The 141,314-nt window shown below is 41.8% G+C and overlaps 1 protein-coding gene across 1 annotated transcript; it reads right to left on the bottom strand.

The window, feature by feature from the left end:
- Positions 1–53,166: 53,166 nt before the first annotated feature.
- On the bottom strand, positions 53,167–140,594 carry LOC122555861 (uncharacterized). Its single transcript, XM_043702084.2, has 18 exons — positions 140,401–140,594; positions 104,793–104,824; positions 103,817–103,852; positions 102,629–102,673; positions 101,975–102,010; positions 101,719–101,766; positions 96,015–96,056; positions 91,862–91,906; positions 88,848–88,891; positions 88,641–88,693; positions 88,327–88,544; positions 80,178–80,431; positions 79,850–79,984; positions 73,781–73,919; positions 67,898–67,951; positions 63,469–63,546; positions 58,135–58,419; positions 53,167–53,657 (listed from the first exon to the last, which is right to left on the bottom strand). The coding sequence occupies exons 1-18, from the start codon at positions 140,436–140,438 to the stop codon at positions 53,641–53,643; spliced, it is 1,599 nt and encodes a 532-aa protein (XP_043558019.2). The 5' UTR covers positions 140,439–140,594; the 3' UTR covers positions 53,167–53,640.
- Between the last annotated feature and the right edge of the window lie 720 nt (positions 140,595–141,314).

The following is a 141,314-nucleotide window of genomic DNA, read 5'->3' as shown; positions in this document are numbered from 1 at the left end:
ATTTCTAATTTCCACCCAAATGGATTCAATCTTATTCTCCATAGAACTTATACCATCACTCACACCGCCCTGATGTCCTTGAATATCAGAGCTACACCACTTTCCTTACCTTCCTGTCTGTCCTGAATAGTCTGATACACTTGAATATTTAACTCTCAGTTGTGACCATCCTGTAGTCATGTCTCTGTAATGGTTACCACATCATATTCATTTGTGATGATTTGTGCTGTTAACTCATCGACTTTGTTACAAATGCTACAAGCATTCAGGTAAAGTGTCCTTACGTTAGTTTTCTTATCCTCATGATTTCCAACATCTCTAATAATATCTCATGAGTTATCCTTCCTGGTAATTTCTTTCATAGTCTGCCTTGAACTCAAACCCTCTTGCACACACGCTAACCTGCGACTCTCCTTTTTATTTATCATCATACTTCCTGTCGTTTTCCCTTTCCCTTCCATATTTATCCTTTTCACTAGAACACTGGTTTCAGATCAGTTCAGGTGGAGACCAACCCATCGGTACAGATCACCCTTGTTCCAAAACTGATGCCAATGCGCCATGAAATGGAACCCTTCTTTCCCACACCACACCCTTTGCCATGTGTTTACTTCCCTAATTTTCTTATCCCTAAGCCAATTTACACATCGCTAGGGCAGTAATATGGAGTTTATAACCCTTGAGGACCTGTTCCTTAATTTCGTTGCGTGTGCTTGATATTCCCCAAACGGGTCCTCCTTCCTAGCCTATGTTGTTTGTCCCAATGTGGACCACAAAAACTGGATCCTCCCCCTTCCGCTCCAAAATCTTTTTAAGCCAATCAGAAATGTCCTGCACCCTGGCACCGTTCAGGCTTGCAAAGGATACTATCTATCCCCCGAATTATAAAATTATTAAGTAACGACCACTTGTCTTCTTGCTCCCTCCTCTTGAATGGTCTTCTGCAACATGGTGCCGTGGTCAGCTTGGTTCATCCTCCGCGCAGCCCTTTTCCTCATCCACACAGGAAGCAAGCATCTCATACCTGTTGGATAATGTCAAGAGCTGAGTCTCCTCCATTCCTGAACTCACGAGCCCCCTATCTGCCTGACCTGTAATCACACCCTTCTGTCCCTGATCACTGACTGAATTTGAATTAGTTAATCAAGGTGTGACTGCCTTCTGAAACAAAGTGTCTAGGTTACAGTCCCCCTCCCGGATGTGTCGCAGTGTTTGAAGCTCAGATTCCTGATCATCAATTCTGATCTGGAGTTCTTCCAGGAACCAATGCTTGCTGCACCATACAGTCATCACAGTTCACAATGGGAACAGCCAGCTCCCACATCACACAACTACAGCACACCATAGATCATAGAATCTCTACAATGTGGACACAGAGTCTTCGGCCCAACAAGTCCACAACAACCCTCCAAAGAGTAAACCACACAGCCCCATTCCCCTACTCTATACTTACCCTGACTAATGCACCTAACCTATACATCCCTGAACACGATGGGCAATTTAACAAGGCTAATTCACCTAATCTGCACATCTTTGGACTGTTGGAGGAAATCGGAGCACCTGGAGGAAACCCATTCAGACACGGGGGAAGGTACAAACCCCACGCAGACAGTCACCCAAGACTGGAATCGAACCCACGTCCCTGAGAAGCAGCAGTGTGAAGCAGCAGTGCCAACCATTAAGCCACCATGTCACCTGCCATCTCTGCTTGCTAATTACTTTATTAATTCATATAAATATATGAGTTAATTAATCTCTAATATTTCTCTGCTATGCTCTTTCTCAAATAATCAAATAATAGATAAATGAAAAAAGATACAAGAAATTTTTTTACTGATCACACTATAAAAAAGAAACAGAAAAACGTTACCTTATCAACACACCACAGTCTTTTTCTTGGTTAGACGATAAAGGTGGGTGGGAGACACTACATGTGTAGTGTCTCGGATTCAGCCGCTTTCCAAACGTATCAGTTCACTCACCTTCCCAGAGTGCAGTTCAATCACTCCTACCCCTCCCGTCGCTACTGCAAAATGGAGGCCCCTGACTCTCGTGTTAAGTCATTTTAGAGGGAAACTTACCTTCCCAGCAACCCCTGGTCCTCTCTCTCGCTGCTCCCACTGCTGCTGCAAAATGGAGGCCACTGATTCTCGAGGTAAGTCCTTCTTAGAGGAGATGCTGATTAAATAAACGTATTTTCCATCATTCTTCACAGTAGAGGATTCAAGACAGGATCCCAGAAATTGGTGTAAATCGGGATATAGAAGGGAAGAAGGAAACTAGGCAAATTATGATCATCATGAAAATGATACTGAGCAAATTGTTGGAGCTGCAGACTAACAAATCTTAGGTCTTGTTGGACTTTATCCTATGCTTTTAAAAACAGTGGCTAGCAGGGCAGTTGATGCATTAGTTTTAATTTTCCAGAATTCGTAAGATTTTATTCTAAAAAATTCATGATGTTGCCATCTCTGGTTGGGCCAATGTTTATGACCATGCCGAGTTGTTCTTGAGAGGGTGTGGTGAGTTCCTTCTTCTACCATTGCAGTCTATGGGCTGTATGTGGATCCACAATGCCTGTTGGGGAATGAGTTCCAAGATTTAGACTCAAATCCACTGAAAGAATGGTGGTTTATTTCCAAATCAAATCAATGGTTTGACTAGGAACTTTCTGATGGTTGTGTTGCCCGTGTCCATTGAGATGGAATTAATCATGGATATAGAAGGTAATGTTTAGGGAGTCTTGGTGAATTTCTGCTGCCCATCTCGTAGATGGGACACACTGCTGTTGTTGGCGTAGGTAATGGAGGGAATGGATGTTTGTGAATGTGGTGCCAATCAAGCAGGCTGTTTCGTCCTGGATGGTGTCAAGCTTCTTGAGTGTTGTTGGAGCTGCAATTATCCAGGCACAGGTGTATATTCTATCATATTCCTGAATAATTCTTTGTAGATGGGGTATAAGCTATCAGGAACCAGGAAATGATTTACTTGCTACAGGATTCCTAGCTTCTGATCTGCTCTTGTAGCCATTGTATTTTTATGGCTTGTCCTATGCAGTTTTTTGACAAATGATAAACCCCAGGATGTTGACAGTGAGGTTTCAGTGTTGCTAACCCCATTGAATATCAAGGGGCACTGGTTAGATTGTTTCTTATTGGAAACACCTTTTGTGTGGTATGAATGTTAATGGCCACTGTCAGCCCAAGCCAGGATATTATCCAAGTCTTGCTGCATTTGGACATGGATTGTTTCAGTGTCTGCGGAACTGTGAATGGTGCTAAACATTGCACAATCATTGGCGAATATTCCCACTTCTGATCTATGATGGAGGAAAGTTATTGATGAAGCAGCTGAAGATGGTTGGGCCTAGGTCACTACACTGAGGAACCCCTGCAGCGATGTTAAGCATCTGAAATGTCTGACTTACAACCACAACTATTTTCCGACGTGCCAGGTATTACTCCAATCAGTGGACAGTATCTCTCTGATTCCGAGCTAAGGCTTTTTGCTGTCACATTCAGTCCAACGCAGCCTTGATGTGAAGAGCAGTCACTCTCGTCTCACCACTGGAATTCAGCTCTTATGTCCATGTTTGAACCAAGGCTGTAATGAGGTCAGGAGCTGAGTGGCCCTGAAGGAACCCAAACTAGGTGTCATTGAGTGGATTATTACGAAACAAGTGCTGCTTGCTAGCACTGTTGACAGCACCTTCATCACTTGACAGATAATTGAGAGTAGATTGATGGGGTGGTAACTGACTGGATTGGATTTGACCTGCTTTTTGTGACATATCTGGACATGTTTCTGTATTGTCACGTAAATCCCAATTTGTACATGTAATGGAATGTCTTGGCTAAGGGTGCAGCAAGTTCAAGAGCACAAAACTTCAGTACAATTGCTGGAAAGTCCTCAGGGCCAAAAGTTTTTGCAGTATCCAATATCTCCAACTGTTTCTTGACCATGTGAAATGAAAGGAATTAGGTGAAGACTGGCATCTATGCTGCTGAGGACTTCTGGAGGAGACCACCAGGCACATCTCATCCAGAAGTGCCAAATTGCCAAAAGTGCATCAGTCTCATTCTTACTCACTGCTGTGCTCAGCTTCACCATCACTGAGTTGTTTAATTGTTCACCACCAGACACAACTGGAGAGCTGCAGAGCTGAAATTTGATCTATTGGCTGTGGAATTGTTTAGCTCTGTCTATCATTCGCTGCTTATGCTGTTTGGCATGTAATGTTCAACATTGCAATCATATCTATTTCTAATACCTCTCCTGTCAATGTTCCAGGCAACTACCACCTTCTGTGTAAAAAAAAATCACTTACCATTTGTCCATTTCACCTTAAAACTATGCTTGACTATTTGATATTTCTACTGTGGCAAAAATACCCTATCAAAATCATGCCTGTCATCATTTTATATACGTCTGTCAGGATGCCCCATATGCCTCCAAATCTCTCACAAAACAATCCGATTTTGTTCAACCTTATATCTAATACACTCCAACCCATGCAACATCCTGGTAGATCTCCTTTCAACATCTCCAAAGCTTCCACATCCTTCCCATAGTGTGGCAACCAGAACTGCACATAATTCTCTAAATGTGGCCTTATAGCTCCAACATGTTTTGCCTTCTTTTATATTCAATAACCCAACTGATGTAGACATGTTTTCTTTGCTACCTTATCCACTTGTGTCGCCACTTTCAGGGAACTATAGACTTGCACTCAAGATTCCTTTGTATGTCGATGCTCCTAAGATCCTCTTCATCATAGGAATCAGTGAGTTCTGTCCTGTTCACAACTTATAAAAATCACTTGGATTAAGGGACCAAATGTATGGTTGCTATATTTGTTGATGATGCAATTTCAGGTTGGAAGATAAGATATGAAGAGGCTATAAGGAGGTTTAAGGGATGTAGATAGGTTAAGTGTTATAGTAATTGGAGTGTAATGTGGGCAGGAAGAATAAGGAAGAAGCACATTATCTACATGGTGAGATTGCAGAGCTCTGAGATGTGGGTATCTGGGATAGTGGGATCTGGGTATCCTACTGCATGAAATGTTGATGGTTATAATGCAAGTATAGCAAGTAATTAGGAAAGCTAATAGAACATTACTATTTATTGTAAGGAGAATTGAATACAAAAGTGGGAAAGTTATGTTTCAACTGGGCAGTGCATTGGCGAGACTACATTTGGAGTTTTTGTACAATATTGGTCTCCTTATTTAAGAAAGGATGTAAATATTTTGGGAGCAGTTCAGAGAATGTGTTCAAGACTAATATCTGGGATGGAAATCTTGTCTAATAAGGAAAGGTTGGACAATATAAGTTTCTATCCAGTTAAGTTTAGAAGAGTAAGACATGGCTTAATCAAAACATAAGACATCCTGACAGATCTTGAAAGATGGATATACAAAGGATGTTTCCTCTTATGAGAAATTATAGAGCTAAGGGTCATGGTTTAAAAGTAAGGGATCACCCATGTATGCGAGTAAAGAGGAGATTCGTTTTCTCTCTGATGGTGATGAGTCTTTAGACCTCTCTCAAAAGGTAGGGGTTGCTCAGTCTTTGAGCCTTTTAAAGGCAAAGGTGGATGGATTTTGATAAGGAAGGCCATAAAAGGTTATTGTGGGTGAGTAGGTATATCGAGGAATGAGATTAACTGCTATGTTTATTGAATACCAGACCAGGCTTACTCCTGTTCTTAATTTGTATGTTTGTATATTCATACTTTGACAATATAGGGGGTAGAAAGCCAAACTAAATCAGCCTGACTATCACTTGATTCATAACACGGTGAAATTAAAACATTCAAAGGCCCTCAAACTTACACCATTCTTCCTAACTAGACTTTACAAATAACAGATCTTAAACACCAAGTTTATAACTTAAACAAAAAAAACACTTTATTATTAGTAATATAACCTTAGCAGAATAAAGATAAACAACAAGATGATAGAAGACAGCGGGTAGTGGTAGAGGGTTGTTTTTCAGACTGGAGGCCAGTGGTGTGCCACAAGGATCGCTACTGGGTCCACTGCTATTCATCATTTATATGAATGACTTGAATGTGAACATAAGAGATATAGTTAGTAAGTTTGTAGACGACAGCAAAATTGAAGGTGTAGTAGACAGCAAAGGTTACCCTTACAATGGGATCTTGATCAGATGGGACAATGGGCTGAGGAGTGTCAGATGGAGTTTAATTTAGAAAAACCCCATTTTGGAAAGACAAATCAGAGTAGGACTCATATACTTCCCCAGGTAAGGTCCTGGGGAGTGTTGCTGAACAAAGAGACCTTGGAGTGCAGGTTCAGAGCTCCTTGAAAGTAGAGTTGCAGATAGATAGGATAGTGAAGAAGTTATTTGGTATGTTTTCCTTTATTGGACAGAGAATTGAGTATAGGAGTTGGGAGGTCATGTTGCAGCTGTACAGGACATTGGTTAGGTCACTTTTGGAATATTGTGTGCAATTCTGGTCTCCCTCCTATTGGAAGGATGTTGTGATACTTGAAAGGGTTCAGAAAAGGTTTACAAAGATGTTGCCAGAGTTGGAGAATTTGCGCTATAGGGACGGGCTGAATAGGCTGGGGCTGTTTTTTCCTGGAGCATCGGAGGCTGAAGGGTGCCCTCATAGAGGTTTATAAAATCATGAGGGGCATGGATAGGATAAATAGACAAGGTCTTTTCCCTGGGGTGTGGAAATCCAAAGCTAGAGGCATAGGTTTAGGGTGAAAGGGGAAAAATTTTAAAGGGACCTAAGAGGCAACGTTTTCACACAGAGGGTGGTGTGTGTATGGGGAATGAACTGCCAGGTGAAGTGGTGGAGGACATTTAAAAGGCATCTGGATGGATATATGAATAGGAAGAGTTTAGAAGCCAAGTGCTGGCAAATAGGACTAGATTAGGTAATTAAGTTAGGGTATCTGATCGGCATAGACGAGTTGTTTCCATGCGGTACATCTCTGTGACTCTATGACTCTATAACAAGTTTATCTAAGTAATATTTACAATCCATCTCAATCTTCTTTGATCATAATCCCCACTCACACACAGACAGACCCACTGACAGGCACAATTAAAGGATAAATTTAAAAGAAAACTGAAGAATTCCATTTTGCCAGTTCAATTAAACGATGATGAATCCCAAGCCTTCAGGAAATCCTGGGACAATGGATTATTCACGGGCACATCGAACTTTATATCTTGCAAGAATTCAGAACTCACTGGTTCATGCAAACAAATACAGCAGATCCCTAGGAATATTTACTTATGTCTTACAGACTAGCATTCTTTTTTTCAGAACATTCAATAGTTTGATAGCTGGAGAGGAAACAACAGAGACCAAAACAGAGTTATCAGTCTAGAAACTTCCAAAATCACTCTGCCCCTGCAAAAAACCCAGTCAGAACTGGTTTTCTCCCTTTTTCATAATAAACATCATGTGTGGTTGGTTGGTTTGCACTGGTTCTCCCTTCACTGACCAATTCAACATCCAACCAGCTGCCACTCCTAAACACAGCAACCAACTGTTCAACATATGATTGAACAGTGGTGGGTTGCTGTTCAATTTGTTGACAATACTTTTTGATCAGTAATTAAGTTGCGTTACTTTGCAGACCAGATCCCAACAGATAACATCTACCTTTGTTCTGTTTTCTTTTTTAAAAAGCACAGCTTTGAACAGCTGTTCAAAGTTCAAATCTTAATTTCAACTCAGTTTGAAACCAAAACAAACCACAAAATTCAATAAAAAATTGTGATGGTCTCAACAATATGTTTTGCTTATCATCTTAATTTTGTGCCTATTTCTGCTGATTCTTTTGCCATTGAATATTTTCTTCCTATTTACTGTGTTAAAGCCACCCATGATTTTGTTAAATAGTTAGAAGGAAATTAGTTCATATGTTGAATAGTTTAATCACAGTTATCTCCAGGTGGAACATTGTCTTCTTTTAACGGTTCAAACAAATGTCTGTTTCATATAGAACACGAGTTGCTCCACACCAGTGTGTAGTTGTAAGAATGAACATAAATCAAAAATATAGTTCTAATCTAATCTAGTTAACTTTTTTCTCATACTTGCTGCATCAACAAAAAACAAGCTCAAGAAACAAAATAACATTTTGGTAGAAAGGAAATGGTTCCTTCCTTGCTTGGGTTTTCAGATGCTTCTACAAACAATGTCCTTAGAATGGATCTTTGCCTTGCACATAACAGCATCATAAAATGGATTATAGTCAGTAGACAGCTTCTTTTATATCCTTCCGATTTCATTGACTTCAAAATGGTTCATCCATCTGATATTCTAAGCTTCTTGATGGTTAATTTAGGCTAAATTACCCATTGCATCAGAGTGGGAGTCTGTGAGAAGTCCCAACTTCAATGAAATGAGGATTCAGGGAGCATGGTGAGCATGCAGGATGTTATACTTGTTATTGAAAAAACAGAAAAAAAGAACCACCAGGCATAAATAAAATGAAGACAGCCAGATAAGGAAACTATAGTATAGAGTTTGGAGATAATTGGAGAGAAATAGATGGCTTATTATGTAACAGGTCTTTGATTTGTATCATATTAATTATAAGACAAAGAATAAGTGTAAAGGATGGTGAATTAACTATGGATATCCAAAGTGATGAGCACTATTCAAAAAGTATACAACATGGGAAAGAAGATCACCAGGGTACTGATCATGCAAGAACCTACTAGTGATCTTGGAAAAGGACAACATTTTAAAATTGGCATATTCTCAGAACAAACAGCAGTTCCATAACTTTACATTATAGATTGAAGGGGCATTTGCAGTAATGGGGATGATATGAGGCATAGTCTTTCTTAGGGATAACATTAATATGATCAAATACTCAAGGAGGTGAAATGTAGCCTGCAAGCAAGAGAGATTAAAAAGACAATATGGACAGGGACATAATCTGGATGGTAAAGGATTCCAAAAGAGGATGAGCTCAGAGCCTCTCCCTCCCAGGCTGCTGAATAGCTTACAGACATTGGGATGATGATAAAACAAAATTAAGCAATGGATGATACTTCTCTGTCTGTCAAGACATTTCAAATTAGAATTTGAGGAGAGGTAAAGGTGTAGTGGTGGTACTATCGCTGGACTGTTAATCCAGAGACTCAGGTAACATTCTGGGAACGTTAAATTCAAACTCAATAAATATCTGGAATTCAGGGTTTAATAATGACCATGAATCCATTGTTGATTGTCGGGAAAACCCATCTGGTTCAATAATGTCTTTTAGGGAGGGAAACATCCATCTTTACATGTGAATCCAGACTCACAGCAATGCAGTTGACTCCCAAATGCTCTCTGGGCAATTACAGGGAGGCAATAAATGTTGGTTTAGGCAGTGACGTGTTCATGTCATAAATGAGTTTTTTAAAAAGTGCTTCAAATGTTTGGCTGCTGTCATTCGAACAATTAGTAATTGAATCACCAAGTTAGAACAGGAATAGGAAAGACGGTTCCCGTTCTTATTAAGAAATAATCAGGCAACAAGCCAGACGGCACGTTTACTGGAGGAGCCACTGATAGTGGTTGAAGCTTCTTTTCAATGAAGTTATGTTTAGTAGTATTGCATTGGCTGGCATGTACAAGAAGGGATGTTAACTCAAACTGTTTCAAACTGACCAAGACAGTCAGGAACTTTTCCATGTGATGGTAGAATAATAGGAGTGACAGGATGTCGTCTAAAGTCTGACAAATGGATAATGCTGATGCAAATCTGTGCATCTATTTGTATTATGTCAATTATTTTACTGGCACAAAAGATTCTGAATAATAAAGGCAGCTGACGGAGTTGGGAAAAGTAACGAATAATTCTTGAAAAGTCTCCATTCTTGGTCATTTCTAATAACAAAGACAAATTTAATTCACAGAATGCTTTTTCCTGCAGACATAAGATAATGACATTGTTTTAGCAGCTTCCTTTCTACTCGTTAGTCCCTTATCTTTAAATGTGAAACTGCAGATCAGATGATTCCTTTAAAATAACCCATTACCAACTTGCTAAAAAGAATCATTTCAAAATTGAGGGAAATCCCACTGAAAATTAACTAGACTACATAATTGTTATGTATAATTTTCTAAAAAATTCCAGGACAGCATCTTTCCTTAACTCTGACTTTGTTTTACTTACCCAAAACAATTTCCTTCTTGCCTTACAGGTAATTAACTATGATCATTTAAGCAGGTATGCCAACTATTAGACTGGTGCTTTACAATGTTTGGTTAAATCCTTGCTGGAGCTAATGACAGATTATAATTCAACATTGTTTATAGCTGTAATACATTAAAATGTAATACATTGGTAGAGTCAAAGAAAAACTTGCTCTGCCACTCAATGAAATCATGATTGATCTTGTTCAGATCTCAACTCAACTTTCAACTTTGGCTACACACTCTCACCTTCCCTCCACCCCAGAAACATATCCCTTCCAGAACTAATGTATGTTGGCTGTGAATGAAGTGTTGGGGATACAAGTCAGACAAGATCTAGAAACACTGGGCTACAGCAAAAGTTTCTGAAGGGGATTTGGGCAGGCAGAGGTCTGTCTGCCAGACAAAGAAGGTTCATTGTTGTGTAGCTTTTGGTTTAATACCTTTAGGAGACTTAAATCTAAAGAATACCTCCATTGATTTAGTTTAGAGAAAGGACAGTGGATTATCTTTAATGGAGCATTTTTTGAATGTTACATGACTTGTGATGACTGTTTACTGCAGACCCTCATGCCTGGGTTTACACTGTCTGCTTTCAGCTTCTGTTGTGGCGATTGTTTGGATTTTTCAGTTTTTGGCCAATGGTGGCCAATAGGAGTGGCTTAGTGGCACAGTGATGAGTACTGCTGTCTCATATTGCCCGGGACCCGGGTTCGATTCCTGCCTTGGGTGACTGTCTCTGTGGAGTTTGAACATTCCCCCTGTGTTTGTTTGGGTTTCCATTGGGTTTGCGCTGGTTTCCTTTCCACAGTCCAAAGATGTGCAGGTTAGGTGGATTGGCCGTGCTAAATTGCCCATAGTGTGCAGGGATATGCAGGCTCGTTGGATTTGCAAAGCTAAATTGCCCAATGTGCAGGGAAGTGCAGGCTAGTTGGAATGGCAATGCTAAATTGCCCATAGTGTGCAGGGACGTGCAGGCTAGTTGGATTGGCAATGGTAAATGTGGGATTACAAAGATAGGGTGGGATGCTCTTCTGTGGGTCAGAGTAGACTTGATAGGTCGAACAGCCTCTCTTGGACTGTAGGGATTGTATGAATCAGAGAAGGAAAAGAGCAACCCAGCTCAGCTCTCCTATGTCAGAATATCCTCTTCTTGTAATGCAGGGTAGTGCCTGGGGCCCTCATCCAATCTAAACCCTGATTGCCCTCCTGAAGAGCATCCAGGAGAACCTTCAATATTGTGCTTTATGAACAAGCTGCAGTGACAAAGATCCCAGAGACAACTGCATGTATTTGACCATATTTGTATTTGTGAACCAGAACATCAGACCAACAATGTTCTGAACATTCTACATTGTTTTCTACTTTTCCTTCATGAATTAAGATGCATTGGCTACAAACGATTATTATTTTCCCCAAAGTGAATCTCTGCAGAGAGTAATCCATATTTTTTTCTTTATCTGGTGTCTGTGTTTTGGGTTATTTAGAGAGGTAAGTGTTTACGTTTTCATATTCCAAACTAAGTGAGTTAACCAGTTTTTCAGAGTCATTGAATAGGCTTTGTTTTTAACAACCTAATAATTTTGTGTTTATCAAAGAAGTCTAGTTAGTGCATTCTTTTTGTCTTAGGTCTACTTTAGAAAAAGCGTGCAATTGACCGTACCAGGAACTGGGTAAAATAATGAAATTTATATTGTGGCCTGGTGTGTAGTGGGACTAGAGAAAGACACTGCACTCCTCCAAACTCAATCACAATAGGTGGTATCAAAAGAGGTGGGGCCATCTGGAATGCTGTGCATTCAGAAAATGTCAGCTGATATCTTCATTCCATGTGACCGAACATTCTGGACACTGCACAGAGCCAGTTTATAGATTACTTTTGCAATGAAGCTCAGCAGGGCCATGGATTAGCAGTTAAACCTGGAATAGCTTCAGAAGCACACTTGGACAGTTATACTCAACTCCTTATAGAGTGGTGATTGATGAGCAAATAAGTCTTGGCTCAGATTTGTCTCATTTTATTTTGTATTTTAACTTTATGATATGGATGCTGCATGCGGTGTGGATGTAGACTGAAGACTTAGATTGCCCTGGAGTTTTCAAGAATTAAAACTGAATCTTCAAGAAACTGACATACACACAAAAGATTTTTTTAATATGGTTCATTCAACATTTTTGCTTATTAGTGATTTTCATATTAAACATTGGAATAAAGGCTATCGACTTGTTGATTCTTTGATGCAAATCAAGTAACAGTCAATTCTGCTCACTGTTTGTCATGTCCAGGTGTGTATTGTGCAGGTGGAAATGGCAGGCAACCTGTGGCAATGTTGGGAGGAAGAGGCCACATGATTAAACCTCCAAGAATATGTTCAGTGTTGGCAACCCAACTGAAGACATTTTAATGAGCTGGCTCCGTCATAAATCAGGTTCCTCCTCCTGCAGGAACTTGACCTTAGGAGTTCCCATTTTGGGAGAGCAAACTTCTGGATTTGGGGATCCTTTATATATTGCTTTGTCACCTTGGGGAAGCCATCACATTTTTTAAAAAAATAAACAATAAAGAACTGCAGATGCTGGAAATCTGAAACAAAAATAAAAATTATTGGAGAAATTCAGCAGCATTTGTAGAGAGAGCAGAGTTAATGTTTTGGGTCCAGTGACCTTTCTTCAGTCTGAAGAAGGGTCACTAGACCTGAAATGTTTCTTATTTTTATTCACTCATGGGATAAGGAATAGTCAACATGGCTTTGTGGGTGGGAAATCATGTCTCACAAACTTGATTGAGGTTTTTAAAGAAGTAACAAAGAGGACAAGGTGTTCGACAAGGTTCCCTAAGGGAGACTGATTAGCAAGGTTATATCTCACAGAATACAGGGAGAACTAGTCATTTGGATACAGAACTGGCTCAAAGGTAGAAGACCTTTGGTGGTGGAGACTGAAGGCCTGTGATAAGTGGAGTGCCACAAGGTGCTGGGTCCTCTACTTTTTGTCATTTATATAAATGATTTGGATGCGAGCATAAGAGGTACAGTTAGTAAGTTTGTAGATGACACCAAAATTGGAGGTGTAGTGGACAGTGAAGAGGGTTACCTCAGATTACAACAGGATCTTGATCAGATGGGCCAATGGGCTGAGAAGTGGCAGAAGGAGTTCAATTCAGATAAATGCGAAGTGCTGCATTTTGGGAAAGCAAATCTTAGCAGGACTTATGCACTTAATGGTAAGGTCCTAGGATGTGTTGCTGAACAAAGAGATCTTAGAGTGCAGGTTCATAGCTCCATGAAAGTGGAGTCACAGGTAGATAAGATAGTGAAGAAGGAGTTTGGTATGCTTTCTTTTGTTGGTCAGAGTATTGAGTAAAGGAGGACATGTTTCGGCTGTACAGGACATTGGTTTGGCCACTGTTGGAATATTGCATGCAATTCTGGTCTCCTTCCTATCGGAAAGATGTTGTGAAACTTGAAAAGGTTCAGAAAAGATTAACAAGGATGTTGCCAGGGTTGGAGGATTTGAGCTACAGGGAGAGGCTGAACAGGCTGGGGCTGTTTTCCCTGGAGCATCGGAGGGTAACCTTATAGAGATTTACAAAATTATGAGGGGCATGGATAGGGTAAATAGGCAAAGTCTTTTCCCTGGGGTCAGGGAGTCCAGAACTAGAGGGCATAGGTTTAGGGTGACAGGGGAAAGATATAAAAGACTTACGGGGCAACTTTTTCACACAGTGGTTGGTACGTGTATGGAATGAACTGCCAGAGGAAGTGGTGGTGGCTGGTACAATTGCAACATTTAAGAGGCATTTGGATGGGTATATGAATAGGAAGGGTTTGGTGGGATATGGGCCGGGTGCCGGCAGGTGGGACTAGATTGGATTGGGGTATCTGGTCGGCATGGACGGGTTGGACCGAAGGGTCTTTTTACCATTCTGTACATCTCTATGACTCTATGTGAGAATCACTGCCTGGCCAGCATTTATTGCCCATCGCTAACTGCCCTTAGGGAAGTATTTTCAGGATGCTGACCCAGCAGCGCTGAAGGAACAGCAATGTATTTTCAAGTCAGGATGTTGAATGGCATAGAGAGGAATTTGCAGGTGGTGGTGTTCCCATATATCTACTACTTTTGTTCTTCCAGATGGAAGTAGCCGTGGGTTTTAAAGGTGCTGTGAAATGATCTTTGGTGAAATTCTGCAGTGCATCTTGTAGACAATACATAATGTTGCTATTGAGGGTCAATGACAGGGGGAATAGATGCTTATGGATGTGGTGCCAATCAAGCCGACTGCGTTGTCCTGAACACTGTCAAGCTTCTTGAGTGTTGCTGGAGTTGCACCCATCCAGGGAAGTGGGAAGTATTCCATCATATTCCTGACTTGTGCCATGGATAAGCTTTGGGAAGTCAGGTGGTGAGTTACTTGCTACAATACTCCTACGCTCTGACCTGCTCTTGTAGCCACTGTGTCTATGTGGCCAGTCCAGTTGAGTTTTTGGTCAATGGTAACCCTAGGGATTCTAAGAATTTGGCAATTAAATTATTGTATGAAAATGAAGCATAGATATACTTTGACATCATAACAGGAACACGTCCTTAATTGTAAGGACAATCAGCCTCCTTCAGCGCTGTGACAATTCTGGAATTCCACACCTGTATGTGCTGCAGCTCCAAGACATGCCTTTACGTGAAAATCAAATTTAAAATTGCGAGAAATCCTGTTGTCTGTAACCGCCTGCGATGCGGCCTCTGCCTTCTCGACTCAAGTTAGCAAATACAACCTTTAAAACACGGCCAGACTACAAAGCCCGGCAGCCATTTGGAAAGAGGGGAATTTCCTGGGCGTTGTAAGGGAACTAAATGGCAAGCTGGACTATGGAACTGGGTGTGTAGAGCCTGTCCCTACAGCGCCTCAACCTTCCGGCATGCGTGGTGGGAGGAATTCGACGGAAATGATCCTTATCCTCGTGTGGGTGAAGTTTCTGTGTCAGAAATCAGTATCCCCCCGCCCCCGGAAAACGGGGGATTCGCGGCTTTCAGTAAATCCGGGCAGCGAAAAAAATACCTCTTTAAATGTCAGCTTTCAAATTCGAAACGACACTTTCAATCTGAGCGGTTGGAAAATCACAATTTGAATCGAACTTCTGAGGAAACGAGGGCTATTCATGGAAAGCAGAATAGAGAGCAGAAAGGGAACAGCGCTGAGGGGGAAGTGTGAGGTCAGTGACCCTGGACCAGCGCCCTTTCTCATCTTCAGTTTGTGTCTTCCTTGTGGCGTACAGCAGATTTTAGCAATGAAACCTACTTCATATGTTGTACATCACAATTATATATGTAGATGTGTATGTTTAGATTTAGCAATAAGTCGCAGCATTCTCTTAGTTTCAGGTCTTCAAATTTTGCTGCCCTGGATTCTTCAAACGTAACAATGTTTTCAGATGGTATGTGGTTTTGTTGTTAACAATGACAGCAGGGTTTTTTAAGTTTCACTCTTGTGCCTGGTTGAGATTTGCTCCTCCAACAGAACCAACTCCGAAGCAACACCCAAAACCCCAGCACAAAACTAAAGTGGCCGAAAGTGGAGTTCCCATCTAGCTGCGGATCTGCAACTTTACAATGAAAAAGCGGCCGTGCGCACTTTGTGCTGGGGTTCGCTAAGCCCTCCCTCATTCTAAGGGTCATTCAAGGAGACCGTCTTTCACAATCATGCTCTTTCGTTCGCCAGCTGATCGTCGCTCTGTTATTTTCGTGCGAGCTGTGCTGCTGTCACAGTGGGTCGAGGAAGCCAGTAGATGGAGAATTCCAGTGGTTTTCTGAAAGTTTTGACCACTAGATGACAGCATCGCGCAAATGGGAAATCCGTGGAAGAGTCACATTGGACTCGAAATTCTTGTCTGCCATTCTCTGCACAGATGCTGCTGAGTTTCTCCAGCACTTTCTGTTTTCTGAGGAAATCCTCCCCGCCCTAATATCCTGCTGCCTCTCTACTTGTTTGGGAAGAAGGTGCACCTTAATCTTCACAAACTGCTCTATCTCTCCGAAATTGCTGCATTTCCGTCCAGCGTTCTTGCCTAGAATTTACTTCTATTTACTTGCTTCCGGCCTGTTCATCACGAACAATGTGCACTTCGAATGAGAAGTCCCGAACTCTTTTTTTTCCCCCTGCAAAGACATCTCCTGATCTGTTCATTGTTTCCAATATTTCCTGTTTTAATTTATTAACTACAATGCCCTATCACCAGGAACGTAATAGGGACTGGATTGTCGGCGAGGAGCCGGGAATTTTCCAGATCCCACACTCCCATCTCCATCCTGGAAAGCTAACATGCTCTGTTTTCATGCTGGGGCTCCGTTGGCCGTTTGCTTGAGAACAGCAGGTCGACAGGCAACAGTGCGATCACAAACAGTTCCTTGTGGCATTGAGGCTGGGAATTGCACCTCCGTCAAATTAATAAGAGCATGCGTTGACCAAATGTTTACAAAGCAAAACTTGGGTGAAACAGAGATGAAATAATATTCAAATAAAACAAAGAACTGCGGATGCTAAAGATTTGAATCAAAAATAGAAATTGCTGGAGAAATCTCAGCAGGTCCTATATCCTATTGGCACAGTGGTTAGCACTGCTGCCTCACAGCGCCAGAGACCCCGGTTCAATTCCCGCCTCGGGCGACTGACTGTGTGGAGTTTGCACGTTCTCCCCGTGTCTGCGTGGGTCCCCTCCGGGTGCTCCGGTTTCCTCCACAGTCCAAAGATGTGCAGGCCAGGTGAATTGACCATGCTAAATTGCCCGTAGTGTTAGGTAAGGGGTAAATGTAGGGGTATGGGTGGGTTACGCTTCGGCGGGTCGGTGTGGACTTGTTGGGCTGAAGGGCCTGTTTCCACACTGTAATGTAATGTAATCTAATCTAATCTTTATGGTCTTATATCAGAATGAAGTTGAGAAACGTGACAGTCATGAACAAATTGTGGAGCAATCTTGATGGGCAGAATGGGCCAATTCTTCTCCTCCATCTTATGGTCTGGCAGCAACTGTGGAGAGAAAGCAGAATTAATATTTTGAGTTCAGTGACCTTTCTGTAGAACTGCAGCCGCCACCAGGCATATTTTCCCCTTTCCTCTCTTGTCAACCTTCCACAGGGACTGTTCCTTCTGAGACATCCTGGCTCACCCCTCCTCCACTCGCAATACTAGCTCACATCCCTTTGACACCTTTCCCTACAGTCGCAGAGGTGCATCTGCTTGTCTGTTTACCTACTCACCCCTCACTAAATAAGGCTCCAGACACACCTGTGTGAAGCAATGATTTACCTGCACTTCACTCAATGTAGGCAAAAGTGAGGACTGCAGATGCTGGAAATCAGAGTCGCGATTAGAGTGGTGCTGGAAAAGCACAGCAGGTCAGGCAGAAAATCAACATTTTGAGCAAAAGCCCCTTCATCAAGAATGATTCCTGACCTGCTGTGCTTTTCCAGCACCACTCTAATCTTCACTCAATGTAGTCTACTATATTCGCTGCTCACAATGTGGTCTCCTCTACACTGGGAAGATGAAACGCAGATTGTGTGACCACTTTGCACAGCACTTACATTCTATCTGCAGTTTCTAGTTGCCTGCCACTTCCACACACCATCATGTTTCCGGGCCAACATTTTCGGGCCTGCGGAAGTGCTAAGAACAGAATCTCAATTTCCACTTGAGGACCCTGCAACCTTCTGCATTCAATATTGAGTTCAATAATTTTAGAGCCTGAGCACTTTCCTTTACCCACCCCCACACCCAGCAGGGCCCAGACATATGACACAGGCTGCTTTCAGCATAACCAACCCATTTTTAACTAATCATGGTCCACGCTATCAGCTTTTCTACTTCCCTGTCTTACTAGCAACCATCTCTTTATACACCTAAATATCTTTCTTTCTTTCTCTCTGGGCTCTGTCTCCACCAATCCATTTACTCAGTTCCATTTCCTCCCACCTCTCTTCCCTCCCCCGTCATCAGCATATATTTCACCCTTTCCAGCTACTATCAGTTCTGAAGTAGGGTCACTGGATTTGAAGCATTAACTCTGCTTTCTCTTCACAGATGCTACCAGAGCTCTAGCAATTTCTTGGAACAATGTATACTTGCAGAAATGTTCAAAGTGAAACAGATTGGATACATAGAATAATAATGAGCATTATTTGATACAAATAGATACATTCAGACTGCTCAAAAGAAAAGAATGGCTAATGGAAATTATAAAAGTTATGTTGGTGCAGTTTACGGTTAAGGCAAGTCCTTGGATCAGAATGCAAATAATTTCTTCTTATATCAGCCCAGTTTCTAGTTGCAGGTAATACTGGAGCCCAAAGTTAAAAATAAATTCAGTTCCTAGTACTGGTGTGCATCATTTTCATTAACAGAAAAATTCAAAGACAAACATTAAAGCTTTTAAAATAAATCAAAGAAGAAATATCTCACTTCTTTAACAGTTCTACTGATGAATATGATGGTTGAATTGCAATTAGAGAGTAAGGAGATCATTTTGAAAGTTTCTCAACTCAACTTATGTTTGAAATGCTATGTAGTGAGGAGAAAACATAATACTGTAACATTACCACATAATTACAAAACCATGCTAGAGAATGCCATGATGTGCCCCAAACCCTGTTTCAGTGTCTGAAAAATCTTATTGATAAAACATGTCATGATTAACAAAGGAGAATCACTATTAAAGACCCAGATGATGGCACTGAGGTACACAGGGAAAGATGCATTATCAACTTAGAATGGCCCCAGACATTTGCAATAACATTTTCATGATGTCTACAGAAGCACCAGACCCAATACTCAGTAATATCAAAGATGGAAGTGGAAAATAGGAACACATTAGGGTATTTCTGCCAAGCTTAAAGTCTTTGCCCAAATTTTGTATTGGAACAAAGCCAGCAATTAGTAATAAGTAACATAACTTGTGCCTTAATGATGTTGAAACTTTGTGAAATGTGGTTATCTTCATTTGCAAATACCTTGGAAATCCTGAAACTCAAAATTAGTCATGTAAAATTCTGCTCCAACTGTTCATCAGCACTGCAACATTATGCAAAATTAATAAAATGTCAATTCTTTTTGTGTTCAAAGATGTGAAATCTCGAAATTAAGGAATTCACAACACAGAAGAGTGGCACTAATTTGCTGCTAGAAGCCATCCTCTGTAATGGAGGGGTGGGAACAGAATTAAGTGCTGCTGCAGGCCTAGGTCCCCAGCTCTGCTCTTCGCCTCCGAGCTGAGCACAGCAAGCCTGTTCTCAACCCAAGCTCTCTAGGCCATCTACAGCCATAGAGTCATTGAGAGGTACAGCTCAGAAACAGACCCTTCGGTCAACTTGTCCATGCCAACCAGATATACTAACCTAATCAAGTCCCATTTGTCAGCACTTCGTCCTTATCCCTCTAAACCCTTCCTATTCATAGAACATAGAACTGTACAGCACAGAACAGGCCCTTCAGCCCACGATGTTGTGCCGACCATTGATCCTCATGTATGCATCCTCAAATTTCTGTGACCATATACATGTCCAGCAGTCTCTTAAATGTCCCCAATGACCTTGCTTCCACAACTGCTGCTGGCAACGCATTCTATGCTCTCACAACTCTCTGTGTAAAGAACCTGCCTCTGACATCCCCTCTATACTTTCCTCCAACCAGCTTAAAACCAGCTTAACCCTTCGTGTTAGCCCCTCGGAAATAGTCTCTGGCTATCGACTGTGTCTATGCCTCTCATTACCTTGTATACCTCAATTAGGTTCCCTCTCCTCCTTTTCTCCAATGAAAAAAGTCCGAGCTCAGTCAACCTCTAGTCATAAGATAAGCCCTCCAGTCCAGGCAGCATCCTGGTAAACCTCCTCTGAATATCTTTCCTATAATAGGGCGACCAGAACTGGACGCAGTATTCCAAGTGCGGTCTAACCAAAGTTTTATAGAGCTGCAACAAGATCTCATGACTCTTAAACTCAATTCCCCTGTCAATGAAAGCCAAAACACCATATGCTTTCTTAACAACCCTGTCCACTTGGGTGGCCATTTTAAGGGATCTATGTACCTGCACACCAAGATCCCTCTGTTCCTCCATACTGCCAAGAATCCTATCCTTAAACCTGTACTCAGCTTTCAAATCTGACCTTCCAAAGTGCATCACCTCGCATTTATCCAGGTTGAACTCCATCTGCCACCTCTCAGCCCATCTCTGCATCCTGTCAATGTCCCGCTGCAGCCTACAACAGCCCTCTATACTGTCAACAACACCTCCAACCTTTGTGTCATCTGCAAACTTGCTGACCCATCCTTCAATACCCTCATCCAAGTCATTACTAAAAATTACAAACAGTAGAGGTCCAAGGACAGAGCCCTGTGGAACACCACTCACCACTGACTTCCGGGCAGAATATTTTCCTTCTACTACCACTCGCTGTCTTCTGTTGGCCAGCCAATTCTGTATCCAGACAGCTAAGTTCCCCTGTATCCCATTCCTCCTGACCTTCTGAATGAGCCTACCATGGGGAACCTTATCAAATGCCTTGCTGAAGTCCATATACACCACATCTACAGCTCGACCCTCATCAACCTTTCTAGTCACATCCTCAAAGAACTCGATAAGGTTTGTGAGGCATGACCTGTCCTCACAAAGCCGTGAAGACTGCATTTAATCAAGCCATGCTCTTCCAGATTGTCATAAATCCTATCCATCAGAATCCTTTCTAACACCTTGCAAACGACAGACGTGAGACTTACTGGTCTGTAATTGCCGGGGATTTCCCTATTTCCTTTCTTGAAGAGAGGAATTACATTTGCCTCTCTCCAGTCCTCAGGTACGACTCCAGTGGAGAGTGAGGATGCAAAGATCTTCGCAAGTGGCGAAGCAATTGCATTTCTCGTTTCCCAAAGCAGCTGAGGACAAATCTGGTCCGGGCGTGGTGACTTGTCAATCTTAATGTTTGACAAAATTTTCAGCACATCAGCTTCCTCTATCTCTATCCATTCCAGCATGCACACCTGCTCTTCAAAGGTTTCATTCACTACAAAGTTCGTTTCTTTCGTACAGACAGAAGTAAGTAACTCATTTCGGGCTTCCACTACCTCCTCAGACTCCACACACAAGTTCCCTATGCTATCCCTGATCAGCCCTACTCTTTCTTTGACTATTCTCTTATTCCTCACATCAGTGTAAAATGCCTTTGTGTTCTCCCTAATCCATTCTGCCAAGCCTTTCTCGTGCCCCCTCCTGGCTCTCCTCAGACCATTTTTGAGCTCCTTCTTTGCCTGCCTTTAATCCTCTAGAGCTGAGCTTAACCCTAGCTTCCTCCACCTTACGTAAGCTACCTTCTTCCTTTTGGAAGCTACCATCCAAGGTTCCTTTATCTTACCCTGTCTCAGAGGGACATATTTATTCATCACTCGCAACGACTTTTCCTTAAAAAGTCTTACATGTCTATAGTGCCTTTACCATGGAACAATTGCTCCCAGTCCATGCTTCCTAATTCATGTCTGATCGCATCATAGTTTCCTCTTCCCCAATTAAATATCCTCCCATTTTGCCTAATCCTCTCCTTCTCCATAGTTATGTAGAATGTGAGGCAATTGTGGTCACTATCACCAAAATGGTCTCCCACCACAAGATCTGATACCTGCCCCGTCTCGTTTCCGAGCACCAAGTCTAGAATGGCCTCTCCCCTCATCGGCCGGTCAACGTACTGAGTTAGGAAACCCTCCTGAACACACCTTACAAAAACAGCTCCATTCAAATCTTCTGCTCGAAGGAGGTTCCAATCAATATTGGGAAACTTAAAGTCACCCATTACAACAACCCTACTACGTCCACACTTTTCCAAAATCTGCTGACCTATGCTTTCTTCAATCTCCCTTCTGCTATTGGGGGGCCTGTAGTAAACCCCTAACGAGGTGACTGCTCCCTTGCTATTCCTAATTTCCACCCATACTGACTCGGTAGTCAGATCTTCCTCGACAGTGGAAGCTTCTGTAGCTGTGATACCCTCTCTGATTAGTAGAGCTACACCCCCTCCTCTTTCCCCCCCCCCGCCTCCCTATTCTTTTTAAATGCTCTAAACCCTGGAATATCCAGCAATCATTCCTGCCCTTGAGAAACCCATGTCTCTGTTATGGCCACAACGTCATAGAGCATGGATCAGTACCTGGTACTAAGTTCATCACTTTTATTCCTGATACTCCTTCAGTTAAAGCAAACACACTTTAACTGATCCCTTGGTTCCTTCCCAGGAAAATCCTTCCCACTATCTTGTCTACCTCTTGCTATTGCCTCATCTGCATCAACTCTCATCTCCAGTATACAGCTCAGGTTCCCATCCCCCTGCCATACTAGTTTAAACCCTCTCGAACTACTCGAGCAAACCTTTCACCCAGGACATTGGTCCCCTTCCAGTTCAGATGCAACCCGTCCTTCTTGTACAGGTCCCAACTTCCCCAGAAGGCATCCCAATTATCTACATATCTCATGCCCTCCCTCCTACACCAGCTGTGCAGCCACGTGTAAAGCTGCGCCCGCCCCCTGTTCCTCGCCTCACTATCTCGTGGCACCGGTAGTAAACTAGAGAACACTACTCTGTTCGTCCTGCTTTGCAGCTTCTATCCTAACTCCCTGAAATCACTTTTTATATCCTCAATCCTTTTTCTGGCTATATCATTAGTGCCAATATGTAACATGATTTCTGGCTGTTCGCCCTCCCCTTTTAGAACCTCATACACCCGATCGGAGACATCCCGGACACTGGCACTAGGGAGGCCACATACCTTCCAGGAATCGTGATCCTGACCACAAAATCTCCTGTCGATTCCCCAACTATCGAGTCCCCTACCATGAGTACTTTTCTATTCTGCCCCCTTCCCTTCTTTGCCACAGTGTCAGGCTCAGTGCCAGAGAACTGACTACTATGGCTTTCCTCTGGTAGATCAATCCCCCCCCACAGCAGTATCCAAAACGGTATACTTTTTGCTGAGGGGAATGTCCACAGGGGATCTCTGCACTGTCTGTCTATCCCCTTTCCTCCCCCTAACTGTAACCCATCTATCCTTGTCCTGAGCCTTAGGAGTGACCAACTCCTGGTAACTCCTCTCAATTACCCCCTCAGCCTCCCGAATGATCCGTAGTTCATCCAGCTCAACCTCCAAATCCTTAACAAAGTTTTCAAGGAGCTGAAGTTGGGTGCACTTCCTGCAAATGTAGCCATATACCCATCCAGATGCCTTTTAAATGTTATAATTATACCAGCCTGTACGACTTCCTCTAGAGCTCATTCCATACACGTACCACCCTCTGCATGAAATTCGACCATTAGGTCCCTTTTATATCTTTCCCATCTCACCCAAAACCTTCGCCCTCTTGTTCTGGACTCCCCCACACAGGGAAAATATTTTGTCTATTTATCCTATCCATGTGCCTTATGATTATATCAACCTCTATGAGGTCACCCCTCAGCCTCTGACACTCCAGGGAAAACAGCCCCAGCCTATTTGGTCTCTCCCTATAGGTCAAATCGTCCAACCCTGGCAACATCCTTGTAACTCTTTTCTGAACCCTTTCAAGTTTCACAACATCCTTCCAATAGGAAGGAGACCAGAATTGCAGGCAATATTTCAAGTGAGTCCTGCGCTCCAGTGACTGGGCTGTGATGTATTCCTACCCCCACTGTCCTGAGCCCCACTGGCACAAACAAGGCATCACAGGCACAAATGTTTTCACGTAATCAGTTGGAGGATGTTCTCATGGACATCTTCAACATCTCCCTGAGCTGCACATCTAAATCATTATACAACTAGATACAATACTTTCCCTCCTGCAGTAAATTATTCACACTCAAAACCCAGCTCCTCTGGCCAGGATGTTGTTTGGATTTATGACACCATAAATTGGATCTACCTGGAGCCCAGTTGCAACAGCAGTGTTCCTAGAGGATGAATGGAACACTTTTTAGATTTCCTTTAAAGCATTCCTAAAGAGATGAAACATCGCTGCCAATTTCTGGGTGTACTGAGCTTGTGACCAATCAAAATGGAGAAGATATATTTGGGAAGGCAACAAATACATCAAAAGACTTTGTTGGCAGCATGTAGAGAGAAAGTTGAGGCATTAGAAAAATGACACAAACTTCCAAACACCTTAACACTGTCCAACTCTTCATGGTACACTTACTCTGCATATGACGGAGTCTCCTAATCACAATTTATCAGTATCTGAGAACCCATTACAGTGTAATGAAGTGAAAGCAAGTTATTCTTGAGCCCAAGGGACTGACAAGAAAGATGAGGCATTCACACACCATTCTGTTATAAGTTATTACTTTTATAAGTTATAAGTTATGTTATAAGTTATTACAGAGCTCAGACGATGCTCTGATGTACTGGCGAATGTTCTCATGGACATCTTCAACTGAGCTGCACATTAGTTCCAATGTGCTTCAAGGCTGCAACAATTGTCCCCATGCCAAAAAAGTCTTCAGTGTCCTGTCTCAATTACTATTGCCCCGTTGCGCTAACACCCATCATCATGAAGTGTTTTGAGAGGTTCGTGGTGAGGCAAATTAAGATCCTGCTGTCCCCCTCACTGGACACCTTGCAGTTTGCGTATCGACCCAATAGCTCAGCAGACAATGCCATTTCCACCACACTCCATCTGGCCCTCACCCACCTGGAGAAGAAGGACACATACGTCAGACTACTGTTCATAGACTTCAGTTCTGCATTTAACACTATCATTCCTCAGCACCTTATTGGAAAGTTGAGTCTGCTGGGCCTAAAACCTCCCTTTGTAACTGGATCCTGGACTTCTTGACTGAGAGATGTCAATCAGTTTGGATTGGGAACAGCATCTCCAACACCATCACACCGAGCATGGGGGCCCCGTAGGGCTGTGTGCTCAGTCCAGTGCTGTTCACCCTGTTGACAAAAGACTGAGCAGCGATGCACAGGTCGAATCTCATCATCAAGTTCGCTGATGACATGACTGTAGTAGGTCTCATCAGCAGGAACGATGAGTCAGTATACAGAGAGGAGGTGCAGCAGCTAACAGACTGGTGCAGAGCCAACAACCTGCCTCTGAACGTGGACAAAGCAAAAGAGGTGGTTGTTGACTTCAGGTGGGCACAGAGTGACCACTCTCCGCTGGACATCGACGGCCCACCCCCCTGTGGAGATTGTGAAGAGTACCATATTTCTTGGCATCCACCTAGCGCAGAATCTCACCTGGTCCCTGAACACCAGCTGCATAGCCAAGAAAGCCCAGCAGCATCTCTACTTTCTATATAGACTGAGGAAAGTCCACCTCCCACCCCCCATTCCTCACCACATTCTACAGAGGGTTCATTGAGAGTATCCTGAGCTGCTGCATCCCTGCCTGGTTCGGGAATTGCACCATCTCGGATCATAAGATCCTACAATGGGTGGTGAGGACAGCTGAGAAGATCATCGGGGTCTCTCTCCCCCCTCCATTACAGACATTTACACCACACACTGCATCCGAAAGGCTAAGAGTGTTGTGGAAGACCCCACACACCCCCCACTCAACTGCTTCTCCCTCCTGTCATCTGGAAGAAGATACTGGAGCATTTGGTCTCTCATGGCCAGACTGTGCAACAGTTTCTTCCCCCAAGCCATCAGGCTCCTTAACACTATATGATAGGATTCTTTTTCATCTGAAATTGAAGCTGGAACAACGTATTAATTATCATTCTTTTATTACACTGCAATTTGCATGTTTTATACATCTTATGCATTTTATGCCACCCTTTGTATGATTGTGTAGTTTGTGCTGTCCATGTAGCATCTTGGTCCTGAAGGAACACTGTCTTGTTTTTTACAGTTGTATATAGTAGAAATGACAAACAAAAATCTACTCTACTCTACTGTTGGGTGAGATCAATTTGTAACACTTATTTGTACTGAGGGGCGTGGGTTGGGTAATGGAGGTTTTGCTACTTTTACGATGAAAGTCACAATATTGAGTTGACCTGAATCACATCTTTGCTATATCCCTGTCTAAACAGTGCTATTTCAAAGTGGCCTCCTGCCTTTAGAACACATATCCTTAAAACTATTTATCACTGATTTCACAAGTGACATTGAAGATATCCTTTCTTTAGCCATTTGGATTTGCTTTCACTGCCTTTTCCTAGCCCATTGTTTTGTGTATGGACATGTTGCAGTTGCCTGCTCTTCCTCCCTTTCTTTCTGCCTCCACCTTTGGATGTTAATTAGAAAGCAACCTTGCTGCAAAGTGTGGACATTCCTTTGAGAATTCTTCCTAATCACAAAATGTTAGGATATGAACATTATTTCCACAGTCATAAATAGAAGCAGGTTGCCACACTAGAACTTAATCCTGCTGGGTAGTCCCTCAATGTGTTCTGAAACCTATTTGGGGCATACCAGAGTGTTGTAATGAAGTAACTGATGCGCCATATCAGTATACTGCCCAGAAATCCATCATGTGCCAAATCCATACTAAAGAAAATTATTGCCAGTGAAGCCCAAGATTTCAACAGTATCAACTGTTTAGTAATAGCTGGTACAGGCCAAATGGCTTCTTTCATTGCCATATATTTCAATCTTTCTTTCCATCTGATTCAGGGTTTATGAGGATCCCACCACTGCTGTTTCATAGGGCTTGATTTTATGTTCTTGACACACTAACAAGAGCTTCTGTGACTCCCAAAACCCTGCCCACCATCTTCAAAAAGTATGGTGGAATTTTTCCCATTGATCTGATAAATGTAGTTCCATTGGATTCAAGAAGTTCAGCTCTATCCTGGACAAAATAGTTCACTTCATCTCCACCCCAACCATCACTTTAAATATTTACTCACTCACACTGTGGCAGTAATATATACTTTATACAATGTACACTGCAGTCACTCACCAATTCTGCTTTAGTGAAACTGTCCAAACCCACAATCTCTACCACTTGGACAAGATGTGGAGGTGCTAGTGGTAGACTAGGTTGGACAAAGTTAAAAACTACACAACACCTGCTTATAGTCCAACAGATTTATTTGGAAGTACTAGCTTTCGGAGCGCTGCTCCTTCATCGGGTAGCTATGGAGCAGGATCATAAGGCTGTCCCGTTGTGTCAGGTAATGGAATCTTGTGTGAGGACCTCTCTGGCTATGTCGAGGGCATCTTGAAATCCATTGTTCAGGGACTCCCAGCTTGTTGGGCCGAAGGGCCTGTTTCCACACTGTAAGTAATCTAATCTAATCTAATCTAATCTAATCTAATCTACAGATTTCTTACAGAAACTCAGCACCCATGGATTAGTCGAACTGGGAACAGTCCTCGTCACAATGGACATTTCAGGACTCTACACCAGCATCCCCCATGATGATGGCATCACTGCAACATCCTCAGTACTCAATACCAACAACTGCCAATCTCCGAGCGCCATCCTACAACTCATCCGCTTCATTCTCGACTACAACATCTTCACCATTGACAATCAGTTCTTCAATCAGACATACGGAATAGCCATGGGGACCGAATTTGCACCCCAATATGCTAACATTTTCATGCACAATTTCGAACAAGATGTCTTTGCTGCACAGGACTTCCAATCACTACTGTACACCAGATATATTGACAACATTTTCTTCCTTTGGACCCATGGCGAGGAGTCACTGAAACAACTACACAGTAATATCAACAAGTTTCATCCCACCATCATACTTGTCATGGACTACTCTTTTGTATCTGTCTCATTCTTGGACACACGCATCTCCATCAAGGGCAGGCACCTCAGTACCTCACTCTACCACAAGCTCACAAATAACCTCACGATGCTTCACCACTCTAGCTTCCACCTTACACATATTAAAACAAGCCATTCCCCTACTGATGTACACAGGATCTGCTCAAATGAGGAAGAACGTGATGGACACCTAACGGTGCTGAAGGACACCCTCATTAGAACAGGATATAATGCTCAACTCATCGATCACCAGTTCCGATGTGCCGCAGCAAGAAGTAATGACCTCCTCAGGAGACAGACACTGGATGCGACTGATAGGGTACCTTCCAGTACTTCCCAGGAGTGAAGAAACACGCCATGTTCTTCCAGCACGTGGCACGTTATCGATGAGGATGAACGCCTCACCAAAGGCCTTCCCTTTGCCTCCACTTCTCGCCTTTAAACAACCGCCATCCTTAAAGCAGACCACTGTTTGCAGCAAATTGCCCAGCCTTCAGGACAACACCATACAATCCTGTCACAGCAACTACTGCAAGACGTGTCAGAGTATCGCCATGTATACCACCATTACACATGGGGACATGACCTACCATGTGCATAACAGGTACTCATGTGACCAGGCCAACGTTGTTTATCACGTACGCTGCAGGCAAGGATGCCCCAAGGCATAGTGCATTGGCGAGACCAAGCAGCCATGATGATAATGAATAAATGGACATCGCGCAACAATTGCCAGACAAAGATGTTCCCACCCAGTCGGAAACACTTCAGTGGTCAGGGTCCTTCGGCCTTGGATCTTCGGGTAACCATCCTCCAAGGCAGACTTTGGGATACTCAACAATGCAGAGTGGCTAAGCAGAGGCTGATAGCCAAGTTCGGTACCCATGGGGATGGCCTCAACCGGGACCTTGGGTTCAAGTCACCCCACCACACCATACACTCTCTCACACACACAAACACACACACGCACACTCTTACATACTCACACACTCAGCAGACCTTCTGTCATAAACACGCTGTCTCTCAAACCCCCAAGAGGCGCACACATGTAAACACACAGTCTTACACTCATACACTCTCTATTTCTCTCTCTGTCTCTCTCTCTCTCCCCCCCCCCTCACATGCACGCACACACACATATAAGTTTATAGGATGAATTTGCAATTGCAGAATTGTGTTTGCAGATACATTCTAAAAGCACACAATCTGCAGGCAGTCAATGCAGGCAGTCAGTCCATGTAACATTTTACAATTTCCTACTTTGGAAATAGAACAGTCTGATTCAAGATTGTGTTACAGATGAACTCTAACCTCACACCTTTAATGCATTGTCCGAGCTAAGATGTCCCTTTTTTATAAATCCTTAAATTATTTCGAGAATGTGATTTGAAAGAAGTACTGGAATTTATATATTAATGAAATGAAACTTGCAACCCATTCTAAAAGAGGAAAGACTTAATAACAATAAAGGTTTGTTCAATATATTGTATCGGTTGCAAGTATGACACCGTGATCTTTTGCTATAGATTCTGTGCCTTATCATCCTGCTCTGCAGCTACCTGATGAAGGAGAAGTGCTCTGAAAGTTGGTACTTCCAAATAAACCTGTTGGACCATAACCTCGTGTTGTGTGATTTTCACTTGGACAGGAGCAGCAGATGCAGGAACACTAGCCTCTGCACATTCTCCTCCAAGCTATACACAATGCTGTCTTGGAAATATATCACTTTTGCCACACTCTCATTGACTGCAGCAATTGAAGAAGGCTGCAAAGATAAAAATAAACAAATTCAGGTTAAAAGATGAGCAAAACTGCCTATCATGCTTTGCAATGGAATGATCTAAATGGAAAAAAGCAAGGTTTTGTACAATTTTTTTGTTAATATAACTTCATCCAACCAAGAGCTGGAAACAAATGGTTTCAATGAAAATAACAGATAATTATAACAAGCCTGCCAGAGGCACATTGCTCTAGTTATGAAGCCTAAACCTTGAACGAGATAAGGTGAAACATAGTGTTCTGGCAAAATATACACATCTTTTCCTGGAAAATTGACTGTAAGGGGCTTCTCAAAATGGAACATCACTGGAAAAAAAGCAAAAGAAAGATGAATAACCTTTTAGTGAGACTACAAAGTACAATTTGATATGGAGATTTTAAGAGAAATGCGTGGGAAATCATGTCTCACTAACTTGATTGAATTTTATGAAGAAGTGATGAAGAAGATCATTGAAGGCCAAGCGGCGAACGTGATCTATATCAAACTCAATAAGAACTCAAGGTTCCTCATGGTAGACACTTTGGTAAGGTTAGATCACATGGAATACAGGGAGAGCTAGCCATTTGGGTACAGAATTGGCTTGAAGTAGGAGACAGAGGGTGGTGGTAGAAGGTTTATTTTCAGACTGGATGCTTGTGACCAGCGTGTGCCACAAGAATTGGTGCTGGGTCCACTACTTTTCATCATTTATATAAATGATTTGGATTGAATTGAATTGAATTTATTGTCACGTGTACCAGCGCACAGTGAAAAGCTTTGTCTTGTGAGTAATCCAGGCAGATCAAATAGTTAAATAGCATAGCTAAGTAAGTAATAGGTAAATAGTGGCAAAACAAAAACACAGGTACAGATGAATGTTGAGTTTGTGAGTCCATTCAGTATTCTAACAACAGTAGGGTAGAAACTATTTTAAAACCAGCTGGTGCGTGTGTTCAGGCTTCTGTACCTTCTCCCTGATGGTAGAGGTTGTAGAAAAGCATTGAAAGGGTGGGATGGATCTTTGAGAATGCTGGCGGCCTTTCCTTGACAGCGGGCATGGTGGATGGATTCCATAGATGGGAGGTTGGCCTTCGTGATTTTCTGGGCTGAGTTCACCACTTTCTGTAACCGTCTCTGATCTTGAATGCCATACCAGGTAGTGCATCCAGACAGAATGCTCTCGATGGCGCACCTATAAAAGTTGGCAAAGGTATTCACCGCCATGCCAAATTTCCTCGGCTGCCTGAGGAAGAAAAGACGTTTTTGGGCCTTTGTAACCAGTGCGTCCACATGAAGAGTCCAAGAAGGTTTGTTGTTGATGACCACTCCCAGGAGCTTGACACCTCTATGCTGCTAATGTATAGGGGGCGGCATGAGTAACATCACGCCGAAAGTCAATAATGACTTCCTTGGTTCCAACATTGAAATCTAGGTTGTTCTCAGTACACCATTTTTCCAAGTTTTCCACCACTTGCCTGTAGTCGGTTTCATCGCTATCTGAGATTTGATCAACTATGGTGGTGTCATCAGCGAACTTGTAGATGGCATTAGGCAAAAGTGAGGACTGCAGATATTGGAAACCAGAGTTTAGATCAGAGTGGTGCTGGAAAAGCACAGCAGGTCAGGCAGCATCCGAGGAGCAGGAATTAGTCTGGTATTTGGCGACACAGTCATGGGTATACAGTGAGCACAGTAGGGGGCTACGTACGCACCACTGGAGGGCTCCAGTGTTGGGTGTTAATGAGGATGAAATATTGTCCCCAGTCTTCACTGATTGTGACCTGTGGGTCAGGAAACTGAGGATTCAGTTGCAGAGAGTGGGGCTTAGTCCGAAATCACTAAGTTTAGTAATCAGTCTCGAGGGGATAATAGTGTTGAAGGCAGAACTGTGGTCGGTGAACACATAAGGTATGGTTAGTAAGTTTGCAGATGACACCAAAATTGGTGGTGTAGTTGACAGTAAAGAAGGTAACCTCAAAATACAACGGGACCTTGATCAGATAGACAAACGGGCTGGTGGAGTTTAATTTAGATAAATTTAATAGGGCAAAGTAAGGCAGGACTTAGACATTTAATGGTAAGGTCCTTGGGAGTGCTGCTGAACAAAGAGACCTTGGGGAGCAGGTTCATGTTTCGTTGACAGTGGAGTAAAAGGTGAACTGGATGGTGAAGAAGACATTTGGTTCACTTGCCTTTATTGGTCAGTGCATTGAGTATAGGAGTTGGGAGGTTAAGTTATGGCTGTACAGGACATTGATTAAGCCACTTTTGGAATATGGCATGCATTTCTGGTCTTCCTCCTATTGGAAGGATGTTGTGAAACTTGAAAGTGTTCAGAAAAGATTTACAAGAATGTTGCTAGGATTGGAGGGTTTGAGCTACAGGGAGAGGCTGAATAGGCTGGAACTATTTTCCCTGGAGCATTGGAGGCTGAGGGATGACCTTATAGAGGTTTATAAAATCATGGACAGGATAAATAGACAAGGTCTTTCCCCAGGGTAAGGGAGTCCATAGCTAGAAGGCATAGTTTTAGGGTGAGAGGAGAAATATTTACAAGGGACCTAAGGAGAGACTTTTTCACACAGAGGGTGGTGCGTGTATGGAATGAGCTGCCAGATGAGGTGGTGGAAGCTGGTACAATTACAACATTTAAAAGACATCTGGATGGGTATATGAATAGGAAGGGTTTGGAGGGATATGGGCCAAATGCTGGTAAAAGAAACTAGATGAATTTAAAATATTGCAGGGTTTCTGCTTTGTGATCAGTAAGTTGCTGATTTTAGGTGGTTTGAATCACCCCAGATCCCTGATTCTGACCCTGGACGTCGTTAGGGAATGTGAACTGAAGAAAGCAGTAGACAGGTGCTTCAGGGCAAAAGAATCTCTGCATTTATATAACTACAAAAAGATAAGTATAATACAAGAAATTAAAATGGGCAAATGCGATAAAACAGTGAAACTGACACAATTTTACAAAGGACAGTAATTAGACACTTAGTTTAAAAATGTGTTGCTGGAAAAGCGCAGCAGGTCAGGCAGCATCCAAGGAGAAGGAGAATCGACATTTCGGGCATAAGCCCTTCTTCAGGAGGGCTTTCTCCTAGTAATTAGACACACTATCAAACTAAACAGAGGTTAAAACACTATTCAAAGTTAAACAGCAGTTTTAATCACAGACAATTTCTTCAGGCTCTCTACCCTTGGGGTTCTCTGCACTGTCACCACCCGCCTTCCCCTCCCTTCCAGCTCGGGTGGAAACTTCGGGATCTTGGGAGTTTCAGCTCACAACTGGGGAACACACAGTTTTAAAGTGCATCCAGTCACTGAGGTTCTTGCCGTTGGTTCTCTTGGCTTGGAACAGGCCTGTGTCTGGAAGTTCTTGTTCGCATAACATTGGGTTGGCTTCATACCCTCTCGGATGTCCTTTGTTGTGATGATGCTCTTGGTTGTCTTCCCAATTCAGCTTCTCAGTTTGACCTCTGTGGTTCTTGATTCCAAAACTGCTTTTTGGGGCTAGAGCCTGTGAGGAAACTGTTTCTGCAAGAGTTCAGTGTTGGAAAAGGCACTCTCTTCTAGATCAGGGCTACCAGTTATGCAGACTGTGTACCCTGTTATCTCTTCTCAAATCTGTGTTTGATTACTGAGCTGTTGTTGTTCCTCTCAGGACTGAATGAGCCTCCTGATTACTGGATGAGGTGTTTTTGGATCTCTGATTAAAGTGAATGGGTTTCCGATGATTTTGAATGTCCAGTATTCCTCTTGGATGAATGCAGGTTAAAGTTTTATTGGCAGTGAGAAGACATTCAAAGGCAAACAGTTTTGCATGTAGTACAATGGCGTGGAACATTCAGTGTCTCTGTATCCGAGCAAACTGACTAAAAGGTGAATGGCTTTGTATTTTTGTAGGCTCCACTGCCCTGTAGCTGAACATTTTAACTCCCCCTCCCACTCTGCCAAGGACACGCAAGTCCAGGGCCTCCTCCATCGCCAAACCCTAACCACCTGACGCCTGGAGGAAGAAAGCATCATCTTCCGTCTTGGGACCCTTCAACCACACAGGATCAATGTGGATTTCATCAAATTATGCATTTTCTGTTCCCCCACCTTATCCCAGTCCCAACCTCCCAACTCGGCACCGCCCTCTAGAACGGTCCTACCTATCCATCTTCCTTCCCCCTAAGCTACCACCCTCTTCTCTGACCTATCACCATCACCCCACCTTCATCTACCTATCGCATTCCCAGCTACCATCCCCCCCAACCTCAACCCCCCTTCCCATTTATCTCTCAGCGCCCCCAATCCACAAGCGTCATTCCTGATGAAGAGCTTATGCCCAAAACATCAACTCTCCTGCTCCTCGGATGCTACCTAACTGACTGTGCTTTTCCAGCACCACACTCTTCACCTGTTAAATTAATAGTGTTTTAAAAAATGTATTTAGCTCATGTAAACGTATTTGTTGTTCAATCAAACGGGCACAAGAAACATCAATAGCTGATTCAATTTCGAGTCAACTTCTCATAGAGTCATAGAGATGTACAGCATGGAAACAGACCCTTCGGTCCAACCCGTCCATGCAGACCAGATATCCCAACGCAATCTAGTCCCACCTGCCAGCACCCAGCCCATATCCCTCCAAACCCTTCCTATTCATATACCCATCCAAATGCCTTTTAAATGTTGCAATTGTACCAACCTCCACCACTTCCTCTGGCAGCTCATTCCATACAGAATGAAAAAGTTGCCCCTTAGGTCTCTTTTATAAATTTCCCCTGTCACCCTAAACCTATACCCTCTAGTTCTGGACTCCCCGACCCCAGGGAAAATACTTTGTCTATTTACCCTATCCATGCCCCTCATACTTTTATAAACCTCTATAAGGTCACCCCTCAGCCTCTGATGCTCCAGGGAAAACAGCCCCAGACTGTTCAGCCTCTCCCTGTAGCTCAAATCCTGCAACCCTGGCAACATCCTTGTAAATCTTTTCTGAACCTTTTTAAGTTTCACAACATTTTTCCAATAGGAAGGAGACCAGAATTGCATGCAATATTCCAACAGTGGCCTAACCAATATCCTGTACAGCCGCAACATGACCTCCCAACCCCTGGACTCAATACTCTGACCAATAAAAGAAAGCAAACCAAATGCCTTCTTCACTATCCTACCTACCTGTGACTCCACTTTCAAGGAGCTATGAACTGACACTCCAAGGTCTCTTTGTTCAGCAACACTCCCTAGGTCCTTACCATTAAGTTTATAAGTCCTGCTAAGATTTGCTTTCCCAAAATGCAGCACCTTGTGTTTATCCGAATTAAACTCCATCTGTCACTTCTCAGCCCATTGGCCCATCTGATCAAGATCCCATTGTAATCTGAGGTAACCTTCTTCGCTGTCCACTACACCTCCAATTTTGGTGTCATCTACAAACTTACTAACTATACCTCTTATGCTCACATCCAAATCATTTAAATAAATGATGAAAAATAGTGGACCCAGTACCGATCCTTGTGGCACTCCACTGATCACATGCCTCCAGTCTGCAAAACAACCCTCCACCACCCCCCTCTGTCTTCTACCTTTGAGCCAGTTCTCTATCCAGATGGTTAGTTCTCACTGTATTCTGTGAGATCTAACCTTGCTCACCAGTCCCCCATGGGGAATCTTGTCGAATGCCTTACTAAAGTCCATATAGGTCATATCTATCGTTCTGCCCTCATCAATCCTCTTTGTTACTTCTTCAAAAAAACTCAATCAAGTTTGTGAGACATGATTTCCCACACGCAAAGCCATGTTGACTATTCCTAATCAGTCCTTGCCTTTCTAAATACATGTACATCCTGTCCCTCAGGATTCCCTCCAACAACTTGCCCACCACTGACGTCACGCTCACTGACTTGTCCTTACCGCTCTTCTTAAACAATGGCACCAGATTTGCCAAACTCCAGTCTTCCGGCACCTCACGTGTGACTATCGATGATACAAATTTCAGTACCAGGCCAGCCAGTTTACCCATCCTCAGTTGTATCCATCTTACAACACTCCAAGTCACTGTTCCCCAGTGAATGCAGGGAAGTCTTCACACAGTTCAAAGTATTCACTTTTTTCAGCAATATTCAAAAGCAAACAAAAATCAAACAGGGGCTGCATTGGCTTCTCAGAATGCAAACATGCATGTTGAGCACCAGCAATTTTACAGTCGATGAATGATCATTGCATTCAACTATCAACTACTGGAACTAAATGTCAATTAAATTAGTTCAGCTTGTTGTGCTTAATGCTGCTGCACTCTGTCACGCAGAAGGCAAACGTCCTCCTGTTCAATGTCCTTATTTTTCACCTTGAAAGACTCCTCCCTCCCTCCCAGCTGCTCAGCATCTTCCACATCGCCTTTGCCTGCTCCCCTGTGTAGAACACAGCAATGTAGGACTATATGGTACATTTGTTCGGGATTGTACTGATCCAAGACTGATGCAAGCTTTGGAACCTCATTGTTAGGAGGCATACCTTTTGTTCAATCATGGCCCTGATCAAGGTATGAGCAGCATTATATCTATGCTCAACCACAGTCAGGGAATTATGTAATGCAGTCACCAGCCATCCTTGTTGGTCATCTGGACACGCAAATGCAGCAGAGACATAAGAGCTGTCAAAGGTATAGACATCACGGCAGTTCCTAATGCTCCAAGCCCAAACTTGTAAGAAGTAGAACTGATGATCTCAAATGACTTGCAAGTTGATGGAATGGAACTCTTTTCTATTGAAGGACTTTGCTGCATTATGATATGGCCTCCTCAGCACAAGATGTGTACAGCTAATGATACCTTCTACATGAGGAAGCCAGGTATGTTGCCGAATCTTACTGCCCAAGTTGTAGCACTGATTAAAGGGGTGGCATGGTGGCTCAATGGTTAGCACTGCTGCCTCACAGCCTCAAGGACCTGAGTTCGATTCCAAACTGTGTGGAGTTTGCACATTCTCCCCGTGTCTGCATGGGTTTCCGCAGGTGGTATGGCTCCCTCCCACAATCCAAAGATGCACAGGTTAGGTGAATTGGACAAACCAAATTGCCCATAGTGTTCAGGGATGTATATGACAATAAACCTTGACCTTCCTGTATCTCCTTCAAATTCCTGAGGACATTGTGGGTGGCACGGTGGCACAGTGGTTAGCACTGCTGCCTCACAGCGCCAGAGACCCGGGTTCAATTCCCGCCTCAGGCGACTGACTGTGTGGAGTTTGCACGTTCTCCCCGTGTCTGTTGGGTTTCCTCCGGGTGCTCCGGTTTCCTCCCACAGTCCAAAGATGTGCAGGTCAGGTGAATTGGCCATGCTAAATTGCCCGTAGTGTTAGGTAAGGGGTAAATGTAGGGGTATGGGTGGGTTGCGCTTCGGCGGGTCGGTATGGACTTGTTGGGCCGAAGGGCCTGTTTCCACACTGTAATGTAATGTAATCTAATCTAATCTAATCTCCAGCTGCAATCTCTTCATGTGGAGCCTGCTCAACATCTGCTGAAGGATGGAGCTGGACCTAGGCTTGCTGACACCTCTGTTCCTCTTCAGTTTGTTGATAACTCCTGCTGAGCCTGGATCAGTCAGTTACATTTGCTGTGAATGTGTGTGGGGACCAGAATAGATCCTTAGTAATGCCAGCAGTCAACATTCCTTTTACTCCTGAATGATATCTTTGCATATTGGTCCATACAGGGAGACATAGAACTTTTCCACATGAGGGCTGTGGAATGATTCAATGTGGAACATTGACTTTGGAGTTTATTCTGTTGAAAGCACCACCTGTCATTTCACAAAAAGACAGTAGAACATTACATGTGCTAAACCCTTTCTCCTTCCAGCCCCACGTGACTCACAAAAAGCTTTTTTTTTATACAGTCACAGGGAATGGGCATCACTGGCCAGACCAGTATTTATTGCCCATCCCTAATTCCCCTGAAGCGAGTGTAGAATCAAACACATGACTGTGGGTCTGGAGTCACATGTAGGCCAGACCAGGTAAGGATGTCAGTTTCCTTCCCTAAATGGCATTAGTGAACCAGATGAGGTTTTCCAACAATTGACAATGGATACATGGTCATCATTCGACTGTTATTCCAGTTCTACCATCTGCCATGGCAGGATTTGATCCCGGGTCCCCAGAACATTGCCAGGGTCTCTGCATTGCTAGGCTAATGCCAGTAGGCCATCACCTCCATAACTGCATATCACAGCGTGTTGTATTATACTCACAGTTTAAGTCAACAGGGAATCAGTCCATTCCCATGTGCAGCCTGCGAGATCTTACTTTCAGATTTGTGGCCTGCATGTGCTTCTTTTAAGTTCCCTGTGATTATTTCTGCTTCACTGTGATGTCTACCTTCAATCTATAAAAATCAATGCATTGTTCAAGATTTCTTGTAGCCAGCATTTGTTCCCCACACAATTAGACACTGCGTTTTATTTCACATGCATGATGGTTTGATGGCAAATTACTTCAAACTGCATTCCCTAAGTGCCTGAATAATGCAAGTGCCCCTTCCGTTGCTCAGAGGTTGAGCCTGTGATTCACCCTTGATTTGGTTGTCACCATTTTCCAATCATCAGTCACATTTGGGAATCGAAAGGTCATGAAAGGCGACACAGCTCATACTGGGCACCACAAGTCTCAGGCTCAGCCTGGTCATCAGATGTCCCCACTGAAACTCCATGTCCCTTTTCAGCTCTGACACCTTGAATAACTCATCACCACTGATTGTCCACTTGTTCTCACCCATCACATGCAATTATGATGACTACTCTCATTCTTAACCCCTGATTCCCATCACTACAGTCTATTCCTGCCCAGTATTGTGATGCACACCTTCCTCCTATGAGCCCATTGTGGTAGAAACTGACAGAGTCCCCACCCCGCCTATTACATCCCATATTCTCCCATGCACTATCAGCTTCCTTTTATATGTCACCAGGAAAATGATGGAAGGAGAAGATAAACAATGCAATTGAGCAGCACATGCTTAGCAATAAATTACTCACTGGTGCTCAGTATTGGTTGCACTGGAGTCACTCAGTATTGGTTGCACTGGAGTCACTCAGCTGCTGACATCACTACAGCCTTGGTTCAAACATGGATAAAAGAGATGAATTGCAGAGTTCAGGTGAGAGTGACTGCCCTTTATATCAACTGTGACATCAAGGAACTCTGGCAAAGCTCAATTGAATGGGAAATCTCTCCATTGGTTGGAGTCAAAACTTGCGCAAAAGGAAGATAGTTGTGGTTATTGGATGTCAGTCATCTCAGCTCTAAGACATCTCTGCAGGAGTTCCTCAGGTTCAGTATTTTCTAATCCAAAATGTAATTACAGACTTCTGGAGAAGATGGGACTTGAACTCAGCACCGCCTTCTTGACCTGCAATCTTCTTCCCGACCTCTCCGCCCCCACCCCCTCTCCGGCCTTGCATCCTCACCTTAACCTCCTTCCACCTAACGCATTCCCAACGCCCCTCCCCCAAGTCCCTCCTCCCTACCTTTTATCTTAGCCTGCTTGGCACACCTTCCTCATTCCTGACGAAGGGCTTATGCCTGAAACGTCGATTCTCCTGCTCCTTGGATGATGCCTGACCTGCTGTGCTTTTCCAGCAACACATTTTTCAGCTTGAACCAGAAGTGCCCGGCCCAGAAACAGTAACAGAAATTGCTGGAGAAACTCATCTGGCAGCATCTGCAGAGAGAAAGCAGAGGTAACATCATCCTATCGAATGTACTAGTGTATAGGTCGAATTTTGAAGATTTTTTTTAAAATCTGAAATTAGGGGGTTGACTTATGCATGAGGTATTGTTTTCGAGGGAATAAATATTTATCTAAATAATAGATAAAATGGGAAATTTACCTGCTTGGCAGCTCCCAGTCCCTGGCTCTGGAACATTCCCTGTAATACGTTTGTGCTGTGGTAAGCAGCAAGTAACTGAAACCGACTCTGCGGATACAGCAATCGCCCTGTATAGTTGTACCATTACTGTAAACCTGAAAACCTGGAGCAGAGAGTGATGGCTAGTGGACTGGAAGACCCAGAATGGAGCAGCACGGCCAGTGGACTGGAAAGCTGGAGCGGAGCGCAATGAGCAGGCACACTGACTCATCAATGTTGATCTGTAACTGTGAAAAACTAGGGTTGACTTATACATGAGATATAAATAAAAATACAAGATTTCTTGGCTAAACTAAGGGGTCTACTTATACTTGAGATCGTCCTATACCCAGGTATATACAGTACCTAAAATATTAACTCTATTTCTCTCTCCACAAATATTGTCAGACACGCTAAGTTGCTCCAGCTGTTTCTGGTTCTGACTTCCAGCATCTGCAATTCTTCTTTTTTTGTCCTCTGACCTAGAGGTAGGGAGCTCCTCAGGGTAGTGTCATAGGCCCAGCCATCTTCAGCTGCTTTATCAGTGACTTTCCCCTCAATCACAAGGTCAGAAGTGGGGACCTTTGCTGATTTCTCAGATATTGAAGCAGTCCATGCCCAAATGCAGCAAGATCTCACTCAGGCTGAAAAGTGGCAAATAACATTCGCAAAACACAAGTACCAGGCAATGACCGTCTGAAAGAGAGAATCTAACCATTGCCCTTGGATATTTGTTCACATTTCTATCACTGAATCATTCATTATCAACATCTGGGGGATTACTGTTGATGAGAAATTGAACTGGACTAGCCATATAAATAGTATGGCGACAAGAACAGGTCAGAGACTAGAAATACTGATTGACTAACCCAACTCTTGGCTTCCCAGAGCCTGTCTACCTTCTACAAGGCAAAAAGTCAGGAATACAAAGTTAAAAATCACACAACACCAGGTTATAGGCCAACAGGTTTATTTGGAAGCACTAGTTTTTTGGAGCGCTGCTCCTTCATCAGGTGGTTGATGAAGGACCCCTGATGAAGGAGCGGCACTCCGAAAGCTAGTGCTTCCAAATAAACCTGTTGGACTATAACCTAGTGTTGTTTGACTTTTAATTTTGTACACCCCAGTCCAACACTGGCATCTCCAGACCAAGTCAGGAGTGTGATGGAATATTCTCCACTTCCCTGGATGAGAGCAACTCCAACAACACTCAAGAAACTTAACACCATCCAGAAGAAAAGCAGGCCACTTCATTGGTACAACATCCACAAACATTCAGTCCCTCCACCACTGATGATCTGTAACAACAAAGTGTACCATCGACAAAATGCATTGAAAAAAGTTCATGAAGGATACTTTGACACCACCTTCCAAATCCATGACCACTTCCATTTCAAAGGTTAAGGGCAGCAGATTCATGGGAACATCTCCAACTGCAGGATCTTGCCCAAGCCATGCACCATCCTCACTTTAAAATATTGTGTCCTGGAATTCCCCCCACTAATGGCATTGTGAGTCTACTGACTGTGCATGAACTCCAGTGGTTCATGAAGACAGCTCAAGGACAACTAGCAAAAGGCAATAAATGCTGGCCCAGGCAGGGATGGGCACATCCATGAATGAATGAAAGAAAATACAAATTTCTTCCCTGAACCATACTTATGCCCACAGCATCCCAGTTTGCTACCTTCAAACCTCAGTGTTGATCTCCCCACCCCACTGCTGTCCCATCACAACAGTGTCCCATATGTAACTGTGCCCAAGCCCTTTGACTGTGAGGTAATGCTGCCTTTGACTGACTGTACCAGACCCACTGACTGATGGCAACCACCCTTGACTGTGGGCTAACCCATTCAACTTTAAGACACAGCCATAAGATTCATGCACATGCAGTGTGATTGCTGCATAGGCTACTGGTATTCAGTTGACATAGGAATGTGCCATATAGCAATATGTCCAGCCTCTTGACTGATAATTGCTGAAACCATGACAAGCCGCCTTGTTTAGTTTTTGTGCTATACAATAAGGCAAGACAGAAATACTGTGCACCTTTAAAGTCTGAGAGATAAATTGCAAAAAGGCAAAGCCAGGCCAGGCAAGGCAAGATAGGGAATGCTGTGATTATTCAAATAGACACAATATGCTGAGAGTGAGTGACCTTCCCTGAAATGCAGCATGCTCCAATCCATAAATTGGCTGTCTATTTCTGTATGCAAAGTGCCAGTGCACTTCAAAGTTCAGGGATGAAGTGTACAAGCACGCTGGAGGTGGATCAGAACTGTGCCATGATCATGTGGTAAGGCTGGTATGTGTCAAATGACATAGTCCATGGATGTGGGGTGTGTGTGGCCACTGCCCAATGAGTGAGCGCTGAGATATTGGTGCAGGCTGTTTGAGTTGGATGTCTAGAGGAGGAAGTAGCAAGTTGCAGTCACCAGGTACCTGCTCAGAGTTACATGTCAGGATTTCTCAGCATCTATTCAGCGGGTGGGTGAATGAGAACTTGTATATTAATGAGATGAGATTAAGTAGCAATGAGAGAGAGATAGTGAACAGTAATCTATGTAAATACGCCTGTTACTGCACACTCGTGAAATCTTCTTGAAAAATTCAACTTTTTGGTCTTGACATTGAGAAGAGCTTCACTTGACATCTCAGCAGATTTTTCCAGAACTTGTGCCTACAGTATACAAGGTTTGGGAAAATTCTGTTCACAGCGTAAAAAATTATAAATATTTTGCACCCTTATGAGCATTTTATGTAGATAAAGTTATGTGGTATTAACTAGAGAATCAAAACTAAAATACATTGTACAAATTAGCAGATTTGATCAGTATTGTAACAACATAACTCTCTGACTCAGAACTATTGCTTTTACTTTCTGATAAATGAGTACTTTCTATCTGGTTGTATCTCTTCATTTAACCCATGCCTTGTGAGTGATTCAACTGTGTAATCTTAATAGGTGAGTAATCGTGTCTGATTTGATTAGAACAAAGCTTGTCAAACTATTTAGCATAATGGCCATATCTACATATAGAAACACTACAGAAACAGGTTGTAAATGTTCAAGAAATTAACAAATCGGGGCATAAATAATCAAAAAGCCTTTATTATTGTGGTTATAATCCATCAAAGCAAAGCAATAATAAAACCAAATCTATCCTCTTTATTACACCCTCCTGGCTTAATGTGAAAAATGCAGTTGGTTACTGCTCTTGATGATGGCATTAAAAGCCCTGTGCCACTATTTTTTCTGTCCATGGAGGATATCTGATTTGTTGAGTGTTTCCAGCATTTTCAGTTGTTATTCCAAGTTTCCAATGCCCTCAGAATTTTGCTTCAGTCTTGCCAATATAAATACTGCTTCACTACGATTTACAAAATGGTGCTGCAAAAACCACCAATGGAAAGCAGTAAAGAAAAGAGAAAGGACGTATAGATTGACCAAACAATATATGAGATGCACTTACTACACATCTTTTGAGAAGTAAAGTGATCTATATCCTCTGTGCCTGTATTCCTGGAAGAGGGGTTTAATGGCACATATTGAAAGAGGTGCTATAATTTGTGTCTATTCTGTATCTGTTAGGAAAAATGTTCCTAATTTTCAATGTTCTCTAAACACATAACTCTAACCAGAAATGCACACTCTTCACTTTCTACTACATTCATCATCCTTCTCCAAACAATCTTAAACTCAGCTGCAACTCTGAAAGGAACAGAATGTACTTTCTCAACTCGACTTTTGGAAGTGCACGAACTACTAATCATTGAGATGTCCACCTCAAAATGTAGAACTGAGATTACCTGGGGATGCCTTCAGTCATTCAGACCCTGAGAGTCGACGCAGGTTTTTAATGCATTTATGTTTCAAACATTTTCAATTTTGCAATCTCTTGTTCACCAGCAGAAATGTAGGTCAAGGTTTTTGCTAAATGTATAAATCTACTACTTTCTCTTTATTTGGTATTATCTTAAATATGTGTCCTCCAGACATGGGTTCTTCTGCCATGAGAAGCAGTTTCTCCTTATTAATCTGATCAAAACTCCTCATGACTTTTAAAATTGCTACTAAAAATACCCTTAATAGGAGAACAACCCAACAATTCTATTCTCCCTACTTGTGACTTGTTGCATCCCTGGTATGGTGCTGGTGCTGGTGCTGGACTAGGGATGGGCAAAGTCAGAAGTCACATGACATCAGGTTATAATCCAACCGTGTTATTTGAAATCACAAGCTTTCTGAGTGCTATCCTTTGTCAGCTGTGAGATTTTGTGTTATGAGATATTGTGTTATAGGCTATCTTTATTAATTCACTCACCAGCTCACTAATACCAGGTTCCTGTTCATTCACTCACAACTCTTTACTAACCCTTTATTTACTATAACACAATTTATTTCATTCATCCATAATACCATGGTTCTGTGGTATCTAAATTTAAAAACAACATCACTGCATTTCCACACCTTATCAGCCCCTGCTAAAGCACTGTTTCAGCGTACAGAACAATACCATCCCCATCAAGTCTCATGAAAGGTTATGATATTAATCAGCTCTTAGTAACCATCTCCTGGACCTGAATAGATTCCCCAATTCATAAGTACAAGTAATTGTTAAATACTTTTTAACTGGGCCATTGCCTCTTTAAGGAACTAACTGACAAAATAGCACTTGCATGAAATTGTCTGAATGAATGAAATCATTATGGGGCAAATGGTAAATAAATCTCACAACCTAGCTACAGTAATCAGTTTACTATTCTTTATTCTTATATTACAATTTCTAACTTATTTAGAGCATATTGGCCTAGTATTTTTATTAACGTTTACTAATATAAAAGACAAAAGAACTAACACTTCTAATTATGCAAGCAGACCAGATGGACATCCCATCAGAAGTAGCAGCCAGCAGTTGGCACATTTTTAACTAATCTCCTGTCTCTCAGGACAGTAGCTCTTCAAACCTTTATATACTATAGATGACAAATGTAACACTACAGTAATGATATGTAAGAACTGTGTATACAGGGGCTTTTGTAAGAACTGTATTTCAGGATTCTATTGCCGTCTCGAACTTGTGCTGTGATTGCTGAATAAAGAGGCTTTTTTTGCCACTCACCAATTTAGTTATTTGAACATGATCCCACAACTTGGCGTAGTCAGCAGGATCACTGGGGGACACCGTTTAAACCTTCTTAGAATCATGATCGAGTCCTTGAATGTGATCCCAAACCTTTTGTGAGTTGGCTATTTTATTTAGAATCCCCTGTGTCTAGACCTCAGATCGGCTAACATAATCTACGGCAGGAAATCACCCACCGAAGGAAGTTGTCTACGACACATGAATTAGGGTGATCATGAGTGACGCCAGGAAACTGTCTATAACATCCAGGGGCAGGCTAGCCCCCCTTTACATTACTGAGGAAGAAATGCTGCAAGAGTCACAGAACTACCTTGAGGTACAGTTCTTGTTAGGGAAAAACCTATTCAAAATTGGTCAGAAGTATAATATGCTCCAAGGACAGTTGATCCTAATTGACATGAAACAGGTCTGGGGGAAAACCACCTGACAGAAAGATCATAACAGGATTGGTCGCCTCACTGGTCCCTTGCATTAATGGGACAATTTTACCAGAGAAACGAAGTCATGTCCCAATGAGTCCATGATCGTGAAGTAACCCAACTTAAAGAACAATTAACAACAATGCATGAACAGCTGTGGAAAGAAAGATCCAAACAGGAAACAGCTCACCTTAAAAATCAGGAGCTTGAAAAAGAGAACAATAAACTGAAAGATGAGGTAACAGTCTTGCGAGTATCTTCCCAGGTTCCCAAGGCCACACAGATTTTGTACCCTACCACCCGAGACATCCAGGAAGTGATTCAGAAAAACTAAGTTATTGCCCTTGGGAAACAGAGGGACTCTAGCAGTGAAAGCGATGAGGACTGTATATCCCCAATACCATTTTTACAACCCCTTAAAACCAGGAAAGTACAGATTGAAAAAATGGCCAGGCAGAGAGTAGAGGGTGGTACTGAAGTGGACGTTGCTATACCACGGACCGGAATACACACTGTGCATGGATCTGCGACCCATGAGAATATAGTCAGGTGGTCTAAAGAAATGTCTCATCCAAAGAAGGGGCCAATGAAGACATGGGAAAGTCAAGACTGGTTAAGGGGAATATATATGCTCCATCCCTGGTAAGGGGTACAGATTCTGAATGTTGTTGTAACTAAAAGAAACTGAAGCTGCAGTCAAAGGTGCTGTTGGAGAGTATTAGCAGGAGCTGCAAGCTAGCTGGACAGCAATAAAACCTTGGTTACAGGGGTACTGTCCTCATAAGACTGATTGGACAAAAGTCACAGCTTGCTGTCAAAAGCCCACAGAAGAAGTCCCAGATTAAGAGGGAAGGTTTAGGACGATCTGGAAAGAATATTTAGGAGTCTCAAATGTGCAGGATGAAAGGGATTTTGAAGGTTGTGATTATGGCCTGCTGAAGTCTGCGTTTGCGGCCAGACTTAAACCTGAGCTCAGTAAATTATTAAAGCTCACCAAACCGGATTGGGACGAGAGGGTTCTCATTACTATAACTTGGTGGACCGAGCCCTCCAGCTCAACCGAGATATGGGCGCTGAATTGCGATCCCTTCAGACAGGACAAATGAAACAAACCCCCAGAAACCCTGGGAAGATCCAAGATAAATGCCCAGGGAAGAGTCACTTCCATGTGAAGGAAGGCCACTGGGCCGGCGGTGCTGGCAAAGGGAAAAAGGTGGAAGTCGCCAATGAAGCAATGAGGAAGAGGAGATCCCAGAAGCTGGGAGTAAGACAAAACTCCTAGAAGAGTTTAAAAAGTTAACAATCCTGCTGCAGGATCTGCTAAAGTTGACAAAAAAAAACTAAAAGAGCCTGCCCCAAGCCCCGCTACACTCCTACTGGCTTTATGCCTGCAGAGGGGAGATGGACTGGATGTGACCATGAGGGCGGGTGACCTGGACATTGATTGCCTTTTGGACACAGGAGCAGCATTGACATGCCTACTCCAGAGGTATGTGACCAAACTCCAGCTAGATAAGACTGTGAGGACAGCTTATGGAACAGGAGCTGACAGGATTGAAATCAAACGGACCAAACCCACGTACCTTGAATTCGGCCCTCACAAGTTAGTAACGTTTGTATGGGTAGAACCTGTAGCCCAGCTGCTCCTCAGAATGGATACCCTCACCCAGCTGAATTCCTCTTTATATTTTGATGATGGACAGGTAACATGGTCCATAAGAACCCTACAAAGGGAAGAACTAAAAGACTACCCCATCTGGGCTGGAGACCAGGGTGACTGCGGGTTACGCCAAATGGAGCCCGTGACTTTTACAAGTACAATCTCAACCTTGTACCAAACAAGAAAACAGGACTATGATGAAAATCCACAGCACTGTATGTCTCATAGCCCGGTGTGGCCTGTGCGAAAAGCAAGTAGGGAATGGATAATAACTACAGATCACAGGAAAACCAGATGGGCTGTCAAGACATTCAGCACTGTCATGACATTAGGAAGCCTACTCCCAGAGCATCTGCACAGGCAACAGAGTTACGGGCTCTGACTGAAGCCTGCAGAACAGCAGAGGATCAGTCTGCCAACTTTTACATAGGCTCGCTGGAGGGAGGTCACGACACTGTACCAGCCGAGTGGGTTCTTGTGAAAGAGACCCACAAGGAACCCTTAGGTGTGACGAGGGAAGGACCATACCAGTGCTTCAAGGTCCAAGGAAAGGAGACCTGGATTCATGCCTCCCACACAAACGGGCATCTCACAATACAGCCGGACCAGACCGCCATGATGTTTCTTAGTGTTATTTCAACGGTGCATGTTTTCATTTTGTAAAGTGTAGTTGCCAAACTGCTGAAAGTTTATAAGCCCAGGTAAGGTTTATGTGATTCTCTTTGAGAGGTGTTCTGTATGCTGAAACACTGCTTGCAGCAGGGGCTGATAAGGTGTGGAAATGTAGTGATAGGTTTGAAAGGGTTGTCTTTAAATTTGGATACTACAAAACTGTAGTTTTATGAATGAATGAAAGAACCCGTGTTATACTAAATAACGGGTTAGCAAAGGGTTATGAATGAATGAACAGGAACCCGGTATTAATGAATATAGCCAGCTGGGGAGTGAGTTAATAAAAATAGCCAATAACACAATATCTCATAACACAATATCTCACACAGGTATGGATTGATTAGGTTCCGTCTGACTTTCATAATGGAATCTGTTTTCTATCCAATGTAGAGGAGAATAGGAAACTGTTTATAAATGAGCTGAGATTGGGTACTAATGACATGCTAATGACATGCTAATGCATGCAAATAGGAAATTCCACTGCTCATTAGCAGGATGCTTTCCTCCCCGTTCAAATCTTAGTTGCAGAATTGGACTGCCTTTTCCTCCACATCAAGCATCTAATTTTTTTGAACTCTATATTTTCCCAACTGCATCCTCATGTCCACATTGTTCAGGCTGGGTACCTGAGCCCATTATTAGAGACTTTGAGGAGGACCACTTGTTCAGTCTCTTTCAAGGTCCAGTTCTGTCCATAAGTCTGTACAACCTGCATACAGCAGGGAAACTAAGCTGGTTCCTTGCTGGTCTCATGGTTAGAATTTAGCACTCTCACTGATATGGGCCACGTTTCATTCCTGGTGATTTCTGGTGGGCCAGTGGTAATGTTACAACAGCCAGAAGATATGAGTTCAAGTCCCACGTGCTCCAGAGATGTGTCATAATATTGCAGTGATTGTGATGAGGTTAGCCAGGTGAAATTGATAGAATATGAACTCCCTGATTGGGGCTGTTAGTCTGGTCCAATCAGGGAGCCTGGCTGACAAAATAAACAGGAGTGTCAGATGTTCTGTTCACTCTGATAGCTGGCTCTGAGGAAGCTGGTTCAGTGCCAAGTACTGTATGTATGTAAATACAGGGTGAGTTGGTGATGTGATACCAGCCTCTGTGGAGTTACTCCAGTGCCGCCGAGGGAAAAACACACCTCCTGAAGAAATTTGCTTGAAATAGTTGTCTTTGAATTGGGGCAAACATTCTGGTATCATGCCATTATTTGGGAAGCATTACACATTTGATCCTACTGTCGAAAACAGGGCCCACTGTGCGGAAAGAATGCATTATTTCTTCTGGGTAAATTACATTGGGGCAGATGAGAAGCAACAAGTAATTCTCTTGACAGCTTGTGGACTGAAGGTTCTTCGGTTATTAGGTGCCTAACGTTCTCTGAAGCACCAGATACTAAAACCTTTCAAGAATTGACGGATTTAGTTAAGGAATGAGACAATCCCAAGCCTCCTCCAATTGTGAAACGCTATCAGCTTTCCTCAGCAATTCAAGAAGCAGGGAAATCTGGTTTGGGAGTTTTAGCTAGGTTAAGATGACTGGCATAGGCATGTGATTTTGGTTTGACCCTTAATGAGTTTGGTATGCACGTGAACTTCAAACAGGCACTACAACTGGCTTTATTATTGGAAACTGTGGTAAGTACAGCATGTGAATTAAAGAGTATCCCAATAGAAGTGGACATCTTCACCAGTCTGATTGAGCTTGGGGAACACCACTCGAGTGAAGGTGATTGCATAGCCTCACTCAGGACATATCCTGAACAGAAAGACTCTAGATCAGCCAACAGCAAAACCCCAAAACATAGCTGGGCTTTGTTAATGGTTAACATTTTCTTCAGGATCTGAGCCGGCAAGCCATTGTAGTTGCTACCAGTATGCAGACTTGTGACAGCAAAAGCCTCTCATTATTTATAAATTGAGAAAGAGAATTATAGGCCGGTATGCAGGACAATGTACACCTTGGAAATTCCATCTGCATTTGGTTTGGGGGAGTTAAATTACTTAGCAACATCCAAGTCAGAGCCAATCAAAATAAGGGTCTGGTTAAATGTTCGTCCAGTTCTAATGGAGGTTGAGACCGGTATAGGTGATTCAGTGATCGCAGAAGCAGTCTTTAACAGAATTCTCTCTGGACTCCACCCCTTAAGTTTGCATAAGGCCTGGGCAAGACTGGGAATCTATTCCAGGGAACCGTTACAGATTGAGGGGATAACTTCAGTTCTGGTCTCGTATGAGAAACAGCTGGTTCAGTTACTGCTGATTGTAGTAAAAGTGTTGGGCCCCAGCCTGATGGGATGAAATTGGCTCAACATTTTCCATTAGAAAACGGCTGCCTGAGTGAAGTCTTAATGAAATATCTAGAGGTTTTTTCAGGAAGATCTAGGGCCTATCAAAGGAGCCAAGGCCACCTTGCATATTGATGAGGAAACAAGATGTGCTCAGTGACATTTGCCTTACGGATAAGAGGACAGGCAGCAATCAGGAGACTGGAAAGCGATGTAATCATCAAACCTGTTCAGTTTGCGGAATGGGCAGCACCGGTCATACTGACTGTGAAGCCCAATAGGTTTGTTCTTTGTGGGGATTTTAAACAAATGGTGAACCGCTTTTCACAGCTGGATAAATACCCAATCCCTTGCATGGAGGATTTATGCTCAAAGCTGGCAGGTTACTGTCCTGCATGAAGCTGGACGTGAGCCATGTGTATTTCTAACTGCAGTTAGATGAGGATTCCCAAAGTGTGCTAAATTAATACCCATAGGGGTTTGTACCAATATACGAGACTGCCATTTGGGGTAGTGTCTGCCTGTACAATCCTTTAGTGGATGATGGAGAACATTTTACAAGATCTAACTTAGGTTGCCATTTATTTAGATGACCTGATAATAACAGGGACGACCAGTAAGGAGTATTTAGAGAACTTGGACATAGCCTTTAGACATTTCTGTCAGGTGGGCGTATGCCTCAGAAAGGAAAAATGTGTGTTCCTGCACTCCAGTGAACTCCTTGGGTTACAGAGTTGACAGAACTGGATTACACCATTGGAAAATAAAGTGAGGGCAACCAAAGGTGCCCTAGCTCCCATGCTTATACTAGAGTTTAGCTCTTTCCTTGGGCTGGTGAATTATTATTGAAAACTCATTAATAATCTGGCCTTGATTCTGGCACCTTTGCATTAACTCTTAAAAGAGGATCACATAACCAAACCATAGCTTTCGGGAAGTGAAGAATCAGTTATCTTCCTCTAAGTTTCCTGCACATTATGATCCTACGTGAGATCTGGTATTGACATATGATGAATCCCCATATGGCATTGGGGTAGTACTAGTTCATAGGTGGCCCAATGGAGAGGAATGTCCAATAGTGTATGCATTCAGGACTTTGGCTAATGCAGAGCGTAAATACGCACAAATAGAAAAGGAAAGTTTGATAGTCATGTTTGGAGTCAGGAATTTCTGCCAGTACCTTTACAGACATAAATTTGTAATAATAATGGACTACAAACCCATGTTAGGCCTACTTAAAGAGAACAAGGCAGTGCCACCCATAGCTTCAGGCCAAATTCAGCAATGGGTTTTAATACTAAGTCTGTATAAATACAAGTTGGGATATTGTCCATGAGGCCAAGTAACAAATTTGGATGCATTGAGCCATCTCCTGCTGACGGTTACACCATTGGTGGTACTGCCACTGGAAGAGTCCATAATGGTTTTAAATTTTCTGCACACTCTATTAGTCACAGTTGAAAATGTCAGACTTTGGACACAATGGACCCACTGCATTTTGTCATTTATATAAACGATTTGGATGTGAACATTGTAAGTTTGCAGATGACACCAAAATTGTAGGTGTAGTGGACAGTGAAGAAGGTTGCCTCAGATTACAATGGGTTCTTGACCAGATGGGCCAATGGACTGAGTAGTGGCAGATCAGAGCAGGACTTATCCATTTAATGGTAAGATCCTGGGAAGTGTTTCTGAACAAATAGACCTCGGAATGCAGGCTCATAGTTTCTTGAAAGTGAAGTCACAGGTAGATAGGACAGTGAAGAAGATGTTTGGTATACTTTCCTTTACTGAACACGACATTGAATATAGGAGTTGGGAGATCATGCTGCGCTATCAGGACATTAGTTAGGCCAATTTTGGAATATTGTGTGTAATTCTGGTCTCCCTCTTATCAGAAGGATGTTGTAAAACTTGAAAGGGTTCAGAAAAGATTTAGAAGGATGTTACCAGCATTGGAGGATTTGAGCTGCAGGGAGTGGCTGAATAGACTGGGGCTGTTTTCCTGGAGGGTCAGAGGCTGAGGAGTCACTTTATAGAGTTTATAAAATCCTGAGGGGCGTGCATAGGATAAATAGACACAGTCTTTTCCCTGGGGTAGGGGAAGTCCAGAACTAGAGGACTCAGGTTTAGAGTGAGAGGGGAAAAATTTAAAAGGGACCTAAGGGGCAACTTTTTCATGCCGAGGGTGGTGCGTGTATAGAATGACCTGCCAGAGGAAGTGATGGACGCTGTTACAATTACAACATTTAAAGGGCACGTGGATGTGTATATGAGTAGGAAGGGTTTGGAGGGATATGAGACAAGTGCTGGCAAATGGGACTAGATTGGGATACAATATCTAGTCGCCGTGGACGAGTTGGACTGAAGGATCTGTTTCCCTGCAGTGACTCTCTATGATTCTCCATGGATGCAGTCTGACCTGCTGTGACCCCCAGCAATTGTTGTTTTCAACATGAAATATGAGTTCTTGACGGGGACTGTTAATCCGGTCCAATCATGGAGCCCTGACTGACAGGTAAGAACAGGAGTGTCAGACATTCTGTTCACTCAGAGCTGGCTCTGAGGGAGCTGAACCAGTGTCAAGGACTCTCTATGTGTAAATAAAAGGTGACTTGGTAACAGGATATTGGCCTTTGTGGAGTTATTTAAAATACACCTGAAAATTTTGATGTAAAACATCTACAACAGTGACACTAGTGTCTTTTCCATAATGAACTGTGCAGCACATGCACATGGTAGCTTCCTTCTTCTTTATATCTGGGGAATATAAAGAACCCACCCACAACTTGCATATGCCAGAATTAGATGGACATTTTTTTTGGTAAGCAATAAGAATTATATTTTTGTTGCAATCCTCAGAAATTCAAGATTTCTCAAATATTATCTACTGAATCTGGAATTCCAATTTGAAGACTCTTTTTAAAATGAATTTGCAGAATTAATCGCTCATCTACTTGTTGAAGATTTTGATTAAAGAACTTAAAAGTCACCTGCTGGTCAACCTTTTTTGTTGTGATGCACATTACATAAAATGTGTTGGCACTGAATGGCATCTCTTATTGGTCCTGGTAATTTGACAATTCTAGGGGACTATCTTGCAGTTAACTGATATGATTGTGAGTTTTCCCTGATGCATAAACCACACAGTCATCTGCAAGTAGTTGCACCAAATTTTTAATTTGTTTGCCACTTTGTTGTTTTTGTATGTCAAGAACAGTAAAGTCCGAACACAGTTCCCCAGTTTAGTCCAGAGAGGACTTCTCTAAAAGAGGATGATTCTTCATCACGTACCACTTCTCTGTTGGCAAGGAAGTGCTGGAACCAAAACCAGGGCTGCATTTGGCCTGGAGGTCATAGTTTGTCCGTGCTGAATTAAAAAGAAAGAAACTACTGCTTCATAGAAAAGTTGATTTATTTTAATTACTCTGTAAAAAACATTATTCTATCCAACTATAATTCTAAACATATATAAAAGTAGGCTCCAGGCACTCAAACTTTTGTACAAATGTTCCACATTTTATAACCACAATTTACACCAGTTTTTTGTCAATAATCTAGAAAATTTTACATTATGTTCAAGTGATGATTAATGCTTGTAAGAGATAGACAAAGTTCTACATTTTGAAGCAGATCTACATACGCCAATTTATTTAGTGTGCTTGTAAAAGCAATTTCTCTGCTGAGTTGCTTCGTTCAGATAATAATGTACAAAAATTAAATTAAATTCTTGCTTTTTTTTAAATGAAGTGTACAATATAAAAACGTAACTTGCAAATAACCAAACTGCAACTTATTGTGGCAGAGTTTATACCATCGTTCATAAAGACATCTCCTTACATAGTCTACTCATCATGTTCTTCATGCATCTTTATTGATTACAGAAACCTGGAGGAGACAACAGAAACAAAATGGTGATAAAAGGAAGAAATAAAGAAAACAACAAAAAGAACATATCTGTGGGGAGATTCCCACTGTATTTAAAATCAGCTGGGGTCATAAACTAATGGTACAGCGATTCTGGATAAATGCATTTAAAATTACAGCTATAGTTCAGTCCAACAATGTATTGCGATAAATAGAACAAAATGGTGAGATTTAAATCATTCAAAGCCCACCCCAATTGCCGAGTGTTTAAGTCAGTTCACCCAATCTCCTTTTCTAACTCTGATCGGAGGTAAACTGAAGCTTTGCTGTAAATGGGTGAAAACAGCCATTACCTAAGAACCTCTCCATTCTCACTGTACTAAGGTTATGATGGGAAATAGAGACAATGCCTGTGGAAATTCAAGGGTAATGCTCCTGCTCAAGATTCAATCAACTGAATTCCAGAAATTTGTAAGTTACATACAGCTATATAAAATCCCTACAGTGTGGAAACTGGCCATTTGGCCCTACAAGTGCACACTGACCCTCCGAACAGTAACCCATCCAGACCTATTCCCTTACCTATTACTCTACATTTCCCCGACTAACGCACCAGGCCTGCACACAACGGGCAATGTAGCATGGCCAATTCATCTAACCTGCACATCTTTGAACTGTGGGAGGAAACCAGAGCACCCGGAGGAAACCCACGCAGACACGGGGAGAATGTGCAAGCTCCACACAAACAGTCACCTGAGGCTGGAATCAAACCCAGGTCCCTAGTGCTGTGAAGCAGCAGTGCTAACCACTGAGCCACCATGATCATTAAATCTCTTGATAATTTGATTACTAGTAAATCTGTGAAGATAATGTTCTCATTAATTCTGTATTCAACTATTTCATTTTAGAATTACTTCAGATTGCAACTCAAAATATAATAGAAGTTTCCACTACCTCGCATATAAAAGTTATAAGAAGAGAAAGAATTTAACTTTGGGATATAATTTTGATTATGATACAAATAATACTTAGAAATGTAACAGTTTCAGGAGGTATTTTCTTTTTCAAGTTTCTGATCAAAATCAATCACATATCACTAATTGTTATAACTGCTATGAAGCAGCACATTCAGCATTTTAAAACATCGTTTTAAAAATAACTGATTAGTTAAAGATTATGTTCTAAAACACTGACTGTGCTGGTTCATAGTAGAAATAAAGATTAAAAGGTGAAAGTAATAATTTGATATAGACTATAAGTCTATAAAAAAGGCTCTCGAACCTTCTCCACCATTCAACAGACTTATGGCTCACCCAGCGTTCTTCACTTCCACTTTCCTGTGTGTTCTCATTAACCCTTGATTCCCCTTGTGATCAAGAATCTATTTCAGTCTTAACTATACACAACTCTGCTTTGTCAACTCTCTGTGGCAAATTCCAAAGATTTTCAACCTTCAGAGAAGAAATTCCTTCTCATCTCAGTCTTAAGTTGGTGCCCCTTTTTCTGAGATGATAGCTCCTGGTCCTACACTCCCTCATGTGGGGAAACACTCTCTCAGCATTTACCATGTCAAGCCCTTAGAAATCCTATATATTTCAATGAGATCATGTCTCATTATTCTAAACTCCAATGGGTAGAGTCCCAGCTTTTGTGCATAAGACGAATCCTCCAGACCAGGGATCATCCAAGTGAACCTACTTTGAATTGTTTTCAACTCAGTGATGTTTTACCTTAAACGAGGGCACCAAAACTGCTCACAGTACTGCAGATATGCTCTCATCAGCACCTTGTACAGTTGCAGTAAGATTTTCCGACTGTTAAACTCCACCTCCCCCCCTCCCCCCACTTGAAATAAGGGCCAACACTCGAATATTCAGCCTTCCGGAATATCTGCTGTACCTGTGTGTAAATATTCTGGATTCAGTGCACCATAATCTCCAAGTCCCTTTGTGTTGCAGTTTTATGCAGGTTTTCTCTGTTTAAATAAGTCTGTTCTTTGGTTTCTCTTCCAAAATAAACAACATCTCATTTGCACACATTATATTCCCATTTGCCAACTTCTTGCCCACTTACTTAAACTATCAATATCTCTCATTAAATTGTTTGTAACACTCTTGAAACTTGCCTTTCCACTGCTTTTGTTTGGCCACAGTATTTTGCTGTCTTCCTCCAAATCATTAATATATATATTGTGAACAGTTGAATCCTTACACTGATCTCTTCGGAGCCCCACTGATTACTGGTTGCTAAACTGAAAAAGAACCCTGATTGCCACTTGCTGTTCTCCGCCCATTAGCCAATTTGAGTAGTATTGCTGAAAATACCGTGATCCCAAAATGCCATTTTACTTTTCTTCCGGGGTGTGGCTAATTTGTGCGCAGGGAAGGAACCTGGCAGAATAGCTTCTAAACGAATACAAAAGAACATTGAAACCGAGTTGCAAATGAAAGTAATTTGTGTTTGAAATTCCACAAGCCTTTACACTGGGTTCATGATTTTGAACAATTGCAAACGAGGGGCAAGGATAGGGTAAACAGACATGGTCTTTCCCCTGGGGTGGAGGGAGTCCAGAACTAGAGCGCATAGGTTTAGGGTGAGAGGTAAAAGGGACCTCAGGGGAAACTTTTTTACACAGAGAGTGGTGCATGTATGGAATGCCAGAGGAAGTGGTGGAGGCTGCTACAATTACAGCATTTAAAAGGCATCTGGATGGGTATATGAATAGCATGGGTTTGGAGGGAAATGGGCCAAGTGCTGGCAAATGGGGCTAGATTAGGTTACGATATCTGGTCGGCATGGATGAGTTGGACCAAAGGGTCTGTTTCCATGCTGTACATCTCTGATTCTATGACTCGAAGTGGAAACTGCTGGTCCATCCATATATTTTAAATCCATGACTCTTAGCTCTAAATCTGTCCTCCTGAACAGGAGAAAGAAAACCTATGAGGAAAGGTCAGACAGGTTCGCCTAAAGAGAATTAAGAATTGAAACATATTGATTGAAACATATAAATTTCTGAGAAATCTTGACAAGGTAAATGTGGAGAGGGTGATTCCTCTTCTGGGAGAATCTAGAACTGGGGTTCACTTTAAAAATTGGAGATTGCCTATTTAAAACAGAGAAGAGGCAAATGAAATTCTCTCAGAAGTTTGCAAGTCTTTGGAATGATCTTCTTGAAACAAAGTCCTAGAATATTTCTAAGGCAGAAGTAGACAGATGTTTGTTAAGCAAGGAGGGGAAAAGTTTAAGTGTAGGTGGGAATATAGATTTGAGCAGAAATAAGCTTCAAGCTCAACTTTTTGTGTTGTGTTTAATGCAGGTTATGAATTCCCAAATCACACTATCATTCTGCCTTAATGTAACTTAGCATCAATCATAAATGCTTGGTGTTATTATCTCTTTGGGATAATTTTTTTTATATAAAAATGTAGGGTTTTAATTTTTCCATTCAATTTTCATTTAACGGGAAATACAGAGAAATTCTAATTGTATCAGTTTTCCACTGATGTATTAACTCAGCAAGTATTTGTCCAACTTCCCAGAGAAATTCTGGTCTATCAGGGCTTGTCTACACTAATTCTGATTGCATGTCTCATCTATTTAAGGAGTCAGGTCAAGATCAAGAGCAGTTATAGAGCACTGTACAATAGGTAAACTAGAAAATTAAGCTGAGTTGCAAATTTGTACAATTTGATTAACTAGCTAGGCTGTTTCAGCATTATGAATGACTGACCTAATATTCATCAACTCAGCTAAAATACTTACTTTTATTTATGTAATCAACCTCTTATTTTGATATTAGGAACAAAGACAAGAACAGTACAAATTTTAAAATTTGTCCAAGTTATCTACTTGTGTAGATTGTATTATAAATTAAGCCTGCATATAAATGTCTTAGTTAGGTATGCTTCTAGTATTTATAATGATAAGTATAAAACACATTTCATGTAGAGGTAAGCAATACACCTGGGGCTTTTCAACAGTTTAAGCTCATGTCTGTAATATGCTTCTCAGTTTAGTTTCTAACTGATTAAGGTGCTCATTAGGAGCATAGTTTAAAAATCCCTTGGTTGTTGGTTAGAATGGGACATTGCTTAAACAGACTTTTCCCAATAAGGACTGCATTAGACAAACAATCAGAAGACATCATAAGAATTTAGCTGTTCTTATTAACTCCAACTGAGATAATGAGGCAACTGCAGGGGAGAATTAAAATTCCATGTTTGTCTCAAATTGTATTAATGCTGACTTAACAAACAACAGTAAACTTGCACAACAATTTTGAAAGGAATTTCAACATTGCATTTTTGGGATAGAAAATAAGGAACAGAATTGTAAAGAATTAAACAAGAAACTGTAGCAATTTGCCAGGTTTTCCTGCCAGTTCTATTGTCCATCCCAGTCATTTTTTTTTGTCAATGAATAACACTAGAACATATATCGGCATTTTTACTATAACATCTCAATGAATTCATTAATAAAAATGCATTTTCTGTACCTTCTAGGAGAATCCTGGCTTCAGGTTCAATATTTGCATCAATTAGTTTTTTTCGAAGATTGGAGGGTGTTGCATTGCCTGATTCATTATTTTTCCATTTTTGCAACATGTAGAATATTTGCATCGTAGGTGATGCATTTTGGTCCTTAATTTTATCAATATCTTGGGACTGCAGATCAAGACAACTAATAGCAAAGACCTGCCAATTACTCCCCAATTTTTCAGCAAATTGCATTAATTGCTTCTCAGTGATAGTATTATTCTTATTGCACAGTGGTCCATCAACTGCAAATAAAATACATGAAAATGAATTAGCAACATTAGAATCATTTGCAAAACTTCAGTAAATTGCTTAAAAAGTATTTTAGAATTGTATAGTATACCAAGTGTAACTTGCTGGTATCTGACTTCAATATTAATCCAAGATAGATTTGTCTTTATTATTAATTTATACTAAAGCACTTGGGTACCACACTGTGGAAAATTATAACATATGTCAACTCATTGGATTACAGTGATTGAATATTGCATCTTAGTTTTTTAAAATGTTAACACGCAAAGCAAATATAGTCTATATCTGTTATTGCTTTACAAAACTATATACAAGTTTGATGTACCTAAGTGTTTTAAGGCATTTGTTTAACTGTGGAGTAAAGGCTTCAAGACCAGGCCACAGCTAGGGAGCATGAAGGGGGGAAGAAGGTAATCAGAAAGGTGTGGGATTGAGGTTGTGTTGAGGCCAAAGGGAAGACCATAAGTAGGAGGTGGGGCAAATTGAAGGTCAGAAGACTCATTCTATGCTAGAGGAAAGAACAGAGTCCGGAGTGAGGGTATTCAAAGCCAAAGGAAAAATCAGATACAGGGATTTGTGGATTGTAAAAGTTAAGGTGGGTGGTGTTGAGGAAACCGGAATGATCTAGGGATGCGTGAGATTGAAAGGATTGGTTGGGACAAGGGAGTTGGAGATCAGAAAGGTGGTTGGTCAAGGAGATCAGAAGGATCTAAGGGTATTGAGGAGTAATCTCTGATCATGAGAGGTGAGTGAAGTGCTAAACTGAATTAGCAAGTTGGTAGAAAGTATACAGGAGTTCTTGCTTCCTTTTAGCCAAAGGATTTCAAAGGGGAACTCAACTGGCTGATGTTTAGTTTAACAGATGGGTTAAATGTCAAGCATGCAGCTTCACTGCATTATTTATAAGTTATCAGCTCAGCTGATGGTGGCAACCCATCCAACTTACCCCACCAGAGGGTATGTTAAATCAGGAAATATGTTCGATTAGAGATGGGTTTGGTTTGGGATTCAGATTTTTTTTAGCATTTTGACATCCAAAACCCACTTGTTTAACAGAGTAAAATTCCATCCTATAATTAAGGATAGAATCTGTTTTTTTTTTAAGTTACTCCACAGAGGCTGCTATTCCATCACCAAGTCACCCTTTTCATTGACACTGATCAAGCTCCCTCAGAGCCAGCTCTCAGAGAAAACAGAACTAGAACCTGCCAACTATAAGCTCATTGTTTTGAATTGTGATGCCTGCTTTTCTCATTTGATTTAACAATGTTTACAGGTCCTCATCAATTAAAGTGATTAAGAAATTTGCAGTGTTTTTGTCATTTAATTTGCTTCGCTTTTCTGAGATGTACTGACTCACAATAAGAAGTGGTTGCACAGGCACCAGTCACTCTCCAGCATCTGGCCCAAGTAACCAATCCTCATGCACAAACCAAAGTTTCAAGTTTACATTACATTACAGTGTGGAAACAGGCCCTTCGGCCCAACAAGTCCACACCGACCCGCCGAAGCGCAACCCACCCATACCCCTACATTTACCCCTTACCTAACACTACGGGCAATTTAGCATGGCCAATTCACCTGACCTGCACATCTTCGGACTATGGGAGGAAACCGGAGCACCCGGAGGAAACCCACGCAGACACGGGGAGAATGTGCAAACTCCACACAGTCAGTCGCCTGAGGCGGGAATTGAACCCGGGTCTCTGGCGCTGTGAGGCAACAGTGCTAACCACTGTGCCACTGAGTATTAGTAGATGGTTTAATTCAATCACAACCAGCCCCTCTGCTGTCCTTCCCTGATATTCACACATACACTTTCCACCAGGAAAATCTGATTATCATCCATTCTCTAGTCACACTGAACCCCTTTGTAGCTGACTCCACCCTCAGGGATCAAACAGTTCATCACAGAGTAGGGCATCAATCCTGGGGCTGTCTTTATCTGTTTGCTGGCAGTTTATCTTTGATGTTATACCTTGTAAGGATTTGCTTTTAAGTCGACTGTGAATTTAATGAAGTAAACAGACAGCCTGTCAACATACAAGGGCATTTACAGTAGGTATCAACTTTCAGCATGTTACAAATCAATTACTGCTGCCAATTCAAACAGATTTGCAGCAGATTAAAGATCTGCTCCATTCTTCCTACATGCTTGTAGTTAAATCAAGTGACTACAATAACAGAAAAACATATCCACTCTGCTCAGTATGGTAGAACAATCAGAAATCCCTAAAAGGAAAGATTGCTGCTGAGAATTATTTGAGCAAATTGTATCATTCCACAAGGAATTGCCTTTGCTGATAACTTTATCTGTTTTTTCCTTATTTCCTAATTTAGAAGTCCTGTTTAACCTCTTTATTTTCCTGTTTTTCATGGGAACTCAAGGTCTACATTGAGAAGGCTGAGCAGAGACTTGATGGAGTGGTTTAAAACCGGGATGGATTTAAGTAAAATAAAAACAGAATGAACGTTTCCAAAGGTTGGAGGGTCACCAACCAGAGGACACAAATTTAAAGTGCTTGGCAAAAGAACCAGACAGGACATGAGGCAACAATTTGGAATGCACAGCCTGACTGGGAAGTGGATGTGGATTCAGTCATAGACTTTCAAATGGTATTGGACGCACATCCGAAAAAGAAAAATAACTAATGCAGTGGCATGAGGAAAAGGTTAAGGAGTAACTCTGCCTGTGCTGTACTATTCGATGATTCTAGAATCACAGAATGTTTAGCTTCCAGGTTACTCCCAGTAGCTGAGGTTCTGGGAATTAGCAAGAGGTCAAAATGGTGTCAATTCAACTTTTCATTGGGGAATTATTTCCCCATAAAATAAATTTGACTGTATTTCAAAACTAACATGTTCCTTTAGATATACTATGAACATAAAAGTCACTATTTAAATGATTTGGTGGTGCCGGTGTTGGACTGGGGTGTACAAGGTTAAAAATCACACAACACCAGATTATCGTCCAACAGGTTTATTTGGAAGCACTAGCTTTCGGAGAGCTGCTCCTTACAACCCCCTGATGAAAGAGCAGCACTCCAAAAGTTAGTGCTTCCAAATAAACCTGATAACCTGGTGTTGTATGGTTTTTAACTATTTAAATGAGGCTTTCTTCCTTTTTTCCTAGTATAAGCTTAGCATTTCTTATCATAATATATCATTCTCTGTTAATTACTTAGAACCCGAATCCAAGGATTAAGCTCCACAATGAAAGCAAACAACTGTCAATGCCAAGTTTTCTAGTGGCACAGATCAATGACATGTTGCCCTCTAGTGCATATTGCTTTAATTGCACAATAACAGCACAGCAAAAAGCAGTGAAAACCTCAGAAATTTGCAATAAGAAAAAATGAATTGTAAATTTCCAGAAATTGATATATGATTTCTGCCACTCCCTCTTGTGAGCCTCACAAAAATGGCAGATTAACCTCAACATTGCCATGAGTTCAAGAAATTGCTGGACTCGCGTTTTGGAGATGAATTGAATGCATCACAGGAAGTTGGAGGTGAAATAGAAAACACAGGATTTTAAATGTGCTGTGTTGTTCCCAGTGACAGAACAGGAACCAAATGTTGCTTCCATTTTCTTGCATTTTGTTGGTTTCCACCAGACTGCAATAAAGATGTTAAGTACAAGTGGCGTGCATGGGCAACATGTGTGATCACATGGCAGGGAAAAGCTCTTCAATGGTGAAACCAGCTATCAAGTGACAATGTAGCCTCCTGGTCAAACTGGGAGACTCTGCATCACATCCACAGCCTTTCTGCCCAATTCCATTGCCAATAATATAAGGCTTACTGAAAACACTAAGCTGACATTTGTCATTTTTAAATTTAACTTTCACATATAACTATTTTTATTACAACAGTTTCATTTTATTCATGTACATATTTTTATTATTTGTTGAGAGCAGTTTAGCAGAGTACTGGCACACTTAATGATTGGCATGCACTGATGGTTACAGGAGAGTTGGGGATATTTTATTTTTTGTTGAAGAAACCATCTTGTGTTTTTGCATTCACTGTTAATTGAATACTTCATGTCAGTGTCCAGTGTATTCTTCATTCTGTGGGACATTACCTTGCTTCTAAATTTGAAATAGACATTATCAAAGATCACTTTCGGTGGCATAACTAATGCACTGTAAATGACCTCAAAGTCCTGGAAAAGCTCAGTCAGCCAACACCCTGATGTGGACCCGCCGCATGGTAAACGCTTCATTTTCTTACCTTGATTCATTGTTCCCATCACTCTAGTCGTTCCCACCTCACTTCTCCAAACCCCCAAACCCATCCATTGTCCTCCCTTGGATCCCTGTTCCATTCCTTCAAGCTCCTCCACACCTACACCCCTCTCACCAGGGATGCACCTGTGCCTGTCCTGGAACTCTATGTAGCAGCCATTCACCTCCTCCCCTCTCTTGTGCCATACAATTAGAAGGAAAACTGCTAACCTTATACACAACTGCACAAAGCCAACTGGTGCATGTTACATTTAAATGACAATGAAGTATGTGCCCAGAGATTTACATACTCCACTGACAAGAAGGTGGAATGTAATTACAATAAGTTTTAATATAATAAATATTCTTGGCATCAAACAGATTACAAAAGGACCTTGCCTTGGATGGTGTGCAGACTCATCTTGCAAACCTGCCACTGACCCATGTCAGGAAAGCAACATTTCTGCTCCTACTTAATTAATTCACCTAACCTATGTATTCTTGGAGACTCCACAAAATATCTCCAAATCCTTTTGGATAACAAGATTTATGTTCCTGCTGTTCCACTCTAAGCTATCTCAGCAAGAACACTGAAAATAGGTGTAATAAGCGTATGGAAGTACATTTCAGATTTAAAGTAATCAGGGGTTCTTATGAGTTGACAGGCAATGTTCTTATAGTTTGGAATGTCACAGAAATTACCCATATCATCATGATTATAACCCCATAATCCAGCAATTGCGTAACATATAAGTTTCTCGCAAACACTCTGTTTAACTATTTAATTCCATTGAACAATTTAAAATATCATACTTGTATCATTCCATCGAGATCTTTTGGAACTGCTCTCTTCCATAATATTGTCATTGCTTGATTTTCTTCTCCTGTTTTCTGAAGGGCAATACATTATTCACCAACATGTGATTAATACGTTTATTTTTCATAAAAGCACAAAAACAATGTCATTTTTAATAGCAATTTTAATGTAATATAACATCCCTTCACAAGCACTACACAGGAGAGTTGATACTAGATAAATATAAATGAGGCTCACCTCAGGTTATGTATCAGACCCTGCGGTCCGCTCTCAAAGTATTTAACACTTGTCAAATAAATTGCCTCCAATATATTACCCAAAAGACTAAACAATGTACCAACCTTTCTTTGTGTGCCATTTAGTAGTTTGCACTTTGGACTTCCCAAATAGTTCAGTTAAATCTTGTTCCAAACCTACTTGTCCTACAGCATGTACTACATTATACACCTCTGAAAAACTTCTCAGTTAGTCTGAGCACAGTTTGTACAACTATAATCTTTTGACAGACACCCCGACTGTTTTGGCTTTATAATTCAGCCATGTATTCAATACATTAATGCTGCTCCAGTTACTGAATCTGTTGGCTATGAAAAAAATAGATTTCTAACAACTTCATTGTTAAACACTTTATAGAGAGATTTGCCATTTTCATCTCGCATGCAGCATTTTATGCTCATGTCTATTACTGTATATCCATTCATGTATTTTGTCCAAATCATTCTTTAATTCCCCTCCTAGTTTGGTGTGAAACTCATTAGCTTGAATTGAGTTTTCAAATTCAAGACACTAACTTAGAAATCGTCAGATGCAGCAAATGATATTTAGGATAATCAATTATGTTCGGCATGAACTAGTTGGACCTGAGGGTCTGTTTCGATTCTGTATGACTCTGTGACATCTTACTAGGTGTTTGCTCAACTCTAGCATAATATCCCTAACAAATATCTTATAGGCTGAATCTGGTAATGCTCCAGAGAGCAGGAAATGAGGTGGACAGGAGCATTTAATTGTTCAAATGGCCAAAAGTTAGCTTCCTGACAGTGATATGGAGCTACAGAATTGTGAGGTGAATTGACCTTCCAAATCTCTTGTTAATACTGTCATACACACTTATTAAAAGCTAACCTGACAAGAATTAAGGGACCTCTCAAATTAAGCAAATAGCAAATGAAAAGCACGTGCTTCCAGATTCACGACTGCTTACCTATGGCATGCAGTGGGTGTGGTGACTTTTTGGTAGATTTGGATGGAGCTGGAGCTTCTTTTTCTTATTTAGGAGCTTGGCTGATAATTGGGATCTGGTGAGAGTAGTCCAATGGAAATGCATCTTGGCTAAGTCTATGAGTGAGAGAGCCCTACAAGATCTCATGCGATCAGACAGAAGAAGTTGAACTAGACAAAGAACGGCAACGTTTACAGATGGGAGGTCAAGCATGATTATGAGGAGGTCAAGTGTTTTGTATGGTAGGTCACTGTTGAAGTCCTGAGTTGTGAGGGCAACAAAAGAAAGATCAAAGAGGATACAGGGAGGGTTAAGGATGTTGAATGGCAGATTGAGAATAATCATAGAATCCTTACACTGGCCATTCGGCCCATGGATTCCAAACAGCATCTCATCCAGACACATCCCTCTATCCGATCCCTGTAACCCTTCATTTCCCATGGCCAATCCACCTAACCTGCACCTGGACAGTGGGAGGAAACCAGAGCACCTGGTGTAAACCCATGCAGAAAATTGGCCAGGGCTGAAATTGAATCCGGATCCCTGGTGCTGTGAGGCAGCAGTGCTAACCACTCAGTCACCGTAGCCCCCCATGTGGTGGGAAGGAGGGTGAATCTTCACTCAAGGAAACTCAAAAGGTGAGGAATGAAGAGTATAGGGTGATGATTTCCTGTTCCAGGGTCACTGCTAAGTGTCTATGGACATGGCTGCAGCAACAAGAAGCACTCTTTACAAGGAATGGTGGTGGGGATTTCAGGGTTTGGCAGTTGGATGGAAACAGGGTATGGCTGACATGTAGAGGGCTCCCCAATGGATGAAAAGTGCTCAAGACAGAAGGGAAGGCTGCATAAACCATGGGGCCACATTTTGTGCTCAGGACGTTTCCTATTTTTGTGTCAGGTGGCAGCAGCTCCAACGGTTTTGGTAGCTGATGGAGACATGTTAGCAGCAGTTGCAGTTTCCAAACTCTTTCCTCAAATAGTAAGAATAATGCTTCTGGCTTGCAGGGAATGAATGCTGCCTGGGTGCTCTTTAGGTGTTTGCACCCCCACAGATATTTGACCCCTTGCGATAATTGTGGGAATATTGAACATCTGCCCCCACTATATGGTTCTGTGTGCTCCTCCTGCAGGAATGTCTAATTGTCTGGCTACTGCATAATCATGTGTGACTAACCATCTGCCAACTTGCAGAAGTGCATAGACTTCCAGTCCTGCTTTCAACAACTTCACCGCTGCCGGTAGATTCCACCCTGTATTTCCAATCTCTACTAATTTCTTTTCCATCCTCAGGTACTTACACTTAAGCACATCCAGTTCTAACAGTAAAGCATTAAAATAACTACGTCAGTACTGAAGCATAAGCAGAGCTCACTTACATTTATATTTCTCCTTCAATAGTATTTTAGAAGTACACTGTATTCATTGAAATGGTAAGCTAGAAAATTTAGTTGCATAATAAATCAATGTGATTGACATTTTGATGTATCAGAAGTGATTCGTTAACTGTTTTATAAATTGTTGCTCTTCTAAATTACTTCCCTTATATTCTGTTTTGCATATCTCACTGGTTGCTCCATGTGAAAGGCAGTTAGCTGTATGTTATTCTGTAAATAAATTCTATTGGAGCATCTGACTGGCTAATCTTTCTACAAATGTTGAGTAATATAGGTTAGTTAACTATGCATTTTCTATTAGCTTTTTAGCCAAAGTAGCATTTTCACTGGGGCTTTAACGTCTTTCACTTTAGCTGTTATCATCTTTTAAAGGCAATGTCTCTTCCAGAGGTACAAATGTACAACCTCATAATTATTCATACAAGTTATCTTACTTCTGGCAATAACCTGTACAAAGAATGTTGGTAAAATATTCAATGCATGCTCCAGCTGTTCTCACCTAAGATACCTACACACTAGCTTTCCAGTACAGTAGAGGTTCATATAGGATTGATATTGAGTACTTTTCTAGCATTCTAACCAATGTTGCAGGCTGTGGGGAACACTTTATCATGTTAATTCTTCCCTTTGAAATATCTTCTTAATCCACTGATTCCTTTACATCAATTTCTTTCAAATTATGTATCTGTGGACCTTTTAGATGGAATCTTGTGGAAGATATAAGGTGTCTCACCTGCCGACTGGAGAACCAGAAAGTAACTGGGATTGCCTCCTGTCAGGAGGGCCCCCTTACCAGTAAGGGATCACTAGTAGGCCTTGCCCCAAAATCAAGACCCTAGGGATGGACTGACTGCTGACAGCTGCTGGCCAATCAGTGGCTGCTGCCAAAAGGACAGGTACTAGAGTCCCAACATCATGCTGTGATCTAGACCATGGCTAAGTTATGTGGTTGGTTGCAGAGGGTGAGGGGGGTATTTTGGGGGATGGACCTCTGCAAGAGGAGTAAGGCGGGGTGGGGACAGTAGCGGTTGGCTCTGTATGCACCTCCCCGTGCCCTGAAGTGCAGTCCCTCAATCTCGCACTGAGTGCTTCTGAGCGAGGTGACTCCCAAACAGTCCCGCACCCTGGCCAGTAGCCTGACGGAAGTAACGTGCTAGATCTATGACTTACCTGGCGACTGGGCTGTGTGCATTAGACGTTAATCCCAGCAGCTTTTAATACAGCTTTTAAGTGGACATCTTTTGGCCACTTACGAGCCTCAAACTGGTGGCAGACAGGAAGGTTGACAATGGTCATTACCACCCATAATTGAATTCTGATAAAGGAGAGAAAACGCTAGGGTTCAGGTACACCATCTCTCTGCCTGACTCAATAACCTTCCTGCCTCCAAACGCATCACTACACAGGTCAGAGGTATATAGGGGAAATATTTAAAAAGGACCTAAGGGGCAACCTTTTCACGCAGAGGGTGGTGCTTGTATAGATTGAGCTGCCAAAAGGAGTGGTGGAGGCTGGTATGATTGCAACATTTAAAAGCCAACTGGATGGGTACTTGAATACGAAGAGTTTAGAGGGATATAGGCCAAGTGCTGGCAAATGGGACTAGATTATTTTAGGATATCTGGTCAACATTGACGAATTGGACCAATGGGCCTGCTTCTGTGCAGTACATCTCTATGGCTCTAGTGCAGCAGAACGTCATTGTACATATGATTATGATTTTTTTTAAGAAGGCTGAAAGGACCTATGCCATTTTAAGTGCAGCATTTTTAGATCTTCCTTTAGGAAATATTGATTAAAAACTTACTGTTAAAGTCTCTTGGTTTTCCTTGTTCATCCTGATCATGGTGTGCCCAGTCACCTGTAATGTTATTTCATTCTATGAACATATTATTCAGATTAAAAGTGAAAGAATACATCTCAAGGAGGATGGCACAATTAACAAACACTTAAAACACATAAACCTTAAAAGATAAAAGATGAAAAGTTTTATTTAAAAGCACACCCTTGCTCAGATATTTGTATGATCAATAGTCACAGGTTAGGTGCCGGAAGACTGGAGGTTGGTTAACACGATGCCACTATTTAAGAAAGGTGGGAAGGAAAAGCCAGGGAACTATAGACCGGTGAACCTGACATTGGTAATGTGCAAGTTGTTGAAGGGAATCCTGAGGGACAGGATTTACATGTATTTGGTAAGGCAAGGACTGATTAAAAATAGTCAGCATGGCTTTGTGTGTGGGAAATCATGTCTCACAAACTTGATTGAGTTTTTTGATGCAGTAACAAAAAGGATTGATGATCGCAGAGTGGTAGACGTGAGCTATAAGGACTTCAGTAAGGCATTCGACAAAGTATCTCATGATAGACTGGTTAGCAAGGTTAGATCTCATGGAATACAGGGAGAACTAACCATTTGGATACAGAACTGGTTCAAAGTAGAAGACAGAGGGTGGTGATGGAAGATTGCCTTTCAGGCTAGAAGCCTGTGACCAGTGGTGTGCCACAAGGATCGGTGCTGGGTCCGCTGCTTTTCATCATTTATGTAAATAATTTGAATGTGAACATACGAGGTATGATTAGTAAATTTGCAGACAACACCAAAATTGGTAATGTAAGTTGGACAAGGAAGGTTACCTTAGGGATTTTGATCAGATGGGCCAATGGTCTGCGGAATGGCAGATGGAGTTTAATTTAGATAAATGTGAGGTGCTGCATTTTGGAAAGGCAACTCAGAGCAGGACTTATACACTTAATGGAAAAGACCTGGGGACTGTTGCTGGACAAAGACACCTAGAGTGCAGGTTCATAGTTCCTGGAAAGTGGAGTCGATAAATAGATAGGATAGTGAAGAAGGCATTTGGTATGCTTTCCTTTATTGGTCAGAGCATTGAGTACAGGAGTTGGGAGGTGATGTTGCGGCTGTACAGAACATTGGTTAGGCCACTTTTGGAATAGTGTGTGCAATTCTGGTCTCTCTCCTATCAGAAGGATTTGTGAAACTTGAAAGGGTTCAGAAAAGATTTACAAGGATGTTGCCAGGGTTGGTGGATTTGAGTCTACAGAAAAAGGCTGAATAGGCTGGGGCTGTTTTCCTTGGAGTACTGGAGCCTGATGATGACCTTATAGAGGTTTATAAATCATGAGGGACAAGGACAGGGTAAGTAGACAAAGTCTTTTCCTCTGGGTTGGGGAAGTCCAGAACTAGAGGACATAGGTTTAAGATGAGAGAGTAAAGATTTAAAAGGGATGTAAGGGGCAAGATTTTCACACTGAGGATGGTGTGTATATGGAATGAGCTACCAGACGAAGTGGTGGAGGCTGGTAGAATTACAACAATTTAAAAGGCATCTGGATGGGTATATGAATAGCAATGGTTTACATGGATATGGCTATGGGCCAAGTGCTGGCAAATGGTACCACCATATATACTTGTGTATAGGTCGAGTTTAGAAGATATTTTGTAGGCTGAGATTAGGGGGTTGACTTATACATGAGGTATTGTTTTCGAGGGGATGAAATTCATGCTTGGCATGGGTCAAAAAAATAAACAAACAAAAGCCAGATCTCCATATAAAATAATAAAAAACAAAAGGAAAAAGAAATATGACTATCTGCAAAATAACTGTCTCTATTCTGCCTCTTAAGGTAGAACGGTACTGTCATACTGTATTCCAGTTACCAGTACTGTAAAGTACATGTAGGTCTACACATATGTATAAAAGTTAATAGGCATGCCAGCAGGCGGTCAGGCCTCTACCGGGGGTATTTGTTCAACAAACAATTCATGAAATAAAAACAGAGGAGCAGTAAAAACAAATAAAAAGTTTGACAGTAATTTAATAAAAAAAGACCGTATGAAACTTAATATATGGTAAACACTTTACATCAAAAAACTGATATTCACAGCAAAAAACACTTCTCATCATATATCACAAACATTATGGGATAGCTGCTTAAACCAAAAGTTGTCGGTACATGCAAAAGTCCATTAGAATTCCTCAAATTCCCTGTCCTCATCAGTTGCACTAAATAATTCATTCCAGTCATCTGGGTAAAGCATATTGTTATCTGGATCATTTTCATCTGCACTCTCAAGGGGATAATCAATTGATTTGTCATCACTTCCATCTGACCATAAATAGTCATTTAAAGCATTAGAAATTCCACATTTTTTGAAGGCTTTCACAATAATTTCAGTTTTCATCTCCTCCCAGGACTTAACAATCCACTCAGATACAGTTGCAAGTAATGGAGCAGGCAAATTGCCACCCTTTGTGAAGCTTTTTGCCCTTTCTTGCATCCAAGTGTCCCACTTCTTCCGTACAAAATCCTTAAAAGGTTTATTGATGCTAACATCCAGTGACTGTATCATGCCCACAAGGCCTCCAGGAGTCATTGCAACGTCAGAATTGTTAGCTCAAAGTTCAGTTATAACACTTTTCACTCTGTGTGACTGAACATATCCCAAACCAGTAAACCTTTCTCGTTTCTAAGTCCACCTGCTTGCATATTCCAGACCTCCCTAGTCCAATTCTTGAGCCACCTTCATTCATCCACCCTTTTTCATGGATGAGGACAACAATGCCTTTCGGAAATTTTTGTTTGGGCAGTTTTCCACCTAAAAATCACCAAAGGCTTTAACTTTGTTCCATCTGCTATACAACCAAGTACCGTAGTGATTTGACTCCTTTCATGGCCAATAGTCTTGGCCAAAACTGTTTTTGCTCCAATCTTGTCCACAGTTCTGTTCCCTGGCATATCAAAGTTCATTGGGGTTGTGTCCATATTGCTGATGCATGAGAGCCTGTACCCGTTTCTCTTCCAACTTCTGATTACAGAGTGATGGAAACCAATTAACTTGTCATTAAGTTCTGCTGGTAGATGTTGAGCAATCTTGTTTTCTGTCTAAGCACGAAATCACACCTTTTCATGAACCTACTGCAACATCTAGCACTGGGTTTGAAATCACTGAATCCACCTTTTATTGCTTCATTTTTGGTGCATATTCTTATACATTGTCGAGTCACTATGCTTCAGTTCTGTCGACACTGAATTACCAGTCAGCAATCTTTTCTTCTGGTTGCGGCCATATGTTCAGCTTTCCTCAGTTGGCGTATTTCTGTTTTGACATAACCTTTAACTGTGTGGCTTTTTTCCTCCAATTTTGGACAGGTTTTTCAGAAGTACAGAACTCCCTTGCAGCTATGCTATTGTTGTTCTTCTCTGCAGCTTCAATAACTTTTAGTTTAAGCCGTGCTGTATACTTGATTTTAAATGTTGCCATTTTGTCAGAAAAATTTGGGAGAGTTTTACAATAAGTTCAGAGCACAACTGTACACAAAATCTACTTCTAAGAAACTGAGGCAACAGCGGGAAGATAAGATCAAGGACTGCCATAAGGTACCGTAGATATTTGCATACAGAGGTTAAATATATGTTTGTAAATATTACATAAGTAAATATACAGTATATATCTACACTACATATATATGGTTATCAACATTCAATCTAACGATTTGAAAATCGCATTGTGCAAATATATGCTGGTGCACGTAACATGTGATGATGCAGGTATTGAATCAAAAATGTGTATTTGAATCAAAAATGTGTATGTGAATCAAAAATGTGCAAAACATGCCCTTTATGGCTGCATATATGGTCAGGTAAGAGACTTCTGAAAAACGAGGGTCGACTTAGACTCAAATTTAAATGTGTTAATTTAGTCAAATTCAAAGAGGCACTAACTGGGAGGATTGAATCTGAACCTCAGTAGATATATTCCAGAAATTATACTGTGAGCTCATGGTACACAATGCACTGCCATTAAAATCTTTACTTATGAATGGACTCTATTTATTTTTGATGAGAAATTTAGGAAAAATCTCTGGGCTGCTGGATTTTTATTTTCCCTGAGTTGGTCGACAATTTTCAGAATTCTCTTCCCCATAAAGAGATGAGGGTGGGGTCATGAATACTGTTAAGACAGAGGTTGACAGATCTTGACTAACAAGGGAGTCAATAGTTTTTGGGCGAGAGAGAAATGTGGAGTTGAAGCCTCAGTCAAATCAGTCTTGAACTTATTGAATGCCAGAGAAAGTGAGAGTGGCTGAATCACCTACTCCTGCTCCTAATTTGTATGAGAGTGATTTAGTAACATTATTCTTGTCTTAAAAAGACCCTGAGAACTGTAGCATGTAAAACATCAAGCAATGTTAAGGTTATTTGGGCTGGGTTGGGAGACAGTGAAAAGTGTCTTGATTTTCTCACATTGAGGATAGAGGAAAAGAACAATATTTTGGTGGAATAAAGATGTGTTTAGAAGGGAACGCCCATACTAACTTTGAGAAGACAGATGAAGACAAAAGTGTAGAGCTTGCAAATTAGAAGGGATGCATTATGTGTGGCAAATAATCACAGTACAGACATTAATGTTCAAATTAAAAATAAAATGTTGAATAAAGCTCGGCAAATTATTTTCTCATTGACACTACAATCCACTTTCTGGTCATCCTCAACACTCCATTCCGATTCCAGTGTCTTTCAGTTAAAGTGCAGATATATTTCACCTTTTATACCTCCTCTCTTGCAACTGTCTCAAACTCACCTTCCAGGTGAAGCAACAATTTACATTTATTTCTTTAAAGCTAGCATACTGTATTCAAAGCTTACAACTGAGTCTCCTCTACAATGGAAAGACCAAAATGCCAATTAGGTGGCCACACTGTAGAACACTTGTATTCTGTCCACAAGCATGATCCTGAGATTCCCAGTGACTTGTCATCTTAAGTCTCCACTTTGCTCTTATACTGATTCCGCTGTCCTTGGACTACTGCACTGTTGTAGTGAGGCTCAATGTAAGCTTCAGGAATCGCACCTCATTTCACTTAAACACTTTTCAGCTGTGGACTCAACATTGAGTCCAACAATTTCAGACCATAATCTGCTCCACATTTAGTTTCCTTTATTCTGTTTCTTGCAGCTTTAAGCTTTCAGTCAGAAGTACACTTATTCTTTAAATTCTTTGTTACTTTTTTTTGCCATATCTCTGTTCCCTTTGGCCCTGGGACATAAGCTTTTCAGTCATTCAATCTCTCTGTCTTCAAGGCTACTTCAGGCTTTCCTTTGTCCATGTCCCATCACTCCTTAAAATCTCTACCCTTTCGCAGTTCTGAGGAATGGTCACAAGCCTGAAACTTTATTTCCATTTTTCTCCCTCTCCACAGATGCTGCCTAACGTTTTGAGGGTATTCCCACCTTTTATTGTAAATCCTCAGCCCCCATTAGCATTCGGCTTTTCTATCAGTTTCAAGTTTAATAAGAAGTTTTAGGACGTTTACTGGCTAAGTTGGTTTGTGGGGCAGTAGATTGGCACTTTAATAAACAAGAATCTGGCAGTTCTACCGATGTCCATTGCAAATAAAAACCCACCCAGGTGATCACAGAAATCAGGATTTGGACAGTAAACACTGTGTTGTACTTTGTTCTGGTTTGTTAGGAAGAGTGAACAGATGGATTTTCCCCAACATAATATGGCGACGATTCACAACAATTGGGGCAACTACTATATCAGATACCAAATGAAATTGTATAAATGAATTAGTCACAAAGAATTAAATCAGTCCATAAAATAGTTAGAAATTCACTTGAACGGAATCTCACAATGCCTGCCCACTCTGGAAGTACTTACACTCCCGCAGTTTTGAGGTCCACATTGTTTCACCTGAATCTACGTCCATTAACGTTAGTTGAAAATCTTCTGGTTGTTCCAAAAACACTTCAAAATAACCTTTACATTTAAGAGGCGTCATATCTTCAAATGCAATTTCCTGTTAAAATGTTTAAAAAGTTGATAATTACCATTTGTTTAATCATAAAGTATTCATACATTTGTAAATGAAGACAAATGATCTCCATTGCAAAGTCATCATTTCAATTAAGTGAACATTTCCTCACATAATTGTAAACATATTTGTTATAAACAGGTTTATGATTGTATCACTGATACACAAAGGAAATCTTGCCCCAAGATTTGGAATGCTGGATCCAGTCCAATATTACTCATCTTCAGATCTGAGACTTTCTCAACTTTCCTGCTCCTATGATGCTGCCTGACCTGCTGTGCTTTTCCAGCACCACTCTAATCTTGACTCCAGGCTTCAGAAAGACTTCTCATTAAAAGTTTGGCTGATGGATAGTGAGAAACAGCTTATTGATGCAGCATTTACAAGCTTGATATAATTTAAAGGCCTCGTCATAAGCAGATTTGTTTGCACGACAGCTTAGAATCTAACTTTGCTAGATATGTTTTTGAAATTAGCTACTGGACAGAAAGTAGATGCACCTGTGACGTAGCTGGGAACTTCTTCTGAAGAAGGTCAGTCAGACAAGCAAAAGGTTAACTTGAATGGAGTGACGCAAGGTAAGATTTTGGAAGTTAATGATATAGGAGAAGGCAATACTGCAGGATAGCAATTCAGAGTAATGATAGCCAAAGTGTAATATGACACAATATGCTGCACAAACATCAGCAGCAGCAAATAAGGTCACACTAAGGAAAAAACAGTGAAAAGACAGAATTAAAATCTCTTAATCTGGGTGCATGCAGCATTCATAACAAGATGGATGAATTGATAGCACAAATAAAATAACTGGGTGATATAATGACCTTTACCGAGATGTGGGGCAGAACCCTACCAGGGTCTTACTAATGTGGCCTATGGTGAGATGTGTGGCAGAATCAGATGAGAAGTCCAGTGAGAACAACCTCAATGTCGACAGCAACTCACTCCCATCCTTTATGCTTTTCACAAGCAGCAAGTTAAGTTGCTCATTCGGACAGCAAGTTGCTAATTAAGGGGAATTATTACCTATTAAACACTGATGACAGTCCAACTCACCTCACTAATATTGAACTTCCTATTTTAACAAACTTGTTTCTGGGAAAACTTGATGTGGAAACCAGAGTGCTTATCAACTCACTGTGTGCTCCAAACCTCTCAATCAAACAGTGCCCAGAGCATAAACAATGGGCAGCTGCCACCAGCACCCCTTGCCCATGGATAATGGATTCTGACATCTGATAATACTTCACCATCATCATGGCACCTCTCTGATATATTGGCAGGGAACTCCAGGAAGCACAAACTTGTATTGCAGCATGCACTGACATCTAGCATTGGAAAACTGCAAAATGGACACTTTCCGTGCACAGACAGATACCTAGTTCATGAATTTGGACTAGGCTGCATCTCAGAACTGCATTTTTGCTCTCTTAGTTCTTGCTTCCTTAGCACCAAGCCATATGCTCACAGTTTCCCTGCCTTGCCTTGTTCTTCTATTCACACAGTCATTAACTTGGGTCACTTGCTTACTAGTCCAGCCAACAGTGCGGGGATGTTTCATTATATTGCTGTCAGAATGTGTGTGTTGCTATCAACATCATACTTACTGCTCATTCTTGGTTGAATTGAATAGTGGTAGTGAGGTAGCAAGTGTTTTTACGACGGAGTGGCTTATTCGATCATTTTAGAAAATATTAAAGGTGAAAATGTGTTGCTGGAAAAGCGCAGCAGGTCAGGCAGCATCCAGGGAACAGGAGAATCGACGTTTCGGGCATAAGCCCTTCTTCAGCCCTGAAGAAGGGCTTATGCCCGAAACGTCGATTCTCCTGTTCCCTGGATGCTGCCTGACCTGCTGCGCTTTTCCAGCAACACATTTTCAGCTCTGATCTCCAGCATCTGCAGACCTCACTTTGTCCTTGAAAATATTAAAGGGCCCAGTACATGGTATGAAACTGGAGTTACAGGTGGACAAATCCTGGTTTGAATGGCAGGTTCTCAGTGACTTATTTTTTATGTTAACAATTTAGAGGTATTTTTTCTTTGGTACACCCATAGTTTGCCAGATTTCTCGAATATATTTCCACAAAAAACCATGGTGAAATAAAAACTCACACCATCTCTGTCACTGGTTTACAGTGGTGACTAACAACACAGTTGTACTGATACACCAAAAGAAACTTTCCTCCTTTAGTTACGAGATGTTTCATAAGATTGCTGTGGGTTATTCTCCCACTGAAACTTCCTCTCTGTGGAGAACTCTTTCAACAGCTCAGCGCAAACTATAGGCTTTGCATAGAGTTGCTGTGCAGCGCATGGCACACTAATATACGATGCTGGTAAACAGCTGCTTCTACTGAAGAAAGTGAACAAAATTAATCCAATAAACCATTCTCAACCAAGTGCACGAATTTGACTTAGAATTGCCAGAGATGTCACAACCAGTAGACTGGAAGATTCAATCTAAAATGAAAATCAAAGGTAGAAAAGAAAAGTAGATCTCCCTTAACAAAAATAAAGGCTGAAGTAGTAAACATAGTAGCTGAAAAACTACATACAATGCTATTCAGTGTTACAGGCCTAGGCATATAAAGTAGGTGGGGCTTCAAACAAATATACTTTAATATGATTCTACACAAAGCACTCAGATGAGTATTTACATGCACAAACAAAACCAGGGCATAACAATGAAGCTAATCCCAGCTAAATACTTGAATCTAATATAAGTGCAGCATCTGTGGAAAGAGATACAACACCACACAATATTATTGATGTGAAACAAGAGAGGTTACAGATTAAAGATTAAAAACTGAACCCCAGATCTTTGAGGATGACATGGATAATACAAAAACAATTTTTTAGATTAGATTACTTACAGTGTGGAAACAGGCCCTTCGGCCCAACAAGTCCACACCGACCCACCGAAGCGCAACCCACCCATTCCCCTACATTTACCCCTTTTACCTAACACTATGGGCAATTTAGCATGGCCAATTCACCTGACCTGCACATCTTTGGACTGTGGGAGGAAACCCATGCAGACACGGGGAGAATGTGCAAACTCCACACAGTCAGTCGCCTGAGTCGGGAATTGAACCCAGGTCTCTGGCGCTGTGAGGCAGCAGTGCTAACCACTGTGCCACCATGCCGCCCACAACCTTAACAAATAACCAGGAACACTCTGAAGTTGTAATAGTAAACTGTGTCACTCGAATAGGTAAACTGAAAGAGTTGTAAATGTTAAATCAAACACAATGCCTGCTTTGATGGTCCAAGGAAGAGAGGGGGGAATTTGCATTCTTAGGTGTAAATGGGCTGGTTCTGTTTGGTCAGGTGCAAAATTACTACCGGCAATGTTAGCAGACAAATGTTCTGAGACTCACTTCAGTTCTAGCCTAAGTATTAATGTGTTTAAAATAAAGTAAAATAATAATTGAGGTAATGTTAGACATAGGGTGCAAAACAAGGAGTAGGATTAGCTCAGTTGGCTGGGCAGCTGGTTTCAAATGCAGAGTAATGTCAACAAATGGTTCAATTCCTGTATCAGCTGAGGTTATCATGAAGGGGTCTCCTCCTGAACCTCTCCCTTCACCTGAAGTATGATGACCCTCGGGTTAAATAATCATTTCTTTCTAATTAGTGGGTTGTCCTATGGTCCATTAGTACTATGATGATATTACTTACTTCTACACTGCATGAGATATTCAATTTTATTGAATGTATTCTACTGCAACCATAGTAGACTCACCAACTTTAAGAGCATTTAAATGGTCATTGGATAGACGTATGGACGAAAATAGAATAGTGTAAGTTAGATTGGTCGGAACAACATTGAGTGCTGAAGGACCTGTACTGCGCCGTAATGTTCTATGTTCTATGTATTCAGGTGGGGTACTTAGAAGCCAGCTGTTTCACCACTCCACCCATTTCCAATTTCAGACCCCTACCCAAGTTTCAGTCTGGAACTCAGACAATTATGTTAAACATTAATCCTCCAAGATCATCAACAGTCATTTCAGTGATAAGCAAGTCAAGTTTTTTTTTACAAACATGAAGTATTGGAGGGAGCAAGATTTAATTAATTCAAAATATCCCCAGATGCAAAGTTATAGCTAGGTCCCTAGAACGTGCCCATTCTAAAGAACCTCTTTCACCTCTCCTGTTGCCAGCAGTGGTGAAGAGGACTGAAGGGACACAAGCATATTTGCTTTTTATATTTTCCAGCTTAAGCAGAGGAAAAGAAAAACATTCGCACAATTCCTTTGGAAAAATAGATGGAATTTCTAATCTGCAGACACTAAATGAAGGGAGGTTGGAATCAAAATTGGTAAATTAAGTAACAGTCATTTACAGCACTGAACTTGAGTATTTATGAAGCAAAACAAACTTTGTTGAAGCTTTCCATCTTGTATTTATCAGGACGCTTCACAAGAAGAAATGTACATCTATTTTCCCTTGAATTTGTATTCTTGCAAAATATCTTCATGCGTGTAAGACGAAAAGTTTTGACAAAATGTGTCTTTTTCAACAATACTTAAATTTACTAAATTAGTTCAAAAAGATATCTACCAAGGAAAAAAGACAAATGCTCAAAGGGGCTTAATATAAGATTTGAACAAAAATATGTGAAGTTAACACTTCCAACAAACATTAAAACATTAAGCCTTATTTGTATAATGTTAATTTATTTTCCAAATAACATATAATCATAGAGAAAAGTGATGAATTTTATAACATGCAAAACTTTAGATCCTTGTACATTACCAAATGCTGAAATGTCTAATGTACATAATACTGATGGATTATCTACAATGAGCTTTGCTTCAGTGGTACCACTCTCATTTCTGAGACAAATGCTATGGGTCTGGGCCTGAGCATATACTCTGGGTTAGCAATCCAGCTCAATAGTCATGAAGTGCTGCAGTCGCAAAAGATACAAGTGTACTATTTGTCTGCTGCAAAGACCTCAAGGCACTATAAACAGAAGAGCGAGACTGCTCTCTTATTATAATAAAACAATGAACTGTGCATGCTGGAGATCTAAAACAAGTAAAAACAGAAATTGATGGACAAACTCAGCAGGCCTGGCAGTATTTGTGGAAAGAAACAGTTAATGTTTTGAGTCCAATGGTCCTTCTTCAGAACTAGCTGCTGTCAGTGAACTCAAGACACTAACTCTGTTTTCTCTGCACTGATGCTGCCAGACCTGGTGAGTTTCTCAAAGTATTTCTGGTTTTGTTTCAGTTCTCTTGTCATCCTAACCAAGAATACTGGAATAGCTTATTTGATCCAATTATCTCACCGTTGTTTTCAAAGCAGCTACCTTACAAAGTGGCCACAGTTCAAAAGTAATAAATTTCCTAGCTTTAGGATTTCTGAAGTCAGGAAAAACACTTTTCTACCAATCCTCTCTATCTCCTCTGACAAAACAGATCGTTCTTTTCCAAATCTGCAGAACCTGCAATGAAAACATTGGTGCAATTGTAATCATGGCAAAAATAAGACCAATGAGATCTTCAGGTTAACACTTCAGATCCCAGCATTTTCAGTCGACTCCAAGATTCAACTGCAGCGTATCCTGATCTGGAAGGATTTTAGAACAATGGAAAGTGATAACAATACTCACATCATTTTAGATCCTAATTATGAAACACGCCATTACTTTTCAATTTATTTTGAAGTTTAATTTTACAATAGACAAAATTAAAAAAACAAAAAAAACTGTATATGATGGAAATCAGAAACAAAGTCAGAAATTGCTGGTAAAACTCAGCAGGTCAGGCAGCATTTGTGGAGAGAAATCAGAGTTAACATTTCGGATCCAGTGACCCAACTTCAGAACTATGTCTGAATAACATATACAGAAAACGTTGAATGTAAGCAACAGAAATATACCAGTAATTATTTACTACACATACCCCAGGTGTTATATCAGCTTGTGGGTTACTCAGGAGTCGATATGTTTTGCCAGTAATCAGCTTTTTATGGCATGGAGTAGGCTTATCAATTTTTACAGATTTCTGTTTTGAATATTTTTCAGCTTTTGTGATATCCTAGAAGTGACAAGCATAGTCATAAGGAAATTAGTGTTTTTAAATTAGTTTTTTTAAAATTAGCATTTTGTGTGAACTTACAAATAACTGAAACATTCAGAAATAAATAATAACTGTAACTTAGTCAATGGTTAAACTATAACAAAAAAGTTTTAACTATTCTCTCAACAAGGACGGATAACACAGTTCATACCTTAATGACAGAGTGATTGTTTGTTGCCATATACACGTGAAATAATAAAGACTGGTAGCTATTAATAATTTTGTAAATCAGCACAACACCATGATGTTGAATGACGTCAGAAGGAGTATTACAGATTGGTCCAACTGGTGATAAGGAGCTCACATTCCAATGAACGTGTGTCGTTGAATGGTCAACAACTGGCTCTATTTTCGGTTTCTTGTCCTTTATATGTAAAATTCCAAATTGTAAATCGGCTGAATGGTCTGTAAAGTTAAAATAATTGCTTAAGACATTTTCCAAATCATTTTGTGAATACAGTATGGAACTTAGCCCAAATGATACAACACTATACCAGTGCCTGGTGACATTTTGGAGTAACTAAGATAGGGGACTTGCCAGAAATATGGGTTAAAAACTGGCAAGGGGGTGGTGATCAACCCAATTCTAATGTATCTGATAGCGTTAGACCTTAACGAGACCTGAGAAACCAGACTCTCGTTTGCTTCCATTAGATAACAGAACAGGGAATATTACGGAGAGAGGAAAGAAATTACCTTTTTATTAGGTGAGGAAAGAAAAATAAAGTTGTTTTAACACCAGACCATTTTTAGAAGACCAACTGACAAGGGAAACAAGGGAAATGAAAGTTTATTCCTGAAGCGTGTGTGGTGATGCATCTTGGATAGGTCAAACCAGGGCAGGACTTACACAATCCTGGGTCCTGGAGAGTGTTATAGAACGAGGAGATCTAGGGGTACAGGTGCATAGCCCCTTGAAAGTAGACTCACAGGTAGACAAGATGATAAAGAAGGCTTTTGGCATGCTTGCTTTTATTGTTTAGAGCATTGAACAGAGGAGTTGGGAGATCCTGTTACAGCTGTACAAAGTAAGGGAAATTGGTTAGGCCATATTTGGAGTACTACATGCAGTTCTGGTTGCCCTGCTTTAGAGAGGATATTCTTAGACTAGAAAGAGTGCAGAAGAGATTTGCTAGGATGCTATTTGAACTGGAAGGTTTGAGTTATAAGGAGAGGCTGGAATTAGCTGGAACTTTTTTCCCTGGAGCATAGGACACTGAGGGGTGACCTTATAGAGGTCTATAAAATCAGGAGAGGCATAGATAAGGTAGACTGCCCAACAGCTTTTCCCCATGGTAGAGGAGTGTAAAACTAGAGGGTATAGGTTGAAGGTGAGAAAGGAGTGATACAAAAGGGTCCAGAGGAGCAATTCTTTCACACAGTGAGTGTCTGGAATGGGCTGCCAGAGGTAGTTGTGAGGGTGAGTACAATTCCATCATTTAAGAAACATTTGGACAGGTACATGGATGGGATAGGTATGGAGGGATATGGACCAAACACAGGCAAATGGCATGTAATTGTGAAAACTGGGTGGCATGGACAAGTTGGGCTGAAGGACATGTTTCCATGCTGTAAACCTGTATGACTAACACAGCACAGAATATAATGAATAGTAGGAGGTACAGAGGATGAGTGGGACCTTGGTGTTTATGTCCACAGATTCTTGAACGCAGCGGGACAGGTTATTAGGTGATTAAGAAGGCATAAGGGACACTTGTCTCAGAGTCACTTTTTAATCTTCCTATCCTCTTCCTTCCCAATGCTTTCTTTCTCTCTCTCCCCATCGCTTTTTCCCTTCCACCGTTCTATCCCTCCCTCCATCTCAAAGCTGCACCCTGGAGACCGTATCAGCCTGGGGCTGGTATGATCCTGTTGATTCAGATTGCCCAATGTATTTCCCACCATCCCCATTGGGTGGTGCTGGGTAGACTCACTCACTCACTGCCAGAAATTGCAAACCTCTCGCCAGGTCGGAAAAAAACATTTAGCTTCCCTCACTGGAGTTTGGATGATGTGTCGGAATCAGCAACTGCCACTACAATCTAGGATTCCTCTCCTGACCGTGTAGATCTCCCATGGGTTTGCTCTTCCTTGAAAGAATTGTAAACCATCTCAGGGGGCTTGCATTTCATGTTGAGCGAGAGTTCCCTGAAATGTTTCAAAGCTTATTTAAGGAGGCTTCGCAAAAGGGTTTGGGGGTGGGGATTGATAAATGGGGCACAACAAAGAGGGTTCAAGAAGGCTTACGTGGATCATCATTGCTGAATGGCCTGCTGTGTGTTGTAACACCCAAATCTCATTTAGTCACAAAGCTCAAACTTTAAAAGACCTGAGTGATGACTCATGGAATTGAATCTGAATTTTGTTTGGGTGCTGGTCTTTGATACAATTCCTGGTTAGGATCTGTGTGTGAGTGTCTTCCAGCATTTTATACTACAGTCTGTTTTATTGTTCCTCACTTTGTGGCAGTAATCTATATGCGGTGGAAGTGCAATTGCTTTTAAGTGTTCCTCACTCAGTCACGAGTCTGTGGGTTGGTATTTACAGCAGAAAGGTGCAATAGTAATGGGAGGGTTTCATAAACTGCCCTTAATGTTTTATGAAATATATATTCAGCAACTAATGGCACATTTCAGTCGGAGCTGGACTGCGTAATGATACGCGACTGCACCAGCAAAGTAAACAGGAGGAGCCATTGTGCGATTAGTTGGTCGTAAAATGTCATTGATAGAGACTGCCAGGGCAATAATCATGCAGGCAGACTGCTGACTGGAGCCTCCAGACACTCTCTGCCAAACAGGGGCCAGAATAGTTTTGTGATTCTTGTCTGCACAGAGCAGGATGGGTATTTTTCAGTGATAGCGAAAAAGACTTAATGGTAAGGTCCTAGGGAGTGTTGCTGAACAAAAAGACCTTGGAGTGCAGGTTCATAGCTCCTTGAAAGTGGAGTTGCAGGTAGATAGGATAGTGAAAAAGGCGTTTGGTATGCTTTCCTTTATTGGTCAGAATATTGAGTAAGGAGTTGGGAGGTCATGTTGCGGCTGTACAGGACATTGGTTAGGCCACTGTTGGAATATTGCGCGCAATTCTGGTCTCCTTCCTATCGGAAAGATGTTGTGAAACTTGAAAGGGTTCAGAAAAGATTTACAAGGATGTTGCCAGGGTTGGAGGATTTGAGCTATAGGAAGAGGTTGAACAGGCTGGGGCTATTTTCCCTGGAGCGTCGGAGGCTGAGGGGTGACCTTATAGAGGTTTACAAAATCAAGAGGGGCATGGAAAGGATAAATAGACAAAGTCTTTTCCCTGGGGTGGGGGAGCCCAGAACTAGAGGGCATAAGTTTAGGGTGAGAGGGGAAAGATATAAAAGAGATTTAAGGGGCAACTTTTTCACGCAGAAGGTGGTACATGTATGGAATGAGCTGTCAGAGGATGTGGTGCAGGCTGGTACAATTGCAACATTTAAGAGGCATTTGGATCAGTATATGAATAGGAAGGGTTTGGAGGGATATGGGCCAGGTGCTGGCAGGTGGGACTAGATTGGGTTGGGATATCTGGTCGGCATGGGCAGGTTGGACCGAAGGGTCTGTTTCCATGCTGTACATCTCTAAGACTCTGAGACAACCAGCTAATGTTGTTTTCTTAAATGTAGGCTGAGGAATAGGCATGAGTTTACTTGGTAACTGATACTGGTCGGCTGGGGGATGAGGGGAGCAGTCAATGGGTTATTGAGCTTTCACCACTAGGAGACATTTGGAGGTGGGAGAGAAATCTCATGAATTTCACCCATCCTGGGAATGTGGGGAATCACAGCAGAAATGCTAACTTCCCATACAGTCAGATGGAATGTGATTATCTGAATCCTGACTCTTGTCTGGTTATAATGAAGGTGGAATAAAGAGGAGGGTGGCCGGCCATTACTTACAAGGTTGTTTGACAATTGGGTGGCTCAGTGGTTAGCACTGCTGCCTCCTAGTATCAAGGACCTGGGTTCGATTCCAGCCTCAGGCAACTGCTATGTGGAATTTGCACATTCTCCCCATGTCTGCATGGGTTCCCTCCAGGTGCTCTGGTTTCCTGCCATAGTATAAGGGTTAGGTGGATTGGCCATGCTAAATCTTCCCGTAGTGTGCAGGATAGATGGGTTAGCCATGGTTAATGTGGGTTTGGGGGGGGGTCTGTGCGGGATGCTCTTTGGAAGGTCAGTGCAGACTCAATGGACTGTAGAGATTCTATGAAATGTTAAAACCTGTTTCTGTGTTTTGTATTTAACTAGCACCAATGTAACCCAGGCCTGTCAGTTGCTATGGTAGGCCAGGACACTTGGCTCTGGGAGGTAACAGCCAGCTGGATCCACAAAGCTTGGAAAGTCTACCTCAAATTCTTAAGGATTGGAGGAAACAGGAGCAAGAATAAGTGTTTTAGCCCCTTGAGCCTGTTGTGCCATTCCATATGGTCACAACTTCTATCTACCTCAACTCCACCTCCTTACACTATCCCAAAACTCTGATAACCCTTCATACCCCAAAAAAATCTATTGGCATGGATAGAGTGAGTAGACAAGGTCTTTTCCCTGGGATGGGGGTGTCCAGAACTAGAGGGGATAAATTGAAGGTGAGAGTGGAAAGATTTAAAAGAGACCCAAGGGGCAACTTTTTCATGCAGAGGGTGGTGTGTGTATGGAATGAGCTGCCAGAGAAAGTGGTGAAGGCTGATACAATTACAACATTTAAAAGGCATCTGGAGGAGTACATGAATAGGAAGGTTTTAGAGGGATTCCTGATGAAGGGCTTTTGCCCAAAATGTCGATTTTCCTTCTCCTCAGATGCTGCCTGAACTGCTGTGCTTTTCCAGCACCATTCTACTCCAGAATCTGGTTTCCAGCATCTGCAGCCATTGTTTTCACCTTAGAGGGATATGGGCCAAGTGGTGGCAAATGGGACTTGATTAGGTTAGGATATCTGGTTGGCATGGACGAGTTGGACTCCAAGGTCTGTTTCCATGCTGTACATCTCTATGACTCTAGTCGAGGCATTCAATATAAGACCAGGGAAGTTACAGTGGAGCTGTATAACAAAGGAACAGGAACAATCCATTTAGTCCCTTAAGACTTTTGCAACGTTCAGTGTGATCGTGGCTGACCTGTGGCCTAACTCCATATATTTGCCTTTGAACAAGGTTCCTTAATATCTTTGCTCAATAAAAATGTATCTATATCAGAGTTAAAATTAACAACTGATCTGGTTTGTGGGAGAGTGTTCCAAATCTATACCACCCTATGTGTACAAAAGTACTTCCTAACATCTCCCAAATGGTCTCACAATTTTCAGACTGTGTTCCCTTGTTCTAGATTCTTCAATCAATGGAAATATTTTGTCTTTATCTACCATAGGACTTATCCCGTTATTGATCTGAAGACTTCAATCAGATCACGGCTTAACCGTTGAAATTGTAGAGAAAACAGGTTTAATTTATGTAATCTCTCCTCATAACTTAACCCCCTGGAGTCCAGGTATCATTTTTGTAAACCTACAATGTACATAGAACATAGAACATTACAACACAGTACAGGCCCTTCGGCCCTCGATGTTGCGCTGACCTGTCATACCAATCTGAAGCCCATCTAACCTACACTATTCCATGTACGTCCATATGCTTGTCCAATGATGACTTAAATGTACTTAAAGTTGGCGAATCTACTACCATTGCAGGCAAGGCATTCCATACCCTTACTACTCTCTGATCAAAGAAACTACCTCTGACATCTGTCCTACATCTATCACCCCTCAATTTAAAGCTATGCCCACTCGTGCCGCCGTCACCATACTTGGAAAAAGGCTCTCCCTGTCCACCCTATCTAACCCACTGATTATCTTGTATGTCTCTATTAAGTCACCTCTCAACCTTCTTCTCTCTGACAAAAACAGCTTCAAGTCCCTCAGCCTTTCCTCGTAAGACGTTCCCTCCATACCATACAACATCCTAGTAAATCTCCTCTGCACCCTTTCCAAAGCTTCCACACCCTTCTTATAATGTGGTGACCAGAACTGTACACAATCCTCCAAGTGCGGCCGCACCAGAGTTTTGTACAGCTGTAGCATAATCTCATGGTTCCGGAACTCGATCCCTCTATTAATAAAAGCTAAAACACTGTATGCCTTCTTAACAACCCTGTCAACCTGGGTGGCAACTTTCAAGGATCTGTGGACACTGAGATCTCTCTGCTCATCTACACGACCAAGAATCTTACCATTAGCCCAGTACTTTGCATTCCGGTTACTCCGACCAAAGTGAATCACCTCACACTTGTCCACATTAAACTCCATCTGCCACCTCTCAGCCCAGCTCTGCAGCTTATCTATGTCTCTCTGTAACCTACAACATCCTTCGTCACTATCCACAACTCCACCGACCTTAGTGTCGTCTGCAAATTTACTAACCCACCCTTCTACGCCCTCATCCAGGTCATTTATAAAAATGAGGAACAGCAGTGGATCCAACACCGACCCTTGCGGTACACCACTGGTAATTGGACTCCAAGATGAACATTTCCCATCAACCACCACCCTCTGTCTTCTTTCAGCAAGCCAATTACTGATCCAAACAGCTACATCTCCCACAGTCCCATTCCTCCGCATTTTGTACAATAGCCTACTGTGGGGAACCTTATCGAACGCCTTGCTAAAATCCATATACACCACATCAACCGGTTTACTCTCATCTACCTGTTTGGTCACCTTCTCAAAGAACTCAATAAAGTTTGTGAGGCACAACCTACCCTTCACAAAACCGTGCTGACTATCCCTAATCAAATTATTCTTTTCTAGATGATTATAAATCCTATCTCTTATAACCTTTTCCAACACTTTATCAACAATTGAAGTAAGGCTCACTGGTCTATAATTACCAGGGTTGTCTCTACTCCCCTTCTTGAACAGGGGAACCACATTTGCTATCCTCCAGTCTTCTGGCACTATTCCTGTAGACAATGATGATTTAAAAATCAATGCCAAAGGCTCAGCAATCTCCTCCCTGGCTTCCCAGAGGATCCTAGGATAAATCCCATCCGGTCCAGGGGACTTATCTATTTTCACACTCTGCAGGATTTCTAACACCTCTTCCTTGTGAACCTCAATCCCACCTAATGTACTTCCTCCAAGGCCAATATTTCCTTCCCAAGGTGTGGTACCCAGATCTGTTCACAATACACCAAATGGAATCTAACAAGGGTTTTGTATAGCTGCAGCATAACTTCTGTGTCCTTGTACTCCAACCCTCTCGATATGAAGGCCAGCAGTCCATTAGCTTTCTTGATTATTTTCTTCAGCTCTTTGTGACATTTTGAAGATCTTTGCACCTGAACCTCCAAACTTCTTTGGTCATCCACTATATTTAACTTCATACCATCAACAAAATATCCTAATCCATTTTTTATTTGGTCCAAAATGGATAACCTCACATTTGTTTACACTAAAAATCCATCTGCCACTGATTCTTTTTCCCATTCACCTAGTTAATCAATACCCCTCTGGAATTTATGCTATCATCCACATTTTCTAAAATGCTGCCTAACCTGTGGTCATTAGGTATAAGTTAGGCCAACTGTGTGCAGTTCTGGATGTCACACTATAAGAAGCATGTGATTGCATTTGAGTGGTGCACAGGAGATTCACCCAGATCTGGGCTGGAGTGATTCAGCTATTGAGGGAGTTTAGATAGACTGGGATTGTTTTCCTTTGAGCAAAGAGGCAGGGAGGGGTTCTGATTGTGGTGTACAAAATTATGAGGAGCATAGATAGGATAGACAGGAAGGCACCTTTCCCCCCTAGAGATGGGATCAATATGCAGGGGTCACAGAATTAAGGAAAAGGGCAGCAGGTTTAGAGGGGATTTAAGGAAGATTTTTCACCAAGAAGGTAATGGGTAACTGGAGCTCACTGCTGAAAGGGCAGTAAAGGCAAAACCCATCACAACATTTAAAAAGTATTTAGAAGATCACATGGAACACCTTAGTTATAGAAGGCTATGGGCCAAGTGTTGGAACATGGGACTAGAGTAGATTGAGGTTTGCTGACTGGCATGGAAATAATGAGCCTAAGGTCCTCTTTGTGTGCGATAAAACTCTATGATTCTAGTCAGAACAATAAACACACATACCCATGGTTGATCTAAAGAATATTGATGTTGCAAAATGAGTTTCATCTACCATCTAGCAGAATATAGTATGATGAACAACAAAGGATGATGGTTCTAAGGGAAGAAAATGATAAAATTATAACTCGGAACAAAAGAAAATCCCTTACCTGACAAGCAGAGAGAATGAGGGAAGTAAATGCTCTTTAGTAAAGCTGGATCACTCTTCACCTCAAACAGTGGGCCACAAAGCTTCCATTTTTCTTTCAGAAATGTATCATATTTATACCAAGACAGAATTGAGTAAATTATGTCAACCTTTCCTGTCACTTCAAATACGAGACCAGTAGCGACACATTGATAGCTTCCTTCATGATCCAACTTCATACTGTGTATTAAGAGGATAAAACAAAAGCTATCAATTAATATTGATCGAGGCAGGACGCTGCTAATTATATTTCCAAAGTACTGGAAAAGTACCTACCAGAAGCGGTCTTTTGAAATCTGCCTTGGTGGTACTTGTTCAAAATTTTGATTCTGCATTTTTAAAAGAAAAATCTTAGTAAAATTGGTTAAAACATTTCAGATACCTGTATGTATATTTATACTTCAATGTTCTTTATTTCTCTTTTGTTCTTGCTAAATCACTTGAAATATTTCTAAATTAGAAATTATGAAAAAGGTTTCTCACCGTTTGACAGTTGCAGCTAGGACACGATGGCTTGATGTATAAATCTGTGAGAGAAATATTTGTTGTTTTAAAGAAAATCAATTGTGATAGTTTTTAAAGGGGTGAACAGAAGGATTGTAGTAAAGTGCTAAGTTAATAGTTAAACTACTTTTCTTCTATGTTACCATGATAATGTCTCAGACTGAATAATATTGGCCAATCTAATCTCTCTTTACAAACCTCTCACCAGGTAGTTTACCAAGATTCAAAGGTTGTGATGCTGGAAAAGCACTGCCGGTCAGGCAGCATCTGAAGAGTAGGAGAGTCGACGTTTCGAGCATAAACTCTTCATCAACAAGTCCTGATGAATAGCTTATGCTCGAAATGTCGACTCTCCTGCTCCTTGGATGCTGCCTGACCAGCTCTGCTTTTCCAGCACAACATTTTTTGACTCTGATCTCCAGCATCTGCAGTCCTCACTTTCTCCTAGTTTACTATGATTCCAGTATTAACAGCCTTGTTCCTTAATAGGAGTTCACCTGCTCCATCATTAAGACCTTCTAACTAAAGAGTTGGATAAAGTTCAGAAGAAGGTTCATTGGATCTAAAATGTTAACTCTGCTTCTCTCCACAGATACTGCCAGACCTGGTGAGATTTTCCAGCAATTTCTGTTTTTGATTCAGATTTCCAATTTCTGCAGTTCTTCGGCTTTCTTTGTTTAGATTTTTTTGTTTTCCTTCGAAAAAATGTTCCAGGATCCAGCTTTTTGACACCCATGAAAATCTTAAAAGACTTCTATCAAGACCCTTTTCATAATAGGTGTGAATACTTGGGATTGTGAATATCAGTATAATATATTGGCATTTTTACAATTCAACAGACATCTCAGTGCTTATAACGTAATCAACCATAAGGGTCCAGTGTACAAATGGGTTAATCTTGTGGGACAATGTGCAGTGTGGCCATCTACATATCTTAATGGCATAACAGATACATCTGGCACAAGCACCAGAGCTTTACTGTCAAGAACCAGCCAACTGTGCCAGCATCTTGAGTGTTCGGGATTTGCGTTGCTCAGGGATAGATTTCTGATGAAGGGCTTTTGCCTGAAACGTCGATTCTCCTGCTCCTCACATGCTCCCTGACCTGCTGTGCTTTTCCAGCACCACACTCTCAACTCAGGGGTACAGGTACTTGGTAGAGGAACATGGTGGAGAAATAATGTGAGCACTTGTATCAGCGATTATGAGTGCTAAAGGGTGAACAGTGTTAAAGAATGTTGCTAAAGGCTCCCCTTTGCCACCTCCTTAAATAGATGCCACCTCCTTAACTATAACAGAACAAGGTGCTCTTGTCTCTGGGCCAAATCTTTTCCTCATGCAGCTAGTTCCTCCTTCCTGCTACAGAATAGGCCATGAAACTATGTTCTAAAACCAGCACTGTCAGGGAAGCTTGTGTGAAAAAACAAGACAAATCAAAACCAAACAGCAAACAAAATATAACAGTTGTCAAAGAACACAGGATAAGCTTCTCAATGAAAATAGTTTAGTTGATGAGATTGTATCAGTGAGCGCAGTTTAGAACTCTGGGCGCCTTTGTAAAACCTGAGTTCTGTTATTCATTCCTAAAACAGCAGCACCCCTTGTGTTTATGCACAGCTGCTTATTTGCCCCTTCAAATTAAATTACTGTAAAGCCATCACTGTCTTACTTTTGGAATGCACACAGAAACCTGGGAGCCAGTGAAAGCTATTATCAGCATAAAAATCAGAGAAAGAATTGCGGATGGTGGAAATCAGAAACAAAAACTAAAATTGCTGGAAAAACTCAGTAGGTCTGGCAGCATCTGTGCAGAAATCAGAGTTAAGTTTTGAATGACCCTTCTTCAGAACTTACAGAAGAAAGCTGGTATTAAACTATTTTAAAATGCCAGACATAGTTGTGAAATATGCACAGCAATAGGCTCAGGTCCTAGAGTTGGACATAATCACAATAGAGACAGGTACAGACAGAACAGGAAAAGAAACAGGTTTTCTGCTATAAACGTTGATTGCACAATAGGTTTAACAGCTAGTAAAATGCAGATAGCTTGATGTCACTCACCTATGTCAGATATTAGATTTTGATCAATGTTAGATTGATATAATCATCCTGCCAACCTCCACTACCAGATCAACTGAATATTCCCAAAGCTGAATAGACTAATGCTACTCAATATCCAAGCTCAACCGCAAAAATTAGCATTTAGGATAGGGATGAGGAATTGTACCTAATCACTTTGCACAATGCTAAAGAAGAAACAAAGCTATTGACCATCTTCAAAAGAATCTATTTCTTTGTTCTTCTTGTCATCTTCGTAAAAGATAAAGGGAGAAAACTGGATGGGAAACAAATTGAATCTGTCACATCCATGTCACTTATTTGAATTAAATCTGTGCCAAAGGGGGAAAGGGCAGTGTTCTAATAAAATGCACGATCCAGGATTCACTATTACAAAGTAGAGCTGGAAAAACGCAATGTTCCAAATAATCTGATAAGACTGTTTACTTAGTTACACCCATTGTCAATATTCTTTGTGTAAGAAACCATTGTACAACATTTCCAAATGAAAGCAGAGTAAATCTGAATAATGCTCACAAATTTTATCACTTCCACATTCCTACCCTCTGCACCATACACAGGTCTCACTGAGGAAAACAATGAAAATGCTTCAGTCTTTTTTTCTTTTATTAAAAGAAAACCATAAGCATATGTTTTAAACTATAAACTCATTATTATCACAGTTCTCTGGATGTTATAGATACAAAATGAAGTATTTTCAAATCTAATTAGGATGCTTGTTCAAAACATTCTCTCTATTAACATTAAATATGTGACAATAATTATGTAAATTAGAAACATATATCTAAAAGATCACTTACAATCTTATACTTCTGATTCCCATAAGCCCCAATTAGAACAAGAAAATTCTCTGAAGAGAATTTTAAAGATGTTTTAGTCACCATTATTGTTATTTAATATAAAAATAAAGAGACCTGTGTCTGATGGATTAGTTGTTGTTTCTTCAGTTCTGCAGTTTTCTGGAAAATGGATTGTAGCTTTTAATATTTTTTTCCTTGTGTAAGAATAAGAATAAAATGTTTAACAGCATAACATTTCCATTTTATATCTCTTGATACTAGCAGTTAATTCCAGGATTGATAATTGTAGAGCTCAATTCTCCCAACTGTATTCCAGCATTATCTCAACAATCACTCCCACTACATCAGTAATATCTGGGTGACCACATTAGAGATATTCGGCTAAATCCTTGTTGATCCTTTAACATAACTTCTTTAAATTATGTAGCACTGAGAAAGTTGGTTTAAGTCTTTCTGCAACAATGTCATTTATAGATTTTCAGTGCCACATTTACTGTGGTGCTGCTTGCTTATAGACAATCCAAAGGAAAGACTAGACAGTTCAAGTACACTACAGTGAATTATTAATCTAGTTTGTTCTCTGTGTGAATGACATTAATGTATTTTCCCACTGTTCTTTCACTCGGTGCTGATGCATTTGTGTGTGAGTTCTTAATGCTACGTTGGTTTTCCCTGGGGAAAAGGTAAGAATGCTAGCTGCTGCATGTTTAAGATGGAGTTGCCAAGAGTTCAGGTGACCTTTTGGTTTCTTGTGTTGATTCCTGAGAAGGCCATCTTGTGTATTGGAAACTTTAACAGCAGCATTGTCAGTATTCCAGGTGAATTTAGGATCCCTTTGCTGATAATTCTAGAGTCACTGTATGAACTATGCTGGTGCACAATAGATTATCATAGAATCCCTACAGTGTGGAAGCAGACCATTTGGCCCAACAAGTCCTCACCAACCCTCCAAAGAGTAGCCCAACCAGACCCATTCCCCTATCCTATTACTTTATATTTCCCCTAACTAATGCACCTAAACTACACATCCCTGAACACTATGGGTAATTTAGCATGGTCAGTTCTCCCAATCTGCACATCTTTGGACTGTGGGAGGAAACCAGAGCACCCAAAGGAAACCCACGCAGACACAGGGAGAATGTGCAAGCTCCACACAGATAGTCACCTGAGCCTTGAATTGAACCTGGGTCCCTGGCATTGGGAGGCAGCAGTGCTAACTACTGAACCACCATGCTGCCCCATTATAGAAGGATGGAGGTCATTTAGTCCATCATGCCTGTTCCTTGGTGAAGCTCTCAAGATTCCATTTCCATTTCCCTTCCCTGCTCCCATAGTCATGAGTTACTTCCCTTCAAGTAGTTACTCTATTCCCTTTTAAATTCTACTGTTGAATCTGCTTCCCTCACTTTTTCAGGTACTGCATTCCAGATCACAACAATGCACTGCACCAAAATTCTTTTCTCCTGTTGCTTGTGGTTGTTTTGCAAATCACCATAAATGTGTGTTCTCTCATTACTCGCTTTTCCTTCAGTGGAAAAAAGCTTCTCATTATTTATTCTACCAAAATATTTGTGATTTTGAACATTTAAATTAAGTCCAATAATCAACTGGATCTAGTTAAGCAAACACAAGTTGCCTTTAACAAATTAATCTTGACATTCATTTTCTAGTCTGTACTTTCACAAATGACAATTAATTTGTCCTGGATTATTGCTTAAAGCTTTCTCACCATCAGTGTTTCGCATGTTAGCTTTTGTTGCCAAGATTATCCCTCTCTACCTTTGCAAACAGGGCTGGAATATTTTCAATCCGCAAGCTTTCTGAACCACTTGCATTTCTTAGAAGGATTGCAAGACTGTGGCCACAGATTCCAATTTCCACCTTTACTTCCCTGCATAATCTTGTATGTCAGTCCACAAGGTGATTTTTCTATTTTGAGGACTAATACATTTTAAATACTAAAATAGATCCTGTCCAATATCATTAGCATTCCCTTCTTCATTGCTACATGACAGCATCCTCTCCTCCGGTGAAAACAGGTCCTAAAGTTACTGAAAGTAAGTACACTGGTGCAGTAAAGAAGGCATACTGCATGCTGGGCTTCATAGCGACAGGATTCAAGAACAGGAATAAGGATGTCTTATTGCGATAACACAGGGCACTGGTGACGCCATACTGAGAATATTCTGTGCAGTTTTGGTTTTGTTATCCAAGAAAGGATGTTCTTGCTGTCGAGGGAATATAGTGAAGGATTATCGAATTGATTATTAGGATAGCAGGACTGATGTATGAGGGAGACTGAGTCAATCAGTTTTAAAGTTTGGAAGAATGGGAGAGGGGTGGAATCTAATACAAATCTATCAAATTCTAACAAGTCTAGACAGAGTAGGTGCAGGAAGGATGTTCCTGATGGTGGGGGGAGTCCAGAAGGATAAGGATAAGAGGTAAACCTTTTAGGACTGAAATAAGGACAAGTTTCTTCACCCAGACAGTGGTATGCCCATGGAATTCACTAAGCAAAAGTGAGGACTGCAGATATTGGAAACCAGAGTTTAGATCAGAGTGGTGCTAGAAAAGCACAGCAGGTCAGGCAGCACCCGAGGAGCAGAAAAATCAATGTTTCGGGCAAAAGCCCTTCATCAGGATTCCTGATGAAGGGCTTTTGCCCAAAACATCGATTTTCCTGCTCGTCGGATGCTGCCTGACCTGCTGTGCTTTTCTAGCACCACTCTGATCTAAACTGTGGAATTTACTACCACAGCAAGTGGTTGAGGTCAAAATATTATCTGTATTCAAGAAAGAGGCAGATATAGTCTTTGTGGTTCAAGGGATCTAGGGATATGGTGGGGGAGGGTGGGATTTGGGGATTGAACTCAATGATCAGCCAGAATCTTGGTTAATGTTTTGAGGGGTTGAATCGTCTGTTCATGCTCCTACCTTCTATGTTTCTCTGTATATTTAGTACTTCAGCCATGCCCTGTGTCTAAATATTGCCTTTTTGGTCTCTAATTGACCCTACTATTTATTTGACAATCTTTTTATGATTCATTTATTTATAAAAGACTTTTTGATTGCCATTTACATTAGCCACTGATCTCTTTCTGCAATTTTCCTCAATCTCTTCTATTAGATCTCCTCTTTACTTTCGGTATTGAACCTGGCTCTCTACATTATTGGGAATCTTACATTTGTCACAAGCCTCATTTTATTCTCTTTGTAACCTTTGCATCTATAGCTATCCAGAGAGCGCCAGCTGTGGATGTCCTTCCATTCCCCTTTCATGTGAATGCGTTTGAAATGTCACTGAACTATTAGCTATTTGAAGGCTTCACATTATTCAAGTGCAGAAAAGCCTTCTCATGCAAGTGCAAAGGTGTGACCCGTACACCCCAACACACTTAAAGTGAGGTGATGGATAGTATTTGGATAAATGCATGAAATTTATATGTTCCTACTCAGGTGGCAAAACGTTTTCTATCAAAGTGCTACAATATTTTAATTCCTTAGAATACCAATTCCAATTAATACTTCCTGAAATTCACTACCAAGTATTCTAAATTTTGCGTAGTCTACAGATATCACAAGTTCAAGGGAAAAATTCTGGATGTGCTTTCTGCATTCCTCTTGTGATGGCAAATGTGTATCATATTAGATTTGTGTCTAAGAATATTCTTTCTGAAACCCACTTCTTTCATTAAATGCACTGAGAAAAGCACTAAAAGTAACTCTCTAAGCTTGTAAATATGTGGCAGTAAAAATAAATTAACTGTACAACATTAAAGTCCCTGACATGCAAAAACTTGTCATGCCTACTTAAAACTAGCAAACTGAACACATGCCCTGAATAAGGCTGATGCCAAGATTTAGAACTATGTCATACATTTGATAGCATCCCCAAGCAGAAAACCAGTTCAGGACTTAAACAGCAAGTGACTGGAAAGTGAATCAGTTTTGAGCAGCTTATGATTTCCCAGTTTCTTCATGCGCAATTCAATGCATCAAAGATACCTGCTCTAACATGGACTTGATTCACTCAAAGGAAAGGAGAAAGAAGCTAAAAATGGATGTGAATAAAGTTGTTGAGCTTATGGGTAGCTTATCATAATTGTAAACCCAAGAAGAAGTTCACAAGCAGAGACATAGTTAATAAAAGCTATAATTTCATGCAATTCAAAATTTAATTTGAATTAATTTTAATAACAGTGGCTTTACTGCTATGTATATTGCTTTATATCCTTCAACGTAGCTAAGTGAAATCTGCAATTACCTGGTGGCAGTCTTGGCAAGGATGGGTCATCTGCAGCTTGTTCTGTGGTTGAAACATTTGCAAAAAAGGCTGATTTCAGTAACGTTCATTAAACTGAGCACCACAGGACACTACTACTAGGATGAACATTTAATATTTCCTGGTATTCAAATTAGCAATAGCCTTGTTTAATCATTATACAAATTGTTCTCTATAAAAGCAAAGTTGATTCTTCCTGTTCAACGATACTTAACAAATTTGTAAGACGATTTCAGCTATAAGTAAGAATAATAGGGTGGTTATGGTCAGGGATTTTAACTTTCAAAAGATTGGGACTGCCATAGTGTTAAGGGTTTAGATGGAGAGGAATTTTTTGAGTGTTTACAACAAAATTTTCTGATTCAGTATGTAGGTGTGCCTACTGGAGAAGGTGCAAAACTTGACCTACTCTTGGGAAATAAGGCTGGGCAAGTGTCCAAGCTGTCAGTGGGGAAGAATTTTGGGGCCAGCTACCACAATTCTATTTGTTTTAAAATAGTGATGGAAAAGAAGACAGGACCTAAAAGTTAAAGTTCTAAATTTCTAAAGGCCAATATTGAAGGTATTAGGCAAGAACTTTCAAAAGTTGATTGGGTGCAAATGTTGGCAGGTAAAGGGACGGCTGGAAAATGGGAAGCCTTCAAAAATTAGATAACAAGAGTCCAGAGACAGTATGTTCCTGTTAGGGTGAAAGGCAAGGCTGGTAGGGAATGCTGGATGACCAGAGAAATTGAGATTTTGGTCAAGAAAAAGAAAAAAACATATGTCAGGTATAGACAGGAGATATTGAGTGAATTGTCAGAAGAGTATAAAGGCAGTAGGAGTACACTTAGGAGGGAAATCAGGGAGGCAAAATGGAGACATGAGATATCTTTGGCAAATAGGATTAAGGAGAATCCAAAGGGATTTCATAAATATGTTAAGGACAAAAGGATAACTAGGGAGAGAAGAGGACCTCTCAAAGATCAACAAGCTTTTGTGTGGAACCGCAGGAGATGGGGGAGATACTAAATGAGCATTTTGCATCAGTGTTTACCTTGGAGAAGGACATGGGAGATACAGAAATAGATGGTGACATCTTGAAAAATGCCCATATTACAGAGAACGAGGTGCTAGATGTCTTAAAGCACATAAAAGTGGATAAATCCCTCGGACCTGATCAGTTGTATTCTAGCACTCCATGGGAAGCTAGGGAAGTAATTATTGGGCCCCTTGTTGAGATATTTTGATCATCGATAGTCACAGGTGAGGTGCCGAAAGACTGCAGGTTAGCTAATGTGGTATCACCATTTAAGAAAGGTGGTAAGGACAAGTCAGGGAATTATAGACCGGTGAGCCTGACATTGGTGGTGGGCAAGTCGCTGGGGGAAATCCTGAGGTACAGGATTTAAATGTATTTGGAAAGGCTAGGACTGATTAGGGATAGTCAATTTGGCTTTGTGGGTGGGAAATCATGTCTCACTAACTTGATTGAGTTTTTTGAAAGAGTAACGATGAGAATTGATGAGGGCGGAGCAGTGGACATGATCTATATGGACTTCAGTAAGACATTTGACAAGATTCCTCATGGTAGGTTGGTTAGCAAGGTTACATCACATGGAATACTGGGAGAACTAGCCATTTGATACAGAACTGGCTCAAAGGCAGAAGACAGACAGTAGTGGTGGAGGGTTGTTTTTCAGACTGGAGGCCTGTGACCAGTGGAGTGCCACAAGGATCGGTGCTGGGTCCACTGCTTTTCATCATTTATATAAATGATTTGGATGTGAGTATAAGAGGTATAGTTAGTAAGTTTGTAGATGACAACAAAATTGGAGGTGTTGTGGACCTCAGAGTTCAACAAGAGCTTGATCAGATGGGCCAAGGAGTGACAGATGGTGTTTAATTTAGATAAATGTGACGTGTTGCATTTTGGAAAGGCAAATCAGGTAGGTCTTAATGGTAAGATCCAGGGGAGTGTTGCTGAACAAAGGGACCTTGAAGTGCAGGTTCATAGTTTCTTGACAGTGCAGTCGCAGGTAGATAGGATAGTGAAGAAGGCATTTGGTGTGCTTTCCTTTATTGGTCATAGCATTGAGTATAGAAGTTCAAGATTTGAGTAAAGATTTGTAGCTTGGGTGCTGGTTGTTGTGGTTGTGGGCGTGTTCGCCAAGCTAGGAAGTTTATTTGCAAATGTTTGTCCCCTGAATCGGTGACACCTTCAGAGAAACTACTTGCAGATACCAACACCTACCTCCAGAGGGAGTGTGACCCAATGCCACAGCTAACCAATAGAGTAAACAACACACTATGGAACCTTCAAAAAATGGACTAATAACCTACAAAAGATGAAACCAGAAAGCAACAACACCCCAAGATTTTATGGATTACCCAAAGTACACAAACCAGATATACCACTTAGACCAATGTGGCACTTCCAGGAACACCATCGCATAAACTGGCAAAAGAAGGCCAACAAAAACTAAGACATCTTATTAGCAGATCGAAACACTCCATACAATAATCACAGGAATTCCTAGAGAACTTCAAGAACATAAACATAGACAAGGACAAAGCTCTCATTTGATGTAACGGCACTGTTCACTTCAATTGCAAAATTCTAGCCAGAGACACAAAAGACGACCTCCTGGACAAGCAGAACAGACAACATGATGGGGAGCCTATCAAAAAGGACTGCATACTCAAACTACTAGAACTGTGCTTGACAACTCACTTCACATTCAATAACCAAATATATGAACAGATCAATGCAACACCTATGGGATCACCCATCTCTGGGTTCATAGCAGAAGCAGTTACGCATAGATTGGAACAAACAGCCCTCACACAAATCCAACCCAACTCTGGGTCAGATGTGTAGTCAACACTTTTGTTATCATTAAGAGAACAGAAATCGAGAACACACACCGGATTATCAATACCATACTCATAGGGATCAGATTTATGAGAGAGGGGAAACCAACAATTAACTCCCATTCCTGTATGTGATGGCACAAAGAACACAGAACAGTGAATGCACCACAAAAGTGTACAGGAAAGCTGCACATACTGACCAGGTTCTGCACTACAACAGCAACCATCCAAACACACAAGAGAAGTTGCAATATGACCCTGTTCAAAAGGGCTACAACACACTGCAGCACTCCCAACCTACGAAGGGAAGAAGAAAACCTCTACAGAGTCTTTGCAAAGAATGGATATCCCCGCTACTTCATCTGCAGATGCCTAACAGACAAACAACGTGATGAGGACATGCCACAACCTAACTCACTAGCCACCCCACCTTATATAAAAAACATCTCAGAACTGACAGCCAGACGTCTCTGATCACTGGGATTCATGACTGCCCATAAACCGACAGCCATGCTCAGACAACTCACCAGGACAAAAGACCCGATACCCATCATGTGTAAGACTAACGTAATTTACAGGATTCCATGCAAAGACTGTATGAAACACTATATGGGACAAACAAGCAGACAACTAGTAATCCGCATCCACGAACACCAACTAGCCACTAAACGCCATGACCAGCTATCCCCAGTAGCCATATACACAGAAGACAGGGACCACAAATTCGACTGAGACAACACAATGATGATAGGACCAGTAGAAACAGAACCAAATAAATTCCAGAAGACACAGTACAGGAGCACTTCACAGGAGGCTCCAAAGTGCTGAAGATGCCACCGAGACAGGGGACAAAAGTGTGCAAATCAACTTCCCAGCTCGGCGAACATACCCACAACCATGATGTTGAGTACTGTATAGGGGAGTTGGGAAGTCATGTTGCGATTGTACAGGATATTGGTGAGGCCACTGTTGGAATATTGTGTGCAATTCTGGTCTTCCTCCTCTCGGAAGGATGTTGTGAAACTTGAAAGAGTTCAGAAAAGATTTACAAGGATGTTGCCAGGTTTGGAGGATTTGAACTATACAGAGGGGCTGAATAAGCTGTGGCTGTTTTCCCTGGAGCACCTAACGCTGAGGGGTGACCTTATACAGGTTTATAAAATTATGAAGGGGCAGAGATAAGATAAATAGACAAAGTCTTTGCCCTGGGGTGGGCGAGTCCAGAACTAGAGGGCAGAGGTTTAGGGTGAGAGGGGAAAAATATAAAAGGGACTTAAGAGGCAACTTTTTCACACAGAGGATGGTGCGTGTATGGAATGAGCTTCTGGGGGAAGTGGTGGAAGCTGGTACAATTTCAGCATTTAAAAGGCATCTGGATGGGTATATGAACGGGAAAGGTTTAGAGGATATGGGCCAAGTGCTGGCAAAAAGGACTAGATTAGGTTAGAATTTCTGGTCGGCATGGTCGAGTTCGACCAAACGGTCTTTTTCCACGCTGCACATCTCTATGACTCTATATTTTAAAGACAGTTCTCAAAAGCATTTGTGTTTATTAATGTGTCATTTACTTCTGTCTTTCAAGCTGATATCTTTTTATTCTTCATTAATGGGATGTGGTTTTTCTGGCAAAGTCTGAATTTACCACCCATTGCTAAGTATTCCTGAGAAGATAGTGGCAAACTGTTTACTTGAATACAATGAAATGGCTTGCTAGGCCATTTCAGAAAGCAGGTAAGAGTCAACCATTTTACTGTGGAGTCACATTTAGGCCAGATGATGTCAGGTCAGCAGATTTCTTTCCCTAGTGGACATTAGTGAGTCAGTTGTGTTTTCTTTCAATAATCCAATAGTCACAATTAATAATGCTAGATTTTTATTCTAGGTTTATTTAATTGAAATAGTAATATTCAATAGTTATAAAAATAATGAAGTTCTTTTTAAAAAGTGTGTAATGCAAACAGCAGCACTGAAGTTGAATCTCTACAGCAGTTATTCCCATTGTCTTCTGTAACTTCAATGAAAAGTTCTCAGAGAAGTCAAAGAAACAGCAACAGCAGTATTCAGACCATTTCTCCAATTTCTATGGAATGTCCACAAAGGACACAGTGAATGATCAGGAAAACCCTTGACAAGATTCAACTCCATTACATCACCTTTCAGGGTAATATTGGGACCACACTGTATAGAGGACAAAGGTGTTTAGGTACCATATTAATAACATTTAAACAGCTAACAACATACCCATAAAGACAATCAAAAATTTTCAAAATCTGCATTTATATAAAGTCTTATTACATATCACATAAATGTCTACATGTATTTTACATAAACTGAACACGTTTTGAAAAGCACTGATGATTAATTATGCATAGCAGCCCTTCCCTGCACATGAGCAATAGCATAAATATAAAATTAATCTATATTAGATGATGCAGATTTTGACAAAACAATTGATTAGAATTTCGGAAGAACAAAGCCAGAACCACAAATAAGAAGTTGGTGTGTGGAAGAGGACGAAAGGGTTAATCAGGAGCACTTCTTTACTTTGAATTGGAAGCAAGGCAAACCTAGGCAAAGTGAACTATGGTCCGGGGGTTGCACATCCCCTCATTCTCCCAGTGACTGTGTATGCAAAGAGCCTTCCACAATTCTTTGTGTAAGGCCAAGAAATGTCTGATGCCCATCTGAACCAGTAGACTAGACAACAAAGGTGTAGACTTATTTTGTATGTGTGCAATAATTGTTTTGATAATCAATACCCCAATGCTCCACCGGAAATGAGTCAAGTCTTGTCTTAAAAAAATTAAGGCTATGATTTTTATCTAGGTACTACCTGGATTATTATTTGGCTGGCCATCCTCAGCAGTCGTTTCATTGGCATCTAGAGAATAATTATTAACTTAATTATTAACTTTTACAATCTCTAAAGCAAAAGATATAATTTCAGGATCTAACAAAGGATTCATTCATAGCGTAACAAACTTGTGCACAATTAAATAGAAGCAGTACTGAGATGAAGTGTTGCAGTTTTACCTAGACAAAAAATAATGTACAATGTTATAGAGCAATGTAAAATATGTATACATTACCAAGTTCTGCCTCAGATGAGTCGGAGCTTCTATGTTCTTGTTGAGTGACATTTAGAATGTTATGCAAAAACAAATAAAAGTTAATATTTCTATCATGGAATAAGAGTAAAACCAAAATACACCCTCAAACAAACAAATATTTAAAAGATTGCTTAAGTTGTTTGTAATGCTAGTAAAGTTAATTCAGTTAAGAAATTTCAAAAGACGTTTTGGGAATGAGTTGGTTGTTTTGTACAAATCAATGTGTGTTTTATTCTAGTCTCATACTAAGTGTTATAAATGTTAATTATTAGCCATTCTATCGTAACATTATCTAATCAGATTTTTATGTTTAAATAAATATACCTAAGTTTGAATACAATAATGCTAAATTCACTAAATTGAATACTGAAACTCTTGATCAGTCTAAGTACAGTAAACTCACTGGCATCCAAGGATGAAGGGTGCCAATTATAAGAACGGGCCAGTTGAGACCGTGACTGCTCATAAATTGCATCAGCCAAGTTTGATCAATGAGAACAAGAGAGAGGGGGAGAGGTCAATCGGTCAGTTCCTAGGTGGAGGAGACTTCCTCCTGTCAAATGCTGCTTTTACAAGCATTTCAGATATTGCAAATTTTAGTTTACATCAAAAGAAAGAAACATGTCCGCTTACCAGACTCACTCTTTCCAGATTCTGAAGAACCTTCATCATCTGAACCTTTCACAATAAAAAGGGGGAAATTATAAATATCTGTGAAGCTCCTTTACAGGTCAACGGTCAAGAATTTGATTAGAGTGCCCAGTCAGTGTAAGTGTAGTGGGGTGGCCTCCAAGTCAGCCATTGTCCAAAGGTAAGACCTGTACTCAAATTGTCAGGTGGGATTATTTTCATAGTCAAGACAGATAGCCCTTGCTTGTAAGGAATAGTAGTGGAATGCTGCCATTTGTCTCAATGGTGCCTGTGCTGTTCCAACAATAGATCAGTTCCCAGGTAAGGCCCAAAAATCAGAAGGTCAACTACTTAAAAGTTGTTCCTAACATTGGGATATGGGTTCAATTATCTTAGGATCTAAGAGATCTCTGCATTCTTTTTGAGGTCTCCACTTGACTTAGACATAAACCCCTTAAACCACAGAACTTCCGACATGCTCATTTTGAGCCTTAAGGTTTTAGAGGTTGATAAAGAGGCTGAAAACCTTATGGTTGGTATCACAAGATGACTACTTCAAAAAGTTAGGTTTGTGAGATATCAATTTTTTAAAAAGTGAACAAAAAAAAAGAAAATTAAGACAAAGCAAAAAAGTGAAAACACCCACCAATGAAGCTTGCCCCTCTGCATGCTGATATTGGCCAGTATTTAATGTGATTGATGGAAGTCTTACACTGGTTAGAAAACCACTGTGGGAATCCTGTCCCACGTTTCTCCCAAGCATCGCAAAGCTATTTCATTCCAATCAGGCAATTAGCTGGGCAGCGTCAGGCAGTCAACGTGATTAAGCCCCTTGTAAATCCATTCTTCTACACCCATCTCAAGAGTTGTCGACCAATCAGAGCTCAGCAGCCCGTCGTATATGCAGGCTGACAATCATTGGGGGGATGGGGGATGGGGGATGTCATTGGTGAGTAGGGATGGGAGTGGTGTAGTTAGAAGTAAAATCAGGAAGTGACACGCACATCCATTACAATATCCACCATTCCTACCCCATTACACTGCTGAAATATTCAACAGTGTTTACTGGGCAATGTTTCAGTATGGTGTGTCTCTTGACTGTCCATGATTGAATATTTCTGTTCTAGGTGAGTGGGAAATGATATGTTCATCTGATAGCAGCAAGACTGTGAAAAATTGAACACCACTGACCTGACTCTGAATTTTCAACAATATCTGGATTTTGTTCTGTAAAATAAAAAAAAGCAACAGTAGTGGAAGACACAGCAAAATCAATATGAGGATTCACAAAAGTCTTTGTATGCAGGATCCTCAAAACAAAAACAATAAAAGGGTCTATTCATCCATATAAGTAAGTTGTGTATAGTCCTTGCTAGCAAAAACAATTGTGGTAAAGTTATGGAAATAAGTCTATATAAATGCTATCTACATTTCCTCTAAAATGAAGTTATATCCCTTACTATAACGCTGCTTTCCACTAACAGAAACACAAACCTTTCTATCCTCCTTGCATGCTGCCTTTCCTGTCCTTGGGCTTGAAGGAGATTAACGCTCGCCAGTCCTTTTTCTGTCCCATTCACTGTACCAAACACTGATGCCTTGGAGTTTGCCAATGGACCAGTGATCCCTCTCTTTCCCTTCTAGAATGCCTGTTCGCTCATCCAAAATGCAAAAATATAAGAGAATATGGCCTCCCTGAAGGAAGAAATACTTCAGCCACAGTACTTAAAGGAGATGAATATTAAGCATGCTCCTATTCCCTGGATTGAACAAAGCACAGAATGTGCTCATTTACACTGGCAGACGTTGGCTCAGTGTGCCAGCTCTCAATTATTTCAACAGTACCACGGTGCAATGCCTGTGCACACTCCCAAAATATATGCAACAATAAAAGCTTGGGAAGGAAAACCAAAAGGATAGACTACTTGTGATCAAGAATATTGTCCAGGATGAGGATGTCTTGATGCTAAAAGTGGAAATGCACTGACCTTATTTGAAGAGAACCATCAGAGAAATAAATTATATAGGAAGCATGGTCTATATTTAATATTCCCACATATTTTCTCGGCTTTAATACTTTGTAGCCCTGTCAGGTCATGTGCAAAACACACAACAGCTACAGGTACACTCAAAACAGCCAGAACTATCAGTGAAGCCAAACACCTACCTTTTAAGTCAATTGTTGGAGTTCTCTCTTCACTGTAAGAAAATTAAAGACCAGTTACATGTCAGTTGTGGTCCTTATGTCTGATGTTTTGCATCAACATTTAGATTATCTCCTTTATCTTTAACAGATAGTGGAAGAGAATAGCTTTCATAACTGAAGTAATGCTAAAAAGAAACTAAAACCACTACAATACAATACTGCATATCACATTTGTGTTTTGTACTGCCACAAACAAAAAGTGGTCAAATTTCAATTGTCCAAAGTTTTTATGGAACTGCAAGGTGAATAAGGCACTGATTTTAACTTCCCTAGAGATCTGACTCAGTGTTTAGCACTGCTGCATCATAGCACCAGGGACGGGGTTTCAATTTCAGCCTCGGGCAACTGTCTGTGTGGAGTCTGCATATTTTCCCTGTGTCTGTGTGGGCTCCCTCCTGTTCTCTGCTTTCCTCTCACAGTCCAAAGATGTGCAGGTTAAGGTGGATTGGCCATGATAAATTTCCCATAGTATCCAAGGATATGTAGGCTTGGTGGGTTAGCCATGGGAAATACAGGATTACAGTGATATGGTGAGAAGGATCTGGGATGCTCTTCAGATTGGTTTGGACTTGATGGGCCAAATGGCTTATTGCCACACTATAGGGTTCCTATGATTCTAAAACCTGCATTTCTGTAATATTAACAACCAACACAGATACCTTGAAATTCTGCTTAATTTCCTGAGTTGTTGCTACAGGAGATATATTTTCAACCAATCATACATGTTGTTATGACAGAGGAGAGTGCACTGCTGTTTTCAAGCCCGACCCCTCCCCTGGCCACAACTAATAAATTTAAATACTTCATAGTCAACAAAATACTTTTTCCAGATTGAGATTAGAATAAGAAAATCCATAATCCAGGTTTCTTTAGCAAACAATATTACTGCTTTATTGCAAAAACAGGTTTTATTCAGAAAAGATGTAAAGCTGATTAACACACAGTTTGTAATCGGAATAAAAATGTGATTTTTATTCCAAATAATGAAACAAACACACATTAAATCAAATAATATTAAATAACTTTCTCTACAAAGATTAATTTTGAAAAATAACAACACTTTGGCCAATAATTGCTAGTTTTTAAAAGAAATAAAAGTATAAGGTGTAATGTTCAAGATGGTTTTTATTCAGCATCCTGGCATATGTAATGAACACCACTAAACGTAGGCAGCTGTAATTAAGAACTTTAAACTAGATTCATTCGAGAATCTTCAAGAATTCAGTCTTTTCAAGAGAACAGCTGCAGCAGTTTTTCAGGTATTACACTACATTCTCCAAAATGGTTTTCTCAGTATGGCAGAGTTTGACTTGTGGAGACTCCTTCTCTGAACAGCTCCACCACAAATGAACTCCAAATAATATTAAAAACAAAGCCATACACCCAGGCATGTGATTTACAATAAACAAGTCAAAGCAATTGGCTTAGCTTTGTGATTTCCATGAAGTGTCTTTAAAAAATAAGCTCTTAATGACCCCTGTTATAGAATCATAGAGATGTACAGCACAGAAACAAACCCTTCGGTCCAACTCATCCATGCCGACCAGATATCTCACCTGGCCTGTATCCCTCCGAATCCTTCCTATTCATACACCCATCCAGATGCCTTTTAAAGTTGCAATTGTACTAGCCTCTTCCACTTCCTCTGGCAGCTCATTCCATACACGTACCACCCTCTGCGTGAAAAAGTTGCCCCTTAGGTCTCTTTTATATCTTTCCCCTCGCATCCTTAACCTATGCCCTCTAGTTCTGGACTCGCCCACCCCAGAGAAGAGACTTTGTCTATTTATCCCATCCATTTCCGTCACAATTTTGTAAACCTCTATAAGGTCACCCCTCAGCCTCCGACGCTCCAGGGAAAACAACCCTAGCCTATTCAACCTCTCCCTATAGCTCAAAGCCTCCAATACTGACAACATCCTTGTAAATCTGTTCTGAACCCTTTCAAGTTTCACAACATCATTCCGATAGGAAGACAGAATTGCACGCAATATTCCAACAGTGGCCTAATCAATGTCCTGTATAGCCGCACCATGACCTCACAACTCCTGTACGCAATACTCTGACCAATAAAGAAAAGCATACCAAATGCCTTATTTACTGACATATATCTACTTGCAACTCCACTTTCAAGGAGCTATGAATCTGCACTCCAAGGTCTATTTGTTCAGCAACACTTCCAAGGACCTTACCATTAAGTGTATACGTCCTGCTAAGATTTGCCTTCCCAAAATGCAGCACCTCTCGTTTGTCTAAATTAAACTCCACCTGCCACTTCTCAGTCCATTGGTCCATCTGAACAAGATCCTGTTGTAATCTGAAATAACCTTCTTCGCTCTCCACTACACCTCTAATTTTGGTGTCATCTGCAAACTTACTAACTACACCTCTTATGTTCACATCCAAATCATTTATATAAAATAGGTTCAGATATCTAAATGAATCAAAGTCCGCAACTGTGTATTATAAAACCTCAAAGATATATGGTACTAATAAAGCTTCTTCAAACAGTGTGACTAAAAATGTATGACTGAACCTGTGACTCCAAACGGGTTGAAAAGAAAGGAATCACTACACAAATTACTAAGTTACAACAGCTTAAAACAGCAAAGTGATACACAGCGAAAATAACACTTCCAACTTAAGAAGATACCGTAATCATGGAGCAGCAATTTATATTTAAAAAAAAAGTTTTAAAATGCAGATAATAATTATTTATACTTCATATGTTATAATGAGAAACAGACTTTCACTTTATTTCATGAAATAACTAATGTCAGTCTGCAATTGGAATAGATGGAGAATGTCATTTCTTGGAATAAGAAGGGAATTGCGATAATTTTTGGTATCAGTTATACAAACAGAAACTAGAATAGATGCAGTACTCTAAAAGGCAGGATAACTTAATAAACTGAAAGTACTGCATGTGCTACCAGACCTGTTTTTGATTGCCCTGGCACATACTTGTCAGGCACTCAACCGTCTTAACACATGGCTCCAACATACACAAATGGGCCCATTATTTACCTAAAGCCCTCCAACCTACCATTCCACGCCAACTTCCACTGTCCACCACTTTCTTCCTTACAATCTCCACTACCACCCAGCCAAATTAGTTGTCTGTCCTGGCCCAGTAACTGACCAGCCTTCAATTACCTGAGGTATTGCAGTAGCCTAATTTAAAATTACAGTTTCCCAGTAATACTGCCAGCTCCATGAAAAGGCAAATCAACACCCAATATTGGGAGAGCCTCAGGCATGACTAACAGGTGTCCGCACTGTATTCTACAACTCCTACACTTCAAAAAATGGAAATGCACAAATTTCTAGGCCACTTTTTGTAGACTGAAACATAGAAGCATCAGCAGATCAAAAGTTACACAAAACATGTTTTGTACTGCCACAAACAAAAAAGGCACACAATACATCTATTCCAAAGAGGAGTCATGGGACTCAAAATATTAATTTTGCTTCTCTCTCCACAGGTGCTGCCAGAGCTACTGAATTTCACCAGGACTTTCTGTTTCATTCACAAAACATTATAGTCACAGCTCTGATGCTTTGTCTTAAGGTATTCCTGGACTTATCTAGTTCTGTTGGCTGGACAGCTGGCTTCTGATGCAGAGTGATGCCAACAGTGTGGGTTCAATTCTTGTGTTGGTTAGAGGTCACCATGAATGTCCTGCCTTCTCAAACTCACCCTTTGCCTGAGGCATTAACATAACCCTCAAGTTAATCTCAACACCAGTTGTCTCTCTCCAACGAGAATTGGAGAATATGGTGACTTTACCTTTATACCCATATGATATAATTTTATGAAAAAGATTAATCCACAGCTACAGTGAAATTGCACAAAGGCAAATGCAGTTTAGTGTGCCGTTTAGGTGGGTGGAAGAATATAATACAGAAGGAAACTCTTCACTTCTCAAGATTATTTGAGCACATAAGCCTTTTGTGTTCCAGTTAATTCCATGTGCCAATCTAAAAAGCGGTTAAGTACCTTTTCAGCAATATTTAACCTCAGCCCAGTGAAAATGATAGTCAGCACAGCAAGGTGATGGATTCAGGTTAAACTATTGTTATTTTTGAGGATAGTAGGCAGGATATGTCATCTCAATTTCAGTGAGGTTAATGAATTTACTTCCATTGATTTCAATCCTGAATAATGCCAATGTAAAGACTAGCTTTGAACTCTAGCCTGATTATATTGCTGTACTCAGTTAGGTACTAGACTGCTGACACTGGATGACGTTTTTGGAAATGTTGGCTCCATACAGCACATCTGTAAACATACTAGATGGCAAACTAAAGTCTGTTATTCCAAATTCACATTTAAAGGAGATACATATATTCCTTAAATTACTTTCACATATTCCAAAATGAACAATGTCAGATCAGTGGTCACTGCGAGGATCCATCAGTTACAATTTTGTTGGATTAATTTTGAATTTGGCTCTTCAAACATGGATCTGAGAATAACACAAGCCCAGATCTGGGATGGATTATTGAACCAGAGCTTGTGAGTGTAAGTGTGACTTGAGGAGAAAGGCAATTACTAAGGAAAAAATAAATATTTGATGTTATAACCATTGGACCTGCCTGGCTTCCATTATTAATAAACAAAATATGGCACATAATATCTCTATAACAAAACGTAAGGGATAAACAGCTTAGTGCAGAAGAGAAACGGCACTGTTGTTCAGATAAGCTGAATATCTGCCACCAACCCAGAAACAGGAGGTTGGTATTATCGATGTTATAATTGGACAACCATTCTGCTTGACCTAGAACCATAAATCGCTTTCCTGAAGAAGGGCTTATGCGAAACGTCGATTCCCCTGCTCCTTGGAAGCTGCCTGACCTGCTGCGCTTTTCCAGCAACACATTTGTCAGCTCTGATCTTCAGCATCTGCAGTCCTCACTTTCTCCTAGAACCATAAATCGTCTAACTTGTAGCTGGCTCTCCATCGCTGCCCCCCCTCCCCCACAATGGTAGCTGCCTTCCTCACCATTCCGCTGGCAGGTTCCTCCCTGTTCCCCTCACTCACTGTCAGTATGCCATTCAACTCAGACAGAGGGGTAGTGGGTGAGGCACTGAAGGCTCTTTCTAACCAGAGTCAAGTGTTCTAGTTAATTTTAGAGCATCATGCTGCTATGTGAAATAAACCTGACCTCTGAAGCCATTACACAAATCCTGTGTCATTGCTGACAGTGACATACAGACATTGAAACTGCATGGGTTGTGTGGGCAGTTGTTTGGTAATAAATGCAGTCAAAATATTGACAAAATTCTCCAACTGGAGATTTCTATGGGAACTTTTATGAGCTTTGAGGCACCAAACACTCGGGCACATTTGCATGTGATTGTCTCTTTGAAAAAAAACAAGGAGCTATTTAAAAGGGCAGAAGACCTGTTCCCAGTGTTCTAGTCAATACTTCACATACAGTCAACATCACTAAACCAGATGATGTGGTCATTAGCACATTGCCTTTCTGGGATCTTACGTCTAATTTTTCAACAGGGATTGCACTTCAAAAGTACACTACTGACAATAAAATAGCTTAGGCCAAACCTCTGCTTTATGATCTATCCACGCAGCTCCCTAAAAAAAATTCAACCACAAACGAATTGGCCATGCTAAATTGCCCGTAGTGTTAGGTGAAGGGGTAAATGTAGGGGAATGGGTCTGGGTGGGTTTCTCTTCGGAGGGTCGGTGTGGACTTGTTGGGCCGAAGGGTCTGTTTCCACACTGTAAGTAATCTAATCTAAAATAATGATCAACTTGCATAGCTTTCTGACTTGGCGTGTATTCAGAAGAAGAACAAATCGGCTATTGATGCGGTTTACAGTATATGGATCTCAGATGGTAGCCAATAGGTATAACCACAATGGTCGTGTCAGACTGTAGGCTGCTCTCTCATTTGAGACAGGCAACCAGTGTAGTTTACCACACTTCAGGGAAGGGGAGAGGATGAGAAGGTCACAGAGCTTACTAAAGGTAAAGTTGCCATAGCCTTATCAGACACTAGGGCTGCTCTCTCATTAGACAGAGACAACTGGTCATGGATTAACCCAAGGGTCACCACAACTCACGTGAGGCAACAGGTTGAGAAAGACAATCCTTCATGGTAACCTCAGCCAGTGTAGAAACCTGTGCAGTTGACAGCACTCTGCACTACAAACCAGCCTCAGTCAATGGAAGGCAATCAGAAAGCTTCCCGATCAGTTCCAGAGTTAGGCAGGGCTGCCTACTCTCTCCTGCCTTGTTTGTGTGTTGTATAGAGGTTTTGCTGTGTGTACATCAGGTAGGATTCAAACCTGACAGCGGTAGGGCATGTGCAAAATCGAGGGAGGAGTGCATTGCCAAGGTGAAGCAGAAACTGGTCTATTGGGAGCACAATTCCCTCTTCATTGCGGGTAAAAACCTAGTCATCAGGTGTGAGGTGCTTTCTCTGTTGTTGTATGTGGCGCAAGTCTGGCGCATTCCCAGAACCTGTGCCATTGCAGTCACCCAAGCCGTCTTCCACTTCAGCTGGAGGTCAGAGATAGACTGTATCCACTGGGACACCATGTACAAAATTCCTGAGTCATGGTTGTCTTCAGATTAAACCATCAACAGTTGCTTCTCTTTAGTGAGTGAGCAGCCCTACTGTCTGAAAACCAAAAGAATCGCAGATTGCTGTAAATCAGAAACAAAAACAGATTTTGCTGGAAAAGCTGAGCAGGTCTGGGAGCATCTGTGTACAGAAATCAGAGTTAACATTTTGTGTCACAGAGTCATAGAGATGTACAGCATGAAAACAGATCCTTTGGTACAACTCGTCCATGCCAACCAGATATCCCAACATAATCTAGTCCCACCTGCCAGCACCCAATCCATAACCCTCCAGAGCCTTCCTATTCATATACCCATCCAAATGCCTTTAAAAAGCTGCGATTGTACCAGCCTCCACCATTTCCTCAGGCAGATCATTTCATGCACGTACCATCCTCTGCATGAAAACGTTGCCCCTTAGGTCTCTTTTTATCTTTCCCCTCTCACCCTAAACCTATGTCCTCTAGTTCTTGATTCCCCGACCCCCCCGGAAAAGACTTTGTCTATTTATCCTATCCATGCCGTCATGATTTATAAACCTCTATAAGGTCACCCCACAGCCTCTGACGATCCATGGAAAACAGCCCCAGCCTGTTCAGCCTCCCCCTATTGCTCAAACCCTGACAACATCGTTGTAAATCTTTTCTGAACCCTTTCAAGTTTCACAACATCTTTCCGATAGGAAGGAGACCAGAAATGCATGCAATATTTCAACAGTGACCTAACCAATGCCCTGTACTGCTGCAACATGACCTCACAACTCCTGTACTCAATACAGAGGAACCTCGATTATCCGAACGAGATGGGCGGGCACTATTTCGTTTGGATAATTGATTATTCGGTTAATTGATTTCCTCGGGGTCTCAGAGTTTTCTGAGAAGTCTGCTCCCTGTTCAGGTCACTAAGCAAAAGCACACTGCGCGCAACCCCGCCCACTCCCAACTCACCCCGCCCACACCAACCTCGCCCCGGCCCGCCCCAGCCCTGTCCACTCCCACCCCGCCCCACCCACTCCAACCCCGTCCACTCCAACCCTGCCCGCTCCAAACCCGCCCCAACCTTGTCCACTCCCACCCTGCCCCGTCCCGCCCCAACCCCGTCCACTCCCACCCTGCTCCAACACCGTCCACTCCATACCTGCCTGCTCCCAACCCGCCCCTGCGCACTCCAACCCCACCCACTCTCACCCCACCCCCGCCCACTCCAACCCCATCCACTCCCACCCCACCCCCACCCGCTCCCACCCCGTACACTCCCACCCCGCACCCACCCGCCCCAACCCGCCCCTTATCAAATGCCTTATTTTAGTAAGGCATTTGATAAGGTTCCCCATGGTAGGCTTATGCGGAAAGTCAGGAGGCACAGGATAGAGGGAAATTTGGCCAATTGGATAGAAAACTGGCTAACCGGTTGAAGGCAGAGAGTAGTGGTAGATGGTAAATATTCAACCTGGAGCCCAGTTACAAGTGGAGTTCCGCAGGGATCAGTTCTGGGTCCTCTGCTGTTCGTAATTTTTATTAATGACTTGGATGAGGGAGTCGAAGGGTGGGTCAGTAAATTTGCAGATGATACGAAGATTGGTGGAGTTGTGGATAGTGAGGAGAGCTGTTGTCGGCTGCAAAGGGACTTAGATATGATGCAGAGCTGGGCTGAGGAGTGGCAGATGGAGTTCAACCCTGCCAAGTGTTAGGTTGTCCATTTTGGAAAGACAAATAAGAATGCGGAATACAGGGTTAACGGTAGGGTTCTTAGTGAGGTGGAGGAACAGAGGGATCTTGGGGTCTATGTTCATAGATCTTTGAAAGTTGCCACTCAGGTGGATAGAGCTTGTAAGAAGGCCTATGGTGTATTAGCGTTCATTAGCAGAGGGATTGAATTCAAGAGTCGTGAAGTGATGTTGCAACTGTACAGGACTTTGGTTAGGCCACATTTGGAGTACTGTGTGCAGTTCTGGTCACTTTAGGAAAGATGTGGAAGCTTTGGAGAGGGTGCAGAGAAGATTTACCAGGATGTTGCCTGGAATGGAGAATAGGTCGTACGAGGATAGGTTGAGAGTGCTAGGCCTTTTCTCGTTGGAACGGCGAAGGATGAGGGGTGACTTGATAGAGGTTTATAAGATGATCAGAGGAACAGATAGAGTAGACAGTCAGAAACTTTTTCCCCGGGTACAACAGAGTGTTACAAGGGGACATAAATTTAAGGTGAAGGGTGGAAGGTATAGGGGAGATGTCAGGGGTGGGTTCTTTACCCAGAGAGTGGTGGGGGCATGGAATGTGCTGCCTGTGGGAGTGGTAGAGTCAGAATCTTTGGTGACCTTTAAGCGGCAATTGGATAGGTACATGGATGAGTGCTTAAGCTAGGACAAATGTTCGGCACAACATCGTGGGCCGAAGGGCCTGTTCTGTGCAATATTGTTCTATGTTCTAATCCCGTCCACTCCCACCCCACCCCCGCTCCAACCCCGTCCACTTCCAACCCACCCCCGCATGCACCAACACCGCCCCCACCCGCTCCAACCCTGTCCACTCCCACCCCACCCGCACTAACCCCACCCCCGCCCGCTCCAACCCCCGTCCACTCCCACCCCGCCCCCTCCCACCCCAACCCCATCCACTCCCAAACCGTCCCTGCCCGGTCCCACCCCGTCCACTCCCACCCCACCCCCGCCCGCTCCAACCCCGTCCACTCCCACCCCACCCCCGCCCGCTCCAACCCCGTCCACTCCCACCCCACCCCCGCCCGCTCCAACCCCGTCCACTCCCACCCCACCCCCACCCGCTCCAATCCCGTCCACTCCCACTCCGCCCCCACCTGCTCCAACCCCACCCACTCTCACCCGGCCCCTGCACGTTCCCACTCCACCCACTCCCAGCCTGCCCCCCCGCTCCAACCCCATCCACTCCCACCCCACCCCCGCTCCAACCCCATTCACTACCACCCCACCCCCGCCGCCCGCACCAACCCAGTCCACTCCTACTCCACCCCTGCCCACTCCAACCCCATCCACTCCCAACCTACCCCGCCCACCCCAACCCCATCCACTCCCACCCCGCCCCCACCCGCTCCAACCCCGCCCCTGCCCACTCCAACCCCGTCGACTCCCACCCCTACCCGCACCCACCCCACCCCTGCCCCAAACACATCCAACACCGCCCCCCTGTCCGCCCACCAATCCTGCTTCCCCGTCCCACCATGTGACCCCCATCCATGCCCCCGGCTGACCCGCACCCCCATCTGCTCCCCGCCAGGATAGTCAGACTGTACACCAGCAGTAAGACAGCTGCTGCCTTTGTGGGATAAATCTCCAAATAGAACAAACACACACACACAACGCACACGCACACAAACGCACGCACACACAAACACACACACATGCACACACACACACAAATACAAGCGCACACACACAAACACAGACACACATACCCACACAAACACGCACGAACACACACACAAACACAAACACACGCACACACATACACGCGCACACACAGGCGCACACACACACACAAACACACGCATGAACACACACACACAAACACACACATAAACACGCACACACAAACACACACACACGCAAATGCACACACATGCACACAAACACACACGCACACACAAACACACACAAACATGCACACAAACACATGAACACACACAAACACATGCACACACAAACATGCACACACACACCCACACACAAACCGACATACAAACACATGCACACAAACACACACACAAACACATGCACACACACAAACACCCACACATAAAACCACAAACACACACACACACAAACATGCACCCACACACAAACATGCACACAAACACACATACACAAACACACACCCTCACACAAACACGCACACACACACAAACGCGCACACACACACACCCGCAAACACACACACCCACAAACACACACACACCCACACACAAACACGCACACAAACAAACACATGCACACACACGCGTACACACCCACACGCAAACATACACAAACACACACACCCACACACACACAAACAAACACACACACACAAACCCACATACAAACACACACACACACAAACACGCACGCACACACACACTCACACACACACAAATACGGACGCACACACCCACACACACGCACACACACACATGCACACACACACAAACATGCACATACAAACACACACACAAACACACGTACACACCCACATGCAAATACACACAAACACACACCTGCACACAAACACACCCACACACAAACACACACACAAACACACGCACACACCCACATACAAACACACAAGCATACACAAATACACACACACACAAACACGCACACACACACAAACGCGCACACACACACACCCGCAAACACACACACCCACAAACACACACACACCCACACACAAACACGCACACAAACAAACACATGCACACACACGCGTACACACCCACACGCAAACATACACAAACACACACACCCACACACACACAAACAAACACACACACACAAACCCACATACAAACACACACACACACAAACATGCACGCACACACACACTCACACACAAACACACACACACAAATACGGACGCACACACGCACACACACACATGCACACACACACAAACACGCACATACAAACACACACACAAACACACGTACACACCCACATGCAAATACACACAAACACACACCTGCACACAAACACACCCACACACAAACACACACACAAACACACGCACACACCCACATACAAACACACAAGCATACACAAATACACACACACAAACACGCACACACACGCAAACACACATACAAACACAAAGACACACACAAACACAAACACATACGCAAACACACATACAAACACAAACACACACACACAAATGCACACATACAAACACTCACAAACACGCAAACACACACAACCATACACACAAACATGCACCCACACACAAACACGCACACACAAACACACGCACACCCACACACAAACACACACCCACCCACACACAAATACACACACAAACACGCACGCACACAAACACGCACAAACACATGCACCCAAACACACGTACACACACGCGCGCACACACGCACACACAAACACACACATACACACACAAACACACACACAAACATGCACACAAACACACACACACACACGCACACACACAAACATGCACACACACCCACACACAAACCCACATACAAACACACACACACAAACATGCACACAAACACACACACACAAACACATGCGCACACACAAACACATGCACACACACACAAACATGCACACACACACCCACACACAAACCCACATACAAACACACACACACATACAAACATGCACCCACACACAAACATGCACACACACACACAAACACGCACCCTCTCACACACACACAAACACGCACCCTCACACAAACACGCACACACACACAAACGCGCGCACACACAAATACGCACACACAAACACGCGCACACGAACACACGCGCACACCCACAAACACATGCACCCACAAACACACACACACAAACACACAAACACGCACGCACGCACACACCCACACACAAACACGCACATACAAACACATGCACACAAACACACGTACACACCCACACGCAAACACACACAAACACACGCACACACACCCACACACAAACACACACACACACAGAAACACACGCACCCACAAACACACACACCCACATACAAACACACATACACGCACGCGCACACACACACACACACAAACATGCACACACACACCCACACACAAACACACACACACACACCCGCACACACACACCCACATGCAACCACGCACACACACACGCACACACACAAACACACACACACAAACACACGTACACACCCACACGCAAACACACACACAAACACACACACACAAACACACGTACACACCCACACGCAAACACACACAAACACACCCACACACAAACACACACACCAACACACAAACACACACACACACAAATGCGCGCACACACACAAACGCGCGCGCACACACAAACACGCACACACAAACACGCACACACGAACACGCACACACGAACACACGCACACACCCACAAACACATACAAACACATGCACACAAACACACATACACACCCACCCACAAACACACAAACACGCATGCACACACACACCCACACACAAACACACACACACAAACACACGCACACACAAACACACACACACAAACACACGCACACAAACACACGTACACACCCACATGCAAACACACACAAACACACCCACACACAAACACACACACCCACACACAAACACACACACACGCACACCAACACGCACACACAAACACACACACACAAACATGCAAACACACACAACCACACACAAACATACACAAACACACACACACGCACACACACACACACAAACATACACCCACACCCACACACGCACACATACACACACACACAAACACGCATACACAAACAAACACACGCACACACCCACACGCAAACACACAAACACGGACACACACGGACACACAAACACACACACATGAACACACGCAAACACACACAAACACACACAACACATACACAAACATGCACACAAATACACAAACACACACACAAACACACACACACAAACATGCATCCTCACACAAACACGCACACACACAAACACGCACACACACAAACACGCACACACAAACACACGCGCACACACACAAACACGCGCACACACACAAACACGCGCACACACACAAACACGCACGCACATACACAAACACGCACGCACGCACACACACACGAACACACAAACACACACACAAACATGCACGCACACACGCACACACAAACACACACAAAAACATGCACGCACACACACACCCACACACAAACACGCACACAAACACTTGCACACAAACACACGTAAACACACCCACACAAAAACACACACAACCACACACAAACACACACACACGCACACATACATACACACACAAACACGCATACACAAACAAACACACGCACACACCCACACGCAAACACACAAACACACACAAACACACACAAATGAACACACGCAAATCACACACAAACACAAACACACACAACACATACACAAACATGCACACAAATACACAAACACGCACACACAACTTTTTGACAGGTTGGGGAAGGGAGAGTTTAGGGTTCACCCCTGTGGAGCACTCCAGAGAAAGTGCTGAGGGAGAGGGAGAGCGCGGAAAGTCAGTCATTTAGAGACGGTGCCTGGACGAGCCAGAACTGTTCTTGACAGTATTTCAGTGAGCCGAGTTCATTTTCAATCATTGTACCTGTAAACAGAAGACATTATCAGGGTTGAAACAGCTCTTTGACATAAAGTTTCTATCGGATATTCCCTTCAGATAATCGGATATTCCCTTCAGATAATCCGATATTCGGATAATTGGTATTCGGATAATTGAGGTTCCTTCTTCACTATCCTATCTACCTGTGACTCCACTTTCAAGGAGCTATGATCCAGCACTCCAAGGTCTCTTTGTTCAGCAACACTCCCTAGGACCTTACCATTAAGCGTCTAGGTCCTGCTAAGATTTGCTTTCCCAAAATGCAGCATCTAGCATTTATCTGAATTAAACTCCATCTGCCAATTCTCAGCCCATTGGCCCATCTGGTCAAGATCCTGTTGTAATCTGAGGTAACCTTCTTCGTTGACCACTACACCTCCAATTTTGGTGTCATCTGCAAATGTACTAACTGGACCTCTTATGCTCACATCCAAATCATCTAGTCCCTTCCTCAGAATGCCCTATTGTCTCATAAGACTATGGAAACTTTATCTTTCGAGTTTAGAAATTTGTATTCTGTAACTAAGGATCGTGCCTACGTACCTTTGTAAATCTCACTGTAAGTGACAACGTTTAAACTTTTCACTGTTCTCATTTGAGTACATGTGACAACAAAACTAATTCAAATAATTCAATTCAATCCTCTGGATAAAGGATGGGGAGGCAGGAGCGATGAACATACCCAACTTTAGCATCTTCCTGATTATCACCTTCACATGTGGCTGCATCAAGCTGTGCAAACATCAAGTGTTACTATGTACTGAGGTTGTACCTGTCCCTGGTGTTGCAAAGAATGGGACTGGCCTCTTTGCTGCGGAGTGCTCCAAGTAGTTGGGTCATTCTATATACAGTCATAGAGATATACAGCACGGAAACAGACCCTTTAGTCCAACTTGTCCATGCCAACTCAGATGTCCCAACCCAATCTAGTCCCACCTGCCAGCACCCGGCCCATATCGCTCCAAACCCTTCCTGTTCCTATACCCATCCAGATGCCTTTTAAATGTTGTAATTGTAATAGCATCCACCACTTCCTCTGGCACCTCATTCCATACACGTATCACCCTCTGCATGAAAATATTACCCCTTAGGTCTTTTATCAAGAAATTTGCAAAGAAAATTTTGAGCACAAGTCCATCCGAAAGTGGTCAGCACGCAGCACCCTCGAGACCTTCTGGGTAAAGGAGAGAGTGGATCCTGTCATGTGGTTCCCTGAGCAGAATACTTCATCACCAGAGCTTTCCAATAAGCACCAAGACACCGCTTGGCTGATGATGAGTAGTGCACCACCGCACACTGCCCTCAAAGCAGCTGAGGTGGGGGGAGACTGTCACACATCTCCTTCTGGAATGTGTCTTTGCAAAGGAAGTCTGGAGGAAGATGCAGTGGTTTTTGTTCAGGTTCATCCTGAGCAGCTCCGTGATACAGGACTCAGCGTTCTACGGTCTGTTCCCCAGGACACACACTAACACAAACATCAACTGTACCTTGGGGACCATCAACACAGTGAAGGATACTGTTTGGTCTGCCTGAAACTCGTTGGTATTCCAGAACAAAAAACTGACCTCACAACAGTGTTGCAGGCTGGTTCATTCCAAGGTCCAGGACTACATGCTGAGGGACACACTAAAACCAAGGCACAGTGGGGAATGACCACTGTCTGATGTCTATCTGCTGAAGTTAAATTGGGGTCCGTTCAGTTATCGCAACCTCCCTGTTCCTCAAATGTACATAAAAATTGTTCAAGTAAGACTTGCCTTTGGCTTGTTTGGGTAGAGTTAAACTCCAATGTTGTTTGTTTCCCTGACAGGCTACTGAACAGAGCCAAATTGCATTTGTGACTATGTATATCTAAAGTTCTTTTTTATGAATAAAGCATATTTTTGAAATAAAATAAACCAGCCATCCAACCAACTGATCTAAGCAATAAGCTTCCATTGAAGAGACTGTTACCTAAAATGTAACCATTGGAATTGAAAGTAAATTATTGACCTAATTAAGTGGTTTGTTAGATAGTGAATTCACTTCAAGTCAGAGAAGTACAAACAATGATCTGTCCTGGTGCCTCAAACAATTAACTGTACATATTAATAACAAAGTAGAAAGTGCTGGAGAAATTCATCAGGTTTGGCAAGGTACCTGAAGTGAGGAAAAGCAGGGTTAATGTTTAAGTTCAGTGACCCACTGCCAGACTTGCTGAATTTCTCCAGCACTCTTTGTTTCTGTTTCAGATATCCAGCATCCACGGTTCTTTGTTTTATTTTCTTTCTGTTTTATTTTCTTTCTGTATTATTAATTTGGATGAAACAGTGAAAAGTCATCCACCCAAACTGGTTTTGCTGGCTTCATAAATAGTGTAGATGGAAGCACAAAATAGACAGGAGTATAATACTGCAAAGCGATACTGTTAGGTTGAAGAAGCATGTGAAATTATGGCAGATGGATTTCAAAGCAGGTACAGAAATGATTTGTACTTAGTGAGTCACTGACACAAATGATCTGCAGTGAGGGCAGGTGAGGGAATGTTGCGGTTTCACCAGAGAATAAGGTCGCACACAGGTTTGGATGAAGGCTTTAATGCAGTGCTCAGATAAAGGCTGATGGGAAGCTATGCAAAAGTGAGGACTGCAGACACTGGACACCAGAGTTTAGATCAGAGTGGTGCTGCCTGACCTGCTGTGCTTTTCCAGCACCACTCTGATGGGAAGCTATGATTGGTACACGGCTGACCCGAAAACCTGTCAAGGAGCACAGACAAGTCCAGCTCCATTTTGGTGCACGACGTTACACAGAGTTTGGAACCCATCCTTTCCAGTGTAGAAGTCCCGGTCACCTACCTGAAAACACTTGCAGGTCCAATCACGATGCATCTGATAGTTGATGTACCAGCTTCCGTTGCGACAAAAGCAGCAGCTTGTTAGAGTGGAAGCTCAGACTGAGATCATGATACCTCAGCTTGCTGCCTACTAGCTTGTTGCTGCTACCATGAGTGTGTATGTCAGTGCTTAAAGTCTTGCAGCAATCCAGAAATTGTACAGCAGTACATTATTAGGATTGTTGACGAATATCGCAGAGAATTACTTGTTGCCCATGAGGCATATGCCTGCTGTTCTCTCTCAAGATGACATCATTGATTTTCCCACCACAATCACGCTGAAGACCAGTGGGAATGGTGAGTATAGCATCCACGATTGGGAACAAGTGGTCTGTGCAGAGTGCTTGCAGACATAACAATAGTCTTTAGCACCCACACCACAACTTTCTCTCCTTTTTAAAAAACTGACACTGCAAACTGTCATGCACTTCTGCAAACTCAGAGATAACAGAAATTAATCAGCAACTTGACAGAAAGTGGTAAATAGCCCTGGTGGAGGTGTGGGGTGGGGTGAGGGCTGATTTTTTCTGCTGTTAGACATGCATTCAGAGAAAACACTAACTAAAGCAGTGACATTGAAAATGGTTGGGCTGGCATTAGATCAGCATACATCAGCAGATTTCCAGTGCCTGCTCCAAAGAACGGTGCTCCTGAATTCCCTGAAATAGTATGAACCATTCCAAAAGTGTGTGCTCATGCGTGGCAAATAATGTCTTGGTTTTGGTACAGTTAACTTTTTTCTCACTGCTGGGGGAGTCTCCTAAGGGTGTTATGACCTTAAAATCACAGCCAGACCATACAGCAGAAACATGTGGAAACACTCTTCCAAATTATGGTAGAATCGTCTCCCAGGTATGCATGAGGTTCCATTTATAATTTTAAATAGGCAAATGACACATTTTTGTTAGTCTAGGGATATGATCTAGGGATCAATAACTGGAGTTTAGATACAGCAATCTCACTGAATGGCATATCAGACTTGAGGGCCTGAATGACCTACTCTTGTTCTTATGAAGCTGCTCAAAATATACACAAGTTAAATTTATTGGAATGAAATTATTTAAAAAAGTATTTATACATAAAATAAAGCAAAAGTCAGATCAATCCACAAGATATTAAAAGTATTTTCCTCAGAGACATTTTCCCTTTATATATGATCTGCCCTTTTCACAAACAGGAATACCCTGCAGTATCTGGTAAAGCCGATAATATATTATCTCTGAATGACCATTAGGCAGGTTCTCAGTGGCTTCAATCCCACAGAGATTTACTGTTTTAAAAATACTTGGCAAAAGGTCAGAAGAGTCATCCCGCATCTGCAATTTGTTATTACACTTCAAAACAGTCGATTACTTCACAACCTATGAGGAGATCCATGTCTGAGAATATTAGAATCAGCAAAAACCTTTATTAAAAATGTTGAAAGTCTGAAATCTGGCAAGTATCTGAAGGAAACTATTCAAAATTATAGTAGATCCAGCAATGTCCAGGAAGAGAAATTACAGATTAATATTTCAAGTATAACCTTTTGCCAATTCTGAAAACAGAATGTTAGCATTGCAGTCAAAAAAGTGAGAGTAAAATGGGGCATGGGGCAAAATGCAGAAAATCAGTGATGTGAATGTGATGTTTTATAAGATGATTATGCTTTGTAATGGCTTCTTTAATTCAAGGTAAAATGGGCTAGAGTCATAGAGTCACAGAGGTGTACAGCACGGAAACAGACCCTTCGGTCCAACTTGTCCATGCCGACCACATATCTCAACCCAATGGAGTCCCACCTTACAGCACCCTGCCCATATCCCTCCAAACCCTTCCCATTCATATACCCATCCAGATGCCTTTTAAATGTTGCAATTGTACTAGCCTCCACCACTTCCTCTGGCAGCTCATTCCACACACGCACCACCCTTTGCATGAAAATGTTGCCCCTTAAGTCCCTTTTATATCTTTCCCCTCTCACCCTAAACCTCTAGTCCTGGACTCCCCCAACCCACAGAAAAGACTTTGTCTGTTTATGCTATGGTATTCTGTTTATACTACTGTATTCTAAGATGGCATCGGAGAGATGGATTCTAAGGTGGCCCTGATCTCTTGTTGTCAGGTACACATGACAATAATATCCAACCTAAAAGAACCCATCCACTGGCAATGTAAGAAATCCAGAAGATTCATTGTGACTGAAGTGGGTCAGGAGTGCGGTGTGGGGGCACGGGGATGGCGAAGACTCTCCCCAGTGGGCCTTAACACGAGTGTTCTATTTGGGACTTCTCCAGACACACAGAGATGTGCCTTTTGACAGTCACTTGACATAATGACTCAGCAAATAGGAAGATACAGACCCATTGGAAGTTGGGACTGATGTTGGACCAGTTCCTGTAAAGACTCTAATTCTGTGGTTAGCAGGTAGTGAATTATAACTACACTGTAAGATTTTGGTCAGATTAAAAATGAAAGGGAATACAATTTCTGTAGTTTAGAGTGTTAATTGGCTACTAAATAGTGTTTAGTTGTTAATGCTTTTAGTTTCCTTTTTCCTGTAAAAATCTTAAAACTTAGTCTGTACCAGAATAATAACAATTATTAGAATAAAAGGAAATGGCTTAACCCAAAAGCAGGGAATGGTTGTGATATACTGTAAAATGTTACCTCAGTAGGCAATGAAAATCCATTTAAATTACATCATCCTGTTGCTGGCAAGTGAGACATATTGGCAAAGCTTTTCATCTGGTACTCATCAGGATAACTGAAGAAACATGCTGTTTGATTCAATTAACCAAGTGCTAGGATGTATGGCTTAGCTACTTTACCAGCCCTGAATTCATCCAGAACACTCATACAGAATTCATACCATCATAACTCGCCCCACCCTTACACATACTTCTCAGCTTCCCTGGAGAGTGTGCTGTTGAAGCAGTGCAGATAAAGCTGATGGCTTTGAGTTCCTGCTGAGAAGGGAGTACATGGGCATTTCCAGCTTGGTTTGAAACAGGGAACATTGAGAGATGAATTAGAATAATTTCAATACCTACAATGCACCATCACCTCTCCTGAACTTCCATCTATGTACCCCAGAAGTAGATAACAAATGACTTAGACGTTTAATCAAATTTTGACATATATTAGCATGTTTAACAGTCTCCATGGTATCTCAGTGATGCAGTGGGATCACTTCTTATATTAATCAACTTGCATGATAGCACGGAGGCTGTGCATCTCAAAATAGTTACAGAATGAGGCCATTTGGGTCACTGTGCTTTTGGTTTCTGTTTTAAAAAAGGGACTCCTCCACCTTTTCCCCAAAGCTCTGCATATTTTCCCTTTTCAAATAACAATCCAATTTCCCTTTGAAGCTTCCATTGATCCTGCTTGTTGAGTTTGGCGTTAGGTGAGTGAAAGGGTTTTAATGTACAGAACTGAATGAGAGGCTACTGGTCCACTTAGAAACGATATGAAAAGGTGCACCAACTAACTTTTATCTCTAATATAAGGTCATTGAGCTTGCATCCTGGTCTTCAGGACGAAGCTGCTGGCACTGACTTTAATAGCCATTTGCTCCTTCTTCTTGTACAGTAACTGGCTGGAAGGTCTCCTATCCCTCATTGGGAAGGGGGCCTTTTTCATCCTATTCACCTCCTGCACTAAGATCTCCAGTATTGCTTCAAGGAACTACAGGACACAATCTCTGACAGTTTGACCGATTTGCACTCTTCTCCCGGCTCAGAGGCTGTCGTAACCAGTTCACACACCTGCTGTTACTAGCTTTAATTGGCACAGTCCAGCTTTAAGTGGTTAAAGCCTTGTCTGACCATGGGAAAGCTGCTCAGACACTCAGTAGTACACTTAGTACTGGGCAGCATGGTACTAACATTTAAGTAACAAATAACACCAAATTGGATGACTGTGATCATCACACCATTCCCAATCTAATTCACTCTTCCTCTTTTATATTTTTTTGCTCTACTTCTACCAGTGAATTTAGCTTTCTTACACCAAAAAAAAACTTTTACAAATAATACACTTATATGTGAAGTTCAAATTAAATTGCCCTGTTGTAATCTCCGGTTCAAAACAATCAGCCCATCCTCAATAATGAAAAGAAAATCTTAATCACAGCTCATTACAATATCATATGCTTTGTGCAAGTTGCATGTGGGTAGCATAACAAACTGGCTTGGTAGCTTTACCAGATTAACATTTTTGAATAAGATCATTATGTACACTGCCCAGGTGAACTGGAATCCAGCAGCACCTAAAGGTTTCTAGGAAACGTTAACTCCAAAGTAGTGGTAAGGAGATGGACAAGCTAATTTAATAACTGAACTGAAGAGCTGTGTCCAACTACAAGGCCATCTTCAATGACCCTGGACCTTGGGAAGTTGTAGCTAAGATCACCAATTTTTTAAAATCTCAATTTCCTCACAGGGTAACACAGGGATTATGGTCAGCACTTCCAACTCCTTTTGTATTGACCAAGAACAGGAACAAAATTTGCACTTATAGAGCAACTATATCTATCATAGAATAACATCCTAAAGCACTTCAGAGTGAACCATATTCAATATGGACAATAAACCAAAGAAGGCGAGATGATAGGGAAAAGATCATCAGGAACTTCTTAGGAAAGTATCAGATAAAAAAAAGAAAGTGGTTGAAAGTCTTAACTAAGTTTGGTCAGAGTAGTAAGAGCAGGCCAAAGAAGGAGACAGGGTTGGAGGTGCGGAGAGGGGTTCCAGAGTTTAGGGTTAAACAGGTAAAGGCACAGCTGCCAATGGGGAAAAGAGTGAATGGGAATATTCATACGAGTAGAGATCAAAGAATGCAGAGAGAAATTTGTGGCATCGGTGGAGGCTATGGACAGATAGGAGTGAAATAATGGAGGGATTTGAACACAAGAATGAGATTTGAGACAGTTAAAACTAAGACATTGTGTACTGTGAGCCAGTGTAAGTCAGCAAGAACACAAATGATGAATGCACAAAGTGGGTTAGAGCATTGGCAACAGACACTTGGATGAGCTCAGGTTTATAGAGCTCATAGAATGGAAGTCAAATTACGACAATATTTAAACTGTACAGTTCTATCAGATTATACTTTTACTGCATTTCTATTCAAAGAGGACATAGAAGCTTCAAGACAATGAAAAGAATTATTGTCACAATTATTTCCAAGTATTAGAGAGGCCGTGTCATGAGCTAGGCTGGAAAATCACAGCTATTTCAGCTTTGAAAAGTCACAGTTGATTTGAGATCTCCAAGAGACATGCAAGATAAATGGTACAAAATGAGTCAATCCGAGAAGTGTTCCAAATTAAACTGTAACAGCAGAACATGTGGCACAAGTTCAAACCCGCAAAAAACGAAGTCAGATCAGAAAACAGGAATTTCCTCTTCACACAAGGGGTAATTAACCCGTTAAGTACATAAGGCGGTGGAGACAAAAATCCTGCAAATTGGTTGCTTTGGTTCTTTTTAACCAATGAAGTAATCAGTGACTGCTAGTCCTCTCAAGTTACTTTAATGTGAACTCAAGATTTCTGAGCATGAGAACTGGCTGGAGGCACTGTGGGGCTGAGGATTTCCTGGAGTACACACTCGAGGAGGTGGTCATCCTCCAGTTGGAGAGAGTTCAGAGGCTGGGAAGTGGATGATTATCCATCACAGTGAAAAGGCAATGGAAATCTTTAGGTGTACAGCATTCTCAAACCACTTTTCAGTTCTATATTGAATAAGGGTGAAGGTGCTGACACCTGAGGGAGGGGCAGTGCAATCACGGTCATATTCTGGGAAAAAGAACTACACCAAAGCACACAGCTTAGTGGGGCATTTGATACCCAGTGAAATAGACAATCTGTCTGCAGTAATCTTGCACTCTGTCTTGTCTCTGCAATGCCTATATAAAGAGAACAGCTGAAAGGGAGCAGAATGCTTCACTTAGGGAAGGGGACAGTCAGATGATCTGGCTAATGTGGGAAAAGGAATCGTTAAAACATTCTTTCAATGGATATGGGTGTCACCAGCTAGGCCAACATTTATTGCCCATCCATAACTGCTCTCGAAAAACTGATGGTCCCTGTGGTGGAGGTACAGTGTGGTTAGCAATGGAGTTCCAGGAAGGAACGGGAATATAGCTCTAAGTCAGGATGGTGTGTGGTTTGGAAGGAACCTCTGGTAGTGTTCTTGGGTGCACCTGCTGCTCTTGTCCTACTAGGTGGTGGGGATTGTGAATTTGGAGGGTATTGTGAAGGAGCTTTAAGTTACGCAGTTCATTTTGTAGACTGAGCTTGGAGTTGAATAGATTGGCATTGGTAGATTGGTTAAGATCCAGTAGCAGAATTTTAAGAGCTGGCGAGGAAGTTAAAGAGTAATACCTCAAATGTAGTAATATTTGTACTTTTTTTCATCAATGCCATATGCCCATGATTATAGAAACATTAAGATAAGCCAGATTAATGCATGGTTGGAGAAATTACATAGATGGGAGTTGTTTGAGGATTCCTTGGTACAGGGCCAATTCTATTGCAAGACAGATTTGTACAAGATGAATGGGTTACAACTCAATAAGATCTGGACCAGCCTCCTTAGAATGTTACTTAAACAGAAGGCTCTAAACCAATTGGTAGGCAGGCGGGGCACCAGGATAATGTATCAGACAGAGAATAAAAGGTGTACAAAGGTCTGAGAGAGAAAAACATCATGGGATTAAAAAGTCGGTCAGAAATTGGTAAGATTAGACAGGGGGAAATATGATGCAAATTAAGATGGGTTCGCAGTGCATGAACATAAATGTCCAGAGTGAGGTGAATACAACTGGTAAGCTTCAGGCACAGATAGCCACATAGGACCGTGATTTAATGGAAATAAAAGGGACTGAAAAAGAAGAAATTGGAAACTCAGTGTTCTGCTCGACAATATATTCAGGAAGGTTAGGCAAGGAAAAGAGAGTGGGCAAGAAACTAGCAGTGAACATCAATGACACTTGTTGCAACATAGAGAAATATGATGTAATTGAGGGATCAAAGACAGGAATGAGCTGATTAGAAATAATAAACAAATGATCAACTACCTGCTAAACAGCAGCAGACCAAATAGTGGAATCAAGACAAAAAAATCAATTTTCAGGCAAATATCAGAGACAATAACTAAGTGATAAAGGGGGTTGTAAATTATCTAAATATACACTGGGAATTTAATAGTGCAAAAGGCAAAGAAAGGAATGAATTTCTAAAACATGTGCAAGAGATTTTTATTGACCAGGATGCTTCAGACCAATGAGGAATGAAGTTGTGTCGGATTCAGGACGAGGAGTGAAATGTAGCAATGTTTCAGAGGAACAGCAATTGAAAAATGGTGATCACTATATTCAACTTTACAATTGTTATGAAAAAGGACAAGGAAAAATCAACTGTGAAAATCTTCAATTGGAAGAGAGTTCATTTCAGTGAGTTTGAAAGGGATTTAATTCAGTTGGATTATAATCAAAGTTTGGGAGGTAGATCAGTAAATGAGTAGATAAAGTGTGCAGCTAGAAAAAGCACAACAGGTCAAGCAGCATCGGAGGGGAAGGGGCGTTAACGTTTCAGGTCGGAACCAAATGAGCAATGGTAAGCCTGCAAATTGAGATAATTTGACTATCACACTTACACAAGTTAGAAAAGAAATGCACCCAAAGCTAAAAAGCCCTGCATGACATTAGAGCTCAAAATTAAAAAAAAAAGGAGACCTGAGATCATTTTTATGTTTGCAATTGAATGTACCAGGGAGAATTTAAAGGTTAATAAAAAATGCAAATGAAACCTCTGAAAATAGATTATTAGATAATATAAAAAGAACTCCCAAGTCTTCTTTTAGCAGATACACATGAAACGCATAGTCAAATGAAAGGCTGAACCATACAGATATCAAAGAACACCTTCAAATGGAGGCTGAGGTACTAACTTAGTACTTTGCATGTGTCTTCACTAACCATAATGTAGTCAAAGTCACTGTAAAAGGTAGTAGAGAAACAGGTAGGGATAAAAAAGAAAAAAGAATGTATTTAAATGGTTGGCAGCATTCAGAAGTAGAGAAGTTAGTGTATCCAAATGGTGCATCATATTCTACATCCTTAAGGTAGTGACAGCCAAACTTGTCAGGCTCAGCCATATTTTACCAATCCTCATGCACTGACGTCAATATTTGTTAAAAGGCGTTTTAAATGACTTGATTTAACTCCTTAAAGAGGTAACAGAATTCATAAGGGTATGTGGTTCATGTTGTGTACATAGACTTGACACCAAAATTGGAGGTGTAGTGGACAGCAAAGAATGGTACCTCAGATTACAACAGGATCTTGATCAGATAGGCCAATGGACTGAGGAGTGGCAGATGGAGTTTAATTGACATAATTGCTAGATGCTGCATTTTGGGAAAGCAAATCTTAGCAGGGCTTATACACTTCATGGTAAGGTCTTAGGGAGTGTTATTGAACAAAGAGACCTTGGAGTGCAGGTTCATAGCTCCTTGAAAGTAGAGTTGCAGGTAGATAGGATAGTGAAGAAGGCATTTGGTATGCTTTCCTTTATTGGTCAGAGTATTGAGTATAGGATGAAAGTGAGGACTGCAGATGCTAGAGATTAGTTAAGATTAGAGTGGTACTGGAAATGCACAGTAGGTTAGGCAGCATCTGAGGAACAGGGAAATTGATGTTTTGAGCAGGAGTCCTTCCTAATGAAGAGCTCCTGCCCAAAACATCGATTTTCTTGTTCCTCTGATGCTGCCTAACCTACTGTGCATTTCCAGCACCACTCTAATATTGAGTACAGGAGTTGGGAGGTCATGTTGCGGCTGTACAGGATATTGGTTTGGTCACTTTTGGAATGTTGCATGAAGTTCTGGTCTCCTTCCTATCAGAAAGATGTTGTGAGACTTGAAAGGGTTCAGAAAAGATTTACAAGAATGTTGCCTGGGTTGGAGGATTTGAGCTAGAGGGAGAAGTTAAATAGGCTAGAGCTGTTTTCCCTGGAGCATCAGAGGCTGAGGGGTGACCTTATCGAGTTTTATAAAATCATGAGGGGCATGGATAGGATAAATAGTCAAGTTCTTTTCCCTGCGGTTTGGGAGTCCAGAGCTGGAGGGCAGAGGTTGAGGGTGAGAGGGGAAAGATATAAAAGAGACCTAAGGGGCAACTTTTTCACACAGACAGTGGTGTGTGTGTGGATTGGGCTGCCAGGGGAAGTGGTGGAGGCTGGTACAATTGCAACATTTAAAAGGCATCTGGATGGTTTTATGAATAGTAAGGGTTTAGAGGGATATGGTCTGGGTGCTGGCAGGTGGGATAGATTGGGTTGGGATATCTGGTCAACATGGACAAGTGGGACCGGTGGGTCTGTTTCCGTGCTGTACATCTCTATGACTTTATGACTTCATAGAATCCCTACGGTGTAGAAGCAGACCATTCAGCCCACTGAATCCAAACTGCCCCTCCAAACAGCATTCAACCCAGACCCACCCCCTCTCTATTCCCCCCCAACCCTGCATATTTTGGACTGTGGGAGGTAACCAGAGCACCTATGGTAAATCTGCAAACTTCACACAGACAGTCACCCAAGGGTGGAATCAGACCCGAGTCCCTGGTGCTGTGAGGCCACTGTGCCACCCAAGAAGGCATTTGACAAAATATCGTGTCAACTTTTTGGTAGAAAAATTGAAGCCAATGGCAGTAAAAAGGCACTAGTGGATTGGCTAAAGGAGAAATAGCAGAGATGAATGGTTGCTTTTCAAACTAGTCAAGTGTGCAGTCATGTTCTCTGATGTGGGCGTTCAAACTAGGGACCACCACCATTTCAAACATATAATACCCTGGACTTGGGTTTACAGGGAATAATTTCATAGTTTGCATATGACATAAAATTCAAAACACCAAGCACAGTACAGTCAGCCATCAAGAAGAAATATACAAATGAATGAAATAAATAGACACATGATAGTTGAAATTTAACACAAGAGATTTTAATAGGAAGAATAGTGAGAAGCAAAACATACTACAAACATATTATAAGGGAGGAGACAAACAGATTGACCTGAGGTTACACATACACACTTCTCTGAAGGAGGTAGCACAATTGAGAAATCTAATAAGAAGGGCATAACAATTTCTTGGCTTTACAAAGCAAGTACAGAAAGCACGCGGATTACACTAATGTTGTAATATAAACCTTTAAGAAACACTGAATAGGCTCTAGCTGAGCACGCAGTTAATTTTGGACATTGCCCTTTGTGAATAATGCAAAATTCCAGAAAGCAGAAGAAAGAAACAGGATTTCTTTTAAGAGAAGGTTAAGGGATGTTCAAAATCTTGAAGGATTTTGATAAGAGTAGGTCAGAAAATATTCCATTGGCAGAAGGGTCAGTAATGAGAGGACACCAATTTATGGTTATTGGTAAAAGATTAGATTCTTAAAAATGTTCTCTTAAAGATGTAATGTCATTGTCATTTAATCATTCTAAGTGTAATTATTTTTTTGTTTAATTATTTTAACATGACATTACTTAATGACTTCTAATGAATAAGTGTAGTTGAGTGAAGTAAGTACGTAAAATGGTATGAGGTGAGTTAAGTGGGGAGGTGGGAAGGGTGGCAGATGGTTAGGGTGGTAAGATAGCAGGTTTTTCAGTGGTTGGTGGGTAGGCTGGTGAGATGGTAGGTGGGTAGAATAGTATCGTGGTGGGATGTTGGAAAGATCTGACTTTAACGACATGTTAAATAATGGACCAACCTCCAATCACACTGTCCATGTCTATAGTTTACCAATTCTTTATTAAAAACAGCTGGTGAAGAAAACTGAACTGCTTTCCACCACCAACATCTTCAACTTACTGACCAGTATGTCTCGAAACCAAAGTTTCTCAGAGTATATCATTTATAAGAAGGGATGCAAATAGTGTTCAAGGTGAAAAAATGTATCATCACGCAAGAAGTTGAATAATGAGCTTGTTAGCTTGTAGAACTAAAATTGTAGCTGAGCACATACACTGTTATAAAACTGGTTTCAAGTTCTGTGGCACAAAATCACAAAATTACAGGCTTATTTCTGTGCATTCTGGGCTTCCAGAAAAGTATGTCTTTCTATGAGTAAGTTTACAACTTTGTTTCAAATGAATAAGAAGCAGCTACCAACAAAACCAACGTTTTTATAACAATTGGTGCTTGTACCATCAATAAGTGAAATGAAGATTGATATTAGAAAATGTTTTATGATGAAAAACCCCTGCTTAATTCAGTAAAATACAAGTGTTTGACTTCAAGGCTTTAATGTGCACTTGGGTAATTCAGATTTTAAATGGACATGGTATTGGATTGGAAAACTGCCAAACCCTTCTCCACATGCATAATGAATTATTGAAACAAATTTCATGTTGATGCATACTAATATTAAATATCTTCTACATATTTGCCTCATGAATGGTGAAAGGTCACTTCTGCAAAATGCCAGAAATGGAGTTGCATCGCACTGCTTTTCAGTGTTTAGAGCACCACTTTGAATCCCAGGCTTTAAATAATGAAAACAGGCCTTTGTAAATTTGCATTTCAGGAATTTGCAAGGATTTGGCTTTTGAGCATATCCTTTTGTTGCAAGTTCTATGAATTCTGTGCTAACAAACAGGCTTAATGACTTGGTCATGTTAGCAACTTCGAGCAGAAGCTTAAATTTGACTGTTGGATGCTGGGGGCAGCAGAATTTCCCACAGCAGTGAACATCAAGTCAAATCTTCGGCTTTTCTCACTTACCAATTCGCAACAAATCAACCTCTTCCACAAGATAGGCACAGTTGAGGAGAGTACTCAGCAGAATGACTTCAGATGCGCAAACCACTCGAGTGAGTCTTCAAATCCACTTTACTAGTGGGCAGCCACACTCAAACCTCACAAGGTAATGGGAGATATTGAAGAAATGGGTGTGACTGGTTTGCTCTGCAGAAAGCTAGACAGACTCAATGAGGTGAATGGCCTATTTCTGTGGCATACTGGCTCAATGTCTCACAGGGAGTGACACAAGAGTAACAGGTCAGCAACATAACAGGTTTATTCTCCAACTTACTCTTCCATTGAGTGTGGTTTCCAATGCGGGAGCAATATCATAGAATCTCCGACAAATGCTTGACATTGATGAAGACAGTCATTGCTGGAGTTGTATGTTAGGACCATGGGAAGGTTCTGACACAACTGACTCTGTGGGAATTGCCTGGGAAGTTGAAACTTCTCATTCGCAATTAATTGGCACCTGGAAGCCCTTGAGATACTCCCAACTCTAAATTAGTGTCAGAGATTTTGAAAGGTTCTGATGCTAATAGGCACCCCAGAGAAAGAAGACTCAAAAATTGATCTGACACTTGAATAACTATTAAACCTACAATCCTCAACAGATCACCCCACCCCCTCCCCCGACCTTTTGACTGTCCCCCCAGCCTGACCCCTGTGGACATGGTGCCCTTGTTGTAAGATAATTGATAACATTCCCACTACATTGTTGTCCTTATTCTCTTCAATGGTACATACTAATGGGAAAGGCCGGAGCTGTTAGAATATCCTTGTTAAGTTTTTAGGGCATATACAACACAGTTCAAGTGACTGTCCAGGATCTTGGAAAGCTTTCTAAGTGTTGAGACAAGCTGTCAGTGTTCCATCAAAATCCTAACTTGCAACGTTCAGGTGGTGTGAAGACTTTATGAAGTCAACAGTTGAGCCACAGTTTGCGGTGACTGCACTGCTCTTGACATTACACTAGGATATTAGTAGTGGGGAATTCTCTAATGTTGGTACAATTGAAGATTGCAGGTTATTACTGAGGGATCATGATATGCTTTGATTTAGGGTCAGGATGACAGAAGGTTTGGAGAACACTGGTGTAGTCTTTCATATATCAATACCTTCATGGACAAGTCTGTCTGTAACATGAGGAGAGTGAGGACTGCAGATACTGGAGAGTCAGAGTCAAAACGTGTGGCACTGGAAAAGCACAGCAGGTCAGGGAGAATCTGAGGAGCAGGAGAGTTGACATTTTGGGCATAAGTCCTTCATCAGGAATATAGAGGAGGTAAGGAGGCTGAGATATAAATAGGGGAAAGGAGCTGGGTCTGGGGGAAGGTAGCTGTGAAGGTGATAGGTGGATGCAGGTGGAGGATCATAATGATAGGTTGACGGGGAGGCTGGAGTGGATAGGTGGGAAGGAAGATGGACACGTAGGTCAAGTCAACAGGAGGGTGCCGAGTTAGAGGGTTGGATCTGGGATGAGGTGGGTGGGGAGATGAGGACACTGGTGAAGTCGATGTTGATGTTGTGTGTGCCGAGGGTCCCCACATGGAAGATGAGACGTTCTTCCTCCAGTAGTTGGGTGGCTAGTATTTGGCGATGGAGGAGGCCCAGGACTTGCATGTACTTGGGAGAATGGGTGGGGGAGTTGAAATAGTCGACCACTAGGCAGTGGGGATGTTTGGTGCATATATCCCAGAGATGTTCCCTGAAATGTTCCGCGAGTTGATGTCCTATCTCCCTCTTGCAGAGGAGACCACATTGAGAGTAACAGACACAGTAGATGAGGTTGGTCGATGTGCAGGAAAATCTCTGCCAGATGTGAAAGTACTTTTTAAAGCTCATCAAAGTACTTTTTAAAGCTTTCCCTCCTCAACTACCTTCCAAGGCAGTGCATACCAGACACCCACCACCCTCAGGTTTTTCCTCAAATCCCCTTTAAATCCTCCTTTCTCATTAAGATTATAGCCCCTTGTTATTGACACTTCAACTGAGGGGAAGAGCTGCCTTCTATTCACCTTGTCCATACCCCCTCCTAATCTTATACATCCCCCCCTCAACCTTTATCATCTTATAGCCATGTCTTTCAGGCCTTGATCAGTTTAGTTAAGGGTTACATTGCCAAGCCACCGTAGGGGTCACCTAAATGCTGCTGAACTAATATTTCTTCCATCTAGCACATCACATCTATGATCCAGACACTGATGCAACAGTACTTTCAGAAACGCTGGTTTCCCTGATTCTGTTATGTCAGTTGCAGCAGATGTTCTGCAAGAAATGTGTACACGTTTTCATCCTGTGAGGAGCTGAAAACAGAATCCATTGCCAACTTATTCTGGCATGAATTCTTCCCACAAGCAGAGGAAGCAACTTCATCTGTTACAGCTAAACATTCACAAAGTGACCAATAGTCACAAACTAGTTTCAGCTAATAGGTTCTCTCAAACATGAGCCCAGAATTAATTGTCCTCAACTACAACTTGCATATAGAGAGTACCTTCAATAGAAAAAGGCATTTAGTGGAAGCATACTTATTTAAACATTGAAACCAATGGAGGTATTGGACATGTAACAAAATAATTGGTCAAAGAGACAGGAGAATGCTTCGTGACAATGCCTCTACCAATCAGAATTAACTTGTTAATCAAACAGAACTCTCCTCTGTTTGAGGATTGCAGATGCTGGAGATCAGAGTTGAGAAAGTGGTGCTGGAAAAAAAGCACAGCAGGTCTTTTCCTGTTTCCTGATAAAGGGCTTATGCCCAAAACATCAATTCTCCTGCTTCTCAGATGATGCCTGATCTGCTGTGCTTTTCCAGCACCACACTCTCAACTCAGAACTCTCCTCTCTGACGTATAAATGTTGTTTTCCCTTTACCATGCTTCTCCTTGCTGGTTTTGCCAGTGAATGCAAGAGGAAAAGCTTCAACAAAATTTGTCTGATCTTTTCAGCCATATTCAAGTACTGTGTCACCAAATTACTACGTTAATCTTCCTGACTTCTACATGTTTCTACAGAAAGAGGTTCTAGCTCTCTCATTCTAAACTGGAAAGGTCTATCAATTCCGCTTCCAATTCAGCCTGCCCTCATCTCTGATTCCTGCCTTCTCCTCTTTGACATTTCTGTACCTGTTTCTGGGGATAGGCTTGCCACCAATATTCATTAAAAACCCACTGACTCCCATAGTTACCTCGACTATATATCCTCAAATCTCACTTCCTGTAAAGACACTGTCCCATTCTCCCAGTTTCTCCGTCACCATCATATCTGTTCTGATGATGCTATGTTCAACTGGGATGGAGGTCCTCAGGAATATCCACCCTTTTCCTTAACCAAGGATTCCCAACCATCAAGGTCAACAGAGCCCTTAGCCATGTTCGACCCATTTCCTGCACTTCTGCCCTCACCCCTCTCTTCCCTCCCACAACAGTGATAGTGTTTCCATGGTGCTCTCTTATGACCCCACCATTCTCTTCATCAAAAGGATGGTAAGCTGCCATTTCTGTCACCTCCAATGCAATGCCACGATCAGCCACATATTCCCCACCCCTCCCTTGTCAGCAATCTGCAGGGACTGTTCCCTCCAGTACATGCTGGTCCATTCCTCCTCCATTCCCAACATTGCCTCACACCTCCATGGCACCTTCCCATACACTGGCAGAAGGTATAATACCTGCCCATTTACCTACTTCCCCCCCCCCCCCCCCCCCACTATCCAAGGCCCCAGACACCTTCCAGATGAAGCAGCAATTTACGTGTAATTTACTCAATCTAATCTTCAGTATTTGCTGCTCACAATATGGTCTCCTCTACATTGGGGAACATGGTAGCTTAGTGGCTAGCATTGCTGCCTCACAACGCCAGGGACCCAGGTTTGGTTCCAGCCTTAAGCGACTGTGTGTGTGGAGTTATCATATTCTCCCTGTGTCTGTGTGGGTTTCCTTTGGGTGCTCCAGTTTCCTCCCACAATCCAAAAAGGTGCAGGTTAGGTGAATTGGCTGTGCTAATGTTCAGGGATGTGTTAGTTTGGGGTAAATGTTGAGTAATAGGGTAGGGGTATGGGTGGGATACTCTTTGAGGATCAGTGTGGACTTGTTGGGTCTAAGGGCCTGCTTCCACACTGTAGGGATTCTATGAAAATGCAGACCTATGTTTACTCTACAGAAATGACCCCAAGCTTCCATTTGCCTGCCACTTCAACACACCACCGTGCTCCCACATGAACATTTCTGTTGAAGACCAGCTGCAGTGTTCCAGTGAAGCTCAACACAAGTTTGAAGAATAACAAGTTGTTTTCTGCTTGGGGACCCTACATCCTTTGGGACTCAGCACTGAGTTCAATGACTTTACAGTCTGATTGCATCCTTCCATGTTCTTACTCCACCTCCACACCCAGTCCTGTTATGATATGGGCTGCTTTTAGCATACCTAACCCATTTGCACCCACTCTCAGGCCTATTATCACATTGTTTGCTTTCAGCAGGGACTATCCATTGTCTGCTACCCTCAGTTCTCATATTTCAGCTTCTCTTCTGTCCTGTCCATAATCCCTTCATTTACCTCCCCTTTCATATCTCTCTCCCTCTGAGCTCCATATCCACCTGGAACCAAAACATTGACTCTGTTTTCTTCCCACAGATGCTGCCAGACCTACTGAGTTTTCCCAGCAATTTCTGTTTTTGTTCCATTCCACCTATCTGCCTGCCCCCCCCCCCTTTTCCCTGCCCACACCAGTTTTTCCTAACTGCAGTCAGTTCTGATGAAGAGTCACCAAACACAAAACGTGAACTCTGCCTTCTCTCCACAGATGATGCCAAACCTGCTGAGTTTCACCATCAATTTTGGTTTTTATTTCTAGTTCAGTATGTCTTTCTTGTAATTCTGGATTTTTAAACTAGGTGTCATCCAGCAACTCTCACTGAATCCTTTTTATATGTTTCTACAGGAAACCCAACCATGATATTATGCAATCGCATTGCACTTTCATTCTGTATTACATTGCCCAGGTATTATATCCCAGCAAACTATTTGATTTGGCTCTTGCTGTGCTTTGAATTTGCCTATTATATGAAGCTGAACAAAAGGGATACATCATGGTGCCTACCCTTAAATGCTCACCACTAGCTTCAATGGAAGTTTTTTTCAGATTTTTTAAAGCCAGTCTGTTATGTAAGGATTCTTGTTTGTTGTTATTAGAAGCTGTGTCGTTGCTTCTTATAACTTCCACAACTAAAATGCAGCAACCTTCATAGCAAAGTGATGAATCCACTGTTCAGTAAAAGCAATTCAAAGAACAAAGAAAATTTATAGCCCAGGAACAGGCCCTTCGGCCCTCCACGCCTGAGCCAATCTAAATGTATTGTCTAAACCTGTCGGTCAATTCCTAAGCATCTGTATCCCTCTGCTCCCCACCTACTCATGCATCTGTCCAGACGCATCTTAAATGAATCTACCGTGCCTGCCTCTACCACCTCTGCTGGCAATGCGTTCCAAATACCCACCACCCTCTGGGTGAAGTACTTACCGCGTGTATCCCCCTTAAACTTTCCACCTCTCACTTTAAAAGCATGACCTCTCGTTATTGAATCCTTCACCCGGGGAAAGAACTTGTCTCTATCTACCCTGTCTATTATACCCTTCATGATTTTGTAAACCTCAGTCAGCCCCCCCCCCCCCCCCCCCCACAATCTTTTTTCTAGTGAAAACAAACCTAACCTACTCAATCTCTCTTCATAGCTAGCACCTTCCATACCAGGCAACATCCCCGTAAACCTTCTCTGCACCCTCTCCAAAGCGTCCACATCCTTTTGGTAATGTGGCGCCCAGAACTGTACACAGTATTCGAAATGCGGCCGAACTAATTCGAGCATGGAAACTCGAGAACCATGGGGATAAATGCTGCAGCTCGGCTCATTCTCGGATACTTCTTGACCTGTGACGGCCCTATGGTTTTCTACTGAACTATGCGTACTTGTTGTACCTTGCTTGCAAATACAGACCGACAGCAGTATGTCTTTCCATCATTCACGATCGTTTTCAACATTACAAAAGCAGCTCAGCTGCAGCGTTCTGGGAATTATTCAGGTACGGGCACGTCAGGTTTCCAATCTGGAAGCTAATTTTAAAATATAGTTCTATGGTGAACTATTGGCAACCAGCCATGCACATAGGTGTCACAGCCGGAGATCGTTTCTTTAGTTTAGCGGAAATCAGCGATTCTGAACAGAATAATTAAGCGACTGCATTTAATAGCAGTAACAGTGAGAAACACTTGCAGAGAGAGAATATGAAATATTTACAGCGCCTTCCAAACTGTAGCTGTGAATTGTCATTGTCAGGATTCCAAGCGATTTAGTTCCATTTCTCCACTTGTGGCTATGTGTATACCTGCACTCTCTGCCAGCTTCAGGAAGGGCACTGCCCACCCTCAGCTCAGCACCAGTCTCTAATGCACATTACACTGTAAATAGAGGCTCGTCACCTGTCCTCCAGGTGAGCTTCCGAGCTCATTGCATTCAGCAAAGGAGTTCCTGGGGGAAACCGAACACGTCTTTTTGCTGATAAAGTCCTCTGCTCTCGTCGCAGCGTAGACCCGAGTTATTTTAAGCGTGCTTTTTTTGCTAATTACGACCACTGATTGCAGGATTAAAAACAAGTCTTTGTTCGAAAAACATGGCGCCAAGGACAGTGTCTAAGACACACCACGTTGAGTTACCAAAACAATAACAATGGAAACAGGAACTTACCCAAACAAAGAGAAATAATAACCTCGGCAGTCCCTAAAACAGCCACCTTTCTGAGGCATTTCTAAGCATTTTACTGTGACCTGGCACATGCTGATGTAATTGTAAACAACTATACTCTATTCAACTGTTTTTTTTAACGATGAGCGCAATACACACATAAGCACATGGGACTTAGCTTGAATTCTCTCTAAAGCTAATTCCTCACTGACCTGGCTTGCATTTCTTCAACAGAGCAGTCTGCAACCATCTCTCTCCATGTAGTGGACAAGCCTTCGGTGTTTTTTTAATCTTTAAAAGCGGGTGGCGGGAAGGAAGTTGAACTCCTCTTCCAGTGAGGACAATTGGAACCGTACAAAGAGAGGGGGTGGACAGAGAAAGTGCTGCTATTGAATCGGCAGGAAGCAGAGAGCATGAAGCGCTGGAACAAAGCCAGTGCATTTTGAATACAAGGAAACGGAGCTGAGTAGGAATGCTGCCGAGGCTGTTGAGCGCAAAGATCGAGGAGAGATTTAACTGCAATGGGTATAAATTACATTCTGAGCCAGGAGCCACTGGTGTTCGACTTGAAAGATAGATGCACTGTGTTCAAAAGGTCAAAGGAGTACCCGCATGGTTCTATTTCTGCCTGTCTCTTTCTGGAGTTCATGGAAAATTCCTAGTCCAATCCTCGTCGGGTCCCTTCCCATACTCTTTCTCCGGCAAATAGAATACATCATGGGTGCTGTTTCCCTCGCTGCTTTGGAATTTGAAAATGTATCAATTCCAATGTTTATCCTGTTCACACCTTCCCTATGTCCATCTCCGACTCCTACCTTCCTCAACATGTATCCATTTCTGCGGACAGGCTGGCTACCTATATTCAATACAAACTCACCAACTCCCACAGTTGCCAGGGCTATGCATCCTCACACCCCGCTTCCTGTCAGGACAAAGTTAAAAATCACACAACACCAGGTTTATTTGCAAGCACAAGCTTTCAGAGCAGTGCCTCATCATCAGCTACCTGACGAAGGAGCAATGCTTTGAAAGCTTGTATTTTCAAATAAACTTGTTGGACTACAACCTGGTGTTGTGTGATTTTTAACTTTGGCCACCCCAATCCAACACCGGCACCTCCGCATCC

Source organism: Chiloscyllium plagiosum, unplaced genomic scaffold (genome assembly GCF_037043375.1).
Source record: "Chiloscyllium plagiosum isolate Xiang-an unplaced genomic scaffold, Cpla_swu_hap1 HiC_scaffold_13, whole genome shotgun sequence".
Taxonomy (NCBI): Eukaryota; Metazoa; Chordata; class Chondrichthyes; order Orectolobiformes; family Hemiscylliidae; genus Chiloscyllium; species Chiloscyllium plagiosum.
This window is presented reverse-complemented; position numbering and strand designations above follow the sequence as displayed.

Bases quoted from the DNA above. Each gene is read 5' to 3' on its own strand.
- LOC122555861 (XM_043702084.2), bottom strand. From the start codon at position 140,438: ATGGTTGCAGACTGCTCTGTTGAAGAAATGCAAGCCAG. The intron at 73,920-79,849 runs GTATGTGTAGTA...ACATTTTAACAG, and splicing joins AAGCTGATATAACACCTGGG to GAAATTGCATTTGAAGATAT. The intron at 63,547-67,897 runs GTAAGTTTTTAA...ATTGCCCTTCAG, and splicing joins AAAACCAAGAGACTTTAACA to AAAACAGGAGAAGAAAATCA.